At 41.2% G+C, this 114,701-nt stretch overlaps 15 gene segments (V, D, J or C); all 15 read left to right on the plus strand.

Annotated features, from left to right (window-relative positions):
• The first annotated feature begins 3,084 nt into the window (after positions 1-3,084).
• Positions 3,085-3,511, plus strand: LOC133121388 (immunoglobulin heavy variable 1-24-like). The segment is given in 2 exon segments: positions 3,085-3,130; positions 3,234-3,511. Coding segments are annotated over 2 exon segments (324 nt in total).
• A 13,590-nt stretch (positions 3,512-17,101) lies between these two features.
• Positions 17,102-19,140, plus strand: LOC133121389 (immunoglobulin heavy variable 3-23-like; the record flags this gene model as incomplete). The annotated part of the segment is given in 3 exon segments: positions 17,102-17,369; positions 17,465-17,748; positions 19,075-19,140. Coding segments are annotated over 3 exon segments (618 nt in total), but the record flags the coding sequence as incomplete, so codon positions are not given.
• Positions 19,141-24,189: 5,049 nt separating this feature from the next.
• LOC133121390 (immunoglobulin heavy variable 4-38-2-like) lies at positions 24,190-24,785 on the plus strand. The segment is given in 2 exon segments: positions 24,190-24,248; positions 24,430-24,785. Coding segments are annotated over 2 exon segments (402 nt in total).
• Positions 24,786-37,142: 12,357 nt separating this feature from the next.
• Positions 37,143-37,651, plus strand: LOC133121611 (Ig heavy chain V region 5A-like; the record flags this gene model as incomplete). The annotated part of the segment is given in 2 exon segments: positions 37,143-37,224; positions 37,359-37,651. Coding segments are annotated over 2 exon segments (339 nt in total), but the record flags the coding sequence as incomplete, so codon positions are not given.
• Positions 37,652-39,149: 1,498 nt separating this feature from the next.
• On the plus strand, positions 39,150-42,915 carry LOC133121391 (immunoglobulin heavy variable 4-61-like). The segment is given in 2 exon segments: positions 39,150-39,351; positions 42,740-42,915. Coding segments are annotated over 2 exon segments (378 nt in total).
• A 9,696-nt stretch (positions 42,916-52,611) lies between these two features.
• LOC133121392 (Ig heavy chain V region 914-like) lies at positions 52,612-54,285 on the plus strand. The segment is given in 3 exon segments: positions 52,612-52,746; positions 52,839-53,138; positions 54,278-54,285. Coding segments are annotated over 3 exon segments (354 nt in total).
• A 2,140-nt stretch (positions 54,286-56,425) lies between these two features.
• Positions 56,426-57,106, plus strand: LOC133121393 (immunoglobulin heavy variable 3-30-3-like). The segment is given in 3 exon segments: positions 56,426-56,525; positions 56,619-56,918; positions 57,096-57,106. Coding segments are annotated over 3 exon segments (357 nt in total).
• A 12,554-nt stretch (positions 57,107-69,660) lies between these two features.
• On the plus strand, positions 69,661-70,129 carry LOC133121613 (Ig heavy chain V region 914-like; the record flags this gene model as incomplete). The annotated part of the segment is given in 2 exon segments: positions 69,661-69,747; positions 69,840-70,129. Coding segments are annotated over 2 exon segments (336 nt in total), but the record flags the coding sequence as incomplete, so codon positions are not given.
• Positions 70,130-82,582: 12,453 nt separating this feature from the next.
• On the plus strand, positions 82,583-83,066 carry LOC133121394 (immunoglobulin heavy variable 3-30-3-like). The segment is given in 2 exon segments: positions 82,583-82,659; positions 82,753-83,066. Coding segments are annotated over 2 exon segments (360 nt in total).
• A 6,963-nt stretch (positions 83,067-90,029) lies between these two features.
• LOC133114618 (Ig heavy chain V region 914-like) lies at positions 90,030-90,568 on the plus strand (the record flags this gene model as incomplete). The annotated part of the segment is given in 2 exon segments: positions 90,030-90,105; positions 90,267-90,568. Coding segments are annotated over 2 exon segments (348 nt in total), but the record flags the coding sequence as incomplete, so codon positions are not given.
• Positions 90,569-93,633: 3,065 nt separating this feature from the next.
• On the plus strand, positions 93,634-94,182 carry LOC133121610 (immunoglobulin heavy variable 4-38-2-like; the record flags this gene model as incomplete). The annotated part of the segment is given in 2 exon segments: positions 93,634-93,717; positions 93,887-94,182. Coding segments are annotated over 2 exon segments (342 nt in total), but the record flags the coding sequence as incomplete, so codon positions are not given.
• A 1,515-nt stretch (positions 94,183-95,697) lies between these two features.
• Positions 95,698-96,299, plus strand: LOC133121395 (Ig heavy chain V region 914-like). The segment is given in 2 exon segments: positions 95,698-95,773; positions 95,953-96,299. Coding segments are annotated over 2 exon segments (387 nt in total).
• A 1,490-nt stretch (positions 96,300-97,789) lies between these two features.
• On the plus strand, positions 97,790-98,325 carry LOC133121609 (Ig heavy chain V region PJ14-like; the record flags this gene model as incomplete). The annotated part of the segment is given in 2 exon segments: positions 97,790-97,863; positions 98,024-98,325. Coding segments are annotated over 2 exon segments (348 nt in total), but the record flags the coding sequence as incomplete, so codon positions are not given.
• Positions 98,326-99,042: 717 nt separating this feature from the next.
• Positions 99,043-99,671, plus strand: LOC133121396 (immunoglobulin heavy variable 1-24-like). The segment is given in 3 exon segments: positions 99,043-99,132; positions 99,236-99,515; positions 99,668-99,671. Coding segments are annotated over 3 exon segments (330 nt in total).
• Positions 99,672-108,777: 9,106 nt separating this feature from the next.
• LOC133121614 (immunoglobulin heavy variable 3-48-like) lies at positions 108,778-109,231 on the plus strand (the record flags this gene model as incomplete). The annotated part of the segment is given in 2 exon segments: positions 108,778-108,823; positions 108,930-109,231. Coding segments are annotated over 2 exon segments (348 nt in total), but the record flags the coding sequence as incomplete, so codon positions are not given.
• Between the last annotated feature and the right edge of the window lie 5,470 nt (positions 109,232-114,701).

The raw sequence follows: 114,701 nt of genomic DNA on the forward strand, positions 1-114,701 counted from the left end.
TATAACTATTAATGACAAGATGTACACTACATTTCTGTGCAGGGTTACAGAAATGAATGTGTGTTGTACTGAATGTGATGAACAATATGTTTCTGTGCAGGGTTACAGAAATGAATGTGTGTTGTACTGAATGTGATGAACACTATGTTTCTGTGCAGGGTTTCAGAAATGAATGTGTGTTGTACTGAATGTGATGAACACAATGTTTCTGTGTAGGATTACAGAAATGAATGTGTGTTGTACTGAATGTGATGAACACTATGTTTCTGTGCAGCACCTGTGAGTTCCCTGTGCTGCTGCTTCTACACTGGAGTGAGTGTGATCAGCAGTGGCCCTCACTCTGCCCTCCCCTAGAGGAGGGTGCAGAGCAAACCTCCCACAGCTTTAAATGGAGCCAGTGTCAGTGTGAGAAGCAGAGCAGCAGTCAGTGGGACTCAGTCTGTACTTTAACTCAGCACTCCTCCTTCTCTCCTGCAGCCATGAAGCTCCTACCAGCCCTGCTGCTCCTCACAGCTCTCACTCTCTCAGGTCTCTCTCTCTCTCTCTCTCTCTCTCTCTCTCTCTCTCTCATTTTCTATCTGCTTCTTCCTTGTTACACAGCTAAAATCACACTTTTTATTTATAGGTGTTCAGGGTGAGATTGTCCTGACAGAATCTGAAGCAGTGGTAAAGAGACCAGGAGACTCACACACACTGACCTGTACAGCCTCTGGGTTCACATTCAGCAGCTACTGGATGGGCTGGGTCAGACAGGCTCCTGGGAAGGCACTGGAGTGGTTGGGATATCAGCATGGCAGTGATAGTTATTATGCCCAGTCTGTTCAGGGAAGATTCACCATCTCCAGAGACGACTCCAACAGCAAGCTGTATTTACAGATGAACAGCCTGACAGCTGAAGACACTGCTGTGTATTACTGTGCCAGAGACCCACAGTGAGAGAGAGTGAGGGGAGAGCTGCACAAAAACCTCTTCCCCTTTATCACACAGAGCTACAGAAAAGCATGTTCCCTTTACCTCTTCACAACAGTTTCAGTTATTCTCTCAATATTAAACTTGTGGTTATGATATGTACCCAATGGCATTGTTAATGAATCATAAAGACCATTTCTGGTTATATATCCTATAAATTCAGACCCATAGTGTAATGGGTTCATGTATATTTGTTAGGGGTTCAAGCACACCTTTTTGAGAAGAGCAGTCTTTGTATTTAATTAAATGGAAGACCTGGCAATCCAAATTATTTTATGATTAATTAGGAAAGTAATATATAAACAGACTTATTCAGGTCATCTGATTATTTTATCATGGAAACCCAAACCTACATAAAAGATTCACGTTTATTAGCATTTGGCTTGACTTGAGTTTTTAAGATAGATAAGCTAAGATTCCCCAAACGGGATGTGACCGAAATTGAATGTATTCCAGTGTTTAGAAATATGAATCATGACTACATGAGCTTAAATTCTGAAATAATATAATGAATCAAACATTACCGTTACTGGTGTAAATGCTGGTGGAAGCAGTCTGCTCTTTTAATTCTCCTCCAGGAGGGGGCAGCAGTGCTCCTTATAATGGATATTCTGACCCTCTGAATTTATCTTGTTTTTCTCCTTCCTCCAACCCCCAGAGATTTAAACAAATTCAGCCCTCAGTATTTCCTATAAAAGCCCCTGAGAATTCTCCTCCCAACACAGGAGCATCACCTGTAAGACAGAGAGGGAGATCTGTGTGTGACAATGGGAGTTATTGTAGCATTCGCAGTGTTGCTGGGAACTTTATCCTGTAAGTGAGCATGCCATATTTTTTTTTCATTAAACTTTTCTGAAATATTTTCCAATGATTTATTTTAATAATTAATAATCAATGATAGTTTTTCTGTATATTTGATAAATTATATTCTTTTCATATACTCAGAAACCTTTTTCATATTTTTGTGTCCACAGACGTTAACTGTGTTGAACTCACACAGCCAGGCTCAATGGTTGTAACTCCAGGACAGCCTTTAACCATCTCTTGTAAAGTCTCTGGGTATTCTGTGACTGACAGCTATGCTACAGGCTGGATTCGACAGCCTGCAGGGCAAACTCTGGAGTGGATTGGATATATCTGGGGAAATGGGAATTTGTATTACAAAGATTCACTGAAGAGCAAGTTCACCATCTCCAGAGACACCTCCAGCAGCACAGTGTCTTTACAAGGGAGCAGCCTGCAGACTGGAGACACGGCTGTGTATTACTGTGCCCGAGAGTCACAGTGCTGCAAAGCTACAGCAGGGCTGTACAAAAACCCACCCTGTTGAATATCCCTGCTGAACATGCACTGGGCTCATGTGGATAATAACATGGGGGCTTGGTGGCTTGGTTAAGCAGGAGGATCTGGCAGCTGCATCCTGTGAGTTTCTGTGTGCGTCCAACTGCGTACAACCAGAGGAACCCCAACCCAATCAATGAATAAATACATAAACCATTCTGGTCTTGGCATCTGCCTACTGCTACACAGTCTTGGAATTGTAATATTTTGGTGGAAATTGTGAAAAGTTATATTTCCACCAAAAATATATATTTTCAACAAACATGTAAAATGAATGTCCAGTTTGCTCAGTGTGAATCACATGGCTAAAATTCACTGCTTCACTGCTAAAATGTCAGACTGTCTAAAGTTCACCGCTACTTTTAGCTTCAGTAATTACACTGTAAATTTACATTCATCATGAACACAAATAGTGCATTCATGAGTCAGTCAGACCAGTGTCATGCAAATATTTGAAATATTATCATCATATACTTTTTCAAAGAAATGAAACCAAAACACCAATTGACACCTGATTTAGTTTCTTAATTTCATTTTAAATGCATAAAGTATAAATTGCAACACTGTAATCTAGTAAAATCCAAATAATTTTTCTGGAAAATTCAGACCAAACAAGTACTTATATACATACACTGTATGTAAATATAAATTGTTACGAGGCAGATATGCAAATATAACATCCCCACGCTCTTTAAAACACAGCGTTTGAGCTCATATTCACTGATGAGCTGCACGGGTCACTTCCTGTCTTTCTGTTGCTGTGAATGAAATAAAATGGAGACCTTTGTATTCATCACAGCTTTGCTGTTTGCCTTTGAATGTAAGAACCCTGATTTTATTCCCTCTCTTCCCCTGTCTCGCAGCAGCTGAAACAGCGATGGCTACAGAACTGCTGTGAACCTGTGCTTTGTCCCCTTCTGCAGATGCTCACTGTGACCCCACACTGACGGAGTCTGATCCACAGGTGAAGAAGCCTGGAGAATCTGTCAGGCTCTCCTGTAAAATTACTGGATTCTCTCTCAGCAGCTACAGCGTGCACTGGGTTCGACAGGCTCCAGGCAAAGGGCTGCAATGGGTTGGATACTACGAGGGTTCCTTCCACAGTCGTTTCAACGTCACAGAAGATTCATCCAACAGCATTGCTTACTTAGACATCACAGACCTCCAGCCCTCAGACACAGCCATGTATTACTGTGCCTGAGAGCCACAGTGAAACAGATTACAGCCCTGCTGTACAAAAACCCTCCACAGATGATTTAACAGGCAGCATGTGCCTGGCTGTGCTGTGTGGCCTCAGTTCATCACACTGGAGATATTTCCTGTTCTTCTTCTTCTCCTGTAACTCAACCATGAAGCTAAAGCACACATTTATATTCTTTTTTTTTTATGGACATTGACATTCATTTTATAGAACATAACAAATACATTTAATACAACCATTTCAATAAAACTTTTAAAACAAAGAAATTATAAACATTCAAGTATGTCCTCGTGAGGTCCCATCAGTTTCTTAATGAGCAACAGCTTGAGTAACGAGTGAACGTTTGAAAAGGAAAACACAATGAACACACATCTTTAGCTTGATTACGCAGTGTGAATCTAGATTTAGGTATAGAGCATAGAGCATGTCTGAATAATATTTCTGACTAATATTCTATGGGATGTACTAAATACAAAACATGCTCCAAAATGTAGTCTTGGTTATTTGATCAAGCTAAATATTTTAAATAGAAATTGAGCATGTTTTGCAACCAATATATCCAATAGAATATCCCTAATCCAGAATAATTTTGAATTTTGAAATGAATCAGAAGATTCTACTTTGAATCTCAGTAAAGCAATATAGGTTTTATCCTGGAACAGGAGGATAACATTTCATTTCATTTTCATCATGGTAAAAACACATTATAATGTGTCTAATTTAAATTGTTAAATTTGAGGAAGCAGTCTGCTCTTTTAATTCTCCTCCAGGAGGGGGCAGCAGTGCTCCTTATAATGAATATTCTGACCCTCTGAATTTATCTTGTTTTTCTCCTTCCTCCAACCCCCAGAGATTTAAACAAATTCAGCCCACAGTATTTCCTATAAAAGCCCCTGATAATTCTCCTCCCAACACAGGAGCAGAGAAGGAGATCTGTGGGTGACAATGGGAGCTATTGTAGCATTAGCATTGTTGCTGGGAACTTTATCTTGTAAGAGGGCAAGCTTTATCAAGACTATATATTTTATATCCATCCATCCATCCATTATCTGAACCCGCTTATCCTGATCAGGGTCGCAGGGGGCTGGAGCCTATCCCAGCATACATTGGGCGAAAGGCAGGAATACACCCTGGACAGGTCGCCAGTCCATCGCAGGGCACACGCACCATTCACTCACACACTCATGCCTACGGGCAATTTAGACTCTCCAATCGGCCTAACCTGCATGTCTTTGGACTGTGGGAGGAAACCGGAGTACCCGGAGGAAACCCACGCAGACACGGGGAGAACATGCAAACTCCGCACAGAGAGGCCCCGGCCGACGGGGATTCGAACCCAGGACCTCCTTGCTGTGAGGCGGCAGTGCTACCCACTGCACCATCCGTGCCGCCTATATTTTATATATATTTTACAAATATTTTTCAAAGCTTTATTTTTATAATTTAAAATGAATCATTTATGACAGTTTTTCTGTTTATTTCATTAATTATATTATTTTATCATATACTTGCAAACTCAAAATCTCATTTCTGTCTCCACAGGCAGTCACTGTGTTGAACTCACACAGCCAGGCTCTATGGTAGTAACACCAGGACAGGCTTTAACCATCTCCTGTAAGGTCTCATATTCAGTGAGCAGCTATGAAACACACTGGATCCGCCACACTGCAGGGAAAGCTCTGGAGTGGATTGGGTATATAAACAATGCTGGAAATACTGGTTATAAAGATTCACTGAAGAACAAGTTCACCATCTCCAGAGACACCTCCAGTAACACAATGTCTTTACAAGGGAGCAGCCTGCAGACTGGAGACACAGCTGTGTATTACTGTGCCCGATACACACAGTGCAGCAAAGCTACAGCAGGGCTGTACAAAAACCCTCCCTGATGAATGTTGTGGTAGAACACAAACATTGAAGAGCTCAGTGAAGTGTGCACCCAATTTAACCAGAATATGAAACGTGAAATAAAATATGTCAATGGCATGGACCTGTGTTTGGAAGTTTTTTCCTGGACTGTCTGACTGATAATCCAGCTGCATCAATGGAGTTTATGAATGTCAGTGACATTTAGCTTCATGATACCATTAATGAACCGGTAATAAATGCATTATGAACATGTCAATGGTAACGTACAGTATTTTATACTGTGTGTTTTATGTTTTATGAAAGCCTTATTTATTTATTTACTTATTCATAAAATAGTGTGAAGAATTTCTGTCACAGTTGATTACTAAATTCCAGAGGCATGGAGTTAATTATTGACACTCAATTCAAAGAGGTCTGTCTCAGTACGATTTCTTTACGATTGTCTTTGTAAATGAGAAAATCTTCACTGTATGCAAATCAAAGTTCTGGATACAACCCTGCACTTTGCACATCTATATGATATCTGATTAGCCTTGTGTTTGCTTTAGCTTATAATACATTTTTTTACATTTTACATTTTTTGTCATTTGGCAGACACATTTAATCCAAAGCAATTTACAAGCGCATAGGTTCTTACACAAGTTAAAGCAACACATAGCACTTATGTATCGTTATTGTACTGTTTGGGGTATTCTAGCTGCCAACCATGGTATGCTAGTTTATAAGTTGATGTACTCTTCAAGGGTTCAAGTTGTGTCTGTGTGATCACTCTCGGACTCGGAACTGTACTTTCCTCTCTAGGGTCCTCAACGCACTTGTCCCTGGGTTTGATTTGCACTTTATTGTACATCGCTCTGGATAACAGCATCTACTAAATGCCTGTAATGCCATTGGCACAACTCTGGTCCTCATGTTTCTTAGACCTGCACTATAGACACAGTTGACGGCACCTGAGTAATCAGAAACAGCTGAGAGGCCAACTGTTCATTTCTTTTTGGTCCCCTAAAATGAAGGGATTGTATAAAAGAAAGGCAATGTAATTCTGACACTGATCGCCTGATGTGGCAGCAAATGCCTTCAGATTAAAGGAGACAGTCTGCACTTTAACATAGTCATCATAGTCACCATCTCCAGAGACACCTCCAGTAACACGGTGTCTTTACAAGGGAGCAGCCTGCAGACTGGAGACACAGCTGTGTATTACTGTGCCCGAGAGTCACAGTGCAGCAAAGCTACAGCAGGGCTGTACAAAAACCCACCCTGATGAGTTCTGTCGTAAAAAAAACACACCATAATGCCATAATGTGGAATACTTAATAAGTCCATAGAAAACACCCAATCCCAACTACCACACCTTTACAATATTCACCATACATTTGAGAAAGAAATCTAGGAAATGCATTTTCATGATTAAGAAAATTATGCTTTGAAGCCTTTTAACACAATGTCGATGCTGGCATATGAGCAGTAATTATCACACAAATTAAATTAAATTACAATCACTTTGTAGATGCTCACACAAAGTGATATCCAGTGATAAATAACTTTATTTCATCATATTCTGTGAATAAGTCGGAGCAACATGGAGTAAGTATTATCAAAAATCTATGACTGACACATTCTACTGTAATGTTGGTGGAAGAAGGTTTCCGTTTGTAAGTGTTACACATGCAGGGTCCAGTGTTTACCACTGGATATCAGGGTGCTTTCTTTACTGAGTGGTCCTCTACTGTCTGTGTTGGACACTCTCATTAGAGTGACTTGTGATGTACTGAGTACTGGGGAGCTCCTGGCTCCACTCTCCCACCCTCACCTGCCAGGGAACTCCCTGGATTCACTATGAATAATAATGCAGTCATCAGCCATGGAAGAGAGACACACGGCTGTAATGATGGATAATACTCATAACTGCTATATGATCTGAGCCCCGTCTACAGCTCTGACTGCTCTATTTAAACAGTGTGAGATCTGCCCACCCAGTGAGGAGGAGTTGATGCAAACTATGAGCTCTTCCTTCTACAATTACCTCTCTGCACTGAGGGAGCAGGGACTGTTTTTGGAGACTGAGGAAGGGACTGGAGTGGGTTGTCTATATTAGCTATAACAGTGGTAGCATCTACTATTCCCAGTCTGTTCAGGGAAGATTCACCATCACCAGAGACAACAGCAAGAACCAGCTGTATTTACAGATGAACAGCCTGACAGCTAAAGACACTGCTGTGTATTACTGTGCCAGAGACCCACAGTGAGAGAGAGAGTGAGGGGAGAGCCGCACAAAAACCTCTTCCCCTTTATCACACAGAGCTACAGCAGAGAGCCCTGGAATGAACTCTGCTGTATGAAGTGAAACTCAGGGTTTCTGTTATAAATATCATTATAAATATTTTCTTTACGTCTCATCATTTATGCTATTAGATGGCAGGAAATTATTGGTCAATTTCTGTATGTGTAAATAAACAGATCTTCTCTGTACACTAATCGAAGGCCCAGATACAAACCTGTCTCTTCTTGGATCAACTATGGAATATTTATTCACAATATACTGAGACAAACCTGACATTACTCCTGAGAGAAGCACAAAAATACACATTTTTAAATAAAATAAATAAATGAATTTTTCCAGGAGGTAATTTTATTTTTGTCAGGAGAATACAACAAGACAACACTCTAGATGGAATGCATCAGATTTTACAACTATTAAGATCATAACTATGTGAACATCCATCCATCCGTTATCTTAACCTATTTATCCTGAACAGCAATCAGCCTAACCTGCATGTCTTTGGACTGAACCCAGGACCTCCTTGCTGTGAGGTGGCAGTGCTGCCCACTGCACCATCCGGGCCGCCTAACTGTGTGAAGACTCACTCTAAATTTAACGCATGATCATTATTACTGGTGTAAATTCAAGACTAACGCTGGTGGAAGCAGTCTGCTGATTTAATTCTCCTCCAGGAGGTGGCAGCAGTGCTCCTTATAATGGATATTCTGACCCTCTGAATTTATCTTGTTTTTCTCCTTCCTCCGACCCCCAGAGATTTAAACAAATTCAGCCCACAGTATTTTCTATAAAAGCCCCTGAGAATTCTCCTCTCAGCACAGGAGCATCACCTGTAAGACAGAGAGGGAGACCTGTGTGTGACAATGGGAGCTATTGTAGCATTAGCAGTGTTGCTGGGAACTTTATCTTGTAAGTGACCATGCTGTATTTAGATTTTCTGTTTTGAAATACAATGATTTGGTGATGTTTTCCAGTTTTAGTTACTTTAAATATTATGTAAATATTAAATATTTCCATTTTTCTTTCTTCATGTTTTCTGTTTATTTCTATAATTATATTGCTTAATGAGATAGATTTCTTTCTTATTTCTGTCTCCACAGACTCCCCACACTTCCATCACCTGTAAGACAGAGAGGGAGATCTGTGTGTGACAATGGGAGCTATTGTAGCATTAGCAGTGTTACTACTGACTTTATCTTGTAAATGGGCTTATCAAGATTCTTCATTTTACATAAAATGATTCAAAAAAAGCTTAATTTTAATCATTTTAAATAAATAATTTGGAATAGTTTTTTTTTTAGTTCATTAATTATATTATTTTCTGATATACTCACAAACCTTTATCTTATTTCTGTCTCCACAGACAGTCAATGTGTTGAACACACACAGCCAGGCTCTATGAGAGTAACACCAGGACAGCCTTTAACCATCTCCTGTAAAGTCTCATATTCAGTGAGCGATTATAATACACAATGGATCCGCCAGCCTGCAGGGAAAGCTCTGGAGTGGATTGGGTATATAAGCTCGGGTGGAGGCACTGCTTTTAAAGATTCGCTGAAGAACAAGTTCATCATCTCCAGAGACACCTCCAGTAACACATTGTTTTTGAAAGGGAGCAGCCTGCAGACTGGAGACACAGCTGTGTATTACTGTGCCCAAGAGTCACAGTGCAGCAAAGCTACAGCAGGGCTGTACAAAAACCAACCCTGATGAGTCCTGCAGTAAATTAACACACACACCATAATATCATAATGTGGAATATTTAAGAAGTACATGAAAAAAATCCCAACTACCACACCATTACAACATCCATCGTACATTTGAGAAAGAAATCTATCAAATGCATTTTGGTGAATCAGAACATTATGCTTTGAAGCCTCTGAACACAATGACTATGCTGGCAGATGAGCAGTAATTATGACAGAAATTAAACATTAAATTCCATTACAATCATTTTGTAGATGCTCTCATACAGAGTGACGTACATTCGTAAGGAAGATACCCAAAATGCGACAAGCTTGGAAAAAAGAGGAGGATCCAATAGTTGCTCTACAACCAGGACAGATAGATGATAAGAGACTCCTGACCCAGACAACTGCACAGGGACGAGTCTGAAATAAGAGACGATAAACCACACTGGGCTCTGATTGGACAGATGAGACTGATGTTCGGATGCCAAACAATGTCTTCCACAGACTCAAAAACAGGCAAACAATTTTTTTTCCCAGTATTACCTGATTTGACCCATCATACCGTGAAGCTCCATTCTAAAATCTCTCAGTGCCTGTAGATCTTTCCCAAGCCATGTCAGTCAGGTATACTGCAGTTCAGTCACTGACCACAAGATGTCCATCTCACAACAATGAATACATGATTGACCATTCACAATAAAAATGACCTGTCATAAAAATGTTTCAATTAATTATGGAAAATTGTCTTTACATGTGTCAAATGTGGTTGTAAAATATCCAGCATGGACTCTTTCTTTTGCTGGAATCAACTCACAAAGTTAATTAATGTCTGATATTGTGTTTTAAAATGTTGATAAATAATTTGGGTTATTTTTTACTGTTTATTCATTTTTGTTCCTGTCTGTTTCTACATGTGTTATTATACAGTGACAGAACATGGAGAGGTGCTGTTGTCCCATAAATGTAGTCTCCTAACTGTAAATCCTAATATTAATATAAATGACAAAATCAACTATAGGATTAAAGGAATGAATGTGTGTTGTACTAAATGTGATCAACATTATGTTTCTGTGCAGGGTTACAGAAATGAATGTGTGTTGTACTGAATGTGATGAACACTATGTTTCTGTGCAGGGTTACAGAAATGAATGTGTGTTGTACTGAATGTGATGGACACTATGTTTCTGTGCAGGGTTACAGAAATGAATGTGTGTTGAACTGAATGTGATTAACACTATGTTTCTGTGCAGCACCTGTGAGTTCCCTGTGCTGTTGCTTCTACACTGGAGTGAGTGTGATCAGCAGTCCCTGCTGAACATGCACTGGGCTTGTGTGGATAATAACATTGGGGCTTGGTGGCTTGGTTAAGCAGGAGGATCTGGCAGCTGCATCCTGTGAGTCTGTGTGTGTCCAACTGCGTACAACCAGAGGAACCCCAACCTAATTAAAAAATAAATACATAAACCATTCTGGTCTTGGCATCTGCCTACTGCTACACAGTCTTGGAATTGTAATATTTTGATGGAAATTGTAAAAAGTTACAACATTTCCACCAAGAATATATATTTTCAACAAACATTTTAAAAGAATTTCCAGTTTGTCAGTGTAATTATATTATAGGATTATATTTATTTCTGGGATAATGTACTTAAAGTAAGGGGAAATTGGGAATACTTAATTGGTACGTACAGTACTGTGCAAAAGTCTCATGCACCTGTATAACATTATGTACAGATAAGATTCTTTCAAAAATAATTCAATGAAAGGTCCTAAATAGATGTACTGCACATGTTACATTACATTTCAGTAATTTGGCAGAATAGTTCAAAACTGATTCAAATCAATATTTTTTGTGACCACCCTTTGGCATTAAAACTACATCACTTCCCTGAGATAGCCAACGCTGTCCTGCAATTCTATGAGACAATCAGCAGGGAGGTTGTTCCAAGAGTGTTGGAAAAGTTGCCACAGTTCTTCTGCAGACTTTGGTTGGCTCCTTGCTTCTGAAGTTTTTTAGTAAAAATTAGTCAATTGCTGACAGAAATATATTACTTGTTAAAAATTGAATACAAAAATGTCTCTGTAAAATTAAATCTTTTGGAAAATGAATATTTGGAAATCTCAAATGTGTTCTTTTATACTATACATGGAGTTATCTATACTCTTTGGGGTAAAGGATGATTGTAATTGAATACATTATCATTGGACACTTGGACAAAAAGTCCTACAAGCTTCTTGGTAAATCTGTAGTTAATGAATAAAACTTGACCAATTAGCTAATCTGCTTTTTCAATTACCCTCCAGGAGGGGGCAGCAGTGCTCCTATAATGGATATTCTGACCCTCTGAATTTATCTTGTTTTTCTCCATCTTCCAACCCCCAGAGATTTAAACAAATTCAGTCCACAGTATTTCCTATAAAAGCCCCTGAGAATGATCCTCCCAACACAGGAGCATCACCTGTAAGACAGAGGGGGAGATCTGTGTGTGACAATGGGAGCTATTGTAGCATTAGCAGTGTTATTAGGGATTTTATCTTGTAAGTGTGCATATTTGTTTTAGTATTTTCAGTATTTACATTTTGAAGAATGTTCAGATTTCATTGAGTAATATGAGCTTTTTTATTTAAATGTCTCTTGAAATATTGTAACAAGTACTTAATGCATTTCTCACACATTTCTAATAATTATCCTTTTCATCTTTAACACAGATGGTCACTGTGTTGAACTCACACAGCCAGGCTCTATGGTTGTAACTCCAGGACACTCTCTGACCATCTCCTGTAAAGTCTCTGGGTATTCCCTGACTGATAGCAGCTACTGTACACACTGGATCCGACAGCCTGCAGGGAAAGCTCTGGAGTGGGTTGGATATATCTGTGGCAGTGGAAGCACTGCTTATAAAGATTCACTAAAAAACAAGTTCACCATCTCCAGAGACACCTCCAGTAACACGATATCTTTACAAGGGAGCAGCCTGCAGACTGGAGACACAGCTGTGTATTCCTGTGCCCGACAGTCACAATGCAGCAAAGCTACAGCAGGGCTGTACAAAAACCCACCCTGATGAGTTCTGCAGTAAAACACACACCACAATACCATGATGCGGAATATTTGATCAGTAAATTTAAAAATATGCCCCATCCCAACAACATGTCTTTACAACATTCATCATAAATGTGAGAAAAAAATATATATTATTTGATTAATCCAAAAATTATGCTTTGAATCCTCTGAACACAATGACTATGCTGGCAGATGAGCAGTAATTATGACACAAACTGAACACTTGAAATTTCATTGCAATACCATTGTAGATGCTCTTATACAGAGTAATATACAGTAATAAATAACTTTATTATTGCATTGTAGAACTGACCAGATGATCATTTTAGAACTGACCTAAACATATTACTCACAGGTTCCACAGTAATGTTGGTGGAAGAAGGTTTCTGTTTGTAAGTGTTAAACATGCAGGGTCCAGTGTTTACCACTGGGTATCAGGGTGCTTTCTGTACTGAGTGGTCCTATGCTGTCTGTGTTGGACACTCTCATTAGAGTGACTTGTGATGTACTGAGTACTGGGGAGCTCCTGGCTCCACTCTCCCACCCTCACCTGCCAGGATACTCCCTGGATTCACTATGAATAATAATGGAGTCAGCATTATTACATTTGTTTTTCAGCATTAAATTTATTTCCAGTACAATGCACTGAAAATAAGGGGAAATTGTTTTTAGAATACTTTATTGGGATGTAGATTTCATAGATATGTGGAGTTGTCTATACTGTTTGGTGTAAAGGAGGACTGTAATTGCGTACATTATCATTGTACGTTTACAAAAAGTCCAGATACAAACGTTTTAGTAAATCTGTCGTTCATGAATTTATCTTTCGCAGCTTGCCGATCTGCTGATTAAATTCTCCTCCAGGAGGGGGCAGCAGTGCTCCTCATAATGGATATTCTAACCCTTTGAATTTATATTGTTTTTCTCCATCCTCCAACCCCAGAGATTTAAACAAATTCAGCTCACAGTATTTCCTATAAAAGTCGATGAGAATTCTCCTTCCAACACAGGAGCATCACCTGTAAGACAGAGAGGGAGATCTGTGTGTGACAATGGGAGCTATTATAACATTAGCAGTGTTACTGGGAACTTTGTGTTGTAAGTTGTATACATGCTGTATTCAAATTTTGTTTTTACATTAAAATTTTAATATTTTTTGAAAAAGATTTCATCAGTAGTTGCTTTTTCTATCAAAAACGATATTACTTATTGGTATAATTGTATTTTTTTATTTCTGTCTCCACAGACGGTCATTGTGTTGAACTCACACAGCCAGACTCTATGGTAGTAACACCAGGTCAGCCTTTAACCATCTCCTGCAAAGTCTCTGGGTATTCCCTGACTGATGGCAGCTACTGTACAAACTGGATCCGACAGCCTGCAGGGAAAGCTCTGGAGTGGATTGGGTACATTTGCTCTGGTGGAGACACTGGTTATAAAGATTCACTGAAGAACAAGTTCATCATCTCCAGAGACACCTCCAGTAACACAGTGTCTTTACAAGGGAGCAGCCTGCAGACTGGAGACAGAGCTGTGTATTACTGTGCCCGATTCACACAGTGCAGCAAGTAGCTGTAGAGCTGTGCAAAAACACATGATACTGAGTGTCACCACTGAACACAAACACTCCACCTGCTCGTGGCGCTCACTGGCCTCATATTCACCATCATGTAATTATATAATTGAACATTCTTTTCTTTTTTTCATTTTAAATTGTAAATACGTTTTCTTTCATGAGGGTTTAAAGTGAGAACCGAGGCTGGATTCAGTCAACATTTGCGACCTGTTCTATCATAATCAGTTGTAAGTCGCGATGGTCATTACAGAAATCGATGTTTATGAAAGAATGTTCATTTTTGGCTTTTACCTCCATTTTGTCACTGACCACAAGATGCCTGTCTCAGAACAAGTAAATTGTTGACCATTCACAATAAAAATAACAAATGATGATTTATTTTCGAGACATTTCTTTGTGATTTCATCGTGTCCTACACGTATAAAATATGTACATAAAACATACAAAATGTAAAATCTATGATCTCTATACGGAACCTTTCATTTGTTAGTTTTTGTTCATGTTCATGTCCTTCATTTCAATCCAACCGATCACAACACAAGACCTGTTGGAAATTCAGAAATGTATATACATTTCATGACCGTACAATTGATTACATTTGAATTAAATATCAAAATTCTACATTGCGACCCATATACCTAACATGGGGGAGACACATGCTAACACGAATTCGGCTAATTGAACGTTCTACTAACAGACATGAGAAACCGTTGGCGTTTTGTCCAGCAACTATCGCGGGCAGGCGTAGGCACACTGACAGCAGCAGCAGCCAGTCTGACGGACTGCATAAAGTGGCAAGCAAGCTCTTAATTTAGGAAAACGGAGTAAATAACCGGATACAGTCAAGCGAGGGCGGTCAAAAAGAGGCCAGCTAATTCGGTGTATCTAAATGGAAAACTCCATCCAGGAGTGCGCTGCACTCCTTCGTCAATTGCGTCTACCTAGCTATAATGGCTAGCTACTAGTAGGAAAGCAAAAGTACGGGTATCCATTTCCCCGACCCGCACTGTATGAAATTAAACACAAACTAATTAAACATCCCGCTAAATTTGCTAGCCAGCTCTGTGACATACCAGTGCGACGTTTGCTAATTTAACTAGGTAGTCAGCTAATAATGTATTTGTCTGTAGCTAGAATAATAAATGTCACTTGCTAACGTAACCTAAGTTAGCTAGAGCTGTAAGTTCGCTCAATGTAACCGCTAACGTGACCTTACGTAACGCTACGTTAGATAACTGTTGGGTGTGGTCTGGGGGTGGCTACGGTTCTCTTTTCATCAGATATTTTAAATTCGCCAAATTCATCTGGCAAGACTAACAATAAAATCGTAACAACAACTAAACATGAAACATAACATGACATGAAACATAAAAACGTGGTGAGATTAGACTAACATAATACGTGACATGACAATAACATAACCAAGACAATAACTAAACATAAAACATGACATGACAAACATGAAACGTGACACACTCTGTCCTATATTTTTTTTTGTCTTTTCCCCACTTCAACATAGCTATCCAACTTGAAAAACTGATGACGCGGGCTGTATTAATGATAGCCTAGGCAACGTTTGATTTTCAAATGTATCATTAGCAGAGATCGTTGCTTCAGTGCAGAAACAAAAGCAAGTGAAAATGAACCACTTAATAATATATTTTATATCTGCAATTTATTGTTTGATAACAACTTGTTTGGTTATAATGTGTAATTTGTCAGAAAACAAAAACCGCCCAATACTGTAAAAAGTTGCCCAATCTGGCAATGTGACAAGTGAAAAGCAGTAAAAACAAATAACTTAAAATAACTGAATTCATGGTCTGTAATGTGATACAGTTAAAAGTTGAGATATAATCATATTATCAGTGATCTGCAAAACGATCTTATTTGCTAACCTGATATTGCTTGCTCATGCCTGCGTTTGTGAATGAATCGGTCTAATTCCTCGTACTTAATTGTGTGTTGGAGAATATGAAGTAAAGTATGAAGTAGGTTATTTCAGAGAAATGGGTATCAGATAAAGTACAGTATGCATCTTGCTAGGATAGCTAAAGGCGCCAGTTTGCTATATCTATGGCTAATAGTTTTGAACTGCCCAAACATATTATTTTATGTAAGATAACAAGGATGGACATTAGTTCACGGTTTTTCTGCATATGTTACTAGTTAACTGTCTGTATTGGCATTGTTTATTACTTATTGATTGGTGATAAAGCCATTCGTGGAGAAACATTTGTGTTGAGTCACAATTATTACTTCGTCCCCCTATTCAGGGGTACAACAGCAACACTTACAGAATGTAAGCGAAATATCACTTTTTACCAGTAGATGGCATGAGCGTGTAAGAAATGCGGAGAATGGATTTTCTTGACTTAAATGAGCTAGTGAGCCAAATAGATATTTAGTGTAAATAAAGCCAAGGGTTTTATTTTTTAAAATGCATATTCATAGTAACCTAGCAACTAGTAATTGCACCTCCTGGTGTAAAGTTAAGGAAATGAATCACAAAAAAAACTCAGTTTTAAGTTAAATGTTGACAATTTCTGAAAGCCTCAAAAAACAGGAAATTGAATTGATCAGCCCTAACACTAACATCAGCCTGCTTTTTGCAGCCTATGTGGGCCTATACCGAATTATTAATATTTTTCAAAAATAAATTTACCAATTAAGCAAAGTCATGGCAAACTACTGTGCATTCAAAGTCACTCAATGGTAGTGTCACCCACAAATCACTTTGATTCTCAGTGTCAATTTATTTTGAATTGTATAAATGAGAGTCTTGTTCTACACAAACTGAATATAAACTACGGGACTGTAGCATGTTGTCAAAGATCTGTGCTTATACACCTGGATGAAGAGCAGGCTGATGTTAGCGTTATGGCTGATCAGTTTCATTTCCTGTCTTTTGAGGCTTTCAGCAAATGCAAATATTTCTCTTAAAACATAGTTTTTTTGTGATTAATATTAATACAAATCACAAAATGTACTCTACATTTATGTCTAGGGTTACAGAAATGAATGTATGTTGTACTGAATGTGATGAACACTATGTTTCTGTGCAGGGTTACAGAAATGAATGTGTGTTGTACTGAATGTGATGAACACTATGTTTCTGTGCAGCACCTGTGAGTTCCCTGTGCTGCTGCTTCTACACTGGAGTGAGTGTGATCAGCAGTGGCCCTCACTCTGCCCTCCCCTAGAGGAGGGTGCAGTGCAAACCTCCCACAGCTTTAAATGGAGCCAGTGTCAGTGTGAGAAGCAGAGCAGCAGTCAATGGGACTCAGTCTGTACTTTAACTCAGCACTCCTCCTTCTCTCCTGCAGCCATGAAGCTCCTACCAGCCCTGCTGCACCTCACAGCTCTCACTCTCTCAGGTCTCTCTCTCTCTCTATCTCTCGCTCTCTCTCTCTCTCTCTCTCTGCTTCTTCCATGTTCCGCAGCTAAAATCCCACTTTCATTTTAATTACAGGTGTTCAGAGTGAGATTGTCCTGATAGAATCTGAAGCAGTGGTAAAGAGACCAGGAGACTCTCACAAACTGACCTGTACAGCCTCTGGGTTCACATTCAGCAGCTACTGGATGCACTGGATCAGACAGGCTCCTGGGAAGGGACTGGAGTGGTTGGCCTGTGATGGTGGTTATGCCAATACTGTTAAGGGAAGATTCACCTTCTCCCGAGACAACAGCAAGAACCAGCTGTATTTACAGATGAACAGCCTGACAGCTGAAGACACTGCTGTGTATTACTGTGCCAAAGACACACAGTGAGAGAGAATGAGGGGAGAGCTGCACAAAAACCTCTTCCCCTTTATCACACATTTAAAAATATTTCAATCTTGCATGAATATTTCCCAAATGGTCCACTGTCTCTTATGTTCGACACACTCAATTATTTACCGCAAAATATAAATAAGCAGGCTGCTTTAATATTTTTTTCAAATGAATTGGCTTAATGGCACAATATTTCTGATTACTGTCAATGAGGTGGAAGAGGACCACTTTGGTAAATGTAAAAATGCACATTACCACTCTTACACTGACAAAAGTTCCAGATAAAACCCTTCCTGTTCTTTGTCACATCTGTAAACCATTATTATACTAAAATACTCTGTGTTATTCATGGAACCATGAACAGACATCATTGAACATTCATCATTTACATTTGTTTTTCTGCATTCCATTTATTTCCAGGATAATGTACTGAAAATAAGGGGAAAATTGTTTTTGGAAAACTTTATTGGGATGTACATTTCAGAGAAATGTGGAGTAATCTATACTCTTTGGGGTAAGGGAGGACTGTAAATAAGTACATTATCATTGGACACAAAAATTCCAGATACAAGCTTCTTGGTAAATCTGTAGCTCATAAATAAAACTTGAGCAGCTTGCTGATATGCTGAACTTATTCTCCACCAGGAGGGGGCAGCAGTGCTCCTCATAATGGATATTCTGACCCATTGAATTAATCTTGTTTTTCTCCACCCTCCAACCCCCAGAGATTTAAACAAATTCAGCCCACCGTATTTCCTATAAAAGCCCCTGAGAATTCTCCTCCCAACACAGGAGCATCACTTGTAAGACAGAGAGGGAGATCCGTGTGTGACAATGGGAGCTATTGTAGCATTAGCAGTGTTACTGGGAACTTTATCTTGTAAGTGACCATGCTGTATAAATATTTTCTGTTTTGAAATACAATAATTTGGTGATGTTTTCCAGTTTTATTTACTTTAAATATCATGTAAATATTAAATATATACTCTTTTTTTCTTCATATTTTCTATTAATTTCTATGATTATATTGCTTAATGAGATACATACCTTTCTTATTTCTGTCTCCACAGATGGTCACTGTGTTGAACTCACACAGCCAGGCTCTATGGTTGTTACTCCAGGACACACTCTGACCATCTCCTGTAAAGTCTCTGGGTATTCCCTGACTGATAGCAGCTACTGTACACACTGGATCCGACAGCCTGCAGGGAAAGCTCTGGAGTGGGTTGGACGCATTTGTCTAGTGGAGGCACTGCTTATAAAGATTCACGAAAAAACAAGTTCACCATCTCCAGAGACACCTCTAGCAGCACAGTGTCTTTACAAGGGAGCAGCCTGCAGACTGGAGACACGGCTGTGTATTACTGTGCCCGAGAGTCACAGTGCAGCAAAGCTACAGCAGGGCTGTACAAAAACCCACCCTGATGAGTTCTACAGTAGAACACATACCATAATTCTATAATGTGGAATACTTCATAAGTACATGAAAATAAAAATCGCCGCATCCCAACTACCATTCACAAAATTCACCATAAATTTGAGAAATAAATCTATTAAATGCATTTAAGAAACTTGTGTTTTGAAGCCTTTGAACACAATGAATATGGTAGCATATGAGTAGTAATTACGACACAAATGAAATTACATCACTTTGTAGATGCTCATACAGAGAGATATCAAGTGATAAATAACTGGATATTTATCATATTATTCTGTGAATAAGTCGTAGCAACATGGAGTAAATATTATTTAATCAGAAATTTTCATCAAAAACCTATTTCTGACACGTTCCACAATAATAGGGTTTTCGTTTGCAAGTGTTACATATGCAGCATCTAGTGTTTACCACTGGATATCAGGGTGATTTCTGTACTGAGTGGTCCTATGCTGTCTCTGTTGGACACTCTCATTACAGTGACTTGTGATGTACTGAGTACTGGGGAGCTCCTGGCTCCACTCTCCCACCCTCACCTGCCAGGAAACTCCCTGGATTCACTATGAATAATAATGCAGTAATCAGCCATGGAAGAGAGACACACGGCTGTAATGATGGATAATACTCATAACTGCTATATGATCTGAGCCCCGTCTACAGCTCTGACTGCTCTATTTAAACAGTGTGAGATCTGCCCACCCAGTGAGGAGGAGTTGATGCAAACTCTGAGCTCTTCCTTCTACATTTACCTCTCTGCACTGAGAGAGGAAGGACTGTTGTTGGAGACTGACTGTAGGACTATCATCACAGACTGCAGTCAAAGACTTTCACCATGACTGTTATAATCGGCCTGCTTCTCATTACTGTGTTCTTTACAAGTATGTTTTAACCTGCCATTCATTTAATTTTTACAGAAATCTTACTTCAGATGTTGTTGTGTACTAAATATTTCTTCATTTCCCAGGTGTTGAGTGTCAGACACTGACTGAGTCTGAACCAGCAGTTAAAAAGCCTGGAGAATCCCACAAACTGACCTGTACAGCCTCTGGGTTCACATTCAGCAGCAACGATATGCACTGGATCAGACAGGCTCCTGGGAAGGGACTGGAGTGGGTGGCTGAGATCAGTACTGGTGGTGGCAGCACATGGTATGGAAGTTCCATTAAGGGAAGATTCACCATCACCAGAGACAACAGCAGGAACCAGCTGTATTTACAGATGAACAGCCTGACAGCTGAAGACACTGCTGTGTATTACTGTGCCAGAGAGTCACAGTGAGAGAGAGTGAGGGGAGAGCCGCACAAAAACCTCTTACCCTTTATCACACAGAGCTACAGCAGAGAACTGGATCTAATGAATTGATAAAATAACAATGCTGTTTTTAAATTAAAGATTCATATAAAATTTGGGTATAACATTTTTGTGGTTTATTTTATACACATTTCTACATTAATAACTTTCAACCATACATTTACATTTTAGTCATTTGGCTTTTTATCCAAAGCGACTTACAAGTGCATAGGTTCTTCCACAAGTTAAAGCAACACATCCATAACTCGTAAAATTCACATGAAGTGCTGTTCTTAACGTGCAGTCATCATAAATGCAAATTTTTTTTGTGTAAGACAAGAGGGATGGGGACATCGGAAAGGGGGGGGGGAGGGGGGGGTAAATCAGGAGGTAGGACTAAGGTACAGTTTGAAAAGGTGTGTTTTTAGTCTGTGTCGAAGGAGGAGGGATTCTGCTGTCCTGACAGTGGTAGGCAATTCATTCCACCACTGAGGAACGAGAACGGAAAACAGGCGTGAACGTGCAGCTCGACCAATCATACAAAGGTTGTCCCCATTCATATTAATCAGATTGTAACGCATTTTTGGAGAAACAAAAGCTTAACATCAACAGTTTCAATTATTCTCTCAATAGTAAAGATTGCATTACATGCATTTAGCAGACACTCTTATTTAGAGCGACGTACAATGAATCATGTGGTTATGATATGCACCCAATGGCATTGTTTATTCAATTCAATTCAATTCAAACTTTATTTCAAATTGCATGAGCTTTCATTCTGGAACAATATAATGAATCGATCATTACAGTTACCGGTGTAAATTCCGGGGTAATGCTGGTGGAAGCAGTCTGCTGTTTTAATTATCCTCCAGGAGGGGGCAGCAGTACTCCGCATAATGCATATTCTGACCCTCTGAATTTATATTGTTTATTATATTGAAAATATTTTACTTTAATAAATGCTTAAATCCACAGTTGAATACTGTGCGCTTAAGGCGGGTGCGTGGGGGTTGGACCCAAAATGCACGATGGTGAACAATAGTAAAATAAAGTCCCGTCAGGGTTTTATTCGGGACGAATCCCAGGAGCGTAGTCAAAACAAGCAAAGTCCATACACGTAGATCCAGCCAATACCGTCCGCCTGTACTTCTGCCCCGCTGACAGCTCCCCTGCTACCGGACCTCCCTGCACGTCTTCCATTCATCGCCCTCACAGATCCGGACCAGGTGGTAAGCGTTGCGAAGATCCAACTTGGTGAAGATGGTGGCCTCGTGAAGTGGGTGGAACGCGGAGTCCATCAAGGGCAGAGGATATTTCTTCCTCACCGTGGTGTTGTTAAGCTCCCTGTAGTCGATGCACGGGTGTACTGAGCCATCCTTCTTCTGGACGAAGAAAAACCCCCCACCAACGGGAGAGGAAGATGGGCGAATTAGTCCGTTAGCCAGGCAGTCCCGGATGTACTTCTCCATAGCCTCCCTTTCAGGTCTGGAGAAGTTGTATAGACGACTTGGGAGGGCTTGGGAATCTGTGGTGGAGCTGCTGCTCCCTCTGCTGGTGGTGGAGCGGAACGCAAGCAGGACAGATGGCATTCAGAATTCCAGGTTAGAACTTGGTTAGAACTCCAGTTGATCGTGGGGTTGTGTTTCTGGAGCCAGGGTAATCCCAAGATGAGTTGGTCATTGGGGGACTGGATGACGCGGAACTGGATCATCTCTCGATGGTTTCCAGAAATGACCAGTTGTATGGGAATGGTGATGTGCGTCATGCGGCAGAAAGTCCTTCCATCCAGTGACCGCGCATTCTCAGGGTGAGGTAGAGGGAGGGTGGGGAAGTTCAGTTCAGAAACCAAAACTTCGTCAATGAGGTTGGCGTCCGCTCCAGAATCCACCAACGCGTTAACCCGGGTTGTTCCGTCGGGAAGAATTAACAGGGTGGTGGGCGTGGGACGATGGTTGTCTCTGTTAGAACCCTCATGTCTGTCGAATGCTCTCACCTCCACAGGTCTCTTGGTCTTGAAGGAGCACCGAGCCTGGGTGTGACCCGGCCTCCCACAGTAGAAGCACGAGCCGGTGGTTCTGCGGCGGGCTCGTTCCTCAACAGAGATCCTCATACTGACCCGGGACAGGTCCATGGGTTCGCATCCCTCAAACTGCTGCTCCTCCAGTCGAGGACTAGGCCCCTGCCTGGGGTACGGGTTGCCGGGAGGGATCAGTCTCTCAGACCGGCGTTGTCTGGCACAGTTGTCCATGCGGATCGCGGTGCGCACGAGTTGGTCGAACTGGGTGATGGGGTCCAGTCGCGCCAACTCGTCCTGGAGCGTCTCACTCAGGCTGGCCAGGAAGAGATTCGTCAACGCCGCATCGTTCCAACTAGTGGCCGCCGCGAGGGTGCGGAAGTCGATGGAGTGGTCTGCCGCGGTCTTCCGTCCCTGGCGCAGAGCAATCAGTCTCTGGGATGGCTCCTGGTCGCTGGATGCGTGTTGGAAAACCTTCCGAATCTCCTCGACGAAGACCGGGTAATGAGGAGGGAATGAACCCCCGGACCACAACGCAGTAGCCCAGTCCAACGCCTTCCCCTTGTGCAGTCCCATCACATAGCCAATCCGACGGTCGTCGCTGTTGTAGGTCTGGGGCTGTTGCTTGAATACGAAGTCACACTGGAGTAGGAAAGCCTTGCATCTCTCAGGTTCTCCACCGAACCTCTCCGGGGGGGGGGGGGGGGTTGTTGGGGCTCCCGGAATTGCCAGGTTCCCATGGGGTTGAACGCTGGGGATGCGGGTGGGTGGGTAGGCTCCTCCCGTAGCCTCTTCATCTCCGCACACAGTTCACAAATCTCCAGGTGAAGCTCGGAGATTCCTTGTGAATGCTGCCGGACGATGGTTCCTTGTTCCAGGAGGGCGTGGAACATGGCAGTAGAGTCAGCAGGGTCCATAGTGGCGAAATTGTTCTGAGACGGGTGCATGGGGGTTGGACCCAAAATGCACGACTCAGAAACAATAGTAAAATAAAGTCCCGTCAAAATCCAGTAAACCTTGCATAAATATTTCCCAAATGGTCCACTGTATGTTCAATACACTATTTAATGTAAAATATAAACAAGCAGGCTGCCTTCATATTTGTTTGAACTTTATTGGCTAAATGGCACAATATTATTTACGACTGTCATTGAGGTGGAAGAGGACTACTTCTGTAAATTGACTACTTCAATGTAAACGTGTCGTATTTAGGGAAACATGAACATACAGAAAATACTTCTGTCATTGACATTTGTTTTTCAGCATTACATTTATTTCTAGGACAATTAACTGAAAATAAGGGGAATTGTTTTTGGAGTACTTTCTTGGTATGTAGATTTCAGTGATATGTGGAGTTATCTATACTCTTTGGGGTAAGGGAGGACTGTATATGAGTACATTGTCATTGTGTACTGGCAAAAAGTCCAGATACAAAGATGTTAGTGAATCTGAAGTTCATGAATTAAACTTCAGCGGCTTGCTGATCTGCTGTTTTAATTCTCCTCCAGGAGGGGGCAGCAGTGCTCCTCTTAATGGATATTCTGACCCTCTGAATTTATCTTGTTTTTCTCCATCCTCCAACCCCCAGAGATTTAAACAAATTCAGCCCACAATATTTCCTATAGAAGCCCCTGAGAATTATCCTCCCAACCCAGGAGCATCACCTGTAAGATAGAGAGGGAGATCTGTGTGTGACAATGGGAGCTATTGTAGCATTAGCAGTGTTGCTGGGAACTTTGTCTTGTAAGTGATCATGCTGTTTTCATAATTTTATTTAACTTTAAGATTATTCTGTGAAAAAGTTCCAATATTTTACTTTTAAAAGTGCTTAAATCCACAGCTGAATACTGTGTGCTGTTTCATTCAGTAATTATATTACTTATTGATACACTCACAAACATCTTTTTTATTTCTGTCTCCACAGATGGTCACTGTGTTGAACTCACACAGCCAGGCTCTCTTGTTGTTGCTCCAGGACACTCTCTGACCATCTCCTGTAAAGTCTCTGGGTATTCCCTGACTGATAGCAGCTACTATACAGGATGGACCCGACAGCCAGCAGGGAAAGCTCTGGAGTGGATTGGACATATGTACGGAGGTAGGAGTTTGTATTACAAGGATTCACTGAAGAGCAAGTTCACCATCTCTATGGACACCTCCAGCAGCACAGTGTCTTTACAAGGGAGCAGCCTGCAGACTGGAGACACAGCTGTGTATTACTGTGCCCGAGAGTCACAATGCTGCAAAGCTACAGCAGGGCTGTACAAAAACCCTCCCTGATGAGTGTAGTGGTAAAACACAAACACCATGTACTGTAGGCACATTAATCATTATGTTTGCACAACTACAGCGATCTTCACAAGCTTACCCACCACACGTTACATGAGCCTACAGAGTTTTTTATCTCCACTCCAACAGTGATGCCCTATCACATCAGTAATGCCCTATCACATCAGTAATGCCATATCCCAACAATAATGCCCTATCACATCAGTAATGCCCTATCCCAACAATAATGCCCTATCCCATCAATAATGCCATATCCCAACAATAATGCTCTATCCCAACAGTAATGCCATATCCCAACAATAATGCCTTATCACATCAGTAATGCCATATCCCAACAATAATGCCCTATCCCATCAGTAATGCTCTATCACATCAACAATGCCATATCCCAACAATAATGCCCTATCACATCAGTAATGCCCTATCCCAACAATAATGCCCTATCCCATCAATAATGCCATATCCCAACAATAATGCTCTATCCCAACAGTAATGCCATACCCCAACAATAATGCCTTATCACATCAGTAATGCCATATCCCAACAATAATGCCTTATCGCATCAGTAATGCCATATCCCAAGAATAATGCCCTATCCCAACAGTGATGCCCTATCACATCAGTAATGCCCTATCCCAACAATAATGCCCTATCACATCAGTAATGCCATATCCCAACAATAATGCCTTATCACATCAGTAATGCCATATCCCAACAATAATGCCTTATCGCATCAGTAATGCCATATCCCAACAATAATGCCCTATCCCAACAGTGATGCCCTATCACATCAGTAATGCCCTATCCCAACAATAATGCCCTATCACATCAGTAATGCCATATCCCAACAATAATGCCTTATCGCATCAGTAATGCCATATACCAAAAATAATGCCCTATCCCAACAGTAATGCCATATCCCATCAGTAATGCCATATCCCAACAGTAATGCCCTATCCCAACAGAAATGCTCTACCTCAACAGTAATGCCATATCCCAACAGTAAAGCCTCATCAGCTGCCTGTTTTTTCACTGAAGCACAAACAGACACAAATATCTGCTCTCAAATTTAAGTTTGCTTTTCCCAGTACGTAATGAGGATAATATCACAGCCAAATCCAAGAAGTGAAAGGGCACTCAAATAAACTTTAGTGTATATTTAGACATCTTGATTTAATGTATCACAATGCACAAATATTCAAATCATAACTATAAGAGCATTTAAACCTTGAGCATTGTGACTGATCTAATTTCCAGAGTGGAAGCAGTCTGCTGTTGTAATTCTCCTCCAGGAGGGGGCAGCAGTGCTCCTCTTAATGGATATTCTGACCGTCTGAATTTATTTTGTTTTTCTCCTTCCTCCAACCCCCAGAGATTTAAACAAATTCAGCCCACAGTATTTCCTATAAAAGCCCCTGAGAATTATCCTCCTAACACAGGAGCATCACCTGTAAGACAGAGAGGGAGATCTGTGTGTGACAATGGGAGCTATTGTAGCATTAGCAGTGTTACTCGGGATTTCATCTTGTAAGTGCATATTTGTTTTAGTATTTTCAGTATTTACATTTTGAAGAATGTTTAGATTTCATAGAACAATATGATATTTTTTAGTTTAATGTCTCTTTAAATTTTGTACTTAATACATTTCTAACACGTTTCTAATAATTATCCTTTTCATCTTTAACACAGATGGTCACTGTGTTGAAGTCACACAGCCAGGCTCTATGGTTGTAACTCCAGGACACTCTCTGACCATCTCCTGTAAAGTCTCTGGGTATTCCCTGACTGATAGTAGCTACTGTACAGGCTGGATCCGACAGCCTGCAGGGAAAGCTCTGGAGTGGGTTGGACATGTCTGTGGCAGTGGAAACATCTATTACAAAGATTCTCTGAAGAGCAAGTTCACCATCTCCAGAGACACCTCCAGCAGCACAGTGTCGTTACAAGGGAGCAGCCTGCAGACTGGAGACACAGCTGTGTATTACTGTGCCCGACGCCCACAGTGTAGCAAAGCTACAGCAGGACTGTACAAAAACCCTCCCTGATGAGTTCTGCAGTAGAACACATTCCATAATAGTATAATGTGGAATACATAGCAAGTACATATGAATACAAAAATGCCCCATCCCAACTACCACACCTTTACAAAATTCACCATAAATTTGAGAAAGAATTCTATTACAGGCATTTAAGAAAATTATGCTTTGAAGCCTTTGAACAAATTGGCTATGCTAGCATATGAGCAGTAATGACACAAATTAAATTAAATTATAATCACTTTGTAGATGCTCATATAGAGTGATATCCAGTGATAAATAACTTTATTACTGCATTTCAGAACTGACCAGATCATATTATTCTGCGAATAAGTCGTAGCAACATAGAGTAAGCATTAATTAATCAGAAATTTTCATCAAAAACCTATTACTGACAAGTTTCATTATAATATTGGTGGAATAATTTGAATTTTTGTGAGTGTTGCATATGCAGGGTTGAGTGTTTACCACTGGATATCAGGGTGTTTTCTGTACTGAGTGGTCCTATGCTGTCTGTGTTGGACACTCTCATTAGAGTGACTTGTGATGTACTGAGTACTGGGGAGCTCCTGGCTCCACTCTCCCACCCTCACCTGCCAGGAAACTCCCTGGATTCACTATGAATAATAATGCAGTCATCAGCCATGGAAGAGAGACACACGGCTGTAATGATGGATAATACTCATAACTGCTATATGATCTGAGCCCCGTCTACAGCTCTGACTGCTCTATTTAAACAGTGTGAGATCTGCCCACCCAGTGAGGAGGAGTTGATGCAAACTCTGAGCTCTTCCTTCTACATTTACCTCTCTGCACTGAGGGAGGAGGGACTGGTGTTGGAGACTGACTGTTGGACTATCATCACAGACTGCAGTCAAAGACTTTCACCATGACTGTTATAACCAGCCTGCTTCTGATTACAGTGTTCTTTACAAGTATGTTTTAATTTCCCATTCATTACATTTTTACAGAAATCTTACTTCAGATGCCAGTTCCATGAAGGGAAGATTCACCATCTCCAGAGACAATGGCAAGAACCAGCTGTATTTACAGATGAACAGCCTGACAGCTGAAGACACTGCTGTGTATTACTGTGCCAGAGACCCACAGTGAGAGAGAGTGAGAGGAGAGCCGCACAAAAACCTCTTCCCCTTTATCACACAGAGCTACAGCAGAGAGCCCTGGAATGAACTCTGCTGTATGAAGTGAAACTCAGGGTTTCTGTTATAAATATCACTAAAGTGTTTTGTTCTTTACTTCTCATTCATACTATTAGATGCCTGATCATTCTTGGACATCTTTTAAATACCCTTTTGAGTCACCTGCTAACCAGCAGGCTGTAATGCTGTTCTGTTTCTACAATATTTGGTTTGGATTGTGATCATGATGACAAGACACAGAAAAATGTAATGTAATGTAAAATTTCAAACGTACACCAATTTTCAAAATCCCGTAAACCTTGCATAAATATGTTCCAAATGGTCCACTGTCTCTTATGTTCAACACACAATATGTTCATTTAATATAAAATATAAACAAGCAGGCTGCTTTCACATTCGTTTGAACTGGATTGGCTAAACGGCACAATAATATTTATAATTATTTCATTGAGGTGGAAGAGGACTACTTCTGTAAATGTCTATGAAGACATTACCACTCTTACACTGACAAAAGGTCCAGAAAAAAACCTTCCTGTTCTTTGTCATATCTGCAAACCATTAATGCAACAAAATTGATACCAAAATCACGTGTCGTATTTACGGAAACATGAACGTACAGAAAATACTTCTGTCATTTACATTTGTTTTCAGCATTACATTTATTTCTGGGACAATTAACTGAAAATAAAGGGAAAATGTTTTTGGAATACTTTTTTGGGATGGAGATTTCAGAGATATGTGGAGTAATCTATACTCTTTGGGGTAAGGGAGGACTGTATATGAGTACATTATCATTGGACACAAAAAGTCCAGATACACAGATCTTGGAAAATAAATCACTCACTCACTCAATCACTCACTCACTCACTCACTCACTCTCTGAATGAAGGAAAGAACTACGCTGCTTCAGATTCATATAAAATAATTTGGGTAGCAAATGTCTATCGTTTATTGTTTCCGCATTTCTACATTAGTAACTTTGACTGACACAAATGCATGTTCCCTTTACCTCTTCACAACAGGTTCTGAATTTATCTTGTTTTTCTCCTTCCTCCAACCCCCAGAGATTTAAACAAATTCAGCCCACCGTATTTCCTATAAAAGCCCCTGAGAATTCTCCTCCCAACACAGGAGCATCACTTATAAGACTGAGAGGGAGATCTGTGTGTGACAATGGGAGCTATTGTAGCATTAGCAGTGTTACTGGGAACTTTCGCTTGTAAGTGACCATGCTGTATTAAGATTTTCTGTTTTGAAATACAATTATTTGGTGATGTTTTCCAGTTTTACTTACTTTAAATATTATGTAAATATTAAATATTTCCATTTTTCTTTCTTCATGTTTTCTGTTCATTTCTATAATTATATTGCTTAATGAGATAGATTTCTTTCTTATTTCTGTCTCCACAGATGGTCACTGTGTTGAACTCACACAGCCAGGCTCTATGATAGTAAAACCAGGACAGCCTTTAACCATCTCCTGTAAAGTCTCATATTCAGTGAGCAGTGCTCACACAGCCTGGATCCGCCAGCCTGCAGGGAAAGCTCTGGAGTGGATTGGGTATATAAGCTCGGGTGGAGGCACTGCTTATAAAGATTCACTAAAGAACAAGTTCACCATCTCCAGAGACACCTCCAGTAACACAGTGTCTTTACAAGGGAGCAGCCTGCAGACTGGAGACACTGCTGTGTATTACTGTGCCCGATACACACAGTGCAGCAAAGCTACAGCAGGGCTGTACAAAAACCCTCTCTGATGAGTTCTGCAGTAAAACATACACCATTATACCATGATGCGGAATATTTAATCAGTAAATGTAATAATAATGCCCCATCCCAACAACATGTCTTACCAACATTCATCATAAATGTGAGAAAAAAATATATTATCTGATTAATCCAAAATTATGCTTCAAAGCCTCTAAATACAATGACTATGCTGGCATATGAGCAATAATTATGACACAAATTGAACACATGACATTCCATTACAATCACTTTGTAGATGCTCTCATACAGAGTGATATACAGTAATAAATAACTTTATTACTGCATTGTAGAACTGAACAGATGATCATTTTAGAACTGACCTAAACATATTACTTACAAGTTACACAATAATGTTGGTGGAAGAATGTTTCTGTTTGTAAGTGTTACACATGCAGGGTCCAGTGTTTACCAGTGTGGTCCTATGCTGTCTGTGTTGGACACTCTCATTAGAGTGACTTGTGATGTACTGAGTACTGGGGAGCTCCTGGCTCCACTCTCCCACCCTCACCTGCCAGGAAACTCCCTGGATTCACTATGAATAATAATGCAGTCATCAGCCATGGAAGAGAGACACACGGCTGTAATGATGGATAATACTCATAACTGCTATATGATCTGAGCCCCGTCTACAGCTCTGACTGCTCTATTTAAACAGTGTGAGATCTGCCCACCCAGTGAGGAGGAGTTGATGCAAACTCTGAGCTCTTCCTTCTACATTTACCTCTCTGCACTGAGGGAGGAAGGACTGTTGTTGGAGACTGACTGTAGGACTATCATCACAGACTGCAGTCAAAGACTTTCACCATGACTGTTATAACCAGCCTGCTTCTCATGACAGTGTTCTTTACAAGTATGTTTTAATCTGCCATTCATTTCATTTTTACTGAAATGTTATTGTGTGAGGTTGTGGATTGTGAAGACTAAGTCTCTCTTCATTTCACAGGTGTTGAATGTCAGACACTGACTGAGTCTGAACCAGCAGTTAAAAAGCCTGGAGAATCCCACAAACTGACCTGTACAGCCTCTGGCCTGGATCAGAAAGGCTCCTGGGAAGGGGCTGGAGTGGGTTGCCTATATTAGCTATAACAGTGGTAGCATCTACTATTCCCAGTCTGTTCAGGGAAGATTCACCATCTCCAGAGACAACAGCAAGAACCTGCTGTATTTACAGATGAACAGCCTGACAGCTGAAGACACTGCTGTGTATTACTGTGCCAGAGAGTCACAGTGAGAGAGAGTGAGGGGAGAGCCGCACAAAAACCTCTTCCCCTTTATCACACAGAGCTACAGCAGAGAGCCCTGGAATGAACTCTGCTGTATGAAGTGAAACTCAGGGTTTCTGTTAAAAATATCACTGAAGTGTTGTGTTATTTTGGTCTAATTCATACTAATAGATGACGATTCATTCTTGGACATCTTTTATATACCTTTTAGAGTCACCTGCTAATCTACAGGCTGTAATGCTGTTGTGCCTCTACAATATTCGTTCTGTGATCATTGTGATCATGACGACAAGTCAGAGAAAAATATTCATATCTTGCATCAATATTTGCCAAACGGTCCAATGTGTCTTATGTTCAACACCCTATATATTTATTTACTGCAAAATATAAAAAAGCAGGCTGCTTTAATGTTTATTTGAACTGGATTGGCTTGAGGACACAATATTTCTTATTTACTGTCATTGAGGTGGAAGAGGACCACTTCTGTAAATGTAAATGTGCACATTTCCACTCTTACACTGACAAACATATATCTGCAAACCATTACTATACTTAAACCATCTGTGTTATTCATGGAAACACGAAGATAGACAGAAATCTGTTACATTTGTTTTTCAGCATTTAATTAATTAATTAATTTAATTTAATTTATTTAGTATAATGCACTGTTTTTAGAATACTTTATTGGTTTGTAGATTTCTGAGATATGTGGAATTGTCTATGCTCTTTGGGGTAAAGGAGGACTGTAATTGAGTAAATTATCATTGGACATTTACAAAAAGTCCAGATACAAACGTCTTAGTAAATCAGTAGTTCATGAATAAAACTTGAGCGGCTTGCTGATTCTCCACCAGGAGGGGGCAGCAGTGCTCCTCATAATGGATATTCTCCATCCATCCATCCATCCATTATCTGAACCCGCTTATCCTGAACAGGGTCGCAGGGGGGCTGGAGCCTATCCCAGCATACATTGGGAGAAAGGCAGGAATACACCCTGGACAGGTCGCCAGTCCATCGCAGGGCACACACACCATTCACTCACACACTCATACCTACGGGCAATTTAGACTCTCCAATCAGCCTAACATGCATGTCTTTGGACTGTGGGAGGAAACCAGAGTACCCAGAGGAAACCCACGCAGACACAGAGAGGCCCCGGCCGACGGGGATTCGAACCCAGGACCTCCTTGCTGTGAGGCGGCAGTGCTACCCACTGCACCATCCGTGCCGCCATAATCGATATTCTGACCCCCTGAATTTATCTTGTTTTTCTCCTTCCTCCAACCCCCAGATATTTAAACAAATTCAGCACACAGTATTTCCTATACTGTCCAGGCTTCTGCCTACTGTAACACAGACGGTCGCTGAACTCACACAGCCAGGCTCTATGGTTGTAACTCCAGGACACTCCCTGACCATCAACTGTAAAGTCTCTGGGTATTGTCTGACTGATAGCCGCTATGCTACACACTGGGTCCGCCAGCCTGCAGGGAAAGCTCTGGAATGGCTGGCGGGTATAGGTTATGCTGGAGGCACTGATTATAAAGATTCATTAAAGAGCAAGTTCACCATCTCCAGAGACACCTCCAGCAGCACTGTGTCTTTACAAGGGAGCAGCCTGCAGACTGGAGACACAGCTGTGTATTACTGTGCCCGACCCCCACAGTGCAGCAAAGCTACAGCAGGGCTGTACAAAAACCCACCCTGATAAGTGTTGTGGTAGAACACAAACATTGAAAAGCTCAGTGAAGTCTGCACCCCATATAACCAGAACATGAATTAAAATATTTCACTGGCATACAGGTTCGGGACCTGTGTTTGAAACGCAGAAGTTGAGGGTTCGATTCCCAGCTAAATTGTACACATTCAGAAGGCTTTTCCTGGACTGTCTGACTGATAATCCAGCTGCATCAATGGAGTTCATGAATGTCACTGACATTTAGTTCATGATACCATTAATGAACCAGTAATGAATGCATTCTGAATATGTCAAAGGTGATGTACAGTATGCTTTATGAAAGCCTTATTTATTTCATTTATTCATTACTTATACATGAAATAGAGTGAAGAATTTCTGTAACCCTTCATTACTAAATTCTAGAGGCATGTAGTTCTTTATTGACACTGAATTAAAGAGAGCAATCAGCGCTCCTCCTTCTCTCCTGCAGCCATGAAGCTCCTACCAGCCCTGCTGCTCCTCACAGCTCTCACTCTCTCAGGTCTCTCTCTCTCTCTCTCTCTCTCTCTCTCTGTCTCTCTCTCTCTCTCTCGCTCTCTCCCATTTTCTCTCTGCTTCTTCCTTGTTACACAGCTAAAATCACACTTTTATTTTAATTACAGGTGTTCAGGGTGAGAATCTGAAGCAGTGGTAAAGAGACAAGGAGACTCTCACACACTGACCTGTACAGCCTCTGGGTTCACATTGAGCAGCTACAATATGCGTTGGATCAGACAGGCTCCTGGGAAGGGACTGGAGTGGTTGGCCAGTGATGGTGGTTATGCCAATACTGTTAAGGGAAGATTCACCATCTCCAGAGACAACTTCAACAACAAGTTGTATTCACAGATGAACAGCCTGACAGCTGAAGACACTCCTGTGTATTACTGTGCCAGAGACACACAGTGAGAGAGAGTGAGGGGAGAACCTCACAAAAACCTCTTCCCCTTTATCACACAGAGCTACAGCAGAGAACTGGACCTAATGAATGAATGAAAGAACAATGCTGTTTTAGATTCATATCAAATAATTTGGGTAGCAAATGTCTATTGTTAATTGTTTCCACATTCCTGCATTAGTATCTTTGACAGACACAAAAGCATGTTTCCTTTACCTCTTCACAAGTTTCAGTTATTTCACAATTCAATCAAATTAATTATTTCAGGATTAATTATATTAGGAAAGTAAAATATAAACATACTTTTTCAGGTCATCTGATTATTATTTAATGGAAACCAAAACCTATAAAAAAGATTCACGTTTATTTGCACAAACCACCATTTTGGAATATTTTATTGGTATGTAGATTTTAGAGATATGTACAGTTACACTTTGGGGCAGGGGTGTCAAACTGAATTCCCAGGGGGCCGCAGTGTCTGCGGGTTTTTGTGGTTGCCTTTCAATCAGCTGTCAATTAAGGCCTTGGGAACAAGGTGTGTGGATTCTTTAGCCAATTAAATACTTAAATCAACCACAGGTGCCGGGAACAACCCGAAAACCAGCAGACACTGCGGCCCTCCAGGACTGGAGTTTGACACCTGTGCTTTGGGGTAAAGGACGACTGAAAATCAATGCATTTTCATTGGACACTTACAGAAACAAGCGTCCTGGTAAATCTGTAGTTCATGAATTAAACTTGAGCGGCTTGCTAATCTGCCAATTTAATTCTCCTCCAGGAGGGGGAAGCAGTGCTCCTTATAATGGATATTGTTTTTCTCCTTCCCCCAACCCCGAGAGATTTAAACAAATTCAGCCCACCTTGTTTCCTATAAAAGCCCCTGAGAATTCTTCTCCCAACACAGGAGCATCACTTGTAGACAATGGAAGCTATTGTAGCATTAGCAGTGTTGCTGGGAACTTTATCTTGTGAGAATGCTATATTTGCATTATTATTTTATATAATTATTTGGAAACATTTTCCTTTTTTTACTTTCAATATTTAGTTAATTTAAGTATTTTGTATGGTTATCTGTTTATTTATATGATTATATTGCTTAATGAGATGAGACACACATGTCATTTTTATTTCTGTCTCCACAGATGGTCACTGTGTTGAACTCACACAGCCAGGCTCTATGGTTGTAACTCCAGGACACTCTCTGACCATCTCCTGTAAAGTCTCTGGGTATTCCCTCACTGATAGCAGCTATGGTATAGCCTGGATCCGGCAGCCTGCAGGGAAAGCTCTGAAGTGGATTGGGTATATATGGAACAGTGGAAGCACTGGTTATAAAGATTCACTAAAAGACAAGTTCACCATCTCCAGAGACACCTCCAGTAACACAGTGTCGTTACAAGGGAGCAGCCTGCAGACTGGAGACACAGCTGTGTATTACTGTGCCCGATACACACAGTGCAGCAAAGCTACTGCAGGGCTGTACAAAAACCCTCCCTGTTGAATATCCCTGCTGAACATGCACTGGGGTGTGGTTAATAACATGGGGGACTTCCTTCCTGTGAGTTTCTGTGTGTGTCCAACTGCGTACAACCAGAGGAACCCCCAACCAATTAATAAATAAATAAATACATAAAACATTCGGTCCAGGCTTCTGCCTACTGTAACACAGTCTTGGAATTTTTTTTTTTTAATGTTTATTAAAGTTACAACATTTCCACCAAATATATACAAAAAAATATCTTAAAAATATATCAGACGACTGTCAAAAGTAATTCAATTAATTACACTGTAAATTTGACTACATTAATCATGAACACAAACACTGCATTCATGGGTCAGTCTGACCTGTGTCATGCGATTATTTGAAATATTAACATAATATATTATTTCAAAGAAGTGACAGAAAAACAGGAATTGACACCTGATTTAGTTTCTTAATTTAGTTTATAATTTTAAATGCATACAGTATGACAATGACAAAACTGCTTTTTTTTTGTCAAGTAAAATCTATGTAATATTTCTGGAAAATTTCAACCAAATAAGTATTTATATACACACTGTATGTAAATGTAAATTGTTACGAGGCAGATATGCAAATATAACATCCCCACGCTCTTTAAAACACAGCGTTTGAGCTCATATTCACTGATGAGCTGCACGGGTCCTGTCTTTCTGTTGCTGTGAATGAAATAAAATGGAGACCTTTGTATTCATCACAGCTTTGCTGTTTGCCTTTGAATGTAAGAACCCTGATTTTATTCCCTCTCTTCCCCTGTCTCGCAGCAGCTGAAACAGCGATGGCTACAGAACTGCTGTGAACCTGTGCTTTGTCCCCTTCTGCAGATGCTCACTGTGACCCCCACACTGACGGAGTCTGATCCACAGGTGAAGAAGCCTGGAGAATCCGTCAGGCTCTCCTGTAAAATTACTGGATTCTCTCTCAGCAGCTACAGCGTGCACTGGGTTCGACAGGCTCCAGGCAAAGGGCTGCAATGGGTTGGATCCTACAGTGGTTCCTTCCACAGTCGTTTCAAAGTGACAGAAGATTCATCCAACAGCATTGCTTACTTAGACATCACAGACCTCCAGCCCTCAGACACAGCTGTGTATTACTGTGCCCGAGAGCCACAGTGAAACAGATTACAGCCCTGCTGTACAGAAACCCTCCACAGATGATTTAACAGGCAGCATGTGCCTGGCTGTGCTGTGTGGCCTCAGTTCATCACACTGGAGATATTTCCTGTTCTTCTTCTTCTCCTGTAACTCAACCATGAAGCTAAAGCACACATTTATATTCTTTTTTTTTTATGGACATTGACATTCATTTTATAGAACATAACAAATACATTTAATACAACCATTTCAATAAAACTTTTAAAACAAAGAAATTATAAACATTCAAGTATGTCCTCGTGAGGTCCCATCAGTTTCTTAATGAGCAACAGCTTGAGTAACGAGTGAACGTTTGAAAAGGAAAACACAATGAACACACATCTTTAGCTTGATTACGCAGTGTGAATCTAGATTTAGGTATAGAGCATAGAGCATGTCTGAATAATATTTCTGACTAATATTCTATGGGATGTACTAAATACAAAACATGCTCCAAAATGTAGTCTTGGTTATTTGATCAAGCTAAATATTTTAAATAGAAATTGAGCATGTTTTGCAACCAATATATCCAATAGAATATCCCTAATCCAGAATAATTTTGAATTTTGAAATGAATCAGAAGATTCTACTTTGAATCTCAGTAAAGCAATATAGGTTTTATCCTGGAACAGGAGGATAACATTTCATTTGATTTTCATCATGGTAAAAACACATTATAATGTGTCTAATTTAAATTGTTAAATTTGAGGAAGCAGTCTGCTCTTTTAATTCTCCTCCAGGAGGGGGCAGCAGTGCTCCTTATAATGGATATTCTGACCCTCTGAATTTATCTTGTTTTTCTCCTTCCTCCAACCCCCAGAGATTTAAACAAATTTTAAAACAGTATTTCCTATAAAAGCCCCTGAGAATTCTTCTCCAAACACAGGAGCATCACCTGTAAGACAGAGAGAGAGATCTGTGGGTGACAATGGGAGCTATTGTAGCATTAGCAGTACTGCTGGGAACTTTATATTGTAAGTGACCATGCTGTTTTCATATTTTTATTTTACATTTACATTACAGTTTAGTGGTAATTGCTATTTCTATCCATCAATATATATCTAACTGGTATACTCATGAATGTCATTTTGTGTTTGTGTGTCCACAGATGGTCACTGTTATGAACTCACACAGCCAGGCTCTATGGTAGTAACACCAGGACAGCCTTTAACCATCTCCTGTAAAGTCTCATATTCAGTGAGCAGCTATACTACAGCCTGGATCCGCCAGCCTGCAGGGAAAGCTCTGGAGTGGATTGGCCTTATAGACTCGGGTGGAGGCACTGCTTATAAAGATTCTCTAAAAAACAAGTTCACCATCTCCAGAGACACCTCCAGCAGCACAGTGTCTTTACAAGGGAACAGCCTGCAGACTGGAGATACAGCTGTGTATTACTGTGCCCGACACACACAGTGCAGCAAAGCTACAGCAGGGCTGTACAAAAACCCTCCCTGATGAGTTCTACAGTAAAACACACACCATAATACCATAATTTTGAATATTTAATAAGTATATTTAAAAATTATGTCCCACCCCAACGACCACACATTTATAACATTCATCATACATTTGAGATTTCATTACACGCATTTTGATGAATCAGAAGATTATGCGTTGAATCACTTTGCAGATGCTCTGATATAGAGTGATATACAGTAATAAATTACTTTAAAAAAAAAAAAAAAAAAAAAAAATTGCACTTATGATGACGACTATGTTTAGAACAGCATTTCTTGTGTATTTTGCTAGTTCTGGATGTGATGCTTTGACTTTTGGTAGAACCTATGCACTTGTAAATTGCTTTGGATTAAAAGCATCTGCCAAATGACAAAAATGTAAAATGTAATGTAAAATGTACTACATTTCAGAACTGACCAGATCCTATTATTCTCTGGAGCAGTCATAGCAAAAGAAATTAAGTTAATTAATCAGAAAATTTGAATCAAAAACCTATTACTGACACATTCCACAATAATGTTGGTGGAAGAATTTTTCTGTTTGTAAGTGTTACACATGCAGGGTCCAGTGTTTACCACTGGATATCAGGGTGCTTTCTGTACTGAGTGGTCCTATGCTGTCTGTGTTGAACACTCTCATTAGAGTGACTTGTGATGTACTGAGTACTGGGGAGCTCCTGGCTCCACTCGCCCACCCTCACCTGCCAGGAAACTCCCTGGATTCACTATGAATAATAATGGAGTCAGCATTATTACATTTGTTTTTCAGAATTAAATTTATTTCCAGTACAATGCACTGAAAATAAGGGGAAATTGTTTTTAGAATACTTTATTGGGATGTAGATTTCATAAATATGTGGAGTTGTCTATACTGTTTGATGTGAAGGAGAACTGTAATTGCGTACATTATCATTGTACGTTTACAAAAAGTCCAGATACAAACGTTTTAGTAAATCTGTCGTTCATGAATTTATCTTTCGCAGCTTGCCGATCTGCTGATTTAATTCTCCTCCAGGAGGGGGCAGCAGTGCTCCTCATAATGGATATTCTAACCCTTTGAATTTATATTGTTTTTCTCCATCCTCCAACCCCCAGAGATTTAAACAAATTCAGCTCACAGTATTTCCTATAAAAGTCGATGAGAATTCTCCTCCCAACACAGGAGCATCACCTGTAAGACAGAGAGGGAGATCTGTGTGTGACAATGGGAGCTATTGTAGCATTAGCAGTGTTGCTGGGAACTTTGTGTTGTAAGTTGTACGCATGCTGAATTCAAATTTTGTTTTTACATTAAAATTTTAATATTTAAAAAAAAAGATTTCATCAGAAGTTGCTTTTTCTATCAAAAACGATATTACTTATTGGTATATTCATCACAATTGTATTTTTTTATTTCTGTCTCCACAGACGGTCATTGTGTTGAACTCACACAGCCAGACTCTATGGTAGTAACACCAGGTCAGCCTTTAACCATCTCCTGCAAAGTCTCTGGGTATTCCCTGACTGATGGCAGCTACTGTACAAACTGGATCCGACAGCCTGCAGGGAAAGCTCTGGAGAGGATTGGGTACATTTGCTCTGGTGGAGACACTGGTTATAAAGATTCACTGAAGAACAAGTTCATCATCTCCAGAGACACCTCCAGTAACACAGTGTCTTTACAAGGGAGCAGCCTGCAGACTGGAGACAGAGCTGTGTATTACTGTGCCCGATTCACACAGTGCAGCAAGTAGCTCTAGAGCTGTGCAAAAACACATGATACTGAGTGTCACCACTGAACACAAACACTCCACCTGCTCGTGGCGCTCACTGGCCTCATATTCACCATAATATAATTATATAATTGAACATTTTTTCATTTTAAATTGTAAATACGTTTTCTTTCATGAGCGTTTAAAGTGAGAACTGAGGCTGGATTCAGTCAACATTTGCGACCTGTTCTATCATAATCAGTTGTAAGTCGCGATGGTCAATTTCATATTACATTACAGAAATCGATGTTTATGAAAGAATGTTCATTTTTGGCTTTTACCTCCATTTTGTCACTGACCACAAGATGCCAAGTAAATTGTTGACCATTCACAATACAAATAACAAATGATGATTTATTTTTGAGACATTTCTTTGTGATTTCATCGTGTCCTCCACGTATAAAATATGTACATAAAACATACAAAATGTAACATGTCTTTATCTCTATACGGAACTTTTTATTTGTTAGTTTTTGTTCATGTTCATGTCCTTAATTTCAATCCAACCGATCCCAACACAAGACCTGTTGGAAATTCAGAAATGTATATAAATTTCATGACCGTACAATTGATTACATATAAAAGTTCTACATTGCGACCCATATACCTAACATGGGGGAGACACATGCTAACACGAATTAGGCTAATTGAACGTTCTACTAAAAGACAGGAGAAACCGTTGGCGTTTTGTCCAGCAACTGTATCGCGGGCAGGCGTAGGCACACTGACAGCAGCAGCAGCCAGTCTGACGGACTGCATAAAGTGGCAAGCAAGCTCTCAATTTAGGAAAACGGAGTAAATAACCGGATACAGTAAAGCGAGGGCGGTCAAAAAGAGGCCAGCTAATTCGGTGTACCTAAATGGAAAACTCCATCCAGGAGTGCGCTGCGCTCCTTCGTCAATTGCGTCTACCTAGCTATAATGGCTAGCTACTAGTAGGAAAGCAAAAGTACGGGTATCCACTTCCCCGACCCGCACTGTATGAAATTAAACACAAACTAATTAAACATCCCGCTAAATTTGCTAGCCAGCTCAGTGACTTACCAGTGCGACGTTTGCTAATTTAACTAGGTAGTCAGCTAATAATGTATTTGTCTGTAGCTAGAATAATAAATGTCACTTGCTAACGTAACCTAAGTTAGCTAGAGCTGTAAGTTCGCTCAATGTAACCGCTAACGTGACGTTACGTAACGCTACGTTAGATAACTGTTGGGTGTGGTCTGGGGGTGGCTACGGTTCTCTTTTCATCAGATATTTTAAATTCGCCAAATTCATCTGGCAAGACTAACAATAAAATCGTAACAACAACTAAACATGAAACATAACATGACATGAAACATAAAAACGTGGTGAGATTAGACTAACATAATACGTGACATGACAATAACATAACCAAGACAATAACTAAACATAAAACATGACATGACAAACATGAAACGTGACACACTCTGTCCTATATTTTTTTTTGTCTTTTCCCCACTTCGACATAGCTATCCAACTTGAAAAACTGATGACGCGGGCTGTATTAATGATAGCCTAGGCAACGTTTGATTTTCAAATGTATCATTAGCAGAGATCGTTGCTTCAGTGCAGAAACAAAAGCAAGTGAAAATAAACCACTTAATAATATATTTTATATCTGCAATTTATTGTTTGATAACAACTTGTTTGGTTATAATGTGTAATTTGTCAGAAAACAAAAACCGCCCAATACTGTAAAAAGTTGCCCAATCTGGCAATGTGACAAGTGAAAAGCAGTAAAAACAAATAACTTAAAAGAACTGAATTCATGGTCTGTAATGTGATAAAGTTAAAAGTTGAGATATAATCATATTATCAGTGATCTGCAAAACGATCTTATTTGATAACCTGATATTGCTTGCTCATGCCTGCGTTTGTGAATGAATCGGTCTAATACCTCGTACTTAATTGTGTGTTGGAGAATATGAAGTAAACCTTTATCTAGGTTATTTCAGAGAAATGGGTATCAGATAAAGTACAGTATGCATCTAGCTAGGATAGCTAAAGGCGCCAGTTTGCTATATCTATGGCTTACAGAATGTAAGCGAAATATCACTTTTTACCAGTAGATGGCATGAGCGTGTAAGAAATGCGGAGAATGGATTTTCTTGACTTAAATGAGCTAGTGAACCAAATAGATATTTAGCGTAAATAAAGCCAAGGGTTTTATTTTTTAAAATGCATATTCATAGTAACCTAGCAACTAGTAATTGCACCTCCTGGTGCAAAGTTAAGGAAATGAATCACAAAAAAAACTCAGTTTTAAGTAAAATGTTGACAATTTCTGAAAGCCTCAAAAGACAGGAAATTGAATTGATCAGCCCTAACACTAACATCAGCCTGCTTTTTGCAGCTTATGTGGGCCTATACCGAATTATTAATATTTTTCAAAAATAAATTTTCCAATTAAGCAAAGTCATGGCAAACTACTGTGCATTCACAGTCACTCAATGGTAGTGTCACCCACAAATCACTTTGATTCTCAGTGTCAATTTATTTTGAATTGTATAAATGAGAGTCTTGTTCTACACAAACTGAATATAAACTACGGGACTGTAGCATGTTGTCAAAGATCTGTGCTTATACACCTGGATGAAGAGCAGGCTGATGTTAGCGTTATGGCTGATCAGTTTCATTTCCTGTCTTTTGAGGCTTTCAGCAAATGCAAATATTTCTCTTAAAACATAGTTTTTTTGTGATTAATATTAATACAAATCACAAAATGTACTCTACATTTATGTGTCGGGTTACAGAAATAAATGTGTGTTGTACTGAATGTGATGAACACTATGTTTCTGTGCAGGGTTACAGAAATGAATGTGTGTTGTACTGAATGTGATGAACACTATGTTTCTGTGCAGCACCTGTGAGTTCCCTGTGCTGCTGCTTCTACACTGGAGTGAGTGTGATCAGCAGTGGCCCTCACTCTGCCCTCCCCTAGAGGAGGGTGCAGTGCAAACCTCCCACAGCTTTAAATGGAGCCAGAGTCAGTGTGAGAAGCAGAGCAGCAGTCAGTGGGACTCAGTCTGTACTTTAACTCAGCACTCCTCCTTCTCTCCTGCAGCCATGAAGCTCCTACCAGCCCTGCTGCTCCTCACAGCTCTCACTCTCCTCGCTCTCGCTCTCTCTCTCTCTCTCTCTCTCTCTCTCTTTCTCTCTCTCTCTCTCTCTCTCTCTCTCTCTCTCACACTCCCTCTCTCTCTTTGTCTCTGCTTCTTCCATGTTCCACAGAAAAAATCTCACTTTTATTTTATTTACAGGTGTTCAGGGTGAGATTGTCCTGACAGAATCTGAAGCAGTGGTAAAGAGACCAGGAGACTCTCACACACTGACCTGTACAGCCTCTGGGTTCACACTCAGCAGCTACTGGATGGGCTGGATCAGACAGGCTCCTGGGAAGGGACTGGAGTGGTTGGGATCTCAGGCTGGCAGCTAGTTATTATGCCCAGTCTGTTCAGGGAAGATTCACCATCTCCAGAGATGACCCCAACAGCAAGCTGTATTTACAGATGAACAGCCTGACAGCTGAAGACACTGCTGTGTATTATTGTGCCAGACACCCACAGTGAGAGAGAGTGAGGGGAGAGCCGCACAAAAACCTCTTCCCCTTTATCACACAGAGCTACAGCAGAGAACTGGATCTAATGATGGAATAAAAGAACAATGCTGTTTCATCATATCAAATCATTTGGGTAGCAAATGTCTATAGTTAATTGTTTCCACATTTCTGCATTCGTACCTTAGTGACCGATACAATTGCATGTTCCCTTTACCTCTTCACAACAGTTTCAGTTATTCTCTCAATCGTAAACATGTGGTTATGATATGTACCCATTGGCATTGTTGGTGTTTTATAAAGACCATATCTGGTTATACATTGTATACATTGTGACCTATATTGTCATGGGTTAATGTATATTTTGTATGGGTTTGACCGCAACTTTTGGAGAAGAGCAGTCTTTGTATTGTCAGTAGAAGATCTGGCAATCCAAATTATTTAATAAATTATATTAGGAAAGTAAAATATAAACAGGTCATCTGATTATTTTTTAATGGAAACCCAAACCTACACAAAAGATTCACACTTATTTTCATTTGGTTTGACTTACTTTTTAAGATAGATAAGCAAAGATTCCTCAAACAGGACAAAACTAGGAAAGACTCTACTTAACTTCTAATTATTTTTTGTGACCTAAATGGAATAAATTCCAGTGTGTAGAAATATGAATCATAACTACTTGAGCTTAAATTCTGAAAGAATATAATGAATTGAACATTACTGTAACTGATGTAAATTCCGGAGTAATGCTGGTGGAAGCAGTCTGCTGTTTTAATTCTCCTCCAGGAGGGGGCAGCAGTGCTCCTTATAATGGATATTCTGACCCTCTGAATTTATCTTGTTTTTCTCCTTCCTCCAACCCCTAGAGATTTAAACAAATTCAGCCCACAGTATTTCCTATAAAAGCCCCTGAGAATTCTCCTCCAAACACAGGAGCAGAGAAGGAGATCTGTGTGTGACAATGGGAGCTATTGTAGCATTCGCAGTGTTGCTGGGAACTTTATCCTGTAAGTGGGCAAGCTTAATCAAGATTCTATATTTTACATAAGATCATTCTCAAATATTTATATAAGCTTTATTTTAATAATTTAAAATGAATGATTTATGACAGTTTTTCTTTTTATTTCATTAATTATAATATTTGATCATATACTCACAAACCTTTCTCTTATTTCTGTCTCCACAGACAGTCACTGTGTTGAACTCACACAACCAGGCTCTATGGTTGTAACTCCAGGACACTCTCTGACCATCTCCTGTAAAGTCTCTGGGTATTCCCTGACTGATAGCAGCTATGCTACAGCCTGGATCCGACAGCCTGCAGGGAAAGCTCTGGAGTGGATCGGGTATATAAGCTCAGGTGGAGGCACTGCTTATAAAGATTCACTGAAGAACAAGTTCACCATCTCCAGAGACACCTCCAGCAGCACAGTGTCTTTACAAGGGAGCAGCCTGCAGACTGGAGACACAGCTGTGTATTACTGTGCCTGATTCACACAGTGCAGCAGAGCTACAGCAGGGCTGTACAAAAACCCTCCCTGTTGAGTATCCCTGCAGAACATGGACTGGGGTGTGGATAATCACATGGGGGCTTGGTGGCTTGGTTAAGCAGGAGGATCTGGCAGCTGCGTCCTGTGAGTCTGTGTGTGTGTCCAACTGCATACAACCAGAGGAACCCCAACCCAATCAATGAATAAATACATAAACCATTCTGGTCTTGGCATCTGCCTACTGCTACACAGTCTTGGAATTGTAATATTTTGGTGGAAATTGTAAAAAGTTACAAGATTTCCACCAAAAATATATATATTTCAACAAACATTTAAAATGAATGTCCAGTTTGCTCAGTGTGAATCAGATGACTAAAATTCACTGCTTCATTGCAAAAATGTCAGACTGTCTGAAGTTCATGGCTACCTTTAGCTTCAGTAATTACGCTGTAAATTCATTCATCATGAACACAAACACTGCATTCATGGGTCAGTCAGACCTGTGTCATGCCTCTATTTGAAATATTATCATATACTTTTTCAAAGAAGTGAAATCAAAACAGCAATTGACACCTGATTTAGTTTCTTAATTTCGTTTTAAATGAATAATGTATAAATGACAACACTGTAATCTAGTAAAATCTATGTAATATTTCTGGAAAATTTGGACCAAACAAGTACTTATATACATATACACTGTATGCCACAACTGTGAACACAACGTATGTGAAACATTTAAACCGTAAATAAACAGCTCGTTATAATAACTAGTGATGTTGCCAATTATACCGAGGCGTGTGTCGAGTACGTAAGCCCTGCTTCGAGGCTTGAATCAGAAAATCACGTGACCGATGACAAACAAGAGAAGGGTTTGAGTTTCGGGTTGTTGGTATAAGGAAGCAAATCCCTACTTTCACACGCGGGTTGTCGTGGTGGTCGTTAAGTGCCGAGAGTGTCCCCAGTCAGGAATCAGAACACTGAATCCAAGAGCGAGACCACAAAAGTTAACGTTAAAGTCTTTATTGACTTCAAAACAGAACCGCCAGGCAGGGGACGATATCCAGCAAACAGTAGTGACAGAGATCAGGCAGTCTGAAAACGAGAGTCCAGGCAAAGGGGTTCAGCAGGGATAATCCAATATGTGGCCGATGTGACAAGCAAAGGGTCGATAACAGATGGGCAGTCCAAACAAAAGGAGAAACCAAAATCAAAAGCCAGAGAGGGAAACACAACGGGTCAAATCAGAACAAAAGGGTAAATCAAGAGACGGCGGTCTAAAACAAAACAGGAGTCAATCAGAAAATACCACTGGAGCGCATGGCTAAGGCTCATGACAGTCTGCCAACTAACTGCACAAACAGAGGGGTTTTTATACATAGGTAATGAGAGGGAATTACAATCAGGTGTGGAAACAATCAGGTGGGAGACAGGTGAAACAAAAGACAGGGAATGAATGAATGAATACAGACCATGGTGAGCACAGAGGGTAACATAACATGGAAACTCTAACCACTTATACAAAAACGAGACAATGAAAAAGGCAGAACCTGACACAGAAATTGGCAACACAACAAGCAAAGCACAATAAATGAATCAGATTTTTGTGTAAATAGGACAAAATGTTTATGAACAGTACAGCCACTGTTTCTGTATACGGAGCTCTTTATCTCTCTCCCCATGCAGTTCGTACACTATCCTGTGGCTAATTTGTGACTCGCTGCACCTGCGGTGGCTCCATATATCATTCCAGTTCTGTTATTACATATAACACCGTCGATGGTAATATTTATTAAAAATAGTGGCATCACAACTGTTGATACTTATAATGTACAGAATTTATATCATATTTCTTTTCATTATTTGAAATATTTGTAATGTTACAGGTTACTGGGCCGCTGCTCTGAGGGTGGAGGCCGTTGCTCACTTTCCGGCCACCAGGGGGCAGGGTTGTAGTGGCGAGTCCTCAGCAGTACATGGAGGGGATTGAAGAAAAAACTGTTTCCAGGAAATTGGGAGAAATTTTTTTTTTTTTTTTTTTTAAGTGTGATTTTAAGAGGGGGTCACACTTTTCCTACAAGCACACCTTTGAGTGTACTGTCATTAGACAGCTGTCTGAAAAGATAGAGGAGGGATGGAGGTCCAGTTTGAGGCAGTTCTACACCTGATTGGGTAATCTGGATGCTTAGCCGTTTTTGGCTTCTTTTCTGTTTACTTAAAAAAAATAATCAAACAAAGGAGAAAGTCCTTCTAGTGTCTGCGTATCCCTCATTTCCTGTTACCCCGGGGTATTTTAGTGACGAGCACGCCCGCGTGTTCGTTTAGGAGGGTTTCACCCTCGGTCGCTTCTGGCTCTCCGCCCAGCCCCTCCATCACAATTTGTAACTTTGACTAATACAAGACTCAAGAGTTTTATAACACAACAGTGACACCATACAATTAAATTCTTACTTTGCTTATCCTCCTTCCACGAGCAGCCTGTAGCGTAGTGGTTAAGGTAAATGACTGGGACACGCAAGGTCGGTGGTTCTAATCCCGGTGTCGCCACAATAAGATCCGCGCAGCCGTTGGGCCCTTGAGCAAGGCCCTTAACCCTGCATTGCTCCAGGGGAGGATTGTCTCCTGCTTAGTCTAATGAACTGTACGTCGCTCTGGACAAGAGCGTCTGCCAAATGCCAATAATGCAATGTAATGAGCAAGAATTAAAAATTAAAAAGTATAAAAAATATATATATATGTATATGCCTATATAAGCATTAGCAGTGTTACTCATGACTTCATCTTGTAAGTGAGCATGATGTTTTCATACTTTTACTTTCAATTTAAGATTATTCTGTGATAAAGTTACTTTCAGAAATGTTACACCAGCAGTTTAATACTGTGTGCTGTTTCATTTAGTAATTATATTACTTATTGATACACTCTCAAACATCTTTTTATTTCTGTCTCCATGTCTCTGACGATTTCTTTTTCCTAATTTCTTAGACTCATAATGGCTTCTTTGACTGTTATTGGCACAACTCTGACCCTCATGTTGACAAACATTGACAAAGCAGACTCCAAAGACAATTAAATGCCTCAAATCAATACCATATACTGAAAGCTTTCTTTTACCTGTTCTCAGTTGAATGACCTGAGTAATCAGAAAAAGCCGAGGCAAACTGTCCAATTACTTCTGGTCCCCGAAAATGAATGCACTGTTTAAAAGGGGATGTAATTCCTACACTGATCACCTGATGTGGCTGTAAATGCCCTCAGATTAAAGGAGACAGTCTGCACTTTAATGTAGTCATTGCTTAATTTCCAATTCAATGTGCTGGAGTACAGAATAAAAGAACATATATTCTACCACTGTCCAAAGACCCACGGACTGCCCTGTATATCACCTCCCTTTGCTTTAGCCTGGACGTAATGAGGAAAATAAGACTGCCAAATCCAAGAAGTAAAAGAGCACTCAAATGCACTTTTGTGTAGTTTGTTGTGCAATGTTGATTTAATACATAACAAAGCATGCCTATCAAAATCATAACTATGAGAGCATTCATTCTGAATTGAAACCTTTAGCTTTGTGAGTGACATCAATTCCAGAGTAGAATCAGTCTCCGGTTTTAATTCTCCTCCAGGAGGGGGCAGCAGTGCTCCTTATAAAGGATATTCTGACCCTCTGAATGTATCTTGTTTTTCTCCGTCCTACAACCCCCAGAGATTTAAACAAATTCAGCCCACGGTATTTCCTATAAAAGCCCCTGAGAATTCTCCTCACAACACAGGAGCATCACCTGTAAGACAGAGAGGGAGATCTGTGTGTGACAATGGGAGCTATTGTAGCATTAGCAGTGTTGTTGGGAACTTTATCTTGTAAGTGACCATAATGTATTAATATTTTCTGTTTTGAAATAAAATATTTTGGTGATGTTTTCCAGTTATATTTACTTTACATATCATATATATATATATATATATATAATATTAAATATATACATATTTTTTTCTTCTTCATGTTTTCTATTTATTTCTATGATTATATTGCTTAATGAGATACATATCTTTCTTATTTCTGTCTCCACAGATGGTCACTGTGTTGAACTCACACAGCCAGGCTCTATGATAGTAAAACCAGGACAGTCTTTAACCATCTCCTGTAAAGTCTCATATTCAGTGAGCAGCTATGCTACAGCCTGGATCCGACAGCCTGCAGGGAATGCTCTGGAGTGGATTGGGTTTATAAACACGGATGGAAACACATATTATAAAGATTCACTAAAGAGCAAGTTCACCATCTCCAGAGACACCTCCAGTAACACAGTGTCTTTGCGAGGGAACAGCCTGCAGACTGGAGACACAGCTGTGTATTACTGTGCCCGATACACACAGTGCAGCAAAGCTACAGCTGTACAAAAACCCTCCCTGATGAGTTCTGCAGTAAAACACAACCATCATGAGCACACAGAATAATTCACAAAATAATGCCCCATCCAAACTACCACATCTTTACAATATTCATTATACATTTCTTTAAATTTACTCACTTAATTTAGATGAATAAGAAGATCATACTTTGAATCCTTTGAACTGTATTACTGCATTTCAGAACTGAACAGATCATATTATTCTGAATCAATCATAGCAACAAAAAGTATTCATTAATATGACATTAATATATGGTTATTGTTGGCTAGTTCTACTAGCGAATGCCACAACTGTGAACACAAAGTATGTGAAACATTTAAACCGTAAATAAACAGCTCGTTATAATAACTAGTGATGTTGCCAATTATACCGAGGCGTGTGTCGAGTACGTAAGCTCTGCTTCGAGGAAAATCACGTGACCGATGACACGAGTGAAGAACCACCTGATCGGTTTGGTTTGAGGATTGCTCTCTGGTTTGAGTTTCGGGTTGTCGATATAAGGAAGCAAATCCCCACTTTCCCTCGCGGGTTGTCGTGGTGGTCGTTAAGTGCCGAGTGTCCCCAGTTACATAAGCACTTTTACTGCCCAGTCTAACCCAGACAAATTGTCCCTCTTTATTTCAATTTCCCGCATTGTGTTGTCAACAGGCACTTAACATAGGCTAATTGTATTATTTGCCTATTTTTTTACTTGTTGAATCGGACATTACGAAATAAATTAGTAGGGAATAATTACATCAGCAAATGTAGCCTCATGATAACTGTCTCATGAATCACGAAGTGATCCCATGAGAATCCTTCTTGGCAACACCACTCGTACATACCAAAACTGTTTCGGTCCGCTCCTGCGTGCTAGCTGATCAGTCAGGTAGTCTCGTATACCGAAAAGATGTGTGATTAGTGCAACTGTCTTTCATGCAGAAGATTGGTGTTCAAAACCCTTGCTTCCTTTTTCTCTTTGTTTCACTTAAAAAAATGTTTTTTTATATTTAAGTATTTTATTTTTTTCGACCTCAGTGAAACAACTCAGTGAGTGCAACTCCGTTCCTGGAGGGCCGATGAGTTTGTCACTGTTACAACCCTGGCTCAAGGAATATAAGAATGGAAACAGACAGTTAGTGTTTGAAAATAACTACATTCATTGTAACACAGGAACTATGAACTGCTCAAAACGAAATGGTGGCGGTTGAAGACCCTGCTGCAGCAGAGCTGGCTGCCAAGACAAAGACAGAGAGCATGTGGAGGAAGGGGAGGAGTTTATATACTCCAGCCTATGGCAGGTGTGGCGGGTTAGTAATCAGTGCAGGGTACACCTCCTGGCTCCACCTGCAGGGCGAGACTAGAACCACATATACCCCCTTACATAACAATCACTACCGGGGGGGAAAAAAAACCCATTGAGAAATCACTGGCTCTCACCCACCTGAGGGAAGGTCTCCTGGAAGCACATGAGGGATGTTACAGCAGCGCTGTAACAGGGGACACCATGACCTCTGTGCAAAGGGTGTGTCCTGTAGAATTGCGGGAAGTTTGGATATAGTCTTCATATTGAGCTGCTGTGCTTTAACCCGGTCATAACTGTAATCAGAATGTCAGGAATCAGAACTCAAGAACCCAAGAGCAAGACCACTAAAGTTAACGTTAAAGTCTTTCTTGACTTCAAAACAGAACAGCCAGGCAGGGGATGATATCCGGCAAACAGTAGTGACAGAGGTCAGGCAATCTGAAAATGAGAGTCCAGGCAAAGGGTCGGTACACAAGCAAACGGGTTCAGCAGGGATAATCCTATATGTGGCCGATGTGACAAGCAAAGGGTTGATAACAGATGGGCAGTGCAAACAAAAGGAGAAACCAAAATCAAAAACCTGAAAGGGAAACAGAGTCCAAACACAACGGGTCAAATCAGAACAAAAGGGTAAATCAAGAGACGGCAGTCTAGGTCAAAACAGGAGTCCACTGGAGAGCATGGCTAAGGCTCATGACAGTCTGCCAACTAACTGCACCAGCAGAGGGGTTTTTATACATAGGTAAGGAGAGGGAATTACAATCAGGTGTGGAAACAATCAGGTGGGAGACAGGTGAAACGAATGACAGGGAATTACATTACATTACATTATTGGCATTTGGCAGACGCTCTTATCCAGAGTGACGTACAACAAAGTGCATACCCATAACCAGGGCTAAGTGCGCTGAAAGACCCTAGAGGGAAGTACAATTTCAATTGCTACCCGTACAACAAAGATAAGGACCAGGGCCTATTTTTTTTTGTCTTTTTTTTTTTTTCAACAAATAAACAAACAACAAAGCAAAAGTGACCAAACTTTTTTTTTTGAACAAACAAACAAACAAACAGAGCAAAAGTGACCAAACTTAACTATCCAAATACTGCTTACCTAGCCAACTGAAAATACCGAAACACGACGTAAATCACAAAGACAACAATTAAGGATCACAGGGAGGTAGCGAGGGATGGGGAGAGGTGCTGCTTGAAGAGGTGCATCTTCAGTTTGCGCTTGAAGGTGGGGAGAGATTGTACAGTTCTGACCTCAACGGGGAGTTCGTTCCACCACCGTGGAGCCAGAACAGACAGTAGTTGTGAGCGTGAGGTGGAGGTTCGGAGAGGGGGAGGTGCCAAGCGGCCTGTGGAGGCTGAACGAAGAGGTCTGGCTGGGGTGTAGGGTCTGATGATTTTTTGTAGGTAAGCTGGGGAAGACCCCTTAACTGCTTGGAAGGCTAGCACCAATGTTTTGAATTTGATGCGAACCATGACAGGCAGCCAGTAGAGGGAAGTGAGCAGGGGGGTGACGTGTGAGTATTTGGGAATGAATGAATTAACACAGACCATGGTGAGCACAGAGGGTAACATAACACAGAAACACTAACCACTTAAACAAAAACATGACAATGAAAAACACAGAACCTGACACAGAAATTGGCAACACAACAAGCAAAGCACAATAAATGAATCCGATTTTCTGTAAATAGGACAAAATGTTTATGAACAGTGCAGCCACTGTTTCTGTATACGGAGCTCTTTATCTCTCTCCCCATGCAGTTTGTACACTATCCTGCGGCTAATTTGTGACTCGCTGCACCTGCAGTGGCTCTATATATGACGTGGCCCAAGTCTCTGTTTCTGAAAAACAGGAAATACCTTCCAGTTCTGTTATTACATGTAACATGTAATATTTATTAAAAAATAGTGGCATCGCAACTGTTGATCCTTATAATGTACAAAATTTATATCATATTTATATTCATTATTTGAAATATTTCTAATGTTACAGGTTACTGGGCTGCTGCTCTGAGGGTGGAGGCCGTTGCTCACTTTCCAGCCACCAGGGGGCAGGGTTGTAGTGGCGAGTCCTCAGCAGTACATGGGGGGGATTGAAGAAAAAACAGGAAAAAATTGGCCAGGAAATTGGGAGAAAATGTTTTTTTTTTTTTAAAGTGTGATTTTAAGTGGGCAGGCACACTTCTCCTACAAGCACACCTTTGAGTGTACTGTCATTAAACAGCTGTCTGAAAAGATAGAGGAGGGATGAAGGTCCAGTTTGAGGCAGTTCTACACCTGTTTGGGTAATCTAGACTTGAATGTGAAGATCTTTATAAACAGTGAGAGATCTGCCCACCCAGTGAGGAGGAGTTGATGCAAACTCTGAGCTCTTCCTTCTACATTTAATTCTTTGCACTGAGGGAGGAGGGACTGTTGTTGGAGATTGACTGTTGGACTATCATCACAGACTGCAGTCAAAGACTTTCACCATGGTTGTTATAACCAGCCTGCTTCTCATTACAGTGGTCTTTACAAGTATGTTTTAATCTGCAATTAATTTCATTTTCAGTAAAATTGTATTTGTGAGGTTGTAAATTGTCATATCTATGTATCTCTTCATTTCACAGGTGTTACCTGTCAAACACTGACTGAGTCTGAACCAACAGTTAAAAAGCCTGGAGAATCCCACAAACTGACCTGCACAGCCTCTGGGTTCACATTCAGCAGCTTTACGATGAACTGGGTCAGACAGGCTCCTGGGAAGGCACTGGAGTGGGTTGCCTTTGTTCACACGGGGAGTACATCCACCTACTATTCCCCGTCTGTTCAGGGAAGATTCACCATCTCCAGAGACGACTCCAACAACAAGCTGTATTTACAGATGAACAGTCTGACAGCTGAAGACACTGCTGTGTATTACTGTGCCAGAGACCCACAATGAGAGAGAGTGAGGGGAGAGCCGCACAAAAACCTCTTCCCCTTTATCACACAGAGCTACAGTCAAGTCAAGTCAAGTCAACTTTATTTGTATAGCACATTTACATGCAGCAACAGCTGAAACCAAAGCGCTTTACAGATTGAGGAAAATAAAAATAAGGAGCATAAATGCAGATTAAAGTGGAACAGTACCAAATAGAATACAATATAAAACAATAAATGATAATAATTAAAAAAGGAGAGAAAATAAAAGGGCTAAAAGCAATTAAAAACAGTAAAACAACAGAAGCCAGGGACCGAACGAGGACAAAGTAGTAAAGAATGGCTACGTGGGGGGGGAAGGCCAGGGAGAACAGGTGGGTTTCCAAAAGGGATTTAAAAACCTCTAGAAAAAACCTCTCTACAGCAGAGAGCCCTGGAATGAACTCTGCTGTATGAAGTGAAACTCAGGGTTTCTGTTATAAATATCACTGAAGTGTTCTGTTCTTTTGGTCTAATTCATGCTAATAGATGCCTGATCATTCTTGGACATCTTTTATATGCCTTTTCAAGTCACCTGCTAACCAGCAGTCTGAAATGCTGCTCTGTCTCTACAATATTCTACAATAATTGTTTCTACATTTCTACATTAGTAACTTTGACTAATACAAGATTAAAGAGTTTTATTGTCATATGCACAGTAAAACATAACGGTGACACCAAACAATGAAATTCTTACTTTGCTTATCCTCCTTCCATGAGCAAGAATTAAAAATGTAAAAGTATTTTTAAAAAAAGGTTGTAAAGTGCACGATGCATCATGTAGAAGACAGTGGAAATAAAATATAAATAAATAAATAAAAAACTGAATGAGACAGCAGCAGTAATGTGTGTGTGTGTGTGTGTGTGTGTACGTGTGTGTGTGTGTGTGTGTGTTACTTTATCTTGTAAGTGACCATGATGTTTTCATATACTTTTACTTTCAATTTAAGATTATTCTGTGATAAAGTTACTTTCAGAAATGTTACACTAGCAGTTTAATACTGTGTGCTGTTTCATTTAGTAATTATATTACTTATTGATACACTCTCAAACATCTTTTTATTTCTGTCTCCATGTCTCTGACGATTTCTTTTTTCTAATTTCTCAGACTCATAATGGCTTCTTTGACTGTTATTGGCACAACTCTGGCCCTCATGTTGACAAGCATTGACAAAGCAGACTCCAAAGACAATTAAATGCCTCAAATCAATACCATATACTAAAAGCTTTCTTTTACCTGTACTCAGTTGAATTACCTGAGTAATCAGAAAAAGCTGAGGGGCCAACTGTCCAATTATTTTTGGTCCCCTAAAATGAAGGGATGCAATTCCTGCTCTGATCACCTGATGTGGCTGTAAATGCCCTCAGATTAAAGGAGACAGTCTGCACTTTAACATAGTCATTGCTTAATTTCCAATTCAATGTGCTGGAGTACAGAGTAAAAGAACATACATTCTACCACTGTCCAAAGACCTACAGACTGCCCTGTATATCACCTCCCTTTTCTTTTGCCTGGACGTAATGAGGATAATAAGACTGCCAAATCCAAGAAGTAAAAGAGCACTCAAATGCACTTTTGTGTAGTTTGTTGTGCAATGTTGATTTAATACATCACAAAGCATGCATATCAAAATCATAACTATGAGAGCATTCATTCTGAATTGAAACCTTTAGCTTTGTGAGTGACATCAATTCCAGAGTAGAATCAGTCTCCGGTGTGAATTCTCCTCCAGGAGGGGGCAGCAGTGCTCCTTATAATGGATATTATGACCCTCTGATTTCATCTTGTTTTTCTCCTTCCTCCAACCCCTAGAAATTTAAACAAATTCAGCCAACAGTATTTCCTATAAAAGCCCCTGAGAATTCTCCTCCCAACACAGGATCATCACCTGCAAGACAGAGAGGGAGATCTGTGTGTGACAATGGGAGCTATTGTAGCATTAGCAGTGTTGCTGGGAACATTATCATGTAATTGTACTAATTTGGTTCTTTGGCAATATATTTTAGTATTTATATTTTGAAGAATATTTATAGTTTTCATAAAATAATTTGTCTTTTTTCCTTAAACATTTCTTTAAATATTGCAGCAAGTACCTTTTGATAAGTACGATACTTAATACATTGATCAACACATTTCTAATAATTATCCTTTTCATCTTTAACACAGATGGTCACTGTGTTGAACTCACACAGCCAGGCTCTATGGTTGTAACTCCAGGACACTCTCTGACCATCTCCTGTAAAGTCTCTGGGTATTCCCTGACTGATAGCAGCTACTGTACACACTGGATCCGACAGCCTGCAGGGAAAGCTCTGGAGTGGATTGGATACATTTGTTATGAAGGAAGCACCGGCTATAAAGAATCATTAAAGAGCAAGTTCACCATCTCCAGAGACACATCCAGCAGCACAGTGTCATTACAAGGGAGCAGCCTGCAGACTGGAGACCCAGCTGTGTATTACTGTGCACGAGAGTCACAGTGCAGCAAAGCTACAGCAGGGCTGTACAAAAACCCACCCTGATGAGTTCTGCAGTAAAACACACACCATAATACCATGATGCGGAATCTTTAATAAGTAAATTTAAAAATACTGCCCCATCCCAACTACCACGTCTTCACAACATTCATCATAAATCTGAGAAAAAATATATATTAAATATATTTTGATTAATCCAAAGATGCTTTGAAGCTTCTGAACACAATGACTATGCTGGCAGATGAGCAGTAATTATGACACAAACTGAACACTTGAAATGACATTGCAATCACTTTGTAGATGCTGTTATGCAGAGTAATATACAATAATAGATAACTTTATTATTGCATTGTAGAACTGACCAGATGAACATTTTAGAACTGACCTAAACATATTACTTACAGGTTCCACAATAATGTTGGTGGAAGAATGTTTCTGTTTGAAAATGTTAAACATGCAGGGTCCAGTGTTTACCAGTGTGGTCCTATGCTGTCTGTGTTGGACACTCTCATTAGAGTGACTTGTACTGGGGAGCCCCTGGCTCCACTCTCCCACCCTCACCTGCCAGGAAACTCCCTGGATTCACTAGCAATAATAATGCAGTCATCATAATGATGGATAATACTCATAACTGCTATATGATCTGAGCCCCGTCTACAGCTCTGACTGCTCTATTTAAACAGTGTGAGATCTGCCCACCCAGTGAGGAGGAGTTGATGCAAACTGTGAGCTCTTCCTTCTACATTTACCTCTCTGCACTGAGGGAGGAGGGACTGTTGTTGGAGACTGACTGTAGCACTATCATCACAGACTGCATTCAAAGACTTTCACCATGACTGTTATAACCAGCCTGCTTCTGATTACAGTCTTCTTTACAAGTATGTTTTAATTTCCCAGTAATTTAATTTTTACTGAAATGTTATTTTGTGAGGTTGTGGATTGTGAAGACTGTGTCTCTCTTCATTTCACAGGTGTTGAAGGTCAGACACTGACTGAGTCTGAACCAGCAGTTAAAAAGCCTGGACAATCTCACAAACTGACCTGTACAGCCTCTGGGTTCACATTCAGCAGCTACTGGATGGGCTGGATCAGACAGGCTCCTGGGAAGGGGCTGGAGTGGATCTCAATCATTGAATATGACAGTGATAGGAAATACTACTCTAAGTCTGTTCAAGGAAGATTCACAAATAGCAGAGACAACAGCAAGAACCAGCTGTATTTACACATGAGCAGCCTGACAGCTGAAGACACTGCTGTGTATTACTGTGCCAGACGCCCACAGTGAGAGAGAGTGAGGGGAGAGCTGCACAAAAACCTCTTCCCCTTTATCGCACAGAGCTACAGCAGAGAGCCCTGGAATTAACTCTGCTGTATGAAGTGAAGCTTATGGTTTCTGTTTTTAAAATCACTGATGTGTTTTGTTCTTTTACTTTAATTCATGCTAATAGGTGCTGGTTAATTCTTGAACATCTTTTATATACCTTTTGGAGTCACCTTCTAAACTGCAGACAATAATGCAGTTGTGTCTCTACAGTATTCGGTATGGATTGTGATCATGAGGACACGCCAGAGAAATGTGTTTCAAAATTACCCCAACCTCACAAGCATATTTAAAACTCCTGTAAACCTTGCATAATGTTTCCACAATGGTCAACTATCTCTTAACTATATGTTTATTTACTGTAAAATATAAATACACAGGCTGCTTTGTTTGAACTGTATTGGCTTAATGGCACAATTCTTCTTATTACTGTCACTGAGGGGAAAGAGGACTTGTTCTGTAAATGTAAATGTGCACATTACCACTCTTACACTGAAAAAAGTTTAACTTTGTCATATCTGCTAAATATAAATTCAACACATTTTATACAAAAATCATCTGTCATATTTTCAGAAACATAAGCATACACAAAAATCTGCTTTTGTTTACATTTGTTTTTCAGCATTACATTTATTTCCAGGATAATGTAATGAAAATAAGGGGAAAATTGTTTTTGGAATACTTTATTGGTATGTAGATTTCAGAGAAATGTGGAGTAATCTATACTCTTTGGTGTAAGGGAGGACTGTAAATAAGTACATTAACATTGGACACAAAAATCCCAGAAACAAAGATCTTGGTAAATCTGTAGTTCATGAATTAAACTTGAGCAGCTTGCTGATCTGCTCTTTTAATTCTCCTCCAGGAGGGGGCAGCAGTGCTCCTCATAATAGATATTCTGACCCTCTGAATTTGTCTTGTTTTTCTCCTTCCTCCAACCCCCAGAAATTTAAACAAATTCAGCCCACAGTATTTCCTATAAAAGCCCCTGAGAATTCTCCTCCCAACACAGGAGCATCACCTGTAAGACAGAGAGGGAGATCTGTGGGTGACAATGGGAGCTATTGTAGCATTCGCAGTGTTGCTGGGAATTTTCTCTTGTAAGTGACCATGCTGTATAAAGATTTTTATTTCACATTTAAATTATTCTGAAATATTTTCCAAAGCTTTATTCCAATAATTTAAAATGAAATGTTTGAGTGTTCTGCTGTTTATTTGAATAACTGTATTGCTTACTGATTTACACACACCCGTTTCTTATTTCTCTACAGATGGTCACTGTGTTGAACTCACACAGCCCGGCTCTATGATTGTAACAACAGGACAGCCTTTAACCATCTCCTGTAAAGTCTCTGGGTATTCAGTGACAAGCACCTACTGTACAAACTGGATCCGGCAACCTGCAGGGAAAGCTCTGGAGTGGATTGGGTCCATTTGCCCTGGTGGAGGCACTGGTTATAAAGATTCATTGAAGAACAAGTTCACCATCTCCAGAGACACCTCCAGTAATACATTGTTTTTGAAAGGGAGCAGCCTGCAGACTGGAGACACAGCTTTGTATTACTGTGCTCGAGACGCACAGTGCAGCAAAGCTACAGCAGGGCTGTACAAAAACCCACACTGATGAGTTCTGCAGTAAAACACAACCATCATGTGCACACAGAATAATTCACAAAATAATGCCCCATCCAAACTACCACATCTTTACAACATTCATGATACATTTCTTTAAATCTACTAACTTAATTTAGATGAATAAGAAGATATGCTTTGAATCCTTTGAACTGTATTACTGCATTTCAGAACTGAAGAGATCATATTATTCTGAATCAGTCATAGCAACATAAAGTATCCATTAATATGACATTAATATGACATGGTTATTGTTGGCTAGTTCTACTAGCGAATGCCACAACTGTGAACACAAAGTATGTGAAACATTTAAACCGGAAATAAACAGCTCGTTATAATAACTAGTGATGTTGCCAATTATACCGAGGCATGTGTCGAGTACGTACACTCTGCTTCGAAGCTTGAATCAGAAAATCACATGACCGGTGACAAACAAGTGAAGGGTTTGAGTTTCGGGTTGTCGATATAAGGAAGCAAATCCCTTGCGGGTTGTCGTGGTGGTCGTTAAGTGCCGAGAGTGTCCCCAGTTACATAAGCACTTTTACTGCCCAGTCTAACCCAGACAAATTGTCCCTCTTTATTTCAATTTCCCGCATTGTGTTGTCAACAGGCACGAACATTGGCAAATTGTATTATTGACCTATTTTTTCACTTCGGACATTATGAAATAAATTAGTAGGGAATAATTACATCAGCAAACGTAGCCTAATGATAATTATCATGAATCATGAAGCGATCCCATGAGAATCCTTATGGGCAACACCACTCGTACACCAGCTGTTTCGGTCCGCTCCGGCGTGCTTGCTAATCAGTCAGGGGGGAAAAGGGAGTGTAGTCTCGTATACCGAAAAGGCAGCCCTTACCCCCAGCTCATTTAGTGTTGTGATTAGTGCAATTGTCTTTCATGCAGAAGATTGGTGTTCAAAACCTACTTGTTTCCTTTTCCTCTTTGTTTTGCTCACTTAAAAAAAAATATACAATAGAAAATACAGTAACAAATTATATTTTTCACTTCAGTGAAACAGCCGGTGAGTTTGCAAGATTTTTCTGCCAAAAAAACGCATCTGTGCTATTGGAAGTGGCACGTAATTATTAAGCAGCTGTACATTATTTTACCAGCAGGTGTCACTAGTGTGCACTTGAGGCCTCAAAAAGCATCGTCTCGCCATCACTACCGGCAAAAGAAAACATCGAGAAAACACCGGCTATCCCCCACCTCAGGGAAGGTCTCCTGGAAGCACATGAGGGATGTTACAGCAGCGCTGGAATTCTGCTTCAGACACATGAGCCAGCAGCCTGTCTTTGTCCCACACAGGGGACCCCATGACCTCTGTGCAAAGGGTGTGTCCTGTAGAATTGTGGGAAGTTTGCAGCCACCTCTAATCCCCGCAAACTGTTTTCAACCTTCTCCTCTCTTCTGGCCCCCCTCCCCCCCACCCCCCTCATTACTCACACCTGCTGACTTTGTCTCCTTCTTTGAAAAGAAGGTTGATGCCATTCGCAATTCCTTCTCACAACCCTCTCCCCCTGCTGACCCTCCTACCTTCCCAAACTCCCTAGCCTCCTTTTCTCCCCTCTCTGACGCCGACACATTGAAACTCCTTACATCCCACCGCCCAACCACCTGTCCTCTTGACCCCATCCCTTCTCCCCTCCTACAATCTATATCCAATGACATTCTCCCTTTTCTCTCCTCTCTAATCAACACCTCCCTCTCTTCCGGCACCATGCCCTCTTCCCTGAAGAGGGCCAGAGTCACTCTCCTTCTCAAAAAACTTACTCTTGACCCCTCTGCTCTGAGCAACTACCGGCCTGTCTCTCTTCTTCCCTTTCTCGCTAAAACTCTGGAACCGGCGGTCTGCTCCCAACTGTCCACTTATCTTCTACAGAACAATCTCCATGACCCCAACCAGTCTGGCTTCAAGAGTGGCCACTCCACTGAGACTGCCCTGCTCGCGGTCACTGAGGCACTCCACTCTGCTAAAGCCAAATCCCTCTCCTTCGTCCTCATCTTCCTCGACCTGTCGGCCGCCTTCAGTACAGTCAACCATGAGATTCTGCTCTCATCGCTGTCTGGGATCGGTGTCACAGGGTCGGCACTCGCTTGGTTTTCCTCCTACCTGTCTGGTCGCTCCTACCAGGTGACTTGGAGGGGCTCAGTCTCTGACCCTCACCCCCTACAAACTGGAGTCCCGCAGGGCTCAGTTCTTGGGCCTCTCCTCTTCTCGCTATACCCCATGTCTCTTGGTTCTGTTATCTCTTCCCATGGCTTTTCTTATCATTCTTACGCTGATGACACCCAACTCTTCATTTCCTTCCCCCCCGACACCCAAGTCACCACACAGATCTCTGCCTGCTTATCACTGCGTGGATGACTTCCCACCACCTGAAGCTCAACCTTGCCAAAACTGAGCTAAATCCTCTCCATCAATCGACCTCTCACTGACTGTTGAGGACTTTGTAGTTTCCTCCTCCCGTACAGCAAAAAATATTGGGGTGACTCTTGATAACTGCCTCACCCTGGCTCCACAAGTATCCTCCACTGCCAGAACCTGCAGGTTCTTTCTGTATAATATACGCCGCATCCGTCATCTCCTGACGGAGAAAGCCACCCAGCTCCTAGTCCAGGCGCTCGTCATTTCCCGCCTGGATTACTGCAATTCCCTCCTAGCCGGTCTCCCAGCGTGCGCCATCAAGCCCCTCCAGCTGGTCCAGAATGCTGCAGCCCGCCTGATCACCAGTCAGCCCAGGTCGGCTCATGTCACCCCGCTTCTCATTGGCCTCCACTGGCTTCCTATTGCCGCACGCATCCGATTCAAGGCCCTAGTGTTGGCATGTCAGGCTGCTAAGGGGACTGCCCCACCTTACATACAATCCCTGATCACTCCCTACTCCCCAGCTAGACCATTCCGGTCTGCCAGCTCTGGTCGCCTTATGGTTCCCTCTCTACGTGCACCTGGTGGTCGAGCTGCACGTTCACGCCTGTTTTCCGTTCTGGTTCCTTAGTTGTGGAATGACTTGCCTACCACTGTCAGGACAACAGAATCCCTCCCCCTATTTTGACGCAGACTCAAAACACACCTTTTCAAACTGTACCTTAGTCCTCCTTCCTGATTTCCCCCGCCCCCCCCCTTTCTGGTACCCCTATCCTTGTCTAACCCCCCCCCAAAAAAATAAAAAATAAAAATAAAATTGCACTTATGGTGACGACTATATGTTTAGAACAGCATTCCATGTGTATTTTCCTAGTTCTGGATGTGATGCTTTGACTTGTGGTAGAACCTATGCACTTGTAAGTCGCTTTGGATTAAAAGCTTCTGCCAAATGACAAAAATGTAAAATGTAATGTAAATGGATATAGTCTTTATATTGAGCTGCTGTGCTTTAACCCGGTCATAACTGTAATCAGAATGTCAGGAATCAGAACACTGAACCCAAGAGTGAGACCACGCAAGTTAACGTTAAAGTCTTTATTGACTTCAAAACAGAACAGCCAGGCATGGGACAATATCCAGCAAACAGTAGTGACAGAGGTCAGGCAGTCTGAAAATGAGAGTCCAGGTAAAGGGTCGGTACACAAGCAAACAGGTTCAGCAGGGATAATCCAATATGTGGCCGATGTGACAAGCAAAGGGTTGCTAACAGATGGGCAGTGCAAACAAAAGGAGAAACCAAATTCAAAAATTACAGTCAGGTGTGGAAACAATCAGGTGAGACAGGTGAAACAAATGACAGGGAATGAACTAATTAACACAGACCATAGTGAGCACAGAGGGTAACATAACACAGAAACTCTAACCACTTAAACAAAAAGGAGACAATGAAAAACACAGAACCTGACACAGAAATTGGCACCACTGTAAATAGGACTAAATGTTATGAACAGTGCAGCCACTGTTTCTGTATACGGAGCTCTTTATCTCTCTCCCCATGCAGTTCGTACACTATCCTGTGGCTAATTTGTGACTCGCTGCACCTGCGGTGGCTCTATATATGACATGGCCCAAGAGTCTCTGTTTCTGAAAAACAGGAAATACCTTCATTCCAGTTCTGTTATTACATGTAACACCCGTCGATGGTAATATTGATTAAAAATAGTGGCATCGCAACTGTTGATACTTATAATTTGTCATTTGCATTTTAACATTTTCCCCTTATGCCTTCCAACAGGATGCTTGGTGGGCGTGGTCCCTCCACAAGCGGCACCTGGAGTGAGTTTAATTCCGGGTTAAAGGAGCTCCACCATACAATGAAATTCTTACTTTGCTTATCCTCCTTCCACGAGCAAGAATTAAAGATTGAAAAGTTTTTTTATTTTTAAAGACATGTATATATATATATATAGGCCTATATAAGTTACACGCACAGTATTGTGCAAAGAGCAGGTACTTTAATGTAACTAGTACCGCAGGTCATAAAGTGCATAATGATCATGTAGAAGACAGTGTAAATAAAAGATAAATTAATAAATAAAAACTGAATGAGACAGCAGCAGTAACGTGTCTATGTGTTTGCAGAGTGAGTGTGTGTGTGTGTGTGTGTGTGGAGTGAGTGTGTGTGTGTGTGTGTGTGTGTGTGTTTGTGTGAACTGTTAGCTCTTCAAAACAGATTCAATTATTCTCTCAATAGTAAACATGTGGTACCCAATGGAATTGTTAATGATTCAGAAAGACCATATCTCATTATACATCATATAAATTGTGATCCATATTGTTATGGGTTCATGCGCACATTTTTGAGATTTATTTCCAAATAATTTCATGAAAAAAGTAATGAGAAAAGTAAAATATAAACTCATTTGAAAATAAACATATAATAAACTCAAATATTTACTTATTGAGGTCACCTGATTATTTTTCATGGAAACCCAAACCATTGCAAAAAATGTACTCTGTTTTTCCTTTTTTGCCAGGATAAGATAGGATTTGGCAAACAGGATAAATATGGAAGGACTCTTCTTAACTTCTTTTTTTTGTGACCTAAATGGAATGCATTCCAGTGTGAAGGAATATGAATCATAATTACATGAGCTTTAATTCGAAAACAATACAATGAATCGAATATTACTTGTTACTGATGTAAATTCCAGAGTCATGCTGGTGGAAGCAGTGTGCTGTTTTAATTCTCCTCCAGGAGGGGGCAGCAGTGCTCCTTATAATGGATATTCTGACCCTCTGAATTTATCTTGTTTTTCTCCTTCCTCCAACCCCCAGAGATTTAAACAAATTCAGCCCACAGTATTTCCTATAAAAGCCCCTGAGAATTCTCCTCCCAACACAGGAGCATCACCTGTAAGACAGAGGGAGATCTGTGTGTGACAATGGGAGCTATTGTAGCATTAGCAGTGTTGCTGGGAACTTTGTCTTGTGAGGATGCTATATTATTTGCTAATATGTTTTTCAATAAAAAAGTTTCAGTAATATTTTCCAAATCTTTAAATACAAATAAATGAGCATGTTAGTTGTATTTGTGGTTTATATCAATAATTATATTACTTATTGATATACTCAAATTTCTCTCTCCGCAGATGGTCACTGTGTTGAACTCACACAGCCAGGCTCTATGGTTGTAACTCCAGGACACTCTCTGACCATCTCCTGTAAAGTCTCTGGGTATTCCCTGACTGATAGCAGCTATGATACAGCCTGGATCCGACAGCCTGCAGGGAAAGCTCTGGAGTGGATTGGGTATATAGATGCTGATGGAGACACTGCTTATAAAGATTCTCTAAAAAACAAGTTCACCATCTCCAGAGACACCTCCAGCAGCACAGTGTCTTTACAAGGGAGCAGCCTGCAGACTGGAGACACAGCTGTGTATTACTGTGCCCGATACACACAGTGCAGCAAAGCTACAGCAGGGCTGTACAAAAACCCTCCCTGATGAGTTCTGCAGTAAAACACACACCATAATACCATGATGCGGTATACTTAATAAGTACAATAAAAAGATGCCCCATCCCAACAACCATGTCTTTACCACAATCATCATACACTTGAGGAAAATAAATCTATTAAATGCATTTTGATTAATAAGAAGATTACACTTGGAATCCCTTGAACGTTATTACTGCATTACTGCAACAGATCATATCATTCTGTGACTTAGTCATAGCATCATAGAATAAGTATTAATCCATCTGAAATTTTAATCAAAAACATATAACTTACAGGTTCCACAATAATGTTGGTGGAAAAATGTTTCTGTTTGTAAGTGTTATACATGCAGGGTCCAGTGTTTACCACTGGATATGAGGGTGATTTCTGTACTGAGTGGTCCTATGCTGTCTGTGTTGGACACTCTCATTAGAGTGACTTGTGATGTACTGAGTACTGGGGAGCTCCTGGCTCCACTCTCCCACCCTCACCTGCCAGGAAACTCCCTGGATTCACTATGAATAATAATGCAGTCATCAGCCATGGAAGAGACACACGGCTGTAATGATGGATAATACTCATAACTGCTATATGATCTGAGCCCCGTCTACAGCTCTGACTGCTCTATTTAAACAGTGTGAGATCTGCCCACCCAGTGAGGAGGAGTTGATGCAAACTCTGAGCTCTTCCTTCTACATTTACCTCTCTGCACTGAGGGAGGAGGGACTGTTGTTGGAGACTGACTGTAGGACTATCATCACAGACTGCATTCAAAGACTTTCATCATGACTGTTATAACCAGCCTGCTTCTGATTACAGTGTTCTTTACAAGTACGTTTTAATCTGCCATTCATTTCATTTTACTGAAATGTTATTGTGTGAGGTTGTAGATTTTGAGTACTAAGTATTTCTTCATTTTACAGGTCTTAAATGTCAGACACTGACTGAGTCTGAACCAACAGTTAAAAAGCCTGGAGAATCCCACAGACTGACCTGTCAAGCCTCTGGGTTCACATTCAGTGACTATGCTATGCACTGGATCAGACAGGCTCCTGGGAAGGGATTGGAGTGGGTTGCCTATATTAGCTATAACAGTGGTAGCATCTACTATTCCCAGTCTGTTCAGGGAAGATTCACCATCACCAGAGACAACGGCAAGAACCAGCTGTATTTACAGATGAACAGCCTGACAGCTGAAGACACTGCTGTGTATTACTGTGCCAAAGACCCACAGGGAGAGAGAGTGAGGGGAGAGCCACACAAAAACCTCTTCCCCTTTATCACACAGAGCTACAGCAGAGAGTCCTGGAATGAACTCTGCTGTATGAAGTTTCTGTTATAAATATCACTGAAGTGTTTTGTTATTTTCTTCATGTCTCATCATTTGTGCTATTAGATGGCAGGAAATTCTTGGTCACCATTCAAATTCTCTTGAGTTACACCTCACTACTACATTTTAGTGGCACGTCATTAGTTATTGCCACTGATGTAAAAAAGATCTCCTCAGTAGAATTTCTGGATGTAAATCAACAGATCATCACTGTACACAAATAGAAGGTCAAGATACAAACCTGCCTGTTCTTGAATCATATATTGAATATTTATAAACAATATACTGAGACAAACATGGTATCACACCCCAGGGAAGCACAAAAATACATAAATTATTGAATAAAAACTTTTTTCAGTAGGTATATTTAGTCAGGATAATATATTGAAAAAAGACTAGACAGCACTGTAGAAATAATGCATCTCATTTAGCAAATATTAAGATCCTAACTATGTGAACACTCATTCTGAATTTAACCCATGATAATTGCTGATCCAAATTTTAGAGAAATGCTGGTGGAAGCAGTCTGCTGTTTTAATTCTCCTCCAGGAGGGGGCAGCAGTGCTCCTTATAATGGATAATCTGACCCTCTGAATTTCTCTTGTTTTTCTCCTTCCTCCAACCCCTCGAGATTTAAACAAATTCAGCCCACAGTATTTCCTATAAAAGCCCCTGAGAATTATCCTCCCAACACAGGAGCATCACTTGTAAGACAGAGTGAGACCTGTGTGTGACAATGGGAGCTATTGTAGCATTAGCAGTGTTGCTGGGAACTTTATCTTGTGAGAATGCTATATTTGCATTATTATTTTATATAATTATTTGGAAACATTTTCCTTTTTTTTACTTTCAATATTTAGTTAATTTAAGCATTTTGTATGGTTATCTGTTTATTTATATGATTATATTGCTTAATGAGATGAGACACACATGTCATTTTTATTTCTGTCTCCACAGATGGTCACTGTGTTGAACTCACACAGCCAGGCTCTATGGTTGTAACTCCAGGACACTCTCTGACCATCTCCTGTAAAGTCTCTGGGTATTCCCTCACTGATAGCAGCTATGGTATAGCCTGGATCCGCCAGCCTGCAGGGAAAGCTCTGGAGTGGATTGGGTATATAGGCACGGATGGAAGCACTGGTTATAAAGATTCACTAAAAAGTTCACCATCTCCAGAGACACCTCCAGCAGCACAGTGTCATTACAAGGGAGAAGCCTGCAGACTGGAGACACAGCTGTGTATTACTGTGCCCGATACACACAGTGCAGCAAAGCTACTGCAGGGCTGTACAAAAACCCTCCCTGATGAGTGTAGTGGTAGAACACAAACATTGAAGAGCTCAGTGAACTCTGCACCCCACATAACCAGAACATTAATTAAAGTATGTCAATGGCATACGGGTTTGAGACCTGTGTTTGGATCTCAAACGTTGTGGTTTCAATTCCCAGCTGGATTGTACACATTCAGAAGGCTTTTCCTGGACTTTCTGACTGATAATGCAGCTGTATCAATGGAGTTCATGTAAAAATGTAACTGCCATTTAGTTTCCTGTTACCATTAACGAATCAGTTGTCAATGCATTATGAATATGTGAAAGGTAACATCCAGTGTATGCTTTATGAAAGCCTTACTTATATACACATTAATTTATTCATTTATGCATAACATTTGCTGTGCATCATTAATTGATTCATAAATAGGGTATAAGTAATGATTAATTCAGCATATCAAGTTTTAATCCGATTACCCACCTAATTGGTTGAAACTACCATCTCTGCTCAAACTGCTAAATTATGTTACAAATACCAGGAATTAAAATCATAGCATAGATTAGCTCTAAAAATGACATCCATGGCTATGCTTTATTACTAAATTCTAGAGGCATGTAGTTCATTATTGACACTGAAATAAAAAAGTCTGCCTTATTTCTTTATGATTGTCTTAAATTGCACTAACATCAGCAGACCTGTAGACCACACCTTGAGAAACAGCTTCATACAGGGACCTCAGAGCAGTCCCTCAAGCTTTTCTTCAGATTTTCAATAAAATATCATAAATTGTCAGATTGAGATAATCAATAAGAGAGGGGGTTGGCAGTCCATCAGTAAGAACATGGGTGCACACCCCATCCTAAAACACACCTCTCAGTGCAGGGGTCTGAATCTCCAGTCCTGGAGTTCTGCAGTATCTGCTGGTTTTTGTGATTCCCTCTCAATCAGCAGCCAGTTTAGGTCTTGTGCAGACTCTCTCCAATCAGAGACTTAAATTAAACATGTAAGTGTAGGAAAACATTAAAAACCAGCAGACACAACAGCCCTCCAGGATTTTAGTTTGAGATCTCTGTAACTTGGTGCAATGTGTGTCCCAATGTTACACTGTCGATTTAGATCAATGTTCTCATACTTTCTAATCAATAACAACTTCTGGCTCCTAAATATATTTGACCGGATTTGCCCTCAAATTCATGGTCTAATTCATGCTCATAGATGCTTGATCATTCTTGGACATCTTTTGTATATCTTTTTGAGTAACCTGCTAACTTGCAGGCTGTAAGGCTGTTCTGTCTGTACAATATTCGGTTTGTGATCATTGTGAACATGATGACGTCAGAGAAAACATAGATTCCCAGAAACATGTTTAAAACTTACATCAATCTCACAAGGATATTTTAAGGGGATTTGTTTTTGGAATACTTTACTGGAATGCAGATTTCAGAGATATGGGGAGTAATCTATTCTCTTTGGTAATGTAATCTATATATGATCATTGGACACAAAAGGTCCAGATACAAGATTCTTAGTAAATCTGTAGTTCATGAATTAAACTTGATCAGCTTGCTGATCTGCTGATTTAATTCTTCTCCAGGAGGGGGTAGCAGTGCTCCTCATAATGAATATGAGCCTCTGAATTTCTGAATTTATCTTGTTTTTCTCCTTCCTCCAACCCCCAGAGATTTAAACAATTTCAACCAACTGTATTTCCTATAAAAGCCCCTGAGAATTCTCCTCCCAACACAGGAGCATCACCTGTAAGACAGAGAGGGAGATCTGTGTGTGACAATGGGAGCTATTGTAGCATTAGCAGTGTTGCTGGGAACTTTCTCTTGTAAGTGACCATGCTGTATTAAGATTTTTATTTTAACTAACTGCACAAACAGAGGGGTTTTTATACATAGGTAATGAGAGGGAATTACAATCAGGTGTGGAAACAATCAAGTGGGAGACTCTGATTCTGATTCTAATTATACAAAAACGAGACAACGAAAAACACAGAACCTGACACAGAAATTGGCAACACAACAAGCAAAGCACAATAAATGAATCAGATTTTCTGTAAATAGGACAAAATGTTATGAACAGTGCAGCCACTGTTTCTGTATACAGAGCTCTTTATCTCTCTCCCCATGCAGTTCGTACACTATCCTGTGGCTAATTTGTGAATCGCTGCACCTGCGGTGGCTCTATATATGACGTGGCCCAAGAGTCTCTGTTTCTGAAAAACAGGAAATACATTCATTCCAGTTCTGTTATTACATGTAACACCCATCGATGGTAATATTGATTAAAAATAGTGGCATCGCAACTGTTGATACTTATAATATATAGAATTTATATCATATTTATCTTCATTATTTGAAATATTTGTAATGTTACAGGTTACTGGGCCACTGCTCTGAGGGTGGAGGCTGTTGCTGCACCTGATTGGGTAATCTGGACTTGAATGTGAAGATCTTTATAAACAGTGTGAGATCTGCCCACCCAGTGAGGAGGAGTTGATGCAAACTCTGAGCTCTTCCTTCTACATTTACCTCTCTGCACTGAGGGAGGAGGGACTGTTGTTAGAGACTGACTGTTGGACTATCATCACAGACTGCAGTCAAAGACTTTCACCATGACTGTTATAACCAGCCTGCTTCTGATTACGGTGTTCTTTACAAGTATGTTTTAATCTGCCATTCATTTCATTTTTATTGAAATGTTATTTTGTGAGGTTGTGGATTGTAGGACTAAGTCTTTCTTCATTTCACAGGTGTTGAGTGTCAGACACCGACTGAGTCTGAACCAGCAGTTAAAAAGCCTGGAGAATCCCACAAACTGACCTGTACAGCCTCTGGGTTCACATTCAGCAGCTTATATCTGAACTGGATCAGACAGACTCCTGGGAAGGCACTGGAGTGGGTTGCCTATATTAACCCTAGCAGTGGCACCAGCTATTCCCAGTCTGTTCAGGGAAGATTCACCATCTCCAGAGACAACTCCAACAACAAGCTGTATTTACAGATGAACAGCCTGACAGTTGAAGACACTGCAGTGTATTACTGTGCCCACAGTGAGAGAGAGTGAGGGGAGAGCCGCACAAAAACCTCTTCCCCTTTATCACACAGAGCTACAGCAGAGAGCCCTGGAATGAACTCTGCTGCATGAAGTGAAACTCAGGGTTTCTGTTATAAATATCACTGAAGTGTTTTGTTCTTTTGTTCTCGTTCATACTATTAGATGCCTGATAATTCTTGGACATTAAATACCCTTCCGAGTCACCTGCTAACCAACAGACTGTATTGCTGTTCTTTTCTTGACTATATTACATTCAAAAGTTTCAAAGTTTCGAATATATATTCAAAAACTTACATTCACAGAAAGATGTTTCATACTTTCACCAACCTCTTTAAATATCAAGTAAACATTGCATAAATGTTTCCCAAATGGTCCACTGTCTCTTACGTTCAACACACCACACTATATATTTATTTACTGTAAAATATAAACAAGCAGGCTGCTTTCATATTTGTTTAAACTGTGTTGGCTTAATGGCACAATATTACTTATTACTGTCATTGAGGTGTAAGAGGACAACTTATGTAAATGGAAACTTTACCACTCTTACAAACGGTCCAGATATAAACTTTCCTGTTCTTTGTCATATCTGCAAACCATTAACACAACACATTTTATACTAAAAGCGTCTGTGTTATTCATGGAAACATGAAATCTGCCAGTATTTACATTTGTTTTTCAGGATTACATTAATTTCCAGGATCATGTCCTGAAAGTAAGGGACAATAATGAATACTTTATTGGTACGTACAGTACTGTGCAAAAGTCTTAGGCACCTGTATAACATTCTGTACAGATAAGATTCTTTCAAAAATAATTCAATGAAAGGTCCTAAATAAATGTACTACACATGTTACATTACATTTGAAGAATTTGGCAGAATAGTTCAAAACTGAATCAAATCAATAGTTTTCGTGACCACCCTTTGGCGTTAAAACTACATCACTTCTCTGAGATAGCCAACGCTGTCCTGCAATTCTATAAGACAATCAGCAGGAAGGTTGTTCCAAGCATGTTGGAAAAGTTGCCACAGTTCCTCTGCAGACTTTGGATGGCTCCTTGCTTCTGAAGTTTTTTGTAAAAATTAGTAAATTGCTGACAGTAATATATTACTTGTTAAAAATTAAATACAAAAATGTCTCTGTAAAATTAAATCTTTTGGAAAATTTATATTTGGAAATCTCAAATGTGTTCTTTTATACTATACATGGACTTATCTATACTTTTTGGGGTAAAGGATGATTGTAATTGAGTACATTATCATTGGACACTTGGACAAAAAGTCCTACAAGCTTCTTGGTAAATCTGTAGTAATGAATAAAAGTTGACCAATTTGCTAATCTGCTGTTTCAATTACCCTCCAGGACGGGGCAGCAGTGCTCCTCATAAAGGATATTCTGACCGTCTGAATTTATCTTGTTTTTCTCCATCCTCCAACCCCCAGAGATTAAACAAATTCATCCGACCGTATTTCCTATAAAAACCCCTGAGAATTCTCCTCCCAACACAGGAGCATCACCTGTAAGACAGAGAGGGAGATCTGTGTGTGACAATGGGAGCTATTGTAGCATTAGCAGTGTTACTGGGAACTTTCTCTTGTAAGTGACCATGCTGTATTAAGATTTTCTATTTTGAAATACAATTATTTGGTGATGTTTTCCAGTTTTTCTTACTTTCAATCTTATGTAAATATTAAATATATTATTATACATTTATTTTTTTATTTTCTGTTTATTTATATGATTGTATTGCTTTATGAGATACACATATTTTTCATTTCTTTCTGCACAGATGGTCACTGTGTTGAACTCACATAGCCTGGCTCTATGGTTGTAACTCCAGGACACTCTCTGACCATCTCCTGTAAAGTCTCTGGGTATTCCCTCACAAGCACCTACTGTACAGGCTGGATCCGACAGCCTGCAGGGAAAGCTCTGAAGTGGGTTTGGATCATTTGCTGTGATGGAAGCACTGCTTATGAAGATTCTCTAAAAAACAAGTTCACCATGTCCAAAGACACCTCCAGTAACACAGTGTCTTTACAAGGGAGCAGACTGGAGACACAGCTGTGTATTGCTGTGCCCGATACACACAGTGCAGCAAAGCTACAGCAGGGCTGTACAAAAACCCACCCTGTTGAATATCCCTGCTGAACATGCACTGGGCTTGTGTGGATAATAACATGGTGGCTTGGTTAAGCAGAGCAGTGAAGGAGGATCTGGCAGCTGCATCCTGTGAGTCTCTGTGTGTGTCCAACTGCGTACAACCAGAGGAACCCCAACCCAATCAATGAATAAATATATAAACCATTCTGGTCTTGGCATCTGCCTACTGCTACAGTCTTGGAATTGTAATATTTTGCTGGAAATTGTAAAAAGTTACAACATTTCCACCAAAAATATATATATTTCAACAAACATTTAAAATGAATGTCCAGTTTGCTCAGAGTGAAGCAGATGACTAAAATTCACTGCTTCACTACTAAAATTTCAGACTGTCTCAAGTTCATTGCTACCTTTAGCTTCAGTAATTACACTGTAAATGTACATTCATCATGAACACAAACACTGCATTCATGGGTCAGTCAGACCTGTGCCATGCAAATATTTGAAATATGACCAAACAAGTACTTATATACATATACAGTGTATGTAAATATAAATTGTTATGAGGCAGATATGCAAATATAACATCCCCACGCTCTTTAAAACACAGCGTTTGAGCTCATATTCACTGATGAGCTGCACGGGTCACTTCCTGTCTTTCTGTTGCTGTGAATGAAATAAAATGGAGACCTTTGTGTTCATCACAGCTTTGCTGTTTGCCTTTGAATATAAGAACCCTGATTTTATTCCCTCTCTTCCCCTGTCTCGCAGCAGCTGAAAAGGCGATGGCTACAGAACTGCTGTGAACCTGTGCTTTGTACCCTTCTGCAGATGCTCACTGTGACCCCACACTGACGGAGTCTGATCCACAGGTGAAGAAGCCTGGAGAATCCGTCAGGCTCTCCTGTAAAATTACTGGATTCTCTCTCAGCAGCAACAGCGTGCACTGGGTTCGACAGGCTCCAGGCAAAGGGCTGCAATGGGTTGGTTACCACAGTGGTTCCTTCCACAGTCGTTTCAAAGTGACAGAAGATTCATCCAACAGCATTGCTTACTTAGACATCACAGACCTCCAGCACTCAGACACAGCTGTGGATTACTGTACCCAACAGCCACAGTGAGAGAGTTGAAAGCCCTGCTGTACAAATACCGTCCACACATGATTTAACAGTGTGGCCTCAGTTCATCACACTGGAGATATTTCCTGTTATTGTTCTTCTCCTGTAACTCAACCATGAAGCTAAAGCCCACATTTATATTGTTTTTTTGTTTTTCAAATGGACATTGACATTAATCTTATCGAACATAACAAATACATTTAATACAACCAATTCATCCATCCATCTATCCATCCATTATCTGAACTTATCCTGAACAGGGTCGCAGGGGGGCTGGAGCCTATCCCAGCATACATTGGGCGAAAGGCAGGAATACACCCTGGACAGGTCACCAGTCCATTGCAGGGCACACACACCATTCACTCACACACTCACACCTACACACCTACAGGCAATTTAGAGTCTCGAAGTACCCGGAGGAAACCCACGCAGACACGGGTAGAACATGCAAACTCCGCACAGAGAGGCCCCGGCCGACAGGGATTTGAATCCAGGACCTCCTTGCTGTGAGGCGGCAGTGCTACCCACTGCACCTTCCGTGCCGCCACACAACCAATTCAATAAAACGTTTAATACAAAGAAATTATAAATATGCAATTATGTCCTTGTGAGGTCCCATCAGTTTCTTAATGAGCAACAGCTTGAGTAACGAGTGAACTTTTGAAAAGAAGACAATGAACACACATCTTTAGCTTGTTATGTATGGGGGTATGTAGTTCTAGTCTCGTCCTGCAGGTGGAGCCAAGAGGTGAACCCTGCACTGATTACTAACCCGCCACACCTGCCATAGGCTGGAGTATATAAACTCCTCCCCTTCCTCCTCCTGCTCTCTCTCTTTGTCTTGGCAGCCAGCTCTGCAGCAGCAGGGCCTTCAACCGCCACCATTTTGTTTTGAGCAGTTTGTAGTTCCTGTGTTACAATAAATTTAGTTATTTTAAAACTCTTTAACTGTGTCTGTTTCCACTATGTTATATTCCCTGAGCCAGGGTTGTAACAAGCTTGATTACACAGTGTGAATGTAGATTTAGTTATAGAGAATAGAGCATGTCTAAATATTTCTGAGTAATATTTCTTGGGATGTACTAAATACAAAACATGCTCCAAAATCTAGTCCTGGTAATGTGATCAAGCTAAATATTTTAAATAGAAATTGAGCATGTCTTGCAACCAATATATCCCATAGAATATCCCTAATTCAGAATCATTTTGAAATGAATCAGAGGATTCTACTTTGAATCTCAGTAAAGCAATATAGGTTTTATCCTGGAAGAGGAGCACCTAAACGACTGTGGCAATACGCAACACAAACGTTTAATACGATTTTCATCATGGTAAAAACACATTGTAATGTACCTCATTTAAAGTGTTAAATTGGAGGAAGCAGTCTGCTCTTTAAATTCTCCTCCAGGAGGGGGCAGCAATGCTCCTTATAATGGATATTCTGACCCTCTGAATTTATCTTGTTTTTCTCCATCCTCCAACCCCCAGAGATTTAAACAAATTCAGCCCACAGTATTTCCTATAAAAGCCCCTGAGAATTCTCCTCCCAGCACAGGAGCAGAGAAGGAGATCTGTGTGAGACAATGGGAGCTATTGTAGCATTCGCAGTGTTGCTGGGAACTTTCTCTTGTAAGTGACCATGCTGTATTAAGATTTTTATTTCACATTGAAATTATGCTTCAATATTTTCCAAAGCTTCATTCTAATAATTTAAAATGAAAGGTTTGAGTGTTTTGCTATTTATTTCAATAATTATTTCAATAATCAGTATTACTCATTTACACACACCCTTTTCTTATTTCTCTCCAGATGGTCACTGTGTTGAACTCACACAGCCAGGCTCTATGGTAGTAACACCAGGACAGGCTTTAACCATCTCCTGTAAAGTCTCATATTCAGTGAGCAGCTATGCTACAGCCTGGATCCGACAGCCTGCAGGGAAAGCTCTGGAGTGGATTGGGTTTATAAACACGGATGGAAACACATATTATAAAGATTCACTAAAAAACAAGTTCACCATCTCCAGAGACACCTCCAGTAACACTGTGTCTTTACAAGGGAGCAGCCTGCAGACTGGAGACACAGCTGTGTATTACTGCGCCAGACACCCACAGTGAGAAAGAGTGAGGGGAGAGCCGCACAAAAACCTCTTCCCCTTTATCACACAGAGCTACAGCAGAGAACTTGACCTAAAGAATGAATTAAAGAACAATGCTGTTCTTAAATTAAAGATTCATATCAAATAATTTGGGTATCGATGGTTTCTTGTTTACACATATCTATATTAGCAATGAAAGATACAAAGCTTTCCCCATAAGCTCTTCATATTAATCAGATTGAGAAACATCAACAGTCTAAATTATTCTCTCAATAATAAACATTATATTACAAGCATTTTGCAGACGTTCTTATCTAGAGCGACGTACAATGAATCATGTGGTTATGATATGCACCCAATGTTTATTCAATTCAATTCAATTCAAACTTTGTCCAGATGAAAGACAAGACACATTTTTTGTGACCTAAATGGAATGTATTCCAGTGTGCAGAAATATGTGTCATAATTACATGAGCTTTCATACAGAAACAATATAATTAATCGATCATTATGGTTACTGGTGTAAATTCCGGAGTAATGCTGGCAGAAGCAGTCTGCTGTTTTAATTCTCCTCCAGGAGGGGGCAGAAGTGCTCCTTATAATGGAAATTCAGCCCTTTCCTAAAAAAGCCCCTGAGAATTCTCCTCCCAACACAGGAGCATCACCTGTAAGACAGAGAGGGAGATCTGTGTGTGACAATGGGAGCTATTATAGTATTAGCAGTGTTGCTGGGAACTTTATCTTCTTCATATTGTGAGTATGCTGTATACATATATATACATATACAGTGGGAGCAATAATTGTTTGATACCTTGCTGATTTTGTAGGTTTGCCCACTTACAAAGAATGGGACTGTGTAGAATTTTAATCATAGGTACATTTTAACATTGAGAGACAGAATATCACAAAATAATCCACAATAACAACATCATATAAATTTTATTAATTTAATATCATATTTTCACATAAGTATTTGATCCATAGAACCATAGGACTTAATACTTGGTGGAGAAACCTTTGTTGGCAAGCACAGAGGTCAGAAGTTTGTTGTAGTTTTTCACCAGGTTTGCACAGATCTTGGGAGGGATTTTGGTCCACTCCTCTTTGCAGATCCTCATCAAATCCTTAAGGTTCCGAGGCTGTCGCTTGGCAACTCGAAGCTTCACTCCCTCCACAGATTTTCGATGGGATTAAGGTCTGGAGACTGGCTAGGCCACTCCAGGACCTTAATATGCTTCTTTTTGAGCCACTCCTTTGTTGCCTTGGCCGTATGTTTTGGGTCACTGTCACGACCCATTTTCAGTGCTCTCACTGAGGTTGTCGCCCAGAATTTTCTGGTACATGGCCCCATTCATCCTCCCCTCAATACGGTGAAGTCGTCCTGTCCCCTTACCTGAGAAACACCCTCAAAGCATAAGGTTTCCACCTCCATGCTTCACAGTGGGGAAGGTGTTCTTGGGGTTGTACTCAGCATTTCTCTTCCTCCAAACATGGCGAGTTGAGTTGATGCCAAATAGCTCTATTTTGGTCTCATCTGACCACATCACCTTCTCCCAAGCCTCCTCTGGATCATCCAGGTGTTCTTTGACAAACTTCAGATGGGCCTGTACATGTGCCTTCTTCAGCAGAGGAACCTTGCGTGCGCAGCAGGATTTTAATCCTTCACGGTGTAGTGTATTACTGATGGCTCTCTTCATGAATGTGGTCCCAACTGCCTTCAGGTCATTAACAAGCTCCTCCTGTGTAGTACTGGGCTGATCCCTGACCTTTCTCATGATCATTGATATCCCACGAGGCGAGATCTTGCGTGGAGCCCCAGACCGAGGGAGATTGGCGGTGACTTTGTGTTTCTTCCATTTTCTAATAATTGCTCCAACAGTTTTTAACTTCTCACCAAGCTGCTTGCTTATTTTCTTGTAGCCCATGCCAGCCTTGTGCAGGTCTACAATTTTGTCCCTGATGTCCTTAGACAGCTCCTTTGTCTTGGCCATGGTGGAAAAGTTGGAATCTGATTGATTGTGTGGACAGGTGTCATTTATACAGCTACATGTAACGATGTAACGAGTTGACACGTGTTTTGGGTAATGAGTTGAGATTAGGAGTGCTTCTTAATGGAAAACTAACCGGTCTGTGGGAGCCAGAATTATTGTGGATTGGGAGGGGATCAAATACTTATTTCATGCAAAAATACGAGAATACATTTATAAAATGTATATGATGTTGTTATTGTGGATTATTTTGTGATATTCTGTCTCTCAATGTTAAAATGTACCTATGATTAACATTCTACACATTTCCTTTCTTTGTAAGTGGGCAAACCTATAAAATCAGCAAGGGATCAAGTAATTATTGCTCCCACTGTATATATATATTTTTATCGAAGATAACAAATACATTTAATACAACCAATTCAATTAAAAATTTAATACAAACAAATCTTCAATTATGTCCTCATGAGGTCCCATCAGTTTCTTAATGAATGAACGTTTGGAAAGGAAGACACAATGAGCACACATCTTTCGCTTGATCACACACTGTGAATCTAGATTTAGGTGTAGAGCATAGAGCATAGAGCATGTCTGAATAATATTTCTGAGTAATATTCTTTGGGATGTCCTAAATACAAAACATGCTCCAAAATGTAGTCCTGGTTATTTGATCAAGCTAAATATTTTAAATAGAAATTGAGCATGTCTTGCAACCAATATATCCCATAGAATATCCCTAATCCAAGAATAATTTTGAATTTTGAAATGAATCGGAGGACTCTACTTTGAATCTCAGTAAAGCAATATTTGTTTTATTTAAGCTGTGGCAGTACACAACACAAACATCTAATTCGATTTTCATCATGGTAAAAACATAATGTATCTAATTTAAAGTGTTAAACTGGAGGAAGCAGTCTGCTGTTTTAATTCTCCTCCAGGAGGGGGCAGCAGTGCTCCTCATAATGGATATTCTGACCCTCTGAATTTATCTTGTGTTTCTCCTTCCTCCGAACCCCAGAGATTTAAACAAATTCTGCCCACAGTATTTCCTATAAAAGCCCCTGACAATTCTCCTCCCAACACAGGAGCATCACCTGTAAGACAGAGAGGGAGATCGGTGCCTGACAATGGGAGCTATTGTAGCATTAGCAGTGTTGCTGGGAACTTTATCTTGTAAGTGACCATGCTGAATTAAGATTTTTATTTCACATAGAAATTATTTTTAAACATTTTCCAAAGTTGTATTCTAATAATTTAAAATGTTTTTTTCTGTTTATTTGAATAATTGTACTGCTTACTGATTTACACACAAACGCCCCCCTCTGATGGTCGGAGGCCGCCGGCGTAACATAGACAGTGAGGGGGTGGAAATGGAGGAGGCAGTGACACCAAATTGTTGTAACAATAATTTATTAACAAAAAAAAACAACCGGAACACAGGGCCGAGAGACAACATGTACCCAACCCCCTGAGCTATGCAGCGACTACTAAAAGAAAAAGCCCAAAGCCCAAAACTAACCCTACCTAAACACACAAAAACAACCCCAGGACTAATCCCCCTAGCCTAACCCCCTTGACAGGCGCGCTAGCACCCCAAAGACATGGGTTAGTGTCGCCGCTCTAACTGTTGTACTAATACAGAGAGAAGTCTACATGTGGTGCAGGACAAGATGTAGACCTGCAGGCGGATACCTAAGTTCCCTACCTCTCGAACCCTGCGTCCGGCTGAATCTAGAAAAAAGACAAAAAGAGAACAAAATTACCAAACAGCTGGTAAACTGAAAAAGGTAAAAAAAGTGAATCAAAAACTACATAATCAAAACAGAATCAAAAGTATCAAACAAACAAACAGAGAAATCTGAGACCTGCCACATCCCCTGACTGGGAGCAAACAAAGAACTTAAATAGGGTGTGTGTGATGATAGGTTGATTGGGTGACTCCAGCTGCAGGCAATCCAGATGATTAGCTGACAGAGGAATCTACTAAGGGATGACAAAAGTGAATTACTGAAATGAAACCAGAGGGAAAACACACACAATGAAACAGAACAGAACTACATGTATACAGATCTAACTATGAACAAAAACCCCACCACCGGTAACAATAGTTATTGTATTGTTTGTGGTATTCTAGCTGCCGACCATGGTATACTAGTGGGTAAGTTGATGTACTCTTCAAGGGTTCAAGTTGTATCTACGTGATCACTCAAGGACTCAGAACTGTACTTTCCTCTCTAGGGTCCTCAACGCACTTGTCCCTGGGTTTGATTTGCACTTTATTGCACATCAGTCTGGATAACAGTGTCTGCTAAATGCCTGTAATGCCATTGGCACAACTCTGGTCCTCGTGTTGACAAATGTCAAAGCAGACTCCAAAGGCAATTAAACGCCTCAAATAAATACCATATACTGAACGCTTTCTTATACCTGCACTATAGACACAGTTCATGCACCTGAGTAATTAGAAACAGCTGAGAGGCCAACTGTCCAATTATTTTTGGTCCCCTTAAATGAAAGGATTGTATAAAAGAAAGGGGATGTAATTCTGAGACTGATCGCCTGATGTGGCTGCAAATGCCTTCAGATTAAAGGGGACAGTCTGCACTTTAACGTAGTCATTGCTTCATTTCAAATTCAATGTGCTGGAGTACAGAGTAAAAGAACATACATTCGACCACTTTCCAAAGACCTACAGACTGCCCTGTATATCACCTCCCTTTGCTTTTACCTGGACGTAATGAGGGTAATCAGACTGCCAAATCCAAGAAATAAAAGAGCACTCAAATGCACTTTAGTGTATTTTTACTTATCTTGATGTAATGTATCACAATGCACAGATAAATCATAACAATGGGAGCATTCATTCTGAATTTAAACCTTTAGTTTTGTGACTGACATCGATTCCCGAGTGGAAGCAGTCTGCTGTTTTAATTTTCCTCCAGGAGGGGGCAACAGTGCTCCTTATAATGGATATTCTGACCCTCTGAATTTATCTTGTGTTTCTCCTTCCTCCGAACCCCAGAGATTTAAACAAATTCTGCCCACAGTATTTCCGATAAAAGCCCCTGACAATTCTCCTCCCAACACAGGAGCATCACTTGTAAGACAGAGAGGGAGATCGGTGCCTGACAATGGGAGCTATTGTAGCATTAGCAGTGTTGCTGGGAACTTTATCTTGTAAGTGACCATGCTGAATTAAGATTTTTATTTCACATAGAAATTATTTTTAAACATTTTCCAAAGTTGTATTCTAATAATTTAAAATGTTTTTTTCTGTTTATTTGAATAATTGTACTGCTTACTGATTTACACACAAACCCTTTTCTTATTTCTCTACAGATGGTCACTGTGTTGAACTCACACAGCCAGGCTCTATGATAGTAACACCAGGACAGTCTTTAACCATCAACTGTAAAGTCTCATATTCAGTGAGCAGCTATGGTACAGCCTGGATCCGCCAGCCTGCAGGGAAAGCTCTGGAGTGGATTGGAGTTATAAGGTCGGATGGAAGCACTGCTTATAAAGATTCACTCTAGAGCAAGTTCACCATCTCCAGAGACACCTCCAGCAACACAGTGTCTTTACAAGGGAGCAGCCTGCAGACTGGAGACACTGCTGTGTATTACTGTGCCAGAGACACACAGTGAGAGAGAGTGAAGGGAGAGCCGCACAAAAACCTCTTCCCCTTTATCACACAGAGCTACTGCAGAGAGCCCAGGAATGAACTCTGTTCTGAATGTGTTCTGTTATTTGGGTCTAATTCATGCTAATAGATGCCAGTTCATTCTTGGGCATCTTTTTTTATATCTTATAGTCACCTGCTAATCTGCAGGCTGTAAGGCTGTGTCTACAATATTCGGTTTGTGATCATTTTGATCATGACGACAAGTCAGAGAAAACATACATTCCCAGGAACATGTTTCAAACTAACACCAACCTTAGACCACAGATATTTTAAAAATCTTCAAATCTTGCATAAATATTTCCCAAATCGTCCACTGTCTCTTATGTTCAACACACTATATTTTTATTTACTGCAAAATCTAAATAAGCAGGCTGCTTTCATATTTGTTTCCACTGAATTGGCTTCATGGCAAAATATTTCTCATTTCTGTCATTGAGGTGAAAGTAAATGTGCACATTACCACTCTTACACTGACAAAAGGTACAAATAAAACCCTTCCTGTTCTTCGTCATATCTGCAAACCATGAATGCAACACATTTGATGCTAAAATCATCTGTGTTATTCTGGGAAACACAGACATACACATAAAATCAGCTTTTTTACATTTGTTTTTCAGCATTACATTTATGTCCAGGATCATGAACTGAAAATCAGGGGAAATGGTTTACTTTACTGGTATGTAGATTTTGGAGATATGTGGAGTAATCTATACTCTTTGGGGTAAGGGAGGACTCTATGATAGTAACACCAGGACAGTCTTTAACCATCTCCTGTAAAGTCTCATATACCACATATCATGTGGTATACTTAATAAGTACAATAAAAAAATGCCCCAACCCAACAACCAAAATAAATCTATTAAATGCATTTTTATTAATGAGAAGATTACACTTTGAATCCCATGAACTGTATTACTGCATTGAAAAAACTGATCATATTATTCTGTGACTTGGTCATAGCATCATAGAATACGTATTAATCCATCTGAAATTTTAATCAAAAACCTATTACTGACAAGTTTCACAATAATGTTAATGTAATAATGAATCCCTTTGTAAGTGCAGGGTCCAGTGATTACCACTGGGTATCAGGGTGCTTTCTGTACTGAGTGGTCCTATGCTGTCTCTGTTGGACACTCTCATTACAGTGACTTGTGATGTACTGAGTACTGGGAAGCTCCTGGCTCCACTCTCCTACCCTCACCTGCCAGGAAACTCCTTGGATTCACTATGAATAATAATGCAGTCATCAGCCATGGAAGAGAGACACACGGCTGTAATGATGGATAATACTCATAACTGCTATATGATCTGAGCCCCGTCTACAGCTCTGACTGCTCTATTTAAACAGTGTGAGATCTGCCCACCCAGTGAGGAGGAGTTGATGCAAACTCTGAGCTCTTCCTTCTACATTTACCTCTCTGCACTGAGGGAGGAGGGACTATTGTTACAGACTGCAGTCAAAGACTTTCACCATGACTGTTATAACCAGCCTGCTTCTGATTACAGTCTTCTTTACAAGTATGTTTTAATTTCCCATTCATTTAATTTTTACTGAAATGTTATTTTGTGAGGTTGTGGATTGTGAAGACTATGTCTCTCTTCATTTCACAGGTGTTGAAGGTCAGACACTGACTGAGTCTGAACCAGCAGTTAAAAAGCCTGGACAATCCCACAAACTGACCTGTACAGCCTCTGGGTTCACATTCAGCAGCTACTGGATGGGCTGGATCAGACAGGCTCCTGGGAAGGGACTGGAGTGGATCTCAATCATTGAATTTGACAGTGATAATAAATACTACTCTAAGTCTGTTCAAGGAAGATTCACAAATAGCAGAGACAACAGCAAGAACCAGCTGTATTTACACATGAGCAGCCTGACAGCTGAAGACACTGCTGTGTATTACTGTGACAGACGCCCACAGTGAGAGAGAGTGAGGGGAGAGCTGCACAAAAACCTCTTCCCCTTTATCGCACAGAGCTACAGCAGAGAGCCCTGGAATTAACTCTGCTGTATGAAGTGAAGCTTATGGTTTCTGTTTTTAAAATCACTCATGTGTTTTGTTCTTTTACTTTAATTCATGCTAATAGGTGCTGGTTAATTCTTGAACATCTTTTATATACCTTTTAGAGTCACCTTCTAAACTGCAGACAATAATGCAGTTGTGTCTCTACAGTATTCGGTATGGATTGTGATCATGAGGACACGCCAGAGAAATGTGTTTCAAAATTACCCCAACCTCACAAGCATATTTAAAACTCCAGTAAACCTTGCATAATGTTTCCACAATGGTCAACTATCTCTTAACTATATGTTTATTTACTGTAAAATATAAATACACAGGCTGCTTTGTTTGAACTGTATTGGCTTAATGGCACAATTCTTCTTATTACTGTCACTGAGGGGAAAGAGGACTTGTTCTGTAAATGTAAATGTGCACATTACCACTCTTACACTGACAAAAGTTTAACTTTGTCATATCTGCTAAATATAAATTCAACACATTTTATACAAAAATCATCTGTCATATTTTCAGAAACATAAGCATACACAAAAATCTGCTTTTGTTTACATTTGTTTTTCAGCATTACATTTATTTCCAGGATAATGTAATGAAAATAAGGGGAAAATTGTTTTTGGAATACTTTATTGGTATGTAGATTTCAGAGAAATGTGGAGTAATCTATACTCTTTGGTGTAAGGGAGGACTGTAAATAAGTACATTATCATTGGACACAAAAATCCCAGAAACAAAGATCTTGGTAAATCTGTAGTTCATGAATTAAACTTGAGCAGCTTGCTGATCTGCTCTTTTAATTCTCCTCCAGGAGGGGGCAGCAGTGCTCCTCATAATAGATATTCTGACCCTCTGAATTTGTCTTGTTTTTTTCCTTCCTCCAACCCCCAGAAATTTAAACAAATTCAGCCCACAGTATTTCCTATAAAAGCCCCTGAGAATTCTCCTCCCAACACAGAAGCATCACCTGTAAGACAGAGAGGGAGATCTGTGGGTGACAATGGGAGCTATTGTAGCATTAGCAGTGTTGCTGGGAATTTTCTCTTGTAAGTGACCATGCTGTATAAAGATTTTTATTTCACATTTAAATTATTCTGAAATATTTTCCAAAGCTTTATTCCAATAATTTAAAATGAAATGTTTGAGTGTTCTGTTGTTTATTTGAATAACTGTATTGCTTACTGATTTACACACACCCTTTTCTTATTTCTCTACAGATGGTCACTGTGTTGAACTCACACAGCCCGGCTCTATGATTGTAACAACAGGACAGCCTTTAACCATCTCCTGTAAAGTCTCTGGGTATTCAGTGACAAGCACCTACTGTACAAACTGGATCCGGCAACCTGCAGGGAAAGCTCTGGAGTGGATTGGGTCCATTTGCCCTGGTGGAGGCACTGGTTATAAAGATTCATTGAAGAACAAGTTCACCATCTCCAGAGACACCTCCAGTAATACATTGTTTTTGAAAGGGAGCAGCCTGCAGACTGGAGACACAGCTTTGTATTACTGTGCTCGAGACGCACAGTGCAGCAAAGCTACAGCAGGGCTGTACAAAAACCCACACTGATGAGTTCTGCAGTAAAACACAACCATCATGTGCACACAGAATAATTCACAAAATAATGCCCCATCCAAACTACCACATCTTTACAACATTCATGATACATTTCTTTAAATCTACTAACTTAATTTAGATGAATAAGAAGATATGCTTTGAATCCTTTGAACTGTATTACTGCATTTCAGAACTGAAGAGATCATATAATTCTGAATCAGTCATAGCAACATAAAGTATCCATTAATATGACATTAATATGACATGGTTATTGTTGGCTAGTTCTACTAGCGAATGCCACAACTGTGAACACAAAGTATGTGAAACATTTAAACCGGAAATAAACAGCTCGTTATAATAACTAGTGATGTTGCCAATTATACCGAGGCATGTGTCGAGTACGTACACTCTGCTTCGAAGCTTGAATCAGAAAATCACATGACCGGTGACAAACAAGTGAAGGGTTTGAGTTTCGGGTTGTCGATATAAGGAAGCAAATCCCTTGCGGGTTGTCGTGGTGGTCGTTAAGTGCCGAGAGTGTCCCCAGTTACATAAGCACTTTTACTGCCCAGTCTAACCCAGACAAATTGTCCCTCTTTATTTCAATTTCCCGCATTGTGTTGTCAACAGGCACGAACATTGGCAAATTGTATTATTGACCTATTTTTTCACTTCGGACATTATGAAATAAATTAGTAGGGAATAATTACATCAGCAAACGTAGCCTAATGATAATTATCATGAATCATGAAGCGATCCCATGAGAATCCGTATGGGCAACAGCACTCGTACACCAGCTGTTTCGGTCCGCTCCGGCGTGCTTGCTAATCAGTCAGGGGGGAAAAGGGAGTGTAGTCTCGTATACCGAAAAGGCAGCCCTTACCCCCAGCTCATTTAGTGTTGTGATTAGTGCAATTGTCTTTCATGCAGAAGATTGGTGTTCAAAACCTACTTGTTTCCTTTTCCTCTTTGTTTTGCTCACTTAAAAAAAAATATACAATAGAAAATACAGTAACAAATTATATTTTTCACTTCAGTGAAACAGCCGATGAGTTTGCAAGATTTTTCTGCCAAAAAAACGCATCTGTGCTATTGGAAGTGGCACGTAATTATTAAGCAGCTGTACATTATTTTACCAGCAGGTGTCACTAGTGTGCACTTGAGGCCTCAAAAAGCATCGTCTCGCCATCACTACCGGCAAAAGAAAACATCGAGAAAACACCGGCTATCCCCCACCTCAGGGAAGGTCTCCTGGAAGCACATGAGGGATGTTACAGCAGCGCTGGAATTCTGCTTCAGACACATGAGCCAGCAGCCTGTCTTTGTCCCACACAGGGGACCCCATGACCTCTGTGCAAAGGGTGTGTCCTGTAGAATTGTGGGAAGTTTGCAGCCGCCTCTAATCCCCGCAAACTGTTTTCAACCTTCTCCTCTCTTCTGGCCCCCCTCCCCCCCACCCCCCTCATTACTCACACCTGCTGACTTTGTCTCCTTCTTTGAAAAGAAGGTTGATGCCATTCGCAATTCCTTCTCACAACCCTCTCCCCCTGCTGACCCTCCTACCTTCCCAAACTCCCTAGCCTCCTTTTCTCCCCTCTCTGACGCCGACACATTGAAACTCCTTACATCCCACCGCCCAACCACCTGTCCTCTTGACCCCATCCCTTCTCCCCTCCTACAATCTATATCCAATGACATTCTCCCTTTTCTCTCCTCTCTAATCAACACCTCCCTCTCTTCCGGCACCATGCCCTCTTCCCTGAAGAGGGCCAGAGTCACTCTCCTTCTCAAAAAACTTACTCTTGACCCCTCTGCTCTGAGCAACTACCGGCCTGTCTCTCTTCTTCCCTTTCTCGCTAAAACTCTGGAACCGGCGGTCTGCTCCCAACTGTCCACTTATCTTCTACAGAACAATCTCCATGACCCCAACCAGTCTGGCTTCAAGAGTGGCCACTCCACTGAGACTGCCCTGCTCGCGGTCACTGAGGCACTCCACTCTGCTAAAGCCAAATCCCTCTCCTTCGTCCTCATCTTCCTCGACCTGTCGGCCGCCTTCAGTACAGTCAACCATGAGATTCAGCTCTCATCGCTGTCTGGGATGGGTGTCACAGGGTCGGCACTCGCTTGGTTTTCCTCCTACCTGTCTGGTCGCTCCTACCAGGTGACTTGGAGGGGCTCAGTCTCTGACCCTCACCCCCTACAAACTGGAGTCCCGCAGGGCTCAGTTCTTGGGCCTCTCCTCTTCTCGCTATACCCCATGTCTCTTGGTTCTGTTATCTCTTCCCATGGCTTTTCTTATCATTCTTACGCTGATGACACCCAACTCTTCATTTCCTTCCCCCCCGACACCCAAGTCACCACACAGATCTCTGCCTGCTTATCTCTGCGTGGATGACTTCCCACCACCTGAAGCTCAACCTTGCCAAAACTGAGCTAAATCCTCTCCATCAATCGACCTCTCACTGACTGTTGAGGACTTTGTAGTTTCCTCCTCCCGTACAGCAAAAAATATTGGGGTGACTCTTGATAACTGCCTCACCCTGGCTCCACAAGTATCCTCCACTGCCAGAACCTGCAGGTTCTTTCTGTATAATATACGCCGCATCCGTCATCTCCTGACGGAGAAAGCCACCCAGCTCCTAGTCCAGGCGCTCGTCATTTCCCACCTGGATTACTGCAATTCCCTCCTAGCCGGTCTCCCAGCGTGCGCCATCAAGCCCCTCCAGCTGGTCCAGAATGCTGCAGCCCGCCTGATCACCAGTCAGCCCAGGTCGGCTCATGTCACCCCGCTTCTCATTGGCCTCCACTGGCTTCCTATTGCCGCACGCATCCGATTCAAGGCCCTAGTGTTGGCATGTCAGGCTGCTAAGGGGACTGCCCCACCTTACATACAATCCCTGATCACTCCCTACTCCCCAGCTAGACCATTCCGGTCTGCCAGCTCTGGTCGCCTTATGGTTCCCTCTCTACGTGCACCTGGTGGTCGAGCTGCACGTTCACGCCTGTTTTCCGTTCTGGTTCCTTAGTTGTGGAATGACTTGCCTACCACTGTCAGGACAACAGAATCCCTCCCCCTATTTTGACGCAGACTCAAAACACACCTTTTCAAACTGTACCTTAGTCCTCCTTCCTGATTTCCCCCGCCCCCCCCCCTTTCTGGTACCCCTATCCTTGTCTAACCCCCCCCAAAAAAAATTAAAAATAAAAATAAAATTGCACTTATGATGACGACTATATGTTTAGAACAGCTTTCCCTGTGTATTTTCCTAGTTCTGGATGTGATGCTTTGACTTGTGGTAGAACCTATGCACTTGTAAGTCGCTTTGGATTAAAAGCTTCTGCCAAATGACAAAAATGTAAAATGTAATGTAAATGGATATAGTCTTTATATTGAGCTGCTGTGCTTTAACCCTGTCATAACTGTAATCAGAATGTCAGGAATCAGAACACTGAACCCAAGAGTGAGACCACGCAAGTTAACGTTAAAGTCTTTATTGACTTCAAAACAGAACAGCCAGGCATGGGACAATATCCAGCAAACAGTAGTGACAGAGGTCAGGCAGTCTGAAAATGAGAGTCCAGGTAAAGGGTCGGTACACAAGCAAACAGGTTCAGCAGGGATAATCCAATATGTGGCCGATGTGACAAGCAAAGGGTTGCTAACAGATGGGCAGTCCAAACAAAAGGAGAAACCAAATTCAAAAATTACAGTCAGGTGTGGAAACAATCAGGTGAGACAGGTGAAACAAATGACAGGGAATGAACAAATTAACACAGACCATAGTGAGCACAGAGGGTAACATAACACAGAAACTCTAACCACTTAAACAAAAAGGAGACAATGAAAAACACAGAACCTGACACAGAAATTGGCACCACTGTAAATAGGACTAAATGTTATGAACAGTGCAGCCACTGTCTCTGTATACGGAGCTCTTTATCTCTCTCCCCATGCAGTTCGTACACTATCCTGTGGCTAATTTGTGACTCGCTGCACCTGCGGTGGCTCTATATATGACGTGGCCCAAGAGTCTCTGTTTCTGAAAAACAGGAAATACCTTCATTCCAGTTCTGTTATTACATGTAACACCCGTCGATGGTAATATTGATTAAAAATAGTGGCATCGCAACTGTTGATACTTATAATTTGTCATTTGCATTTTAACATTTTCCCCTTATGCCTTCCAACAGGATGCTTGGTGGGCGTGGTCCCTCCACAAGCGGCACCTGGAGTGAGTTTAATTCCGGGTTAAAGGAGCTCCACCATACAATGAAATTCTTACTTTGCTTATCCTCCTTCCACGAGCAAGAATTAAAGATTGAAAAGTTTTTTTGTTTTTAAAGACATGTATATATATATATATAGGCCTATATAAGTTACACGCACAGTATTGTGCAAAGAGCAGGTACTTTAATGTAACTAGTACCGCAGGTCATAAAGTGCATAATGATCATGTAGAAGACAGTGTAAATAAAAGATAAATTAATAAATAAAAACTGAATGAGACAGCAGCAGTAACGTGTCTATGTGTTTGCAGAGTGAGTGTATGTGTGTGTGTGTGTGTGTGTGGAGTGAGTGTGTGTGTGTGTGTGTGTGTGTGTGTTTGTGTGAACTGTTAGCTCTTCAAAACAGATTCAATTATTCTCTCAATAGTAAACATGTGGTACCCAATGGAATTGTTAATGATTCAGAAAGACCATATCTCATTATACATCATATAAATTGTGATCCATATTGTTATGGGTTCATGCGCACATTTTTGAGATTTATTTCCAAATAATTTCATGAAAAAAGTAATGAGAAAAGTAAAATATAAACTCATTTGAAAATAAACATATAATAAACTCAAATATTTACTTATTGAGGTCACCTGATTATTTTTCATGGAAACCCAAACCATTGCAAAAAATGTACTCTGTTTTTCCTTTTTTGCCAGGATAAGATAGGATTTGGCAAACAGGATAAATATGGAAGGACTCTTCTTAACTTCTTTTTTTTGTGACCTAAATGGAATGCATTCCAGTGTGAAGGAATATGAATCATAATTACATGAGCTTTAATTCGAAAACAATATAATGAATCGAATATTACTTGTTACTGATGTAAATTCCAGAGTCATGCTGGTGGAAGCAGTGTGCTGTTTTAATTCTCCTCCAGGAGGGGGCAGCAGTGCTCCTTATAATGGATATTCTGACCCTCTGAATTTATCTTGTTTTTCTCCTTCCTCCAACCCCCAGAGATTTAAACAAATTCAGCCCACAGTATTTCCTATAAAAGCCCCTGAGAATTCTCCTCCCAACACAGGAGCATCACCTGTAAGACAGAGGGAGATCTGTGTGTGACAATGGGAGCTATTGTAGCATTAGCAGTGTTGCTGGGAACTTTGTCTTGTGAGGATGCTATATTATTTGCTAATATGTTTTTCAATAAAAAAGTTTCAGTAATATTTTCCAAATCTTTAAATACAAATAAATGAGCATGTTAGTTGTATTTGTGGTTTATATCAATAATTATATTACTTATTGATATACTCAAATTTCTCTCTCCGCAGATGGTCACTGTGTTGAACTCACACAGCCAGGCTCTATGGTTGTAACTCCTGGACACTCTCTGACCATCTCCTGTAAAGTCTCTGGGTATTCCCTGACTGATAGCAGCTATGATACAGCCTGGATCCGACAGCCTGCAGGGAAAGCTCTGGAGTGGATTGGGTATATAGATGCTGATGGAGACACTGCTTATAAAGATTCTCTAAAAAACAAGTTCACCATCTCCAGAGACACCTCCAGCAGCACAGTGTCTTTACAAGGGAGCAGCCTGCAGACTGGAGACACAGCTGTGTATTACTGTGCCCGATACACACAGTGCAGCAAAGCTACAGCAGGGCTGTACAAAAACCCTCCCTGATGAGTTCTGCAGTAAAACACACACCATAATACCATGATGCGGTATACTTAATAAGTACAATAAAAAGATGCCCCATCCCAACAACCATGTCTTTACCACAATCATCATACACTTGAGGAAAATAAATCTATTAAATGCATTTTGATTAATAAGAAGATTACACTTGGAATCCCTTGAACGTTATTACTGCATTACTGCAACAGATCATATCATTCTGTGACTTAGTCATAGCATCATAGAATAAGTATTAATCCATCTGAAATTTTAATCAAAAACATATAACTTACAGGTTCCACAATAATGTTGGTGGAAAAATGTTTCTGTTTGTAAGTGTTATACATGCAGGGTCCAGTGTTTACCACTGGATATGAGGGTGATTTCTGTACTGAGTGGTCCTATGCTGTCTGTGTTGGACACTCTCATTAGAGTGACTTGTGATGTACTGAGTACTAGGGAGCTCCTGGCTCCACTCTCCCACCCTCACCTGCCAGGAAACTCCCTGGATTCACTATGAATAATAATGCAGTCATCAGCCATGGAAGAGACACACGGCTGTAATGATGGATAATACTCATAACTGCTATATGATCTGAGCCCCGTCTACAGCTCTGACAGCTCTATTTAAACAGTGTGAGATCTGCCCACCCAGTGAGGAGGAGTTGATGCAAACTCTGAGCTCTTCCTTCTACATTTACCTCTCTGCACTGAGGGAGGAGGGACTGTTGTTGGAGACTGACTGTAGGACTATCATCACAGACTGCATTCAAAGACTTTCATCATGACTGTTATAACCAGCCTGCTTCTGATTACAGTGTTCTTTACAAGTATGTGTTAATCTGTCATTAATTTCATTTTCAGTAAAGTTGTATTTGTCATGTTGTTCATTGTCATATCTATGTCTCTCTTCATTTCCCAGGTGTTGAATGTCAGACACTGACTGAGTCTGAACCAGCAGTTAAAAAGCCTGGAGAATCCCACAAACTGACCTGTACAGCCTCTGGGTTCACATTCAGTGACTACTATATGGTCTGGATCAGACAGGCTCTTGGGAAGGGACTGGAGTGGATTGCTTATATTAGTACACAGAGTTCATCCATCTACTATTCCCCTTCTGTTCAGGGAAGATTCACTGTATCCAGAGACGACTCCAACAGCAAGCTGTATTTACAGATGAACAGCCTGACAGCTGAAGACACTGCTGTGTATTACTGTGCCAGGCAGTCACTGTGAGAGAGAGTGAGGGGAGAGCCACACAAAAGCCTCTTCCCCTTTATCACACAGAGCTACAGCATAAGGTCTCAAACTCCAGTCCTGGAGGTCTGCAGTCTAGTTTCCTCGGAAAACCCATCGGAAAACCCATGAGAATTTCACCCCATTAGCTTTGTTACTGATCTACTGACCCTCTGAATTTGTCTTGTTTTTCTCCTTCCTCCAACCCCCAGAGATTTAAACAAATTCAGCCCACAGTATTTCATCTGAAAGCCCCAGAGAATTGATGCATCAGCACTAACACCAGCAGGCCTGTAGACCACACCCTGAGAAACAGCTTCATACAGAGACCTCAGAGCAGTGGGGGTTGGCAGTCCATCAGTAAGAACATGGTTGCACACCCCATCCTAAAACACATCTCTGAGTGTAGGGGTCTCAAACTCCAGTCCTGGAGGTCTGCAGTCTTTGCTGGTTTTTGGGATTTCCTCTCAATCAGCAGCCATTTTAGGTCTTAAAGTCTGTAAGTATAGGAAAACATAAAAAACCAGCAGACATAGCGCCCCTCCAGGATTTGAGTGACATGATGATGTCAGAGAAAACATACATTCCCAGAAACATGTTTAAAACTCACACCAATCTCACAAGGATATTTGAAAAATCCAGTAAATCTTGCATAAATGTTTCCTCGATGGTCCACTATATTTATGTTCAACACACTTTTTTTTCAATCACTGTAAAATATAAACAATTGTGTATATGTGAATCGTACTGGCTTAATGGCAAAATATTACTTATGAACCGAACTGCGGGCGGCGGAGAGAAAATGGAAAAGGTCCTGTCTTCCCAGTGATATGGCTTCCTTCCATGCCCTCTTATCATCTTTCCATTCCTCTGTCTCTCTAGCTAAATCTTCCTTCTTTCACTCGAAAATTAACGCGGCCGCCTCTAATCCCCGCAAACTGTTTTCAACTTTCTCCTCTCTTCTGGCCCCCCCTCCCCCCCCACCCCCCTCATCACTCACACCTGATGACTTTGTCTCCTTCTTTGAAAAGAAGGTCGATGCTATTCGCAATTCCTTCTCCCAACCCTCCACCCCTACTGACCCTCCTACCCTCCCCAACTCCCTAACCTCCTTTTCTCTCCTCTCTGACGCCGACACACTGAAACTCCTTACTTCCCACCGCCCAACCACCTGTCCTCTTGACCCCATCCCCTCTCCCCTCCTACAATCTATATCTGATGACATTCTCCCTTTTCTCTCCTCTCTAATCAATCAAAAAAAAAAAAAAATGCACTTATGATGACAACTATGTTTAGAACAGCATTTCATGTGTATTTTGCTAGTTTCTGGATGTGATGCTTTGACTTATGGTAGAACCTATGCACTTGTAAGTCGCTTTGGATGAAAAGCGTCTGCCAAATGACTAAAATGTAAATGTAAAATATACTAAAAAAAAGGGGAATTGTCTTTGGAATACTTTATTGGTATGTAGATTTCAGAGATATGTGGAGTAATGTTTACTCTTTGGGGTAAGGGAGGACTGTAAATATGTACACTATCATTGGACACACAAAGTCCAGATAGAAGTTTATTGATAAATCTGTAGTTAATGAATAAAACTTGACCAACTTGCTAATCTGCTGTTTCAATTACCCTCCAGGAGGGAGCAGCAGTGCTCCTCATAATGGACCCTCTGAATGTATCTTGTTTTCTCCTTCCTCCAACCCCCAGAGATTAAACAAATTCAGCCCACAGTATTTCCTATAAAAGCCCCTGAGAATTATCCTCCTAACACAGGAGCATCACCTGTAAGACAGAGAGGGAGATCTGTGTGTGACAATGGGAGCTATTGTAGCATTCGCAGTGTTGCTGGGAACTTTCTCTTGTAAGTGATCATGCTGTTTTAATATTTTTATTTCACTTTAAGATTATTCTGTGATAAAGTTCCAATATTTTACTTTTAAAAATGCCTAAATTTACAGTTGAATACTATATGCTGTTTCATTCATTTCTTATATTGCTGACATGGATCTTTTTTATTTCTGTCTCCACAGATGGTCACTGTGTTGAACTCACACAGCCAGGCTCTATGATAGTAAAACCAGGAGAATCTCTGAGCATCTCCTGTAAAGTCTCTGGGTATTCACTGACAGGCTACTATACAGGATGGATCCGCCAACCTGCAGGGAAAGCTCTGGAGTGGATTGGATATATGCTTGGAGGTGGGAGTTCGTATTACAAGGATTCACTGAAGAGCAAGTTCACCATCTCTATAGACACCTCCAGCAGCACAGTGTCTTTACAAGGGAGCAGCCTGCAGACTGGAGACACAGCTGTGTATTACTGTGCCCGATACACACAGTGCAGCAAAGCTACAGCAGGGCTGTACAAAAACCCACCCTGATGAGTGTAGTGGTAGAACAGAAACATTGAAGAGCTCAGTGAAGTCTGCACCCCATATAACCAGAACATGAATTAAAATATGTCAATGGCATACGGGTTTGGGACCTGTGTTTGGAATGCAAAAGTTGTGGGTTCGATTCCCAGCTGGATTGTACACATTCAGAAGGCTTTTCCTGGACTGTCTGACTGATAATCCAGCTGCATCAATGGAGTTCATGCAAAAATGTAACTGACATTTAGTTTCATGATTCCAGTAACGAATCGGTAGTGAATGCATTATGAACATGTGAAAGGCGACATACAGTATATGCTTTATGAAAGCCATATTTATTTATTCATTTATTTATTCATTTTTGCGTATAATTTCTGTCACTTTATGACTAAATTCTAGAAGCCTGTAGTTCATTATTGACACTGAATTAAAAGAGGTCTGCCTGATTTCTTTACGATTGTCTTTGTAAATGAGAAAATCTTCATTGCATGCAAATAAAAGTTCCAGATACAATCCTTCCTGCACTTTGTGCATCTATATAATATCTGATAGTCAAATCATAACTCCATGAACATTAATTCTGAATTCACCCCATTAGCTTTGCGACTGATCGACTGACCCTCTGAATTTATCTTGTTTTTCTCCTTCCTCCAACCCCTAGAGATTTAAACAAATTCAGCCCACAATATTTCCTATGAAAGCCCCTGAGACTTGATGCATCAGCACTAAGACCAGCAGGCCTGTAGACCATACAGGGACCTCAGAGCAGTCCCTCAAGCTTTTCTTCAGCTTTTCAATACAAGAACATAAATTGTCAGATTGAGATAATCAATAAGAGGGGGGTTGGCAGTCCATCAGTAAGAACATGGGTGCACACCCCATCCTAAAACACACCTCTCAGTGCAGGGGTCTCAAACTCCAGTCCTGGAGGTCTGCAGTCTGCTGGTTTTTGTGATTTCCTCACAATCAACAGCCATTTTAGTCTTGCAAAAATGTGTGCAGACTCCCTCCAATCAGAGACTTAAATTAAGCATGCAAGTGTAGAGGTTGAGATCTCTGTAACTAAGTGCAACGTGTGTTCCAATATTACACTGTCGTTTCAGCACAATGTTCCAACACATTCTAATCAATAAAAACATCCTACTCCTAAATATATTTGACCAGATTTGCCGCAAACTGTTTGTACTTGAGTTCTACTGGTCAAAACTAATAAATGGTGAATTGACCTCACTAGTCATATTCCTCTCTTCAGCATGGACTCCTGTTGTATGGCAGTGACTCTCACTGCACTGACTCACCTCCCGCAGCCTGCAGTGACTCCACAGTTATGACTCTTCCAATCTGCACTGACTCCCTGGGCGTGCCATCTCTTTGTGTGAAAACAGGAAGGTCTGTATGCAAATCAGGCCTGTGTGTCCCCTGCTATAACAGACCTTTCCTGCGAGAGCCGAGAGACACTGATGTGCGTCAGTCAAAGTCGTCCTGACTGCAACTGCAACTGCAAACATGAGCTGTCTGCTCCTTCCTCTCTTGGTCTTTCTGCCATGTAAGCCATTGATGACGTTGGTCTCGGATCATCACAATACCATTGTAATGTCCTTCTCTGCGAATAAGTGTCATTTAGGATGGGACTGAGCTACATGTGTTAGCCAGTCAGGAATATCAGTTTACGGTGGTAATACTGCAGTTTAACCCACAGTAATCCTGCCTTTAATCCTGTTTTAGGTTTGGACGCCATCACATTGACCTCCTCCCCTGCACAGGTGGGGTCACCTGGAGGGTCGGTGAAGGTGTCCTGTCAGGTTTCTGGGTACGCCCTGACAGACTACGGCACAAGCTGGATCCGGAAGCATCCGGGGAACACCATGGAGTGGATGGGAATCATGTGGGGAGGGGGAAGCATTGATTCTCCAGCATCATTCAAGAGCCGTTTCACCATCTCCAGAGACAGCAGCAACGTGCTGTACTTAGATATTAGCAGCCTGCAGACTGAGGACACAGCTGTGTATTACTGTGCCCGATGCGCACAGTGCAGCATCGCAACGCTAGAGCTGTACAAAAACCCACACTGATGAGTTTCACAGCAAAACACAACCATCATGTGGAGACAGAATAATTCATAAAATAATGCCTCCTACATTACATTACATTATTGGCATTTGGCAGACGCTCTTATCCAGAGCGACGTACAACAAAGCTACCACGTATTTTCAGAAAAAGAAATCTATTGAATGCATTTTGATGAATAAGAAAATTATGTTTTGAATCCCATGAACTTTATTACTACATTGACAGAACAGATCATATTATTCTGTGAATTAGTCATCACAACTAGTCTGATCAAAAACCTGTTTGTGAAGGGTTTCACTATAATAGTTTCACTATAATATTCAATATAATAAATATAGAATTTTTGTGAGTGTTGCATATGCAGGGTCTAGTGTTTACCACTTGATATCAGGGTGATTTCTGTACTGAGTACTGGGGAGCTCCTGGCTCCACTCTCCCACCCTCACCTGCCAGGAAACTCCCTGGATTCACTATGAATAATAATGCAGTCATCAGCCATGGAAGAGAGACACACGGCAAACTCTGAGCTCCTCCTTCTACACTTCTCTGCACTGCTGTTTTAATTCTCCTCCAGGAGGGGGCAGCAGTGCTCCTCATAATGGATATTCTGACCCTCTGAACTTATCTTGTTTTTCTCCTTCCTCCAAACCCCATAGATAAAACAAATTCTGCACTTGTACTTGCGTTTGATCTGCACGTTGTTGTACGTCGCTCTGGATAAGAGCGTCTGCTAAATGCCATGTCATGTAATGTAACAGGCATTTAGCAGACGCTCTTATCTAGAGCGACATACAATGAATCATGTGGTTATGATATGCACCCAATGGCATTGTTTATTCAATTCAATTCAATTCAAACCTTATTTCAGACTCAGAGTCCAGATGAAAGACAAGACACATTTTTGTGACCAAAGTGGAATGTATTCCAGTGTCTAGAAATATGTGTCATAATTACATGAGCTTTCATTCTGGAACAACATAATGAATCGATCATTACAGTTACTGTAATGGGGCGACATGGCTCAGGCCATAAGAGCAGTTGTCAGGCAGTCGGAGGGTTGCTGGTTCGATCCTGCGCCTGGGCTTTGTTGAAGTGTCCCTGAGCGAGACACCTAACCCCTAAATGCTCCTGACGAGTGGGTTAGTGCCTTGCATGGCAGCCAATCGCCGTTGGTGCGTGAGTGTGTGTATGAATGGGTGAATGAGAAGCATCAATTGTACAGTGCTTTGGATAAAGGCGCTATATAAATGCCAACCATTTACCATTACCATTTACTGGTGTAAATTCCGGAGTAATGCTGGTGGAAGCAGTCTGCTGTTTTAATTCTCCTCCAGGAGGGGGCAGCAGTGCTCCTCATAATGGATATTTTGACCCCCTGAATTTATCTTGTTTTTCTCCTTCCTCCAACCCCCAGAGATTAAACAAATTCAGCCCACAGTATTTCCTATAAAAGCCCCTGAGAATTCTGCTCCCAACACAGGAGCATCACCTGTAAGACAGAGGGAGATCTGTGTGTGACAATGGGAGTTATTGTAGCATTCGCAGTGTTACTGGCAACTTTATCTTGTGAGAATGCTGTATTAATTGCTATTATTTTTTTAATAAAAAAGTTTCTGTAATATTTTCCCAATCTTTAAATACAAATAAATCAGCATGTTAGTGGTAATTGTGGTTTATATCAATAATTATATTACTTATTGATATTCTCAAATTTCTCTCTCTACAGATGGTTACTGTGTTGAACTCACACAGCCAGGCTCTATGGTTGTAACTCCAGGACACTCCCTGACCATCTCCTGTAAAGTGTCTGGGTATTCCCTGACTGATAGCAGCTATGGTACACACTGGATCCGACAGCCTGCAGGGAAAGCTCTGGAGTGGGTGGGAGGTATATGGCCGGGTGGAGGTACTGGTTATAAAGATTCACTGAAGAGCAAGTTCACCATCTCCAGAGACACCTCCAGCAGCACAGTGTCTTTACAAGGGAGCAGCCTGCAGACTGGAGACACAGCTGTGTATTACTGTGCCCGACACCCACAGTGCAGCAAAGCTACAGCAGGGCTGTACAAAAACCCACCCTCTTGAATATCCCTGCTGAACATGCACTGGACTTGTGTGGATAATAACATGGGGGCTTGGTGGTTTTGTTAAGCAGAGCAGTAAAGGAGGATCTGGCAGCTGCATCCTGTGAGTCTCTGTGTGTGTCCAACTGCGTACAACCAGAGGAACCCCAACCCAATCAATGAATAAATACATAAACCATTCTGGTCTTGGCATCTGCCTACTGCTACACAGTCTTGGAATTGTAATATTTTGGTGGAAATTGTAAAACGTTACAACATTTCCACCAAAAATATATATTAAAATGAATGTCCAGTTTGCTCAGTGTGAATCAGATGACTGCTAAAATTTCAAACTGTCTCAAGTTCACTGCTACCTTTAGCTTCAGTAATTACACTGTAAATGTACATTCATCATGAACACAAACACTGCATTCATGGGTCAGTCAGACCTGTGGCAAGCAAATATTTGAAATATTATCATCATATACTTTTTCAAAGAAGTGAAATCAAAACACCAATTGACACCTGATTTATAATATTTCTGGAAAATTCAGACCAAACAAGTACTTATATACATATATACGCTGTATGCAAATGTAAATTGTTACGACGCAGATATGCAAATATAACTTCCCCACGCTCTTTAAAACACAGCGTTTGAGCTCATATTCACTGATGAGCTGCACGGGTCACTTCCTGTCTTTCTGTTGCTGTGAATGAAATAAAATGGAGACCTTTGTGTTCATCACAGCTTTGCTGTTTGCCTTTGAATGTAAGAACCCTGATTTTATTCCCTCTCTTCCCCTGTCTCGCAGCAGCTGAAACAGCGATGGCTACAGAACTGCTGTGAACCTGTGCTTTGTCCCCTTCTGCAGATGCTCACTGTGACCCCACACTGACGGAGTCTGATCCACAGGTGAAGAAGCCTGGAGAATCCGTCAGGCTCTCCTGTAAAATTACTGGATTCTCTCTCAGCAGCAACAGCGTGCACTGGGTTCGACAGGCTCCAGGCAAAGGGCTGCAATGGGTTGGATACTACGAGGGTTCCTTCCACAGTCGTTTCAAAGTGACAGAAGATTCATCCAACAGCATTGCTTACTTGGACATCACAGACCTCCAGCCCTCAGACACAGCCGTGTATTACTGTGCCCGAGAGCCACAGTGAAACAGATTACAGCCCTGCTGTACAGAAACCCTCCACAGATGATTTAACAGGCAGCATGTGCCTGGCTGTGCTGTGTGGCCTCAGTTCATCACACTGGAGATATTTCCTGTTTTTGTTCTTCTCCTGTAACTCAACCATGAAGCTAAAGCACACATTTATATTCTTTTTTTTTAATGGACATTGACATTCATTTTATAGAACATAACAGATACATTTAATACAACCATTTCAATAAAACTTTAAAAACAAAGAAATTATAAACATTCAAGTATGTCCTTGTGAGGTCCCATCAGTTTCTTAATGAGCAACAGCTTGAGTAACGAGTGAACGTTTGAAAAGGAACACACAACTTTAGCTTGATTACACAGTGTGAATCTAGAATTAGGTATAGAGCATAGAGCATGTGTGAATAATATTTCTGACTAATATTCTATGGGATGTACTAAATACAAAACATGCTCCAAAATGTAGTCTTGGTTATTTGATCAAGCTAAATATTTTAAATAGAAATTGAGCATGTTTTGCAACCAATATATCCAATAGAATATCCCTAATCCAGAATAATTTTGAATTTTGAAATGAATCAGAGGATTCTACTTTGAATCTCAGTAAAGCAATATAGGTTTTATCCTGGAACAGGAGGATAACATTTAATTCGATTTTCATCACGGTGAAAACACAATATATATAATGTATATAATTTAAAGTGTTAAATTTGAGGAAGCAGTCTGCTCTTTTAATTCTCCTCCAGGAGGGGGCAGCAGTGCTCCTCATCATGGATATTCTGACCCTCTGAATTTATCTTGTTTTTCTCCTTCCTCCAACCCCCAGAGATTTAAACAAATTCAGCCCACAGTATTTCCTATAAAAGCCCCTGAGAATTCTTCTCCCAACACAGGAGCATCACCTGTAAGACAGAGAGGGAGATCTGTGGGTGACAATGGGAGCCATTGTAGCATTAGCAGTGTTGCTGGGAACTTTCTCTTGTAAGTGACCATGCTGTATTAAGATTTTTATTTCACATTGAAATTATGCTTCAATATTTTCCAAAGGTTCATTCTAATAACTTAAAATGAAATGTTTGAGTGTTTTGCTGTTTATTTCAATAATAATTTCAATAATCAGTATTACTGATTTACACACACCCTTTTCTTATTTCTCTACAGATGGTCACTGTGTTGAACTCACACAGCCAGGCTCTATGGTAGTAACACCAGGACAGTCTTTAACCATCTCCTGTAAAGTCTCATATTCAGTGACAAGCACCTACTGTACAAACTGGATGCGGCAACCTGCAGGGAAAGCTCTGGAGTGGATTGGATACATTTGTTATGATGGAAGCACCGGCTATAAAGATTCATTAAAGAACAAGTTCACCATCTCCAGAGACACCTCCAGTAACACATTGTTTTTGAAAGGGAGCAGCCTGCAGACTGGAGACACAGCTGTGTATTACTGTGCCCGACAGACACAGTGCCACAAAGCTACAGCAGGTCTGTACAAAAACCCACCCTGATGAGTTCTGCAGTAAAACACGACCATCATGTGCACACAGAATAATTCACAAAATAATGCCCCATCCAAACTACCACATCTTTACAACATTCATGATACATTTCTTTCAATCTACAAAGTTAATTTAGATGAATAAGAAGATTATACTTTGAATCCTTCTGTATTACTGCATTTCATAACTGAACAGATAACATTTTTCTGAATCAGTCATAGCAACATAGAATAAGCATTCCTTAATATGGCATTAATATGACATGGATATTGTTGGTTAGTTCTATTATAGGGGTAAATTCACAGAACAAAAGATCTCCCTCCTAAAAGCATGATAAACAAGCACAAGTCAAAATCAGACTCCACCTTAGTGAGCAGGCTGGTTCCTCCAAAACTCTCGACGATGTATGTGTAACCTCATATATTCGTCTGCGTTGTGTCTCAATGAAAGGCAGGAGACGTGGGACCAGTTCGTCAGTTTTTTAGCCTGGCGCAAAAGACAATACGTTGGATTCCGTCGCAAGGCGGCATGGATCAACACAGCATGCGTGGCTCTAATCCTTTTGAACTGGGCTCGCTATTTTTATAAGTTCAATAAAAATACAGCAAGAATATCCAAATGAAATACATAACATGTACCTGGCGCAAAAGACAATACGTTGGATTCCGTAGCAAGGCGGCATGGATCAACACAGCATGCTAATATGAAAAGGAGATGAAATATTAGCTATTCACACGTGTTGTTATAAACTTCGATAAAAAATAGCTCTCAATGTGCAAAAGTGTAACACAGAATACACTGTTTACATAAGGGACGCATGTAGAACATATTTTAGTAGTTAGTGTTAACTTAGAACGTTCAGTTGTAGAATTGTAAAATAATATTCCAGGAGCGCTTTTTAACACAATTTACCGTGGCTCTAATCCTTTTGAACTGGGACGAGAGCCACGCAGTTCTACCTGTTTATCCCCTAGGGGCCAGTATTCTCCCAACAGTGTTACATGTCTAGATAGTAGTATAGAAAATTATACAGAAAGCTTGCAAGTGGAAGAAACCAAATCATCACTGTTACATATGCTAAAAGTGTATCAATATATCCGTATTGAAGTATGATATGTACGCTGTATAGTTTCAAACTGATTAACTGCTAAATTGTGCTAGAAGGCGTCTCGAACTGTGTCAAGGACAGCGGGCAAAGCGAGATATGCCTTTACAGCTGATTTCTCCGGGACTCTCGATGTTTTACGCCAGAAGTGTATCTATTTGCAAGTGACTTATAATCAATATATCCCATGTACGCTGCTTGTTATCAAATCAAATGAACCTAGAACATTAATTATAGCTGAGCTTATGAAAACGCAAGAAACCACAGTGAAAACTGTTGAAATGAGAGCAAAGAATGCAACATACATTTACTCCCTTAGAAGAGAATAATTAATCAAATGTTTAGTATGTCTGTATATTAGAAAAGTATATTAGAAGTGAATATTAATCAAATGTTTAGTATGTCTGTATATTTTCAATAATTTACTGCTCATAAGGTCGTGACAGAAAAGTGACCCATATGTGGAAAGATACAGAGTGACATGTATGGATGACGTGTGTGTTAGAGGGGGGGCATCCAGAACTTTATGAGGTCTGGTAGTTTTCCACTCTGCCAAGAGCAGGTGCGGGGTGAAGTGAGGACGGGGGGAGTCCTGAACTTTGTTCGTAGTTGGCAGAACACCCTGAACTTTGTACAGAGCTGGCAGAGCATAAGGACCTTTGGCGATTTTCCACAATGATGTTGTGGGAGGAGCTTTGGGAGGAGTTAAGATAAGAACAGTGTTGGCGATTTGCCACAATGAGGTTTGAGGAGGGGTTGTAGGAGGAGTAACTGTTTATAAAATGGGTGTAACAATGACAGTCGGGGTTCAGTTCTGGAGAACTGATCCGGCTTTATGCATGTGTGCTAATAAAGTCTGATTTTCCTGAAGAACTTGCTGCCGTGGTGTCGTCTTTTCCCTCGTGAAGATGTTTTTCGACAAATTGAAGATTTGGACTCTGTCATTTCCTAGACATGACACTATTAGCGAGTGCCGCAACTGTGAACACAAAGTATGTGAAACATTTAAACCGTAAATAAACAGCGCGTTATAATAACTGATGATGTCGGCAATTATACCGAAGCGTGTGTCGAATACGTAAGCCCTGCTTCGAGGAAAATCATGTGACCGATGACAAACGAGTGAAGAACAACCTGATCGGTTTCGTTTGAGCATTGCTCTCTGGTTTGAGTTTCGGGTTGTCGATATAGGGAAGCAAATCCTCACTTTCACTCTTGGGTTGTCGTGGTGGTCATTAAGTGCCGAGAGTGTCCCCAGTTACAAAAGCACTTTTACTGCCCAGTGTAACCCAGACAAATGGTCCCTCTTTATTTCAATCTCCCGCATTGTGTTGTCAACAGGCACTTAACATAGGCTAATTGTATTATTTACCTATTTTTTCACTTGTTGAATCGGACATTAGGAAATAAATTAGTAGGGAATAATTACATCAGCAAACGTAGCCTAATGATAACTGCATCATGAATCATGAAGCGATACCATGAGAATCCTGATTGGCAACACCACTCGTACATATCAAAGCTGTTTCAGTCCGCTCCTGGGTACTTGCTAATCAGTCAGGGGAAAAAAAGGAGTGTAGTCTCGTATACCGAAAAAGCAGCCCTTACTCCGGCTCATTTAGTGTTGTGATTAGTGCAACTGTCTTTAATGCAGAAGATTGGGGTTCAAAACCTACTTGTTTCCTTTTCCTCTTTGTTTCGCTTTCTTAAAAAAAAAAAAATACAATAACAAATTATATTTTTCACCACAGTGAAACAGGTCCATTGGAACAACTTTCGGTTTAGACCGGGATTGGGCAACTCCATTCCTGGAGGGCCGGTGAGTTTGCAAGATTTTTCTGCCAAAAAAACGCATCTGTGCTACTGGAAGTGGCATGTAATTATAAAGCAGCTGTACATTATTTTACCAGCAGGTGTCACGAGTGTGCACTTGAGGCATCGAGAAATGCATCCACTTTTGCAACACAAATGGCTGGAAATCTTCAACGTTTCAAAAAGCATCATCTCGCCATCACTGTTACAACCCTGGCTCAAGGAATATAACAATGGAAACAGACAGTTAGTGTTTGAAAATAACTAAATTCATTGTAACACAGGAACTATGAACTGCTCAAAACAAAATGGTGGCGGTTGAAGGCCCTGCTGCAGCAGAGCTGGCTGCCAAGACAAAGAGAGAGAGCTTGAGGAGGAAGGGGAGGAGTTTATATACTCCAGCCTATGGCAGGTGTGGCGGGTTAGTAATCAGTGCAGGGTACACCTCCTGGCTCCACCTGCAGGTAGAGACTAGAACCACATATACCCCCATACATAACTATCACTACCGGAAAAAGAAAACATTGAGAAATCACCGGCTCTCCCCCACCTCAGGGAAGGTCTCCTGGAAGCACATAAGCCAGCAGCCTGTCTTTGTCCCACACAGGGGACACCATGACCTCTGTACGAAGGGTGTGTCCTGTAGGATTGTGGGAAGTTTGGATATAGTCTTCATATTGAGCTGCTGTGCTTTAACCCTGTCATAACTGTAATCAGAATGTCAGGACACTGAACCCAAGAGCGAGACCACAAAAGTTAACGTTAAAGTCTTTATTGACTTCAAAACAGAACAGCCAGGCAGGGGACGATATACAGCAAACAGTAGTGACAGAGGTCAGGCAGTCGGAAAACGAGAGTCCAGGCAAAGGGTCGGTACACAAGCAAACGGGTTCAGCAGGGATAATCCAATATGTGGCCGATGTGACAAGCAAAGGGTCGATAACAGATGGGCAGTGCAAACAAAAGGAGAAACCAAAATCAAAAACCTGATAGGGAAACAGAGTCCAAACACAACGGGTCAAATCAGAACAAAAGGGAAAATCAAGAGACGGCAGTCTAGATCAAAACAGGAGTCCACTGGAGAGCATGGCTAAGGCTCATGACAGTCTGCCAACTAACTGCACCAGCAAAGGGGTTTTTATACATAGGTAACGAGAGGGAATTACAATCAGGTGTGGAAACAATCAGGTGGGAGACAGGTGAAACGAATGACAGGGAATGAATGAATTAACACAGACCATGGTGAGCACAGAGGGTAACATAACACAGAAACACTAACCACTTAAACAAAAACGTGACAATGAAAAACACAGAACCTGACACAGAAATTGGCACCACTGTAAATAGGACAAAATGTTATGAACAGTGCAGCCACTGTTTCTGTATAAGGAGCTCTTTATCTCTCTCCCCATGCAGTTCGTACACTATCCTGTGGCTAATTTGTGACTCGCTGCACCTGCGGTGGCTCTATATGTGACTTGGTCCAAGAGTCTCTGTTTCTGAAAAACAGGAAATACCTTCATTCCAGTTCTGTTATTACATGTAACACCCGTCGATGGTAATATTGATTAAAAATAGTGGCATCGCAACTGTTGATACTGAAAATATATAGAATTTATATGATATTTAAATTATTTGAAATAGGCCGTTGCTCACTTTCCAGCCACCAGGGGGCAGGGTTGTAGTGGTGAGTCCTCAGAAGTACATGGGGGGGGGGGGTTGAAAAAAAAACAGGATACAATTGGCGAGGAAATTGGGAGAAAAATGTTTTTTTGTTTTTAAGTGTGATTTTAAGAGGGGGTCATACTTCACCTACAAGCAAACCTTTGAGTGTACTGTCATTAAAAAGCTATCTGAAAAGATAGAGGAGGGATGGAAGTCCAGTTTGAGGCAGACCTGTTTGGGTAATCTGGACTTGAATGTGAAGATCTTTATAAATAGTAAGAGATCTGCCCACCCAGTGAGGAGGAGTTGATGCAAACTCTGAGCTCTTCCTTCTACATTTACCTCTCTGCACTGAGGGAGGAGGGACTGTTGTTGGAGACTGACTGGAGGACTATCATCACAGACTGCAGTCAAAGATTTTCACCATGACTGTTATAACCAGCCTGCTTCTCATTACTGTGTTCTTTACAAGTATGTTTTAACCTGCCATTCATTACATTTTTACAGAAATCTTACTTCAGATGTTGTAGAGTACTAAATATTTATCACTTTCACAGGTGTTGAATGTCAGACACTGACTGAGTCTGAACCAGCAGTTAAAAAGCCTGGAGAATCCCACAAACTGACCTGTACAGCCTCTGGGTTCACATTCAGCAGCTACCAAATGAACTGGATCAGACAGGCGCCTGGGAAGGCACTGGAGTGGATTGCTTTTATTAGCACAGCGAGTTCACCCATCTACTATTCCCAGTCTGTTCAGGGAAGATTCACCATCTCCAGAGACGACTCCAACAGCAAGCTGTATTTACAGATGAACAGCCTGACAGCTGAAGACACTGCTGTGTATTACTGTGCCAGAGACGCACTGTGAGAGAGAGTGAGGGGAGAGCCACACAAAAACCTCTTCCCCTTTATCACACAGAGCTACAGCAGAGAGCCCTGGGATGAACTCTGCTGTATGAAGTGAAACTCAAGGTTTATAACTGTTCTGTTATTTTTGTCTAATTCATGCTAATAGATGCCTGATCATTCTTGGACATCTTTTGTATATCTTTTAGAGTCACCTGCTAACTTGCAGGCTGTAACCTATTCTGTCTCTACAATATTCGGTTTGTGATCATTGTGAACATGACGCCAGAGAACACATACATTCCCAGACACATGTTTCAAACTTACACCAATCTCACAAGGATTTTTTTTTAATCCAGTAAATCTTAAAACAATTGTGTGTATGTGAATTGTACTGGCTTAATGGCACAATATTACTTGACTGTCATTCTGTAAATGTAAATGTGCACATTACCACACTTACACTGACAAAAGGTCCAGATAAAACCCTTCCTGTACTTTGTAATTATTATACTAAAATCATCTGTTATTCATGGTAACATGAACATCGACAGATCATTTACATTTGTTTTTCAGCATTACATTTATTCCAGTATAATGCACTGAAAATAAGGGGAAATTGTTTTTAGAATACTTTATTGGTATGTAGATTTCATAGATATGTGGAGTTGTCTGTGCTCTTTGAGGTAAAGGAGGAGTGTAATTGAGTACATTATCATTGCCCATTTACAAAAAGTCCAGATACAAACGTTTTTGTAAATCTGTCGTTCATGAATTAATATTTCGCAGCTTGCTGATCTGCTGATTTAATTATCCTCCAGGAGGGGGCAGCAGTGCTCCTTATAATGGATATTCTGACCCTCTGAATTTATCTTGTTTTTCTCCATCCTCCAACCCCCAGAGATTTATATAAATTCAGTCCACAGTATTTCCTATAAAAGCCCCAGAGAATTATCCTTCCAACACAAAAGCATCACCTGTAAGACAGAGAGGGAGATCTGTGTGTGACAATGGGAGCTATTATAGCATTAGCAGTGTTGCTGGGAACTTTGTGTTGTAAGTTGTATGCATGCTGTATTCAAATTTTGTTTTTAGATTAAAATTGTAATATTTTTCAAATCTTTTGAAAAAGATTTCATCAGCAGTTGCTTTTTCTATCAAAAACTATATTACTTATTGGTATATTCATCACAATTGTATTTTTTAAAAATTCTGTCTCCACAGACGGTCATTGTGTTGAACTCACACAGCCACGCTCTATGGTAGTAACACCAGGACAGCCTTTAACCATCCTGCAAAGTCTCTGGGTATTCCCTGACTGATGGCAGCTACTGTACAAACTGAATCCGACAGTCTGCAGGGAAAGCTCTGGAGTGGATTGGGTACATTTGCTCTGGTGGAAAGATTCACTGAAGAGCAAGTTCACCATCTCCAGAGACACCTCCAGTAACACAGTGTCTTTACAAGGGAGCAGCCTGCAGACTGGAGACACAGCTGTGTATTACTGTGCCCGACAGTCACAGTGCTGCAAAGCTACAGCAGGGCTGTACAAAAACCCACCCTGATGAGTCCTGCAGTAAAACACACACCATAATACCATAATGTGGTATACTTAATAAGTACAATAAATCATCATACACTTGAGGAAAATAAATCAATTAATCTATTAAATGCATTTTGATTAATAAGAAGATTACACTTTGAATCCCTTGAACGTTATTACTGCATTACTGCAAAAGATCATATTATTCTGTGACTTAGTCATAGCATCATAGAATAAGTATTAATCCATCTGAAATTTTAATCAAAAACCTATTACTGACAAGTTTCACAATAATGTTAGTGGAATAATTTTTCCCTTTGTAAGTGTTACATATGCAGGGTCCAGTGTTTACCAGTGGATATTAGGGTGATTTCTGTACTGTGTTGTCCTATGCTGTCTGTGTTGGACACTCTCTTTAGAGTGACTTGTCATGTACTGAGTACTGGGGAGCTCCTGGCCCCACTCTCCCACCCTCACCTGCCAGGAAACTCCCTGGATTCACTATGAATAATAATGCAGTCATCAGCCATGGAAGAGACACACAGCTGTAATGATGGATAATACTCATAACTGCTATATGATCTGAGCCCCGTCTACAGCTCTGACTGCTCTATTTAAACAGTGTGAGATCTGCCCACCCAGTGAGGAGGAGTTGATGCAAACTCTGAGCTCTTCCTTCTACATTTAGCTCTCTGCACTGAGGGAGGAGGGAGTGTTGTTGGAGACTGACTGTAGGACTATCATCACAGACTGCAGCCAAAGACTTTCACCATGACTGTTATAACAGGCCTGCTTCTCATTACTGTGTTCTGTACAAGTATGTTTTAATTTGTCATTCATTTGATTTTTTCTGAAATATTATTTTATGGGGTTGTGGATTGTGAGGACTCTAAATGAGTACTAAATCTTTCTTCATTTCCCAGGTGTTGAATGTCAGACACTGACTGAGTCTGAACCAGCAGTTAAAAAGCCTGGAGAATCCCACAAACTGACCTGTACAGCCTCTGGGTTCACATTCAGCAGCTACGAAATGAATTGGATCAGACAGGCTCCTGGGAAGGGACTGGAGTGGATTGCCTATATTAGCTCTGGCAGTAGTAGCATCTACTATTCCCAGTCTGTTCAGGGAAGATTCACCATCACCAGAGACAACTCCAACAGCAAGCTGTATTTACAGATGAACAGCCTGACAGCTGAAGACACTGCTGTGTATTACTGTGCCAGAGAGTCACAGTGAGAGAGAGTGAGGGGAGAGCCGCACAAAAACCTCTTCCCCTTAATCACACAGAGCTACAGCAGAGAGCCCTGGAATGAACTCTGCTGTATGAAGTGAAACTCAGGGTTTCTTTTATAAATATCACTAAAGTGTTTTGTTGTTTTCTTTATGTCTCATTATTTATTCTATTAGATGGCAGGAAATTCTTGGTCACCATTCAAATTCTCTTGGCTTACAACTTATTACTACATTTTAGTGGCATGTCATTAGTTATTGCCGTCCTCAGTAGAATTTCTGTATGTAAATAAACAGATCATCACTGTGCACTAATAGAAGGCCAAGATACAAACCTACCTGTTCTTGAATCATTTATAGAATATTTATAAACAATATACTGAGACAAACATCGTATTCCAGCCCAGGGAAGTACAAAAATACACAAATTATTGAACAAAAACCTTTTTCAGTATGTATTTTTATTTTAGTCGGGATAATACATCAAAAAATGACAAGACAGTGCTCTAGACATAATGCAAATTAATATTTTGCAAATATTAACTATAACTATAACTATAACTATAACTATAACTATGTGAACACTCATTCTGAATTTAACTCATGATTATTGCTGATCTAAATTCTAGAGAAATGCTGGTGGAAGCAGTCGGCTGTTTAAATTCTCCTCCAGAAGGGGGCAGCAGTGCTCCTCATAATAGACATTCTGACCCTCTGAATGTATCTTGTTTTGCTCCTTCCTCCAACCCCCAGAGATTTAAACAAAATCAGCCCACAGTATTTCCTATAAAAGCCCCTGAGAATTCTCCTCCCAACACAGGAGCATCACCTGTAAGACAGAAAGAGAGAGATCTGTGTGTGACAATGGGAGCTATTGTAGCATTAGCAGTGTTGCTGGGAACTTTCTCTTGTAAGCGAGAATGCTGTATTGAGATTTTCATTTCACATGAAAATTATTCTGAAATATTTCATTAAGCTTTATTTTAATAATATGCGGTGAACAGTGTTTTGCTGTTTATTTAAATAATTATATTACTTACTGATTTATACATCCATCCATCTATCCATCATCACCTGCTTATCCGGAGTCGGGTCACGGGGGCAGTAGGCAAAGCCGGGTATTCCAGGCGTCCCTCTCCCCAGCAACACATTCTAGCTCCTCCTGGGGGATCCCGAGGCGTTCCCTGGCCAGGAGAGATATATAATCTCTCCAGCGGGCTCTGGGTCTCCCTCGGGGTCTCCGCCCAGTTGGACGAGCCCGGAAAACCTCCAAAGGGAGGCGCCCGGGAGGCATCCTGATCAGATGCCCGAACCACCTCAATTGGCTACTCTGAGCTCCCTCCGGATGTCCGAGCTCCTCACCCTATCACTAAGTCTGAGCCCGGCCACCCTACCGAGGAAGCTCATTTCGGCCGCTTGTATACGCGATCTCGTTCTTTCGGTCACTACCCAAAGCTCGTGACCATAGGTGAGGGTTGGGACGTAGATCGACCAGTAAATCGAGAGCTTCGCCTTCCGGCTCAGCTCCTTCTTCACCACAACGGTCCGGTGCAACGCCCGCATTACTGCTGACGCTGCACCGATCCACCTGTCGATCTCACGCTCCCTTCTACCCTCACTCGTGAACAAGACCCCGAGATACTTGAACTCCTTCACTTGGGGCAAAGACTCGTTCCCAACCCGGAGGGAGCAATCCACCGTTTTCCGGCAGAGAACCATGGCCTCGGACTTGGAGGTGCTGACTCTCATCCCGGCCGCTTCACACTCGGCTGCAAACCGCTCCAGTGCGTGCTGAAGGTCACGGTCCAATGAAGCCAGCAGAACCACATCATCCGCAAAAAGCAGAGATGCGATTCTGAGGTCACCAAACCGGACACTCTCCTCACCTCGGCTGCGCCTTGAGATCCTGTCCATGAATACCACAAACAGGACCGGTGACAAGGGGCAACCTTGGCGGAGTCCAACACCCACCGGAAACGTGCTTGACTTTGTGCCGAGAATGCGGACACAGCTCTCACTTTGGTTATACAGGGACCTGATGGCTCGTAACAACGGCCCCGGTATCCCATACTCCCGCAGTACACCGCACAGGGTTCCCCGGGGGACATGGTCGAAAGCCTTCTCCAAGTCCACAAAGCACATGTGGACTGGATGGGCAAACTCCCATGACCCCGCCAGCAACCCTGCCAAGGTAAAGAGCTGGTCCACTGTTCCACGGCCAGGACGGAAGCCACATTGCTCCTCCTGAATCCGAGGTTTGACCGTCGGTCGGAGCCTCCTTTCCAGTACCCTAGAGTAAGCTTTCCCAGGGAGGCTGAGGAGTGTGATACCCCGTTAATTGCAGCACACCCTCCGGTCCCCCTTCTTGAAAATGGGGACCACCACCCCGGTCTGCCACTCTACAGGTACTGTCCCCGACCTCCACATGACACTGAAGAGGCGTGTCAGCCAAGACAGCCCAACAATGTCCAGAGCCTTCAGCATCTCAGGGCGAATCTCATCTACACCCGGCGACTTGCCACTGAGGAGCTTTTTGACTACCTCAGCAACTTCCGCCAGGGATATAGGTGCAGATTCCCCCGAGTCTTCAGGCTCTGCCTCTTCCACAGAGGATGTGTTGTTCGGGTTCAGGAGCTCCTCGAAGTGCTCTTTCCACCGCCCGACAATATCCCCAGTCCGGGTCAGCAGTTCTCCTCCCCTGCTGAAAACAGCCTGAGACAAGCCCTGCTTTCCCTTTCTGAGTCGTCGGATGGTTTGCCAGAACTTCCTCGAGGCCAACCGAAAGTCCTTCTCCATAGCCTCCCAGAACTCCTCCCATACCCGGGTTTTTGCTTCAGCGACTGCCGAAGCTGCAGCCCTTCTGGCCACCCGGTACCTGTCTGCTGCTTCAGGGGACCCCCGGGCCAGCCAAGCCCGAAAGGCCTCCTTCTTCAGCTTGACGGCCTCCCTCACCACTAGTGTCCACCAGCGGGTTCTTTGGTTGCCGCCCCGACAGGCACCGATGACCTTCTGGCCACAGCTCCTGCTTGCCGCCTCTGCAATGGAGGCTTTGAACATGGCCCACTCGGACTCCATGTCCCCAGCTTCCCCCGGGATGCGTGAGAAGTTCTTCCGGAGGTGGGAGTTGAAGACCTCGCGAACAGGGGCCTCCGCCAGACGTTCCCAGTTCACCCTCACTACATGTTTGGGTTTACCGGGTCTGTCCGGCAGCCTCCCCGGCCACTTGATCCAACTCACCACCAGGTGGTGATCAGTTGACAGCTCTGCTCCTCTCTTCACCCGAGTGTCCAAGACATACGGCCGCAGGTCTGATGATACGACCACAAAGTCGATCATCGATCTTTGGCCTAAGGTGCTCTGGTACCAAGTACACTTATGAGCTACCCTATGCTCGAACATGGTGTTTGTTATCGACAATCCATGACCAGCACAGAAGTCCAATAACAAAACACCGCTTGGGTTCAGATCAGGCAGGCCGTCCCTCCCAATCACCCCCCTCCAGGTTTCTCCGTCATTGCCCACATGAGCGTTGAAGTCGCCCAGCAGAACTATGGAGTCTCTGGGTGGCACCCTTTCCAGAATGCCGCCCAGTGACTCCAAGAAGGCCGGATACTCTGAACTGCCATTTGGTGCATAAGCACAAATGACAGTCAGAGCCTTCCCCCCAGCGACATGTAGTCGCAGAGAGGCGACCCTCTCGTTCCCCGGGCGGAACTCCAACACAGTGGCGCTCAGCCGGTGGCTTGTGAGTATCCCCACACCCGCCCGGCGCCTCTCACCTTGAGCAACTCCAGAAAAGAACAGAGTCCAGCCCCTCTCCAGGAGTTTGGTTCCGGAACCAGTACTGTGCGTGGAGGTGAGCCCAACTATATCTAGTTGGTACCGCTCCGCCTCCCGCACTAGCTCCGGTTCCTTCCCCACCAGAGAGGTGACGTTCCACGTCCCCAGAACCAGTCTGTGACGCCGAGGATCAGCACGCCCGGATCCCCGCCTTTGCCTACTGCCCGTTGGACAAAGCACCTGACTCCGATGCCGACCCCTGCAGGTGGTGAGCCCACAGGACGGCGACCCCACGTGACCAGTTCGGGCTGTGCCCGGTCGGGCCCCATGGGATAAGGCCCGGCCACCAGACGCTCGCCGACGAGCTCCCCTCCCAGGTCTGGCTCCAGCAGGGGGCCCCGGTTTCCCTTTTCCGGGCGAGGTAACTGGGTCTTTGTGTGGCCGTATCATGGGAGTCTTTGAATCGCTCTTAGTCCGGCCCCTCCCCCGGGACCAATTTGCCTTGGGAGACCCTACTGGGGGCTAACAGTGCCCCCGACAACCTAGCTCCCAGGATCACCGGGACACACAAACCCCTCCACCACGTTAAGGTGGCGATTCCTGGGAAAAACCCATTTTATTATTTCTCTACAGATGGTCACTGTGTTGAACTCACACAGCCAGCCTCTATGGTTGTAACACCAGGACAGGCTTTAACCATCTCCTGTAAAGTCTCATATTCACTGAGCAGCTATGACACACACTGGATCCGCCAGCCTGCAGGGAAAGCTCTGGAGTGGATTGGGGCTTCATGGACGGGTGGAGGCACTGCTTATAAAGATTCTCTAAAAAACAAGTTCACCATCTCCAGAGACACCTCCAGTAACACAGTGTCTTTACAAGGGAGCAGCCTGCAGACTGGAGACACAGATGTGTATTACTGTGCCCGATACACACAGTGCAGCAAAGCTACAGCTCGGCTGTACAAAAACCCTCCCTGATGAGTGTACTGATAGAACACTAACATTGAAGAGTTCAGTGAAGTCTGACAAAAAATAAAAATCAATAAATGAATAAATACAGATGATGATCAAATAGGCCCTGGTCCTTATCTTTGCTGTGCAGGTATCAGTTGAAATTGTACTTCCCTCTAGGGTTTTTCAGCGCACTTATCCCTGGTTATGGGTATGCACTTTGTTGTATGTCGCTCTGGATAAGAGCGTCTGCCAAATGCCATTCATGTAACGTAATGTAATGTACTCTGATCGCCTGATGTGGCTGCAAATGCCTTCAGATTAAATTGGGACAGACTGCACTTTAACATCGTCATTGCTTCATTTCAAATTCAATGTCCTGGAGTACAGAGTAAAAGAACATACATTCGACCACTGTCCAAATACTAACAGACTGCGCTGTATATCACCTCCCTTTGCTTTTGCCTGGACGTAATGAGGATAATAAGACTGCCAAATCCAAGAAGTAAAAGAGCACTCAAATGCACTTTAGTGCATTTTACTTATCTTGATTCAATGTATCACAATGCACAGATAAATCAAAACAATTGGAGCATTCATTCTGAATTTAAACCTTTTGCTTTGTGACTGATCTAAATTCCAGAGTGGAAGCAGTCTGCTGTTTTAATTCCCCTCCAGGAGGGGGCAGCAGTGTCCCTCATAATGGATATTCTGAGCCTCTGAATTTATCT

This window comes from Conger conger, chromosome 2 (genome assembly GCF_963514075.1).
Source record: "Conger conger chromosome 2, fConCon1.1, whole genome shotgun sequence".
Classification (NCBI taxonomy): domain Eukaryota; kingdom Metazoa; phylum Chordata; class Actinopteri; order Anguilliformes; family Congridae; genus Conger; species Conger conger.